At 37.6% G+C, this 144,179-nt stretch overlaps 5 protein-coding genes and 3 non-coding genes across 10 annotated transcripts in view; 2 read left to right on the top strand and 6 right to left on the bottom strand.

The window, feature by feature from the left end:
* ivns1abpa (influenza virus NS1A binding protein a) overlaps positions 1 to 2,840 on the bottom strand; it is an 11,384-nt gene extending 8,544 nt beyond the window's left edge. Inside the window, exon 1 of the mRNA XM_087784934.1 lies at positions 2,635 to 2,840. The gene's annotated coding sequence lies outside the window, so the exon portion shown is untranslated. The remainder of the gene's footprint in view (positions 1 to 2,634) is intronic.
* Positions 2,841 to 25,991: 23,151 nt separating this feature from the next.
* On the top strand, positions 25,992 to 100,420 carry hmcn1 (hemicentin 1). Of its 2 annotated transcripts, XM_087784932.1 has the most exons (106): positions 25,992 to 26,306; positions 37,679 to 37,749; positions 39,053 to 39,211; positions 39,286 to 39,408; positions 39,956 to 40,127; positions 40,541 to 40,647; positions 44,750 to 44,870; positions 44,937 to 45,200; positions 45,278 to 45,422; positions 45,492 to 45,613; positions 46,759 to 47,025; positions 49,212 to 49,353; positions 50,045 to 50,172; positions 50,276 to 50,389; positions 50,462 to 50,620; positions 51,067 to 51,258; positions 51,336 to 51,431; positions 52,348 to 52,475; positions 52,863 to 53,007; positions 54,097 to 54,209; positions 54,680 to 54,839; positions 55,240 to 55,402; positions 56,694 to 56,821; positions 56,921 to 57,172; positions 57,232 to 57,327; positions 58,153 to 58,347; positions 58,445 to 58,575; positions 59,173 to 59,320; positions 59,410 to 59,536; positions 59,761 to 59,915; positions 59,995 to 60,273; positions 60,353 to 60,634; positions 63,518 to 63,626; positions 63,693 to 63,862; positions 64,030 to 64,184; positions 65,454 to 65,577; positions 65,652 to 65,753; positions 65,816 to 65,992; positions 66,070 to 66,221; positions 66,866 to 66,989; positions 68,145 to 68,320; positions 68,413 to 68,509; positions 69,164 to 69,286; positions 69,360 to 69,515; positions 69,591 to 69,872; positions 70,081 to 70,248; positions 70,705 to 70,818; positions 71,410 to 71,496; positions 71,582 to 71,773; positions 71,848 to 72,021; positions 72,576 to 72,689; positions 73,309 to 73,454; positions 73,513 to 73,663; positions 73,805 to 73,993; positions 74,064 to 74,177; positions 74,649 to 74,836; positions 75,001 to 75,097; positions 75,164 to 75,325; positions 75,501 to 75,614; positions 75,680 to 75,882; positions 76,803 to 76,884; positions 76,958 to 77,089; positions 77,171 to 77,320; positions 77,394 to 77,553; positions 78,085 to 78,209; positions 78,276 to 78,459; positions 79,117 to 79,214; positions 79,283 to 79,555; positions 79,630 to 79,826; positions 80,514 to 80,595; positions 81,060 to 81,196; positions 81,277 to 81,418; positions 81,634 to 81,778; positions 81,856 to 81,983; positions 82,060 to 82,216; positions 82,297 to 82,418; positions 82,709 to 82,873; positions 83,381 to 83,488; positions 83,550 to 83,687; positions 84,220 to 84,354; positions 84,421 to 84,690; positions 85,325 to 85,515; positions 85,578 to 85,791; positions 85,874 to 86,008; positions 86,632 to 86,822; positions 86,892 to 86,973; positions 87,511 to 87,780; positions 87,843 to 88,013; positions 88,079 to 88,249; positions 89,327 to 89,497; positions 89,565 to 89,735; positions 89,793 to 89,963; positions 90,701 to 90,871; positions 90,932 to 91,078; positions 91,827 to 91,964; positions 92,595 to 92,954; positions 93,500 to 93,562; positions 93,636 to 93,755; positions 94,541 to 94,675; positions 94,744 to 94,857; positions 94,916 to 95,041; positions 95,100 to 95,228; positions 96,456 to 96,788; positions 98,138 to 98,257; positions 98,323 to 98,449; positions 99,340 to 100,420. In XM_087784932.1, exons 1-106 carry the CDS (start codon positions 26,072 to 26,074, stop codon positions 99,704 to 99,706), a joined length of 16,797 nt encoding a protein of 5,598 aa, XP_087641058.1. In that variant the 5' UTR covers positions 25,992 to 26,071; the 3' UTR covers positions 99,707 to 100,420. The 2 variants fall into 2 exon arrangements, with proteins under 2 accessions (XP_087641058.1, XP_087641059.1); XM_087784933.1 differs by lacking the exon at positions 96,456 to 96,788.
* Positions 61,337 to 61,418, bottom strand: trnas-aga (transfer RNA serine (anticodon AGA)). The gene has a single exon. It is a non-coding gene; the product is annotated as a tRNA-Ser (tRNA).
* trnas-aga (transfer RNA serine (anticodon AGA)) lies at positions 61,773 to 61,854 on the bottom strand. Its single transcript has one exon. It is a non-coding gene; the product is annotated as a tRNA-Ser (tRNA).
* trnas-aga (transfer RNA serine (anticodon AGA)) lies at positions 62,712 to 62,793 on the bottom strand. Its single transcript has one exon. It is a non-coding gene; the product is annotated as a tRNA-Ser (tRNA).
* A 477-nt stretch (positions 100,421 to 100,897) lies between the features above and the next one.
* Positions 100,898 to 104,061, bottom strand: arpc5b (actin related protein 2/3 complex, subunit 5B). 2 transcript variants are annotated; one of them, XM_087784931.1, is made up of 4 exons: positions 103,802 to 104,061; positions 102,824 to 102,907; positions 101,799 to 101,975; positions 100,898 to 101,732 (listed from the first exon to the last, which is right to left on the bottom strand). In XM_087784931.1, the coding sequence occupies exons 1-4, from the start codon at positions 103,928 to 103,930 to the stop codon at positions 101,670 to 101,672; spliced, it is 453 nt and encodes a 150-aa protein (XP_087641057.1). In that variant the 5' UTR covers positions 103,931 to 104,061; the 3' UTR covers positions 100,898 to 101,669. The 2 variants fall into 2 exon arrangements, with proteins under 2 accessions (XP_087641057.1, XP_087641056.1); XM_087784930.1 differs by having other exon boundaries at positions 102,824 to 102,896; positions 103,791 to 104,058.
* A 9,824-nt stretch (positions 104,062 to 113,885) lies between these two features.
* On the bottom strand, positions 113,886 to 133,071 carry LOC148086715 (cytosolic phospholipase A2-like). Its single transcript, XM_087784927.1, has 19 exons — positions 132,834 to 133,071; positions 128,890 to 128,974; positions 128,076 to 128,157; positions 127,839 to 127,987; positions 127,652 to 127,765; positions 127,281 to 127,318; positions 126,654 to 126,798; positions 125,151 to 125,287; positions 124,729 to 124,951; positions 123,404 to 123,518; positions 122,782 to 122,919; positions 122,625 to 122,714; positions 120,334 to 120,399; positions 120,068 to 120,198; positions 119,875 to 119,986; positions 118,884 to 119,068; positions 118,624 to 118,813; positions 116,877 to 117,034; positions 113,886 to 115,395 (listed from the first exon to the last, which is right to left on the bottom strand). Exons 2-19 carry the CDS (start codon positions 128,905 to 128,907, stop codon positions 115,240 to 115,242), a joined length of 2,247 nt encoding a protein of 748 aa, XP_087641053.1. The 5' UTR covers positions 128,908 to 128,974; positions 132,834 to 133,071; the 3' UTR covers positions 113,886 to 115,239.
* An 881-nt stretch (positions 133,072 to 133,952) lies between these two features.
* ptgs2b (prostaglandin-endoperoxide synthase 2b) lies at positions 133,953 to 138,882 on the top strand. Its single transcript, XM_087784928.1, has 10 exons — positions 133,953 to 134,076; positions 134,154 to 134,270; positions 134,676 to 134,819; positions 134,894 to 135,037; positions 135,746 to 135,927; positions 136,005 to 136,088; positions 136,153 to 136,399; positions 136,884 to 137,170; positions 137,243 to 137,390; positions 137,992 to 138,882. Exons 1-10 carry the CDS (start codon positions 134,016 to 134,018, stop codon positions 138,399 to 138,401), a joined length of 1,824 nt encoding a protein of 607 aa, XP_087641054.1. The 5' UTR covers positions 133,953 to 134,015; the 3' UTR covers positions 138,402 to 138,882.
* The last annotated feature ends 5,297 nt before the right edge of the window (positions 138,883 to 144,179 follow it).

Raw genomic sequence — 144,179 nt, 5'->3', positions numbered from 1 at the left:
CCTCACTCAAGAAGCATCAAACTGCAGCAGCTGGCCAACAGTGAAATTCAACCCACATTCAGTGTCAGTTCTAGAAAAACTGAAGGTGTCATCCAATTTCCCCTTGCTGCAATTATCTTTAAAATAAAAATGTTTGACATCTTTAGGCTGGTGGATGCAAGTAAGAACACAAAGTAGTAGGGGTGTAAGAAAACGTCAATACAACAAAATATCAGATATAGATTTTTTTTTTTTTTACTACTGTATCAATATTTAACAGGACTGTTTTAATTATTATGAAATAATGATTTGCTTTTATATACATTCTGTATAAAATACATTTTATTTATTAATTAAAATATAGCAAATATCCACCACGATTGTTCATTTTGTGTTGCAATTAAAGCTTTGGCCTCTAGATGGCAGCAGTCATTACACCCTCTGTAGCTACAGAAACAATGAAATCCTGCAAGATTCAGGCGATGACGAGACCAGAGGGTAAAAATCAAGGACAGCAGCTTTTAAAGCTGATATTTGGAAATGTATACATTTTGGTTAAAAACAAAAGAAAGCAGTAACGACTTTGTCAAGAGGACTGTTAATTCTGCAAAGCCTTACATTGTATCATGATACATTTCAAAGAACCAGATTCTTGCCATTACAGATCCTTATGAACAAGTGGCTGATAATGCATCTTTGACCCTAAAAATTATCAACCCTAAAGAAACCTGTTCATGAAGGCTACAATAAATGATAGAAATGTTAAATATAATAATAATAATAAAACACTTATGAATGATACTAACTGTGAGATAGTTCAACACGTTTGCTTAAAACCTCCCCAAAGGGGGTTCATCTCCAAAAGGTTCAGGACTAGGTTTACTGACTAAACAGACGTGCCTGATTAAACACTTCCAGGCTGGACAAAGGAGAGGAAAAAGAGAAAATGTGTTCTCAAGTTGGGCTCTGAGGTATTTCCAGTCCCATTATCCAATCTTGAGTTCTGTCAGTTTTCTGATAATATTATGATAAACATTTATCGGAATCCAAAATTGTCAGCCGCAGTCTATATCTGCAACAACTTCAGTCCAGTTTAAAAGGAAAAAAACCCTTATGATCATTTCAAAGCGGATCACCCACAAGCACATGAACTAGATTAACTGTAACATTTGGCAAATCATGCGTTTCACAAATGACTTAAAAGAATGCATTAAATTATTTCACTCGGACTTGAATTTAACCACGATTAATCCGTCTGGACCAATAGCGGGGTACACTGACCCAGATTCCAGTGATTACGCAACATCTGGCAGCAGACGACTTAAAGCATTTAGGTTCCTACACATGCTTCCACTATGCCCTGCTGCTGTGCCACAAAAAAACGCAGCTCTGCCCGGCAAGCCACACCCACATTTCTCTGGATAATTCTGTCTAAATACAGCACTGGCAAGTCCCTTTTCCTCTTTGACTGCACTCTTGCTGCAGGGTCCGCGGCAGACGCCAAGACGAGAAATCCATTTTATCATAAACACATGTCAAATAGAAATAAGATTTCTAGGAAAACGGAAGCATTGACGTAAAGCGAGAACACCAGACGAGCAGGGAACTGAAACTATGGTAAATAAATGAAATTAAAAGAAGGTTAAGCTCCCACAATAGGTCAACAAAAATAGCTGCTGGTGCATTTCCCTTTCTTTTGCCTTTCTATAACGGGACAAATGTGCAGGTCTGTCTGGAACAATCGATACTTGTTAGACACCCTCCAGTGGTGGAGAGAGGTTACTGTGGGACGTTCCTCTACTTCTCTGCTGGGTGGAAAAATACTGCTTACATTAACACCCGTGTGGGTGAGAATGTGGGAAGAGCAGCATTTTAATGGTAGGGCATCATAAGAAAAATAATTAAATTATCCACAACTAAAAATAAATGGATTCACTAGAGAGACTTTGTCAAAGCATAGATCTGAACGATTCCAGGTAATCTTGGCAGGTTTAAGGGGGGCACGTGGTTCGGCGGGTCAGAACCAGATAAGTGGAGCAGTGGGTCAAACAGTGATGGCACCTGTATACGACTTTACCAAACTGTCTAGACGTCTTAGGAGAATTAGCGCCATAAAAGTCGCAGCCCTGCTGTAGTGTCAGCTCAACACCGACCACCATCAACGGAACTCGACATTAATGGACCGAGAAACGCGGAAGTCCAGAACATCATGTCCCAGAAACACTTGCACTGGTTTTCGCAAGGAACGGGACCGAGGCCAGCATGGATGCCTGCGAGCTGTTGAGCAACGGAGCTCTGGCACCGAGCCAGACATCGTGGCCCGGCATTTCACGCGCGTTATCCCGCCAGCGGACACGCACGGTATCCGGGTGATCCAGAGAGACCGTCACGGATGACCGTGGCGACGACACGCAGCTAACGTTAGCATAGAGGCCATTAAAGATGACATGTCAATTTAATAAAAAAGACGACGGATTTTTTTGTCGTGTTTTATGTGAACATTTTATCTAGACGGGATTAAACAAATAATTCACGCGTAAAATATATTTTTTAAAAAATGCGCTCCAGGAGAAATGTATGACATAAAAAAGCAGATTTGATAGTGACGACGAGCACCTCCATTTTGCGGCTAAGGTTTTTAAAATGCACGCTTACCTGTGGCCTTTGACAACAGACGATATTAGACATATTTAATGCGAATTCAGAGTGGGGTGGTTCCGTTGGAGAGAAACAGAGCTCGGCTCGGAGCTGGGCAGGATGGCGGCGGTTCTGTGGCGCTGGAGGAGGAGGAGGAGGAGGTGGCGGGAGTGTGACGGCGGTATGAAGCAGCGGCAGCGGCGTGATCTCTCCAGCTTCACTTGGCTCGCTCTGACGGAGGAGCCGGCGTGCGCGCCCACGTCAAGAAGCCGCGGGACCGCCCCTGACGTCACGCAGAGGCGGCGCCTGATAGAACGCCTACCGTGGAGGACAGTAGGGCAGATATCTTTCTGATGAACCAAGTGTTTTTCATTGAGTTTATATCAGCCGAAGAAGTACAATTATATTCTTTGAACAGAAGAAAGAAGGTCAATTTTGTTTGACTTTAACTCTGTTTTATATGGTCTGATAGGTGGTCAAGCTGGAAATAAATAGACCGACTAAACTACTGCAGTCAAGATTCAAGTCTCTATTGTCATTATTCAGCATAAAAATGCATTATAACAACATTTTGAAACATTAAAATAATACACAAAACCCAAAGGTTATTTATTAAAAATATATCATGTTTAATTTGTGTTTATATGTGTTGTGTTATCAGTTTTATCTTGACCTTTAAAGTTTATACTTTATTGAATATTGTTTTGATTTTTTAAGCAATTTGTGACCCTGGTCTGGAACAGGGCTATACAAATAAAAATTACTTACTTACTTACTTACTTACTTACTTACTATGTGTACTAATGTTTTTTTGTTTTTTTTCGATATATTAATCATTATTGATTATTATTATTATTTTTTATTCATCTATTGTCCCTACTATTTTGGGGTCAAGGAGACCCAGAGGCCTGAAAACAAATGTGTTTGTGGGTCAAGGTGAACGATCTCCCGGGCTTCCATAAATACATATGCAGTGGTGGAGGTTGTTTACTTTGACCCAGAGCATACGGGTCACTTTGACCCAGAGCAAACGCAAGGGTTAAGATAAACCAAGGAACAGAGATTATCGACTTTCGATAGCAGTAAATCTGAGGTGGAAGGAAGGATATTTGATGGGAATTAGAAATAATTAAAATATATATATATATATATATATACTGTATATATATAACATTGGATTGGCCCACGACCAAGATTGCTTAAAGATTTTGTTCACTTCTGTGATTGAGTTTGACACTCTTGAACTAAACCAATAAAAAGCTAACAGACATTAAACTCAATGAAAGGTACTTAATAAAAGGTTAAAATAAAACTGTTCTTCTCATGTACAGAACATGATTATAAGCCAGATTTCTTTCGGTTTAATAAAGCAGACATTTTTTAACCAGAAAATGGAGTGTGCAGAGATGTAAATGAAGATAAAATATAGAATTATTATAGTAGGGAAGGATGCAAAGGAGTATCATGGTTATGATGATTATCGATGATACCCACTGCACTAAGTATTTTAATGCAGGAATATTTTCATAGTTAGAGGGATGTATTGTTGGTTTGACCTAAAATTTATATATATTATATATATTAGATTCACTAATCATTTAATGTGTTCAATAAAAATATTTTTGTCATGATCTATCTTTTCTCACACTTTCATTTATTCCTGCTATACAGGCGCTAAACAGAGCTGAGTTGACTAAAACCAGGCACATTTTATGAACAAGTGATTCAATCAAACGGCCCCTTTAACAGCCTCTGTAAGTGCCAGCGTGGAGGGTCTCATTCAGCAGATGACAGCGAGGAATGACAGAACCTATCCTGTGTAAAAACCTCTGCATAAGCCTGAAGCGCACCTACGTCATTATTCAGGAAGAAGAACTCATACACCTGCGTGGACTGAATGGAGCTTATATCCACTTTGGCAGTAATTAGAAAAGAGGATTAGGATCACTTCAACGTCCAAGCTATTGCATCTCCGTGTGTGGTGTGAGTGGCTGTTTGTCACACCTGGGCCAGAGCAGTTTATAGTGGGGGTGACGTCCACCACATATGGGAGAGATGACCTTTAAAACACGACGCTCATGAAAACCAAGCTGACCTGTTTAATGCGAGCGCTTCTCCTAAAGTTATTGCCAAGGCTGGCTTTATGTTTCCATCAACCATCCCAAGATGAAGCAGTGGCAAGGTGAGCAACGCTGTGGTGGCTCATGGGTCAGGGAAATTACAGGGTTGCTCATATTTCACCCGACAATCAAGGCCAGTCATATGTTTTTGCAAAGAAAAACAACATAATAAAATGAAACTGTACGACAAGCAATAGTTATTTCCTGATGTCCCTCACATGTATTTGTTTTTTGAAATGTGCCATTTTAATTCCATAAATAATCAAAATGGCCTTCAGAGTTTTTATCAGAAAAACTTTGTAACCAAAGCCAGTGAAATATTCACAGAGTTTGTTCATTTTTATGCTGCAGTTAAACATTTGGCCACTGGATGGCAGCAGTCATAAGGTCCTCAGCAGCTAAAGGAATAATGCAATCCTGTGAGATCTCCGGGACAACTGAGGACAAAAGGATACATGGACATATTTTGGTTTAAAAAACAAAAGTCAAATACTCGAGCAAAATTACAAATACATGCCCTTGCAGTATTCTAATAAATCGTATCGCTGGCCCTGTATCGTGATATTTATCGTATGGCCAGGTCCTGCTAATACAAACCCCTAGTCAATCATCTATCCATGCTAAAAATGCAAAAAACAACTTTCTTTGGTTTCAAAGTTAGCATCTAGATATTTGTTTGGCTCATCATAATATTATTCAATTTCAATTTCAATTAGTTTAATATTTCTGGCCGTAGCAACATACAGCACATTTTTAGTATAAGAGATTTAATTAACAGTATCTTTATCTATAAATTCTGCCTTAGATTAATTCTGAAATATTGAGAAGATGCCTCATGTGTGGGACATTTGTCTGTGTGTGTGGACTGTCCTTGGAAAACAGAAATACTTTTTTTTTTGGCCAAATTCAATGGAAGAAGTGACTCAGCTTGATTTTGATGACTCATCACGATGACTCTGGCCTCCATTATTTTAGCAACAATACAGTGTGCACAGAGTTTTGTTCACTGAGGCGGTGGAAATGTGTTCTGACATGAACACCATAAATATTTTAGTCATCTGGGTCCAACAGTAACACGTGCCCAGGGCAGCTGTGAACACACGCTTTGAATGTGATGAGTTTGGGAAAACACGCATACAGGGGAAGGATTTTAGAAATGATCAATGTTTATTTAAGCATTAGAACTCCTACCTGTTCACATCCGCTTTGGTACTTTAAGTTGCAACAATTTTTGCCTAAAAGTGACTTTCGTGTTTCAGAGTCTACGCTCCAGTGACCTGCTTATTGACCATTCACCCCTTGGGGCACCGTGGAGAACAGATACACGTGACTACATGGTTACATAGTCTACTGATAAGAAACTGATATGATGTGACTCTGGACTGTTGCAAAATAGGGCAGTGGGTGTCCAGAGAGGCCAAAAATAAAGGTTAAGAAGACAGTAGGTCATCAGGGTTATTTCTCTCCAGCAGACAGTATTTATGAACTGTTCAATGTCTCCATTGATTTCCAGTTACCCAAAGATTACTCGACAAATTGTTTTAAAATCAATTCAGTGATACATGATATACTATGAAATTTAAATGTATTTTCAGGATATTGAAAAGCAATGATATATTTTTGTAATTAATACATCTATAGAAGTAGAATATTGAATGGTTAAATTTAACATCTAATTTATTTTTTTATTTTTTAATTGTTTTAACCATTGAATATTTTTTGAACAATGTAATTAAATAATTTGGAAATTGAAAGGTTGCCTATTTATCGAATAATTGAATTCTATAATTAAAATTAGAATAGTTTTTTCTACTTTTTGGTATAAGTGAATTAAAAAAAATAGTATTTTCTTATTTAAAACATACAGTTTGATATTATAATTCCTATAATTCAAAAATAAATCTTCTAAATTCAATATTTTGCAATTTGCAGCCTTTTAATGTGTTTTTAAATGTAAAACCTTTTAAATTCAATATTAAAATGTTGGTACAAGACGGTACACCAATATACAGTTTTTTTCAGGTCAATGTGTGAACCTAGTTTCACCGAAATATATATATTTTTTTTAAATAAACACATAAGCAAAACAGTGAAATTAAGTATTTAGAAAAAATTGCATTATGTGAAAATGTTTTAATAACATGACACAATAGAGCAGTGGTCCCCAACCTTTTACCTTAATAATCACTTTTTAGTCTCAAAAACTACCTAAAAATAAATACGAAGGCATTATAATGCGTTCTCATTTCCTTGTCACATGTATAACATTTGAAGGGAAAATGCGCAAATGAAAGTATAATTTATGTAATGAAGGGAAGAAAAGATGAAAGAAGCTAAATAGGGATAAGGGTAAAATATGAAAAATCACAGGAGAAGCTTAAAATAATATATTGTATAATGTCAAAAGTCTGGATCAAAAGAAAGCTAATGGGGAGAGAAGTTTGACCTGAATTTTACAATGACCCTGAAACGTCCCGTCAGGCCAAGGAAAGGGTCAAATGTGACCATATGGTGCTGCCAAAAGTTCTGAAACTAACAGATGGAGACATTAATGCCTGAAACATGACACTTGCTTCTACCCAACTATGATCCTCTGTGAGAAGACATTTTGCATTCATCTGAAGATTTGGTGACAAAATAATAGTAATTTTTTTGTTTAAAAACACAATTATATGCAGCGAGAATGCGTTTGTGTTTAAATATAACTTTAATAAATGCTAAAACGTGCGTCTCTCAGTGACCAGGTTTACATTATCGGATAATCTGATTCGTATCTTGATAATGCCTTCATGTAACCATTAGCTCGATATGCTCCGTTCTATATTCTTGCGTCTGCCGATTGATTGTTGTTTTGTCTTCAAAATATTTCAACAGTAAAGTAGACTTTTACTCTAGGAAAGAATCTCGCACTTTGCATCTTATCTTACTGTGTCTATTGACTTAAGTCATTTTCAGGTGACAGTAGGATCTGGAGGGCGAAACATGTAAATAGAAAAGTAAATATAGTTAATGGATTAGTAACTTAGTTTGGATCAAGTTGCACGTTTCTGACTGACTAGTGAAATGTACTCCCTGTAACGAAAATAAAGAAAGAGGCTTAAAGAATGTCAGAAACAGAGAATTTCCATTGATTTACCAGTTTTTCTTGTCTTGCTTTAAAAGGAGAAAATAATTGGAGTGTTTCTCTAACTTCCTTTTTAAAAATGTATAAATTCTACAATTTAGGAACAACACCTGCATAAACTTAGCTGAAAGAGTATTTGGTTTGAAATCCATTTTAGGTAGGTTTACTTGAGTAATTTAATTAGATATATTGTTATTCTATTTAGAGGTATTTTCTTCTGGTAAAGTGCATGGTGAGTAACTTTACTATGTATCAAATTGTTTATAAATTGCGATCCTTTGGCTCAATAGTAAACACAAATCTATTCATTATTGCAGAATATCCACAGAACAAAACCGTAATATACAAACATTAAAAACAGATGTAAAAATCATCGGGTCTTACCTGGGACTGTCAGTCCAAAAAGTTTTCTCCGAAATATCCTCTGTTCCCAAACGTTCTCCTATTTAAGTTCCAACAGAATCAATACTTGAATCAATGACTTCTATCAGCATCTGTCGATCCATTGGAAGTAAAGAATGCATGCTCGGCTGATTAAGTAAAATAATAGATATTCATCGCCCTAATGATTGGATGAGTGTTGGGTAAATACATGTGATTTGCCACCGGAGCTGACGACCTCACATGACGCTAGTTTGGGATTGACCAGATGTTCACGGTTGCATGTGACTTAGTGAGTGGCCTCAGGTGAACACAGGCTCTCTATTGACGTCTGAGTCTGATCTCTTCAACTATATTTGACTTCTCTAGTCTTTATGAAACATTTCTTCTCAAATGAATTTTAGCCACTATTGTTTTGAGCAATATGACTCATTCATGTGTTGAAACCTCAGAGGGAAATTTAGAAATAATAACATGATCATTTTTTTCTCTGTGATCCAGGAAAATACACAATGTTGAGATTTGAACCAACATTCAAAAATGACTCCTTGAAAATGGCAGAAAGTGCATTTTCTTCGACCTTGACGTCACAACAGTGGGTCTCTTTTAGCTCATATCCAATGCATCTGATATAACGTGAGGGAACATTATTCCTCTAACTGATGTAATAAATTGTCTTTTGAGCAAAGATGGAGATGGAACCATAGAGTAAAAAAAAAAGAAAAAAGAAACTCTTTTCTGTCAACACGTTTCACTGAGATTCGCTTAATTTCCTCTTGAATAGAAAGATCATTCAAGTATTTTCATTTCGGTGCATCTTTATTTCTGCCATATACTTTGATGACAAAGCTGTTGGGCTTTAATTAATGTTAAAAAACAACAACAACATAGGAATGTGTTATGGTGGCCGTAGAGAATATAAATGTAAAATAATACCTTTGAAATAAAAAGAGCTTCATAAAATAGAAAGTCATATACTCTGGAAGTGGAAACAGCTGTCTGGCACAGAGAAAGGTGGCATGAAGGAGGAAAGTAACATTCGGGAAAGGTTAATAAAGAGCGCAAGGAGGGATTATGTTTTTCAGAACGACAGCCCCACAAAAAAAGGAGGGACCACTGTTTATACAAAATATCACAGAGGATGGAGAACATCACAACTACAACAAAGGCTTAACAACTTAACAGGTCGATCCAGTGGTGAAGGACTTTAACTTTAGTATTTACCGGAGAAGATTAAAATGTGTCAGGTGGAGACAACGTCAACGTCGTTATTGCATTATCCGCAGCTTGAAAGGAGGGACGACCACAGTAATTGGAACTAAAGTGTGAAATAAAATACTTTCAAATGTCGGATCAGCAAGTGTGGAATAGCAGGATTCGCATTATTCAGGAAAATCAATCAAGAAAAATAAATAAAACACAAATTCGAAGAATAAAGTGTGCAAATAGAAAACTTTTCTTTCTATTTATTTTCATTTAATATCTCTATGATTGTCAAAGCCACCAATGCACCATTTGTACTTAAATTTGAACATTTGACCTCTAGTCACTTCCCTCTTGTAAAATCTTAAAATAAGTGTGGAGTCCACTGTTAGTCATTTACAAGCTGAGAGTCAAGACCAGTAGCTCTCAGTTGCTCTAGCTTTGTGTTGCACAATCTCCTGACATGACAACATTTGAGTGAATTTTAAAAATGATAAATTACTTAATCTTTTACCACAATATCACTGTTCATATCAAATCAATATTTCAACTGTTAAATTATCAGTTTGTATAAACAAAAAGAAAAATGTTTCATACAGATCTTTCCTGAGTGACTTATGACTTGAAAGCATCGCTTGTGATAAGTCCAGAACATTTTCAGCAAAAAAGCAAAAATAAAAGCTTTTCATGAGCATTATTATACAATTTTTGGTACTTTTATTTTTTGCCCTCACATATTAACAAATAACAGCTTTATACCTATAAATATAGTTGTAAGTAAGTAAGTAATTTGTATTTATATAGTGTTTTCTAGACCAGGGTCACAAAAATAATTGTGTCTTGGTAATTCAGATAAAATCCAGAAATGTGAAGGTCATTATTTCTACAGCTCGACTGTGTCTTCCTCCGAATCCAATGTCTTATTTGAGCCAAAAACATTTTTCTGAGATATTTATTATTTATTATTTACTTGTGTTTGGGTCCTTCAGGCAGAATTCCCAGGCAAAGCACATGGTGGGTGACTCAAGAAAGAATCATCATTCTTACTTCCTTCTAAAACTATTGAAGATTTGTGCAACTAAGTTCAACAATGTGTTTTTTTCTGAAAGGGTAAAGGTCACTAAAAGCATTCCTACAAGAGGAGATGGTCCCATATAGAGTTCTTGTTTTCACTCATTTTAGTTTGCAGGCTAATTTTCTTTTAGTAAACTTGACCAAAGTCGTTTAAACTATTGTAATTGTATTTTCAAGTGTAAACAAGAAGGATATGTCTCGCCTGCAATTAATATAGAGCTGCGAGAATTCTGACCTGCTCTAGTAGAAGAACTCACATTTCCCCGAATACTTAAAACTCTTTCAGTTTCTTTAAGGATCAACTTTAAAATTCTGGTTCTTACTTTCAGATCTATTCATGGTCAGACTCCTCCCTTACACCCCAGCTCGAGCTCTGAGGTCTGTGGATCAGAATCTACTGATGGTTCTGTGCACATTCTTCCGGATCTAATGACTCCTTCACGAAACATCTTAAGACCTTCTTATTTGTGTAGGCTTTTCCATGTATTTCTGGGACTCCTGTCTTTGTCTTATGTGTCTTGATCTTTTAAAGTATATATTTCAACTGAGTATTGTTCTTGTAGTTAAAGTATTTTGTTGCCCATGCTAATTTTAATTAAAAGTGAAATGCCACCTTTTTTTATTATTAAAACATCTATCACACATTGATAATCAATAAAACGAAAAATAAATAAACAGCCTTCTCTTTCTTTACCTTTTAAACTAACGTTGGAGTTCATTAGAAAACTAAGGATTTCAACAAGAGGACTGAAAGAAGTGATCAAGGTTTGACAGTGGCTTCCGTACTTTTTTTTAGAGGGGAGAGTCCATAAAAAGTGGAGGAATCAATGTGGCCTAGATTGAATCACAGATCAAACTTTACTGTGACGGGAGCAGGACACACACTGCAGCACATTTTCATGGTCACATCATTCTATCTGCAGGAGGAAGCCTGGCGTCACTTTGACCTCCAGGGTCAACGATCCAGACATGACCAGGTGATTAAAGTCACATCTTAATCACACAGAACTGTTTTCATAGTTGTGTCTAGAAAATCATTTTCTCAGGAATCCAATGAAAACATTTTTGCTGCAGACTGATGGTTTTGTCTTCTGAAACTCTTCTCGTAGAAAAAAACAATGTGATCAAATAAATAATAGAGGTTCCATGATAGTGACGGCAAAGGTTTTCAATTTAACTCATTATGCTTGACAAACCTTTCAGTCTTAAAGAAAAACAAATTTACAATTCTTTGAAGCCAAGTTTTAAAGATTTGAGAACACTTACTATCTGTCGAAACACATTTACAAACATACAAATTGACGTATTGAAGTATTGAAACAAATAAAAATACTATTGAGTTAAATTCACAATCCATAGAAACACATTTACAAAATATTAAAACAAATTGACAGAGTATTGAAACAAATTAAAAAAGCTATTGAGTCAAATTCACAATCTTTCGAAACACTTTTACAAACTATTAAAACAAATTGACAAAGTATTGACACAAATTAAAATACTATTGAGTCAAATTCACAATCTTTCAAAACACTTTTACAAACTATTAAAACAAATTGACAAAGTATTGACACAAATTAAAATACTATTGAGTCAAATTCACAATCTTTTGAAACGCTTTTACATAACTAGTAAAACAAATTGACAAAGTATTGAAACTAATTAAAAAGATATTGAGTCAAATTCACAAACCATACGACCACATTTACAAACTGTTAAAACAAATTCACAAACTGTTGAACCACATTTACAAACTGTTAAAACAAATTCACAAACTGTTGAACCACATTTACAAACTGTTAAAACAAATTCACAAACTATTGGACCACATTTACAAACTGTTAAAACAAATTCACAAACTGTTGAACCACATTTACAAACTATTAAAACAAATTCACAAACTGTTGAACCACATTTACAAACTATTAAAACAAATTCACAAACTGTTGAACCACATTTACAAACTATTAAAACAAATTCACAAACTGTTGAACCACATTTACAAACTATTAAAACAAATTCACAAACTGTTGAACCACATTTACAAACTATTAAAACAAATTCACAAACTATTGGACCACATTTACAAACTGTTAAAACAAATTCACAAACTGTTGAACCACATTTACAAACTATTAAAACAAATTCACAAACTATTGGACCACATTTACAAACTATTAAAACAAATTCACAAACTATTGGACCACATTTACAAACTATTAAAACAAATTCACAAACTATTGGACCACATTTACAAACTATTAAAACAAATTCACAAACTATTGGACCACATCTACAAACTGTTAAAACAAATTCACAAACTGTTGGAGCACATTTACAAACTTTTCAAACAAATTCACAAACTATTGGACCACATTTACAAACTATTAAAACAAATTCACAAACTATTGGACCACATTTACAAACTATTAAAACAAATTCACAAACTATTGGACCACATTTACAAACTATTAAAACAAATTCACAAACTATTGGAGCACATTTACAAACTATTAAAACAAATTCACAAACTATTGGACCACATTTACAAACTATTAAAACAAATTCACAAACGATTGGACCACATTTACAAACTATTAAAACAAATTCACAAACTGTTGGAGCACATTTACAAACTTTTCAAACAAATTCACAAACTATTGGACCACATTTACAAACTATTAAAACAAATTCACAAACTATTGGACCACATTTACAAACTATTAAAACAAATTCACAAACTATTGGACCACATTTACAAACTATTAAAACAAATTCACAAACTATTGGACCACATTTACAAACTGTTAAAACAAATTCACAAACTGTTGGAGCACATTTACAAACTTTTCAAACAAATTCACAAACTATTGGACCACATTTACAAACTATTAAAACAAATTCACAAACTATTGGACCACATTTACAAACTATTAAAACAAATTCACAAACTATTGGACCACATTTACAAACTATTAAAACAAATTCACAAACTATTGGAGCACATTTACAAACTATTAAAACAAATTCACAAACTGTTGAACCACATTTACAAACTATTAAAACAAATTCACAAACTATTGGACCACATTTACAAACTATTAAAACAAATTCACAAACTATTGGACCACATTTACAAACTATTAAAACAAATTCACAAACGATTGGACCACATTTACAAACTATTAAAACAAATTCACAAACTGTTGGAGCACATTTACAAACTTTTCAAACAAATTCACAAACTATTGGACCACATTTACAAACTATTAAAACAAATTCACAAACTATTGGACCACATTTACAAACTATTAAAACAAATTCACAAACTATTGGACCACATTTACAAACTATTAAAACAAATTCACAAACTATTGGAGCACATTTACAAACTATTAAAACAAATTCACAAACTGTTGAACCACATTTACAAACTATTAAAACAAATTCACAAACTATTGGACCACATTTACAAACTATTAAAACAAATTCACAAACTATTGGACCACATTTACAAACTGTTAAAACAAATTCACAAACTGTTGAACCACATTTACAAACTATTAAAACAAATTCACAAACTATTGGACCACATTTACAAACTATTAAAACAAATTCACAAACTATTGGACCACATTTACAAACTATTAAAACAAATTCACAAACTATTGGACCACATTTACAAACTATTAAAACAAATTCACAAACTGTTGAACCACATTTACAAACTATTAAAACAAATTCACAAACTATTGGACCACATTTACAAACTTTTCAAACAAATTCACAAACTATTGGACCACATTTACAAACTATTAAAACAAATTCACAAACTATTGGACCACATTTACAAACTTTTCAAACAAATTCACAAACTATTGGACCACATTTACAAACTATTAAAACAAATTCACAAACTATTGGAGCACATTTACAAACTATTAAAACAAATTCACAAACTATTGGAGCACATTTACAAACTATTAAAACAAATTCACAAACTATTGGACCACATTTACAAACTTTTCAAACAAATTCACAAACTATTGGACCACATTTACAAACTATTAAAAAATTCACAAACGATTGGACCACATTTACAAACTATTAAAACAAATTCACAAACTATTGGACCACATTTACAAACTTTTCAAACAAATTCACAAACTACTGGACCAAATTTAAAAACTATTAAAACAAATTCACAAACTATTGGACCACATTTACAAACTATTAAAACAAATTCACAAACGATTGGACCACATTTACAAACTATTAAAACAAATTCACAAACTATTGGACCACATTTACAAACTTTTCAAACAAATTCACAAACTACTGGACCAAATTTAAAAACTATTAAAACAAATTAACAAACTGTTGGACCACATTTACAAACTATTAAAACAAATTAACAAACTGTTGGACCACATTTACAAACTATTGGACCACATTCCCAAACTATTAAAACAAATTGACAATCAATGGAAACACATTAACACATTATTTAAACCCATTCACAAATGCATAAAAAACGAAAACTCCGAAACATATTTACAAACATTTGAAACAAACTGAACAACAAACAAACTATTTTAAAAATGTGCAAGCTCTGAACCAATTTTTTTACAAACTGTTGTAAATAAATGTAAAACCTGATATGAAAAACAAAATTTAATAACCCTTAACCCTTGTGTTATCGTTGGGTCAAGGTGACCCGGAGGTCCGAAAACAAATGTGTTTGTGGTATACCTAGTGTTGTCTCTGGGTCAAGCTGAACATACACCTGCAAAGGTGGAGGTATTTCATCTTGATATAACACAAGGGTAAAACAAACTGCAGAAACTTTGTTGAATTAATTCATTGTAATTTCCTTATGTTCTTCTTGGTCTTCAACACATTCAAACAAATGATAAGATTATGAATTTCACAACAAGTCAAGTCAAGTCATCAAGAGTCAACCTGTGGAATGTGTGGAGATATCTTAAGATATCTTGCATGTTTGCCAAACTTTTAACACAAATTGTGTTTGTTTTCTCTTTGTAAACTTTCCCGATTCAATGCTGATCCTTTGAATGGGTTTTTTTCTTTTTTTTACATTTTCAGACACAAACATATATATACACTACAGTAATGTGTCTGGATTCACAGGGTGATTTAAAAATAAATAATAATAATATCCTTCCCTTCATCATGTCATATCCAGTAATGCCAGTAAAAGCATGTGATCTTTAAACCTTAAAAGTTATTGACCTACATTCACAAATGTTTTGCTTTGTCTTCGGCGTCACAGGACAAAAGTGACGTGTTGATATTTTGACCAGCGTTTTTGTGTTTTGATTTCAAACACATTCTTTCCTGGAATTCTGGTTCGCTCTGCTGAAAGGTCTCAGCAAATGTTCCAGGTTAGGAATAGATCATGTATAAACAAACAGGAGCTCAGATATGAGCTGCAGGTAAAACTCTTTCAGATACACACGCACACACACACACACGCAAACACACACACACAAACACACACACACACAATTAGGTGCACTTAGAAGAAGTACACGTCTTGAATCAGAAACAGTGTATGCATACACACTAGTACAATCAAGGCAGAAATGTCCTTGCAAATGACATACATATAAACACAGAAACCCACACTCGATTTAAAAAAACAATTTAACACACACTAACAAAGACGAAACACATATGCGGAAACAGAAAAAAAACAACCTACAAACATAAATTTTATTTCCAACAAATTTGTCTTCTAAGTAAGAATCATGTAGACAAACAAATTGTTTTCAGACACAAACAAACAACATAGAAGCACATATTTGACATAAATCCAACCTGAAACACACACATGCCCACGCAGCCCAAATTAGTGAACATGAAAAAAAAACACAAACAGAGAAACACACACACTATAAACACAAACAAGAGATACATAGAATGTAATACTTTAAATCAATATATTTATCGTTTTTGGACATTCTTAACACTCATGTATGCAATTACACACATACTGTATATATGCAGACCCACACAAACATCCATACATATTAGAAAACGCATAGATCACTCTCTAAAGAGACACACATTTATTCACACACACATGCTCGCACATACTGACATCTGATGAAACTGCCGACCAGTGTGTGTATACATACAATTACACACGCATGAACACACTCATATACACGCCTGTGTAAGTGTGCAAAGACACATTTATCCAGACACAAATGCAACTGTCATGAACCCATCAAGACACATCATGGAAACACAACTCTGGATAATATTTGAAGAAAACAAAAACACAATAATGAACAAAACTCCCTCCAGATAAATGTTTGAAAAGATTCATGGGATTTTATTCCCAACTTCCCTCTTATTGAATTCAAGGCTTTTCATTAGATGGTAAGTTATTAAAAGCACACACACACACACACACACACATTCCGCACTGACCTTGCTCGTCTCTCCATACATACTCTTCAGGGGCAGTTTCACATCACTGTTACCATGGCGACGAGTGTTTTCCTCTGTACAAGCGAGTCCACCTGGACCTCATTTATAAAACCAGAAATCAGTCACTTTTTAGAAGAAATCAGCGTTTGACATTGAACCAGAGCCTCAATCTTTAACCAGGAAGTTGATGTTTAACTGTGGTCTCTGCAGAGACGCCAGTTTAAATAAAGTAACACAACATGAGTTGTTAAGATGGTGATGATGTATATATAAAACAAAAACAAAAACTTTTTATGTAATATCGCAATTTTATTTTGATTTCCTGTTAGCCTGTTAACTTTTGATTGTATTTATGTATATCTGTTTTTCCTATATCTGATCTTACAAACGTATATTATATTTTATTTATTATTATTATTTATTCATTTTCCGTTTTAGAATAATCAAACGCAACGGAGAGGTGTTGTCTCTGACTAGGATTTAGAAGCGCTGGTTAAAGCAACCCTGACGATTGTTACTCGTCATAGTAAATGTTTTCTACCGCTCAATTGGTAGCTTGCTTCACATTTTTAGAAAATTGAGGACGTGAAGCTCTTGACATTTTCATTTAATTAAAAAAAAACAAACAAACAATTTAATTATTCTTTATTTGCAGTGTGTTTGTGATCATTTGGTAGAATGTATCTCTGTCTGTTCTGGTGCAGAGGAGAGGCTGTTGAAAGCTTTCCTTTAGTTTTTTAATTATTTAGTTCATTCTTTATGATGTACGTCAGAGTATAACTAAAATAGATTTTCATTTTTTATTTGTATCTAAACAAGGAGCATAATAAACATTATTCCTAAGCTTTGGAACGATCTTCCTCTCCCTCTGTTTTTTGATGGATCTACTGACTCCTTCAAGAAACATCTTTTTTGTTCACGCTTTTCCCTGATTTGCACGATACTCCTGTGTTTGTCTTATGTGTCTTGATCTTTTAAAGTATATATTTTAGTGAGTATTGTTTTGATTGTTTACGCGCTTTGTGACCCTGGTGGAGAAAGGCACTTTACAAATAATTACTTACTTACTTACATTACACTCTTTTATCATTTTAGTAAGAAGTCAAAGACAGGACTTTGCTTGGGTTTGTTTGATTTTTTCAGGCATGTCCTGACGCTAAAAAGAGTGTTTGTGATTTTGAGTTTTCCAAGATTATTGTTGGAACCAGACCTTTTAGGTTTCGTTAGTTTAAAATGTCTGATTTAAATTGAATATATATTAGATCCCCCCCTAAAGAAATATCAGTATTTGAGTGCTAAAGTCTTCATGATGATGTGATGAATAAGAATACGTATGATTTACAGTAATTTGTCAGATGATAAAATAAATACATATATTTTTCCTAAACATGCCATTGACCGGGCTAAATGTTACCAGAGGAGGAAAGAGGAGCATTAAAGAGAAAAGACAAGCATGTGTTGATTGCGTAACATGTAGCTCATATCCACCCACTCTCCTTCCATGGATTCTCTAAGCTGTTATGATGCACTCTTAGACCTAAATCCCCTCCTGCTGTCTGTCAACTGTCCCACCAGGACTCGCCGTTTGAATTATTTAAAGCTCATCTTCTCATTTGCCAGTGGAGGTTCATGAACGTCAAGCTGGCAGAGACAGAACCATCAGGGAATAGATCCGGCTCCGGGTTGGGAACAGTAGGATCTTTCAGTCGGAGCGAGACGTTGTTTCCTGATGAACGGGAACTGAAGGAATCCCACGATGACTTGTTGACAGTGAATTACTTTCTGACACATTTAAGTCTTATGGTGAGTTCAGAGGAAACTTTGACGTCACTATCCATGCTACTTACTACAGACATAAATGGTCTCTGGTTTCAGACGACGAAGAGCAGCTTCGTATCGTCTTGTAAGTTGCAGCTCAAAATATGGAAAGTAGGGCTAAATATTTTTTGAAATTCAAATCAACATCTATGGAGGTCGCAATAAAATATTTTTCAAAAGTATGCAGACTGTACAGTGGGGCAGAGAGGAAGCACCTTTCACAGTGATTTTTTTTCGTTTTGGCTTTTCTTAAAAAATTGCAAAAACTGTTTACATATTCCATTTATTTAGATTTGTGAACTCTAATTTGTGTGATATTTAAAGAAAATCTGTCATATAGTCCAATCCAGCTGAAAAATATTTAACCTAGTAGGCCAGACAGGTAGAATTGTGGTAAGATAACTTTATTGTTTGTCTACAATCCTTGAAAATGGTTAATTATGGCTACATTAACACTAACAAAGCAAAGTGGCGACCAAGGTTAGACTCTATGAGCACAGAAACATGCTGTGAACACAACAAACTTTCCTAATCACATCCATGAATAATGAGTGGAAATAACAATAAACATCTTTACAAATTCATCTCATGGTCAAGATTAAACTTGTTTGCGTGCCTGACGTGCGCGCAAGCCATCCGTTTGAAATATCAGATACAAATTGTAATATTTTAGTGTTGGATCGCATTTAGCTATTCATGCCCTTAGCCATGGAAGTAAGTGTCTGAGGTGGCAGGAAGTGATTTATTACTAAATGAAGTCTCTCATTATTATTCTCTTAAACTGCAAATGTATTTATTATTTTTCTCATCTGCTGTTTTTCTTATTCTTTTTCTCATCTGCTGTTTTTCTATTCAATTTAGATTTAACCTTCGAGGGTCAGTGGAATCAATCTCATTGTGACCAGTGGGTTTATCGCTTCCAACATATGGCCCCATGGCTCTGAAACCAGTTTATTGATGTGTAAAGTCTGATATTATTTCCTGCATTGTTACCAGGATTCTTGATTGATTTCACTCATGAGTGTTACAGTAGAAATGAAAGCACAGAATGTTGTCCCATCTTCTCATGACAGCTTTGGAATTACGTCTATCCATTTCCTCACAGGGATTACACACGGCGGATTTGAATGTCATTTTAGCGGTAAATCCAGTGTCCTCAGAATTCATCTTGAAGCCGAGAAGACCTCAGATTACCCACTGAAGTGAAAATGCAGATAGTTGATAAAGCCCATTGAAGTCATCGATTTTATCGCCCATAAAGCTGAGGAGTAATGGTGTAGAGCGTCCTTGACCCTCTGGAAGGTCGATTTACTTGTGTCATGTAAACACAACTGGAAAATGCAGATGTTTATCTGTTATTGCACAAATCATAACGTCAGCTTTCCTTCCAAGATGAGTTTCCAGATCTGTATGGAAGTTTCCAGGTTTCCACAATCATTCTGTTCTGTGTCTCTTGTTATATTTGCTGAAAATAAAGCATTTCTACTATTTTACTACATGAAAGTTACCTTTTGTACTGATCACTTTATTTTTGTAAACACACATTTTTCCCCAAATTATCCAAAGTTTGCTCACTTCCTATAAACTTTGAAAAATTATTCTGACAGAAATGCTTTTATCCCTTCTGTAATTTTGTACCGTAATCCGCTAGTTTTAAGTTGATGTGTCATCACAAATAATTTTAGTACAAAATTAGTAAACAAAAAATTACCCCAAACTACCCAGTGCTGCTTTAAGGAATTATTAGTCAAACTTATTTATTTTTTTTAAAGCTCAGAAAGTCTTTTTTGTAGCGTTCTGTTTCGTTAAACATGATTTGATTAAGGACAGGTAGGTTCGGCAAAACTGTTAACTGTCACCAGGAACAATCATGAAAAATGTAACCTTGGAATGAGCTTTTTTTTAATAGATTTTTTTTTTTTTAGGTTGCTGACTGAACCCAGTTACAGGTTGTAACAGAACCGCAACAACAATGTCGTTTTCAATTATCTGCGTGTATGAAAATCCTAGTTCAATTCCTGCCTGGTGAGACAAATCCAATCATCCATTAATACATTTGATTAGTTTGCATAACTGATTCAATTGGCTCCTATGAAATGGTTTCCATAGCAACTTATCCACATGCAGCCGCAGTCAATCAAGACTAATGGCTACATTTTCTAAATCAAATGAGCCATGGCTGTTAACTGCAGGACCATACCTTTGTAATGCTGGTCAATATGATTAAGACGCTAACCATTATGACCACTGTCGCGTTAATATCATGCAGGCTGTAAACAGCTAAATTAACTGGAAGTGAGGACAATGCAGTGGCAAAAACCTTCCTCCATGCTAATTAAATATGTCACGGGGATGTCGCATTGTGCTGCCAAACCAGTTTTTAAATTGAGAAAACATAGGCGGCGTGTTTTGATTTGAGTGGGAGGCTAAAAAAGGAAATGAATAAAAGAAAGTGCGAGCCGTGAGCCGGTGTTTATCAGCGTGATAGCTCACCAGCAATGATCCTGATTGGCCTGATGTGTTGTGTTTACCACAAAAGATGGGTTTAAGGTAGATGGCAGGTCATAATCCATGGGATTAAACTGTTTGGTAACAGAACACAAGGCCAGAGGACAAGCCTGGTTAGTTTGATGTCATGTGAGTCTTGTTTGGAAGACATAAGGGCTTCTGTTTGTGTGCAACAGTCAGTGTCTCTTGAATGGAATCGTATCAGTTATAGAAAATCACCACAGAGGCATGAACACACTGGAACAGAACAGCATCTGTTTGCATTCTGATTAAGTTTTTTGGGTCTTATATAACAAAGTAGACCAATCGATCATAAAGTGAAAAATATAATCTTGTGTTGAAGCATTAGTAAATTCTAAATGGCTCTGAAAAGCTCTTTTTCCAATTTAATCAACAGATAGAATTCAAAGTAAACAAAAAAAAAACTATCCCATTATAATTATACTAGAAATAGTCATTACCATAGAAAAAAACAGTTGAAAACAAAACGGTTTTTAGAGGTTTTATGGTTTGACTTGTTAAGGGGCCACATACAGACAAGGAATTGTTTGCCTATGTCTGCATTAAAGAATCAAAATATTGGTACAAATACAGAACAAAAATAATTATTTATCTCACCGAAAAATGGTGATAAGTGCTCATATCATTTGCAATAAACCCATTATAAACTCCATATCACCCTTTACCCTTACCCTAATGCTAATGCTAACACTAACCCTTATTTATTATTTTATTAGCTGAATGTAGATCAATGTCCCAGAATGAAAAGTCAATATCATACTTGTACTTCTGGTGACAGTGTTTGTTAGCTTGAGATACTGTCAAAGGGCCACATGGGGCCCCTGAGCCCAGCTTCATCTAACGTCATTCAATGTCAACATCATTACTGATGTGTTAGTCGGAGGTATATTCATTCTATAGCCTCATGTTTGATTTGAAACGACACACCGTTCATTGATTACATGTTGTCTGGATCACAGGTCTAAAGATCACATAACTCTAGGTTCATGAACACATGGGAAAGCCTGACTGGTTGTCAAGTGAGAATGGCTTCATATCAAGTACAGTGAGTCAGGATTCCTTTCCCTCTAAACACAACCCTTACTGGTAATCAGAGCAAAGTATTTCTCAAGAAAACGTAAAGAAACAAGACAGGCAAGTCACACACACGGAATACAGGTATTATCATCCTCATTGAAACCTGTCCGACAAGATGGCGATCTATGATGTCATCAACAGAAAATTGTGTGTTAAATTCACACATGCATGTTCTCTGTTAATCCTATTTTCCAAATGCTTCTTTCAAAAATCACTTTCTTGTTCTTTTAACTGATTATCTTTGATAGATAGATAGATAGATAGATAGATAGATGGATGGATGGATGGATGGATGGATGGATGGATGGATGGATGGAACGATATTTAATCTACGATAAAGATGGATTATCTGTTAAGGTCAGGATGTGTTTTTCCTCGTGTTATTTCACTTCTTGTTCAATTATTTATCTAGTGAGCATTACGCAATCTCTGGCATCACTGGATTAACTAGCTAATTTGTTTGACATGCAAAATTCTCAGTGCCTGGTTGCTGTTTTGTATTTGTGTTTGAATGTTTCCATCACACCTCAAGTCGACCACAAAAGCCTTTTTTTTCCAACACAAATCAAGACACTTCCCTCTTTGATTTTTCTATTTGCATCACCTTACATTATGAGGACACACCTCATGTCATCCATAAATCTTGTTTCTCCCGCCACTATCCTGCTGGTCTTAGAATCCGCCCAAGAGAGATCTTGATGGTACAATGGCTCCCCCTAGCACCAAATATTATACTCGCACTGAAAAGGCCTGACTTAAAAACTGCATACCAGACAAAAAATGCTTTACTTTTTTTTAAACAAAATAATAACATATAAAGGTCGATAGTACTGATATTCCCATAATTATTTAAGAACATCTGAATTTCCTGATTAAAAACTCCGAGTATTTTAAAATATCAATTGGACTGTCCACCAAATGATACAAAAATACAATTAATTTAATAAACATTTATTTGACTTGACCTGTGGTTACAATACAGCACCACACTGGCAATAAACGTTTCTGATTCTGATTCTAAAGTATGACACATCTTTAATAGTGAGGATCTAGGGAATCAAACACTAACAATACCCTTCACGAGAAACAAATCAATTATGTTGCCACATCAGAGATTTCCACAGCAAGCCCTCTACTTTTACTTCTCTTGATCGTCCCCCCTGGTCCTCTTTGTTACCCTATACGTGCACGTGGTGCTTTGTCTTGGCCTAAACACATGGTAACCACAACTCTTAAGTCTGGTATCTTTTACATGCATCTTTGGCCCTTTACTTGGCCCGTGCACGGGTATCAAACTTAGTCAGATAAGGAACCAAAATGTTTTAGCAGTCCAGGGTCAGAATGTATGTTTGACTAACAGGACATGGGAGTCTGAGTTTGATATTTCATTTTTGTCTTTTCATTCCTTGAGGCTCAATTTATCCTTATTTTTTGTTCATCTTCACCAAACCACGGCAAAATTCTGGAAACACTCATTTTATATGGGCCGTCAGATAAACCGTGTCTGGTTCTGTTGAATTTTCTGCCTGTTAAAATGACGTTTATTTTATTATTTTTTATAAACGTTTGTTGTTCTTCTATTTACTGTCTTTTACTAATGTTATTGTTGTATGTATATATTTATAATTCTTATTATTTTTGTGTATTATTGTTTTTGTTATTATTTGTAAATTGAGATGTTTTGAGTATATACAAACTTTAAAAGTAGCATATTCGTGGTAAATTCCGTGATTCAGTGTATATACTGTTAGATTAGGTCTTGGCCACCAGATGGCAGCAAAGTCCTGAAACTAGTTCATGCTTTCAGTAAGACAATGTAATGTAATCCTGTTGATCTATTTGTACCTTCCTTTTTATCTTTAGGGCATCAAACCTATTTTTTTTCAAGTATACTTAAGTGTGAGTGTATTACGTTTAATACTAAGGTATATGTTCTTTTAGTCCGTTAAGACCGTTTTGACTCGATTCATCTGATTATATTGGAAGATGTTTAGTAAAAGTATACCTTCAAGTATACTTATCCATATGCTACCAGTATACTAGGTGTACAATTAGAGCCTATAGTTTAGTTTACATAAGTATGCTTAAAGTATACTCAAAGTACACATTTCTCTATACTACCAATACAATTGGTATGTACTTCTAGAACGTATTTATACATAAGTATTATGCAAATGTGAACGCATAGTATTTGGTATAACCCTGCAACCCAACACCCACTCCCACAATCCTTTGCAAAGTTTACTTCTGGATCACGACAATTGCCCCCCAAAAAAGGAGTATTCTGTGGTTAAAGAAAATTTCACAAGGAATGCATACATCAGTATACTATTACTAAGTATAGTATGTCAAAAGTTAACTTAAGTAAACTAAGTATACCACTTCAATTTAAGTATAAAATAAATACAGTACACATGAATATACTTCTTTTGCTGGGTAAGGTCAGAAGTTAAGTTAAAATATACTACTTTGGTTTTAGTATAAATAGGTATAATCACAGTACAGTTGAATATCCTTTTTTTTTAAGGAATGTCAAAAGTTAAGTTAAAGTGTACTTCTTAAGTTTTAGTAAAAAACAAGTGTACTCATAATACTCTTAAATATACTTCCTCCAGCGAAGGGAAGTCAAACTATAAAAAATTCAAGTACACTCCTTCAATATTAGTCTATAATCAGAATACTCATAGTAAATTTCTTTTGCTAAAGAATATCAAAGGTAAACTTCAAGTATACTTCTTTAATATTAGTAGACAGTCAGTATACTCATAGTACACTTCTTTAGCTAAGGGATAGCAAAAGTATACTTCAAGTATACTCCGTCAATATTATTAGTATACAATAAGAATACTCACATAACACTTATTTTTGCTAAAGTCAAAAGTAAACTTCAAGTATACTTCTTCAATATTTGTATACAGTCCGAATACTCATAGTGCACTTCTTTTTCTAAGGGATGTCAAAAGTTGACTTCCAGTACACTCCTTCAATATTAGTATACAACCAGAATACTCACAATACACTTCTTCTTGCTAAGTTGTCAAAAGTCCTTCGATATTATTAGTGTACAATAAGAATACTCACAACACATACAATTTACTTACTTACTTACATTTATTTTATTAAGGTATGCCAAAGGTTTACTTTTTTAAGTACGCTACTTCTGTTTTGGTATAAAATCGGAATACTCTTGTACACTTGAATGTACTTCTTTTTGCTAACGGGTGTCAAAACTAAACTTCACGTACACTTCTTCAATATTAGTATAAAGTAATTTTGTTAAAATACAATCCAGATAGTACACTTCAAAATACCTTTTTTGCTAACGGGCGTCAAAAGTAAACCTCAGGTACACCCCTTTAATATTAGTATATAATAAGAAAACTCATAGTACACTTCTTTTTCTAAGGAAAAGAACGTCCCTGTTTGCATTCTTTTCAATCCCTGGCGTCCCTTGATGTCACCAACATCGCCCTCGTCCAATCAGATTCCTCCTCCTCTGCATGGGGTCGTGAACGTCTCGCGGACCCTCAGCTGAGAAGGTGGTCTTTGTGTGTCAGAGCTGAGCAGCAGCAGCAGCAGCAGCACTCACACCAGCAGCTGCTGCCTTCACGTTCACTTGGTTCGCTGGACGCGCGCGCGGGAGCAGTGACGCTCCACAAGATAGTTCGAGATGGAGGCCCGCGTCTTCTGGTGTCTGGCTCTGGCGCTGTCAGCGGCCGCGCAGGACTCCTCCGAGGACATCCCCGAGGGAGCATCCACCCTCGCCTTCGTCTTCGATGTCACCGGCTCCATGTACGACGACCTGGTCCAGGTGATAGAAGGAGCGTCCAAGATCCTGGAGACGTCCCTGAACAGACCCCAGAAGACTCTGTACAACTTTGCCCTGGTGCCCTTCCACGACCCAGGTACTGATGCCTTCTAACACGCTTCCTCTCTGCGGTTAAAAACTAGTTAGAGGGAAACAAAAGCTCCCTCGGAAAAGTGAGAAATGTCTTGGTTTGCTCACAGTCCGCCCTTTGAATGGCTGATGTTCCTTCACACCTTCTCAGCCTCACAGATGTTCAACCAGGCGCTCACTGTCATTAGCATTCCGTCATCTGTGAGGCTGCTTATTAGCTTCTGTCTTTTCACGCTAGCATCTCCATGACGCTAAACTTAGTCCTCAAATAAAAGTATTTTATTCATTTTAAATATCATTAACTTTATTGTTTTTTAATTTAACATATATGTCCACAAACTTCGCAAGTAAAACCGGTTTACACAAAGAGGAATGTTAGCTAATATTAGCTACAATTAAAATAGCAAAATGCTACTTAGCAAAAACCTGCTAATGTGAAAAAAATCTAAAAATGTAAATAGAAAATAAAACACAGATCACATTCTAAAGATAAAGTTGAAAGAAAAAAATAAATTACATTAAAATGATGTCTGTATGTACAGTATAGCTAGATAAAAAAGGAACAACAGAATAATATCAGTTTTACTGATCTGAAACCAAGATATGTTTTAAATTATTAAAATACTTCTGCGACTTTATACGCTCTTTTGGCTCCTCATGTGTGATGATTTAATATCTTGAAAGAGATCCAAAATATAAGGCCTTACATCACATTAAAGTGTCTTGAATCAAACTGTCCAAAGACTTAAAAATTTGAACACACTAGAAAGATCTGATGTCACTTTAAAATATCAAAAATAAATGTAAAATGGTAAAATGTTCAAGATTGATGTCTAATCATAACAACGGAACTTACAAATTTTGCAACTTCCGAAAGAGGCGTTTTCTTTGGGCAACATGATAAGATGTAAATTCAATAGAAATCGCCTGTTCATTCAACATTTTTCTTCATGGATGATAGTGGTACAGGCAACTTGACATGATACATGTGTACTTTATTAAATTTTTTTTATCAAATTCACACTAGCTGAGATAATTGATGTCATTACACTTTTTTTTTTTTTTGCTGATTCTCAATTTGGTCTTTAATGTAATTTTGAATGCCATTAAAACGTTTTTAAAAGTCTTAAGCAGTTGAAACACTTGTGAGTTTCCGGGTGAGTTTAAAGTTTGTTTCAAAACAGACCAAAGCGGAACTTTCTGGTGATGCAACGTCTATTTTATTACATTGGAAGTCGACCAGAACAATTCCCATTGATGCTCCTAAAACAGCATTCCTTGGATGTAACAAGACATTGGTTAAAAAAAGAAACAAACTTGTCTTACTTTCTTGGCACAAAAAAATGTGTTTTTGAAAGAAATCACTTTCAAGATGTTCTTCAGATGTTCCAGTGGGGAAGAGCAATAACTTAAGCAACGTTTTTGGACTAAATGAAAAACATTTTCCCGACTCAGCGAACTTCAAGTTGATTTATAGCTTGAGATGGTCGATGCAGATCCTATCGAAGTTGCTTCACAACAAGGGTGTGTGTTGATGTAGCCTCCAAACCTCTGTGTTTGCTCTTCACCTACAAGTGGCGTTAGTTTTGCAACTTAAAGTGTTTACAAGGATGTCAAAGAGTGTCCTTTAAATCCTCTGGGGAATAGAGGAATGATTGACACAGCAGCAGGTCAGGGGGTAGATAAACATCTCCCAAATGTTGATGTGCTCCTTTCTTTTCCTTACTTTATCAGGTTACTTGAAGAGAATGTGTCCGTCCAGAACTTTATTTAAAGCTTCAGTTTGACATCAGCTCCTTGTCGTCTCCCCTCCATCTGTCCCAGCGTGATAAAAGCTCTCCCACTGTTTGATTTGGCTTCTGTGACATCAGAGAACACAGACTTTCCTCTTATTTACACAGCTCTATGACATGGTAAACACTGAAGTGTGTGTTTGAGATTCTGTGGTTCTGTCAATCTGTCTTGTGTGCCTTCCAATGTGTGTCGAGCGAGTGTCAGGAGGATGCCTGGATATTGGGGTCAGGCTGGTGAGAGGAGTCAGGAAGCCCCCCCCCCCTTCCTCCATCCTACAGGGAGTGAAAAGATTGAAAGCAGGAGGATACTTCACAAGTCATTTACTAGAGGCACAGGGTTATTTCACACCACTGTCTGACTTTGTTTAAAGGAAAGCTACAGGAAAGAAGGTTAAACTTCTATGAAGGTTTGAGATTGTTGTTAAAAATGTTCCCGAAGGTCCCTCAAACAAGACTGTGAGGTGACTTTGCTGCCACTGAAGCAAGGAAATATAGCCTTTGAACGAGAAATACTTGGAAACAGACAGTTGAAATGTAGTGTTGTGTAGTGGTTTCCAAGCAAATAGTGAGGCCCGGGGGCCTCTTGAATCTTCAATTTAACTGTAGAGGACAACACACTGTTTAAGTCATTGTAGAATGAACCAAGAACATTACGAGCTTTAGAATGTTCAGTGGTTTTGTATTGGCAAGGATTTGGCAAAACAATAAGTGTCACAATACAGATACAGATAAGATATATTGTGATATATTGCGAAACTATAGCAACAATAAACAATATATTTGTAGTATTGTAGAGTACTTGACTCTGGTGTTGAAGAATTTACTGACCACAAGACTCTTGAAAAAGTTGTAACTGCTTTCATTTGTTTTGAAACGAAAATTTGTCCAAACATCAGTTTTAAAAGCTGCTGGAGTCAATGGTATCCTCCTGTCCTCAGTCATCACCGGGATTTTGCAGGATTACATCGTTCCTTCAGTTGTGGAGTAATGATTGATATTTATTTGCAACTAAATAATTGACAAAAATTATTATTTGTACATAAATGCAATAAAATAGTTGTTGTTTTTTTACACAAAACCTTTATTAAAATATGAACCACAAAATAAATATAATAAAGAAATTTGGTTTGAACAACAACTGAATATGATACAGTGAGCATATATAAGTTTCATCAAGGTTAATTTTTCTTTTTTTAAGTTTGGTAAATTGTCAAGTGCACATAGACTCTAAGAAGGAGATTTGTCGGGACAAGGTCTTTAATTAAAATAAACAAAGGTTTCTTAAAAAAGTTCTGTTTGTAATGAATATTCTAGATATAGTCAAGGTTGTAAGACTCAATCAGCTGATGTGTTGCTCTGTTCAATATTGTTTTTATTAACTGAGGTTATAAAACGTTAGGCGATGATGAATGGTTTAAAATAGTGGTCCAAAGTCTTTTAATAACGCAAGCTTCTCAAACGTAAAAGCCATCTTTCCATCAACAATGCACTTGTTACTGGTAAACCCAAAACCGCCTTTGGAACTTTTGTTGAGGTTTAAAGTCTCCTTCTGAGACATATTCTATCCGAGCGTCGTCTGACTTGGGGTTCGGGGTGGTGGGTGGAGTTGAAAGTATAACGTCTACTTGCGGCTGATCAAAGGTCCTGTATCTCAAAGCCTCCTTTGTTGCTGCCCAGCCTTCTGCTTCATCATCCCCGTATTTCTTTTGTATTCTTGTTAGGACCGCGATTCCTTCTCTGTCAGAACCCCTCCGCCCGAGTGAGATTACAAGGAGCCTGCGTTTAGCTGGACACAGTTAATGATGATGCTATTAGTTTGGAATGTCCAAAGAGATAGGTGGAGGTTTAGGAGAATTAGAGGAAGAGCCGAGTGTGTCAGTCTCTTTTCATGTTTCATGTCCTAATATACCTGTCCTGGAATATTTAAATGCTCTCTTATTTTTAGTACGTGCCCCTCTCTGAAGTGCCCTGAGGTGCTCTTAGCTCAGCAGCCTTTAACTCCATTAACCTTTGTAATTGGGGGCCTGTGGTTATCCCCTGTAATCTCTGCAGCACATACCTGAATGCTACAAGGGGAATGTATTGCCTTTATTCTTTAAATGTATTACCTTTGTTTTATTTGACTAAAATGTATTTTATCTACCAGCTTCAATACTTTTTTAATCAAACGACAACCTGCAGTTTACGGTATAACTAGCCAGAATAGATAGAGTAGATATGGTGTTACATTTAGTCATACTTCTCTATGTTTCATAAAAAGAGCAAATCTTGCATTATTGTATGCGAATTGAGCTTCTTTACAAAATAATTGACAATAATTTAACTTCCTGATTTCTGAAAATAGTTTTGGTTCTGTTACATTTGGACCTCACCAGTCCGATTTTAATATTTCATAGAAACTTGATGGATCTGTCATGTATCTGTTACCAAATACATTTTTATTGAAGCTGGAAAATGTATTCCCTCAATAAGCGTGCATGTTATATATTAATGTCTAGACATCGTAATTGTGGACACTTTACTCTAAAACATAACTGGGACTGGTTTTATTTGATTTCTTTTACTGTTTGACATCATTCATTTCAGGTCCACATGGTTCGTATGGCTCTCATTAGATTTACATCTACAGTATACAGAGCTGGTGCCAATTTGAGTTTTTTCTTCTTCTATACATTCACATAGTTTAGTAAGGCCTCTCACTGGCTGCTTGTGGTTTTGCCTTGAGTGTTAGGCGTTTATTCTGCCTGCAGTAAAACACATGTAGGTTTTTATTAAAGTACTTACGTATGTGCCTTTGTGGCGTGAGTACTCCTGGTAAATGTCAAGCATAAAAGTTTGAATCTTCTCAGTCTAAAATGAATTGGACAGGTTTTTTTTACACCACAAAATATACCGGAAAACCTTTATTTCATGTTCATGACTAATATGATGTGGATGAAATCAAGGGTAGCGTACCACTAGAATACAGTCCGAGTACTATAATAGCATGGGTTCTGACATTTATTTGGGGTAGTCCGACTGAAAATCTATCTAGGTGTTGCTGCTTCATTTATTATGTTTCATTTTGGTATAATTTCCTTATCTAGTGAAAGTCCATTTTCAAAATTAGGAAAACACAACCAATAAAACTGACTAAACCTAACATAAACAAACATCTAAAACATTGAAAAAAGTGTGAACCTAATTATAAACCAAAGCATCAAAAAGGTTAAATATAAAAATACATATATTTTCAACCCTTTTTTTGACGGACAGGCCTTTTCATTGTCACTGTCATCATGTTTTCTTCAGCCCACCTGTGCTACGTTCTTTAACTGTTGTAAAACTAGTGACAGAAGATGAAAGTCTTTTGACTGACACGTCGGCCAGGTTAGCATTTGTCAAAGGATACCGAACAGTTAGCCTGAAATAAATCTAATTTCTTTAAACAGTTAAATTGACAGACATTCTTGTTTTATATAACTTTGTCCACATTTGGATAAATAAAAAATGTAGCGAAGCCAATACAGTATCTCTCATCTTAGTCCGTGTGTGGCCCCAGTATTTCTTCTTTCTTAGGAAACATGAGAATGAGAATTTCCTTATTAAAACAAACACAAAGACATTTTCAGGCAGCGGTTAATGCCGCAGAATAACACTTGTAATCTCTAAAATCTCATAGTAGTGAGGCTGCAGATACTTTTAAAGGGGATTTTGATTGAATCATCATTAACTCCTATGGTACCTAAGGTGTAGAAGGATGTTGCTGAAAACTGATTTAAATACATTTATTCCAGGAACATTCAATCAATTTCACTTCTGGTCTTGGTTTTATAGTTATTCTTTAAAGTTGTTTTATTGTTTTTATTTTTATTATGATCATTAAAATCAGCTGAAATAAGCTTCTTTTTGCTTTGATTAAGTTAAAAGAATGATAAAACTGGAACATAGAAATCTCAAGTACGCCCTAGTTTATCTCCAGATGACATTTAGAATGGTGGGACCTCTTTCTAAGGTCTAATCCAACTCCCGAACTTGGTTGCACAACAAATCGGGGTCACTTTAAAAAAAGGAGGTTTGTTGTTCTCAACATTGTTTTTCTGTAAAGATAATTGATGGACTGGGAAGAGTCGTTCCGACTTGACCTTAAAGCGCCTGCTATCAATCATAGTAGATCCAAGCAGGTCAAATTGAGACAACAATTGTGGCTTGTCGAGGATCCAGGTCAGCAGAAGTCGGGAAAATTATCATTTGCAATGGTTTCAAACATGTTTTTTCTCACAGGGAAAACGCTCAGCTCAGGTCAGTTTACATTGTGCTACGAAGAGACTGTAGATAACAATATTTGTTTACCAATAAAGCAATTCCTTAACAGGTCTTTTATGTGACTTCATTATGATAAATCAGTGATGATATCGAAGAATATTTTCCCTGTCTGAGCTTACATTTTTGTGTTGACCTCTTCTCTGTTGGAATAGGCAATGTTTAGGTTTTATCTGGTGCCACTTTTAAAACTGTCACACTGCCAATAATATGCTATTTCTTTGCTGTTTAAAATACTTTTTACATTTTAGTTTCTTTCATTGCACACTATACAATACAATATTGCATATGTTTTGACGAAGGTAAATATGTTTAAAATATGTTTTGATAGATAAAGAGTAAGCTATTTTCATTGACAATACTTTATCGCTTTAACATTCTGTCAATATTATTTTGTGGTTAATTTTTAGAAGATAGAGAACCACTCATTGCTAGACGTGTGTATTGGCAGGAATCTTGTATGTATCATGATACAGGGGCAACTGCAGTAAAACTGTCATTGAATAACACACAATACTGTTACACGCTTAACAAAATCTTACTGAATTTAAACACAGAAGAGATCAAAAATTGTTGTGGCTGTAAAATGTTTTTTGAATCACTGATATGTCGATTATGTTGAAAAACACCAGCTGGTTATTTTTTTTACAGTTAAATTAAAATCATTCAGTGGGAACGTCAGTAGCATTTTTTAGTTACATTAAACTTGAGTGATGAATGGACAAAGTATTGTGGCTTCAAGCTGCTAAAACAGTTTTCCATCAACAGGCGACCCATCATAGACTCAGAGCAGAGAAGTACTTTTGTGCCAGAGATCCATTGCTGCATTCTTTAGAGCTCTTTTTGGGAAGAAAACATGGGGAAGACCCATTAAATGGTTTAAATATCAGAAGAACCCTTTGTGTAGTGCGCCGGACTGTTAAATATTTAGTTTCCATTTCAAATATAACAGTTTTGTGTTGGAACCTGTTGACCTGTAATAAGATCACTATAGAACACACAAAGTCTTTATTTATTTATACCAACATGAACACCTATAAAACGAACCTCAACATGTGCCTGCTGTGTTAACACTGAACTAATGACATAAAACACAGGTTCCCATGTGTTCTCTCTGTCGAGTTGTGTCGTTGTTAGTCAGGATGACAACTGCTGACATTGTCGCTGATTTAACCTGAGTCAGCAGAATGACAGACGTTTGTGAGTGTGTGTGTGTGTGTGTGTGTGTGTGTGTGTGTGTGTGTGTGTGTGTGTGTGCATGTGTTTACTGCCTCTTTGCTGTTAAGTGATATAACAGCTACTTGTTGTGTAACTGAAACGACATAGCAAGGCTTCACAAACATGTGCAACAGCATCGGAAAAGCTTCTCGTTTGAGTTTCAACTCACACATCTGGGACTATGAATGGTTTATCCATGTGGTTTTGGATCATGGGTTTAGAGTCGACCAGCGCCGATGTTTAGACAGAGCTCTGGTTCAGTTTCCCCTCTCAAAACAACTATAAGTCCCATCATTCAATGCAACTGTTCTGCCCTTAAATACATAACATTCTGCCAAGACTTTACAGGTCCTCAGTGTGGGATAGCGACACCTAAAATAACTCCACCTTTTTTTGATGTTTTTTAACATCCTTTCAACGGTATATACATATTAATATCTATGTATGTTTTCAACATATTTTTAACAATGTGGTTTAACATTATTCCAATTATATATTTTCACATCTTGTTTTTGTATGTATTTTTTATTATATATTTTAATATCTGTGTATCTTTTAATATATTTTAAATTATATATTTTAATTTCTTTGGATTTCTTTTTAACACATTTTATGAATAGACATCAAGATCTTATCAACAATGAATATTTGTACATCTTCTTTAATATATTTAAGCATCAGTGTCGGTTTTTTAACACATTACATAGATGTATTTTAATATGTGTAACCATCTTGACACATTCCTGAATACATTGAAACATATTAAAATACTTAAATTCAACAAAATCATACATATCAATTTATTTTAGTGGTGAAAATGTCCTCTTTTCCTTTACTTTAAAACAAAACACTTTTCCCCTTGTTTGTACAGTACGTCTTGAAGTCTGTAACTTTGTTGCCTATTATAAGGTTCGCTTAACTGCCCACCCCTGATCTAAATGTTACAATGTAGGTAAAACTTTAAAAGTCACTCCATTCTCATGTAGAACTGTTGTTTAAGTAATGTTCAGCTTCATCTATGATGGTGATTAGATGTTGTGTTCTGAATGCTGTCATCAAGAACTATATTAACTGCAGAATTGTATCATTTTAGTCAGCGTGACTTGATGCTACGTCAAATTGTGTTCTGGCTGTGTAAGAATAGTTTCACTCCTCCATGTGTCAACGTTTGATGTCCACTGAATTGGCTTCATGTTAAATTCCAGAGCCAGTTAAAGTTGGACAAAAGCCCAGATTTCAAAACACCTCGTCCTCTCTATGTTCTTCCACATTCTCAGTTAAAATGCTTCACATCTGGCTTCACTGATAAATGTTGTAAGAATGCTGATGAAAGAGTCCCAGCTTTGTTTTGATGCCTTGTCTTCATCCGTGAATGTATTCAGATCGGCTTATAGTCTGCCATAGAGGTTAAGTGATGTTTATCTGTCTGTGTGTAATACCGATTTACAATCTGGATCCAAAAATCATTTGAAGAATTTTCTACTCTCAATCTGTCTTTTTTTAGTCCTACTGCCTACAAGCCAGTTAGGAATTCTGGTCCCCAACTTTCCCAATTGATGGGCATTCTAAATGATAAAGAAATATATAAATAAAGTAAATGTTGGGCAATAATGATGGCTTCATGACACGGATGGAAATTAACTTCATTTTTGTACGGTTAAATATTCAATAGAGGCGTTTGACATAAAGGGTTATTTCACCCAATAAAATTGTACTCATTTTCTACTCACCCTCATGTCGACTAGGGGTTGGGATTATTCTCAGAGTAATCTGTTTCTTTTGGATTTAAAGCAGAAATGGCCCCTGAGTCAGACTTGTCTGCTATAAGAGGTGAACATTTCTGAGTGACGGTTTGTTCTTGGACGTTCCTAAGCTGGTATAACTATTTCTAAATATGCGATTTATTGAATTAAATTTTTCATAAATATATAAATACCTCTCACATATCTGTAAATTAAATCATATAATATGTGGTAGCTCAGAATAATATTCTTTTTCATGTAGTGCTAAACTCAATCACACAAGGGGCCAAAATCCTTTAAATAATAATATTTAATAGAAAATCAAACTTACAAATGTCTAAATATAACCAGCTGTTGAACATATATTCCACACATTAAGTCATAATGACACATAATTGCACAAAACCTTGTAATTCCAGACTACTGTAGCCAAAACAGCCCAAATCAGAGCTACCACAAACACCAGGGTCAGCTTTTCCATCTCTATAAACGTGGTTTAAAGTGGCAGAAAACATTCCCATACGTTTTCAGAAGCGTCATTGATTGTTACAGATTAACTTGGTGGATTTACGACGATATAAATCTTTTCAACTAAACATGTCTTGAAGTGTGCCTTGAATGCTAGCATTCTTCATCTGTCAGGTCATCGATGCAAGACAAATGAAATGATGTGATGATGATGATGTATCTTCTTTAAGTCTTCTTTAAATGTCCCCTTCTTGACTCCTAATGTGCTGCATCAGCTACGTTGAAGTGAGTTTGCTCCTCATCAGGCTCATTCCTGGACACAGCTGCAGTGGCTGAAGTCACACAGTTTGCCTCACGAAAGCAGCTTAGCAGCTCATTAATGGACAGAACAAAGTGAGCCGGGACAAGACGATGACTACCAACACTGGCACAGGTTCAAAGCCCAGACACTGTTGTTGCTGTGTGGCCACTGGATGAAAAGAAACATGTTTTTCCTTCAATGATTGGTTAATAAGAGAACACGTTGAGTCTTAAATAACATTAAAAACAATGAAACATTCTTTAGTTACATAACAGTGAAGTCATCATTAGATACACTGATGTAGAACAATATTTTGTCTTTATATTATGTCAATGTATCAATTATTCAGGCTTTCAAATCATCTTTTATTTTGATCATAGGTCATTTTGGTTTATTTATATTTATAAAGTGTGTGTTCAAAAACATAATTCCATTTTTATTTAGAATTAGCAAATATTACAAGGTACGAGTACGAGGTGAAACAGTCGACTCCAGCAGCCTTTAAAGCTGTAGTTTGGGCATATGTTGGCTATCAGTTTTATTTTTTCAACAATAACAAGATGTCAATAAAATAAAATTTCCACTAGAATTGTTACCAAAATTATGCAAGTAAATCGAAATGTACTGTATGGAATCGTATCGTGAGACGAATATATCGTAACTCACTGACAAATTCCCCAATTTCCCAATGAACCTTTGTATGTGTTTGCACTGTGGGAGGAAACCGGAGTTAACCACTGCGCCACCGTGCACCCACATCGAATTCCACATCAACTGAAAAAAATCATTGTTGTCAATTTGCCTGATTGCTGATTAGTAAATAATTCACTTGAATGACTTAGAAGGAATCTAGGTTTTCAACCTTTACATTGGGGTGCCCAACCTTTTTTTGCAATGTGGACCAGACTAATGTCATCATTATATTCACAGACAAATAAACAGCACATTTAAATCATATAGAACTAATTATCACTAGTTTACAGGTTTATTTTTTGAGTAAATGGGAACATGCATTTTCACGCATCAGAGCCAAAGACTAACTTCCAAGAACATACCTCCTTTTTCAAAATAAAAAACATTTCAATGGCCCTTGTGAACAAGAACAGGATTAAATGAATATATGCATGAGAAAATGTGTTAAAACTATAAATTAAACGATGATAAAACTTGTAACTTATGTTTTAGAAGTCGGTTTCTGATTTTCTGAAGACACATTTCTAGGTGAAAACATTCATCAACTACTGTCAGGGTTAAACTGTTTGCTGAACTTGATTTATAAACCAGGACCATTTTAAAGGTTTTTTTGAAGGTTAGCCTATGAAGAAGAGGCTTTTCAATCAGAACATTGTATGAAATTGAGCAAGTTGGCAGAGACTGCGCTCTTTGTGTGCTTTTCTAGTTGTTAAATAAATATGTTCTACCTTTGAGCTATTTACTAACAGTGTCCTTGCAGCTCTGTTCTCGCTGCTTACTTTATCACAATGTATTTGTTACTCTCATCTCAATGAGGAATTTGATAATGTTTCAAAACTCAACTTCTTTTCCTTCATTGCAGAGATCGGGCCGATCACAATCACGACAGACCCCAAGAAGTTCCAGTATGAGCTGCGAGAGCTGTATGTTCAGGTGAGCGTCCCGGCCGGGGTCAAGGCAGGTCGTCCGTCTCTGATAAAAAGTGCAGACAGCTGTCAGCCAGACGCCTGCAACACGTCTCAGCTGATTAGTCAGTCTGGAGATCAGTGATCAAAGATGATGGGACCGTGTACTCGCCTTTATTTAAAGCAGACTGTTTAGGGGGAGAAAATGACCATGTGTTGCATTCAGGACCTCCGTGGTAGAGATTAAACAACCTGTATATTTTCCTTCCTGCACTGTTACAAACAATGTATAAGCAATAACACACAATAGCGAGAGAGATAAACAAAGTTGTGCCAAGTTCAAATTCCTCTCTGATCGCTCGGGAAGAGAAAGGAAGTAGGGGAGGAATCTTGGCTGCCAAGTTCACATACTGAGCAAAATCCGTGATTTTCGACAGATGCAGGAACCTTTTAAAATATTATTCCTTTTGAAGACTTTGGCAAGAATCCATGCGCTGTTGGCAGGAGCTCTAGTTTCCTCTCAGCTGTTGACTTTTCAACTAAAGCACCTTACAGGCTAGATTAATCAATCAAATCAAACGTTGCCATTTGTTTTGCTATTTTAAATTCAAATTATAAAGTCAGTTTTCATAAACTGTTCCATCCTGTTCCATTACTGTCATTTTCCTCTGGGATTTTATGCAACTGACTGTTTGATTATATTATATTTTTTGTTTTTATAGTCATTCTATTACATGTAAAGTGTCCTCGAGAGTCTTGAAAGGCGCTCTTAATTAAAAACCATTATTATTCTATATCTCAAAAGAATATATATATATTTAACAACAATTTGCCATTTATTATTTGCTTTATTATTTCAATTAAAAAAAAAAGAATTCAGAGGAAACTATTGTACCTGGCCCTTAAGTGATATTAATCCACCCCTTAATTCCTTTTAATTATTTTGCTTCTTGTTTTTCTCTTTAAATAAAGAGCAGTGCTAGAATATCTGCTAAAGCTGTGATTTATTACTATTTAACCCTTCATAGCTTAACACCCTGACCGCATCAGAGTAGTCCTTGATGATTCATGAGCGCCCGTCACACCAGCAGACGTACATCCTCCTGCTGGAATGTTTCAGAGGACATTTTGGTTTGACCTCACTGGCCAGATATGATCAGAAGATTGCTGATAAAGAGATCTCACACTAATCCTTAGATAAGTTCTATCAAAGAAGCAAAGTGAAAGACAACATGGGGTTTAGGATGTCCAGGATCTGGTTCAACGTCTGTGTTAGTCTTCATCATTTTCTTCATAGACCGGATCGTACTGAAATTTCTCTTCATTCTCAGGGAGGCGGGGACTGTCCAGAGATGAGCATAGGTGCCATCAAAATCGCACTGGAGATCTCGCTGCCAGGATCGTTTATTTATGTCTTCACCGACGCTCGATCCAAGGACTACAAACTTACACACGAGGTTCTGCAACTCATCCAGCAGAAGCAGTCGCAGGTCTCCATTTATTTCAACAGAGTTTTCACAATCTCCCAGTTTTTTTGACACTGAGGCTTGGTGCTTATTTCCAGGTTGTGTTCGTGCTCACTGGCGACTGCGACGATCGGACGCATGTGGGCTACAAAGCCTATGAGGAGATCGCCTCCACCAGCTCAGGACAGGTCTTCCACCTGGACAAGAAACAAGTCAATGAGGTAAATCACAAAAACAAAAAGGAATAAGAAAATATTCATACACTTTATTATTGCGATATGTTTTTTCATCATGATACTGTATCGATTTTTAAAAAGAAAAAACGGCTGCTAGCAGTCCTCCACAGATAGAGGACCAATACATGTCGTGGTGACTGAGGGCGAGATGATACAGTCGAGACCAGCAGCTCTTAAACTGATGTTTGGACATATTTTGGAGTACTCTGTTTATACTCCAAATACATCCTTGTTCTACAGTGTCGCTCTATATCGCAATATATAATATCATCGCCAGATTCTTGCCAATACACACTCCTACTGATAAAGCTATTACAGGCTAGTACCTTCACCAAGGAGCTCATTTAACACCAATTAATATCTTAATTGCGATGCAACCCGAACCAACAATTTTATACAATTGTATATACATGTACATATAGATAAATAATAAGTTGTGTGATCATTGTGATGATGAGTAAAACATCAACACTGCAGAGTTAACACTGTACAATGTAACTTGTTATGTTTAACACATGTGCTGCCGTCGTAGATTCTGAAATGGGTGGAGGAGGCTGTCCAGTCGTCGAAGGTCCACCTGTTGTCAACCGACCACTTTTCCGGAGTCAGCAACATTTGGCGAATGCCCTTTGATCCCAGTCTCAAAGAAGTCACAGTGGCCCTCAGCGGTCCGGCACCAGACATTGAGATAACAAACCCAAGGGGTAGGTTAAACGTTGTGTTAAGGAATGTGCTTAGTATGGAAGTATATCAGTGCCATCAGAATATTGAATGTTTGAACATTTTTCTTTCAATTATTGGAATTAGAATATCAAATCATATGTTTAAATTTCAATTTTCAACATTTGAAACATTAAATTCAACCATTTAATATTCTGATAACGATGATTTACTGAATACAGAAATATTTTTAAATTTTAAAAAATAAAAAAAGTTTTATTTTTGTATTAATGGTCTGTTTGAAACAATAATAGAAAATGTTATTTTACCTGGAATGTGTTTTTATAATCCAATTGGATTTCACCTTGAACAGCCAAGTAAAACTGCTGAGAGTTCTGTAAATAATTCTGTGCACCAACTGAGAAAGTAAATCTTGTGGTCAATGTTTCGCCTCCAGGAAAGGTCATGCGGAAGAGTGATGGTCTGACTGAGCTCCTGCACATTCCCAACTCCGCCAAAGTCGTGAACATCAAGGACCCGCTGCCGGGGATGTGGTCCATCAAGGTAAACATTGTGTTCTCTACCTGGAAATGAACGTAAAAACCACAGGCCTCTCATTAGAAGACCCAGAGAAGAGTGGTCTTGTTAGAAGACGGAGTGCCAGTAGCTAGCAGGAAGATGACTGGATTGAGAAACGTACTCTCCAGGAGAACATTGCTCCGGTGAAATTACTGCTGTAACTCATCAGGTTTGTCTAGAACTGCTGATATGCGAGAGTGAGTTTAACAGAAATAACCCGAAACAATTCAAATTTTCCTCCAGGAAGTCGTTAAGTGAAGACAGATAGGGGTCAAGGCCACTGGTTTCAGAACAGCCTGTTACACAGTTGTAAAGAGTGCTTGCACGATGACCAAAAAAGGCGAAACGTTGGACTGCCAGGTTTTTTTTTGCACCAGATGTTATAAAAGTTTTAATACAATTGTATTGATTTGGAGATTCCTTGAAAGAGCTTTGCTCACCAATACTTTCATTTTACTGTTCTTTCCCGACTGACTTAGACTGGTAAATGGTAGGGTTCGGTTTTCTGCTCACTTGTGGATCACATTTGGCCCTAGACTTTATTTATAACCTCAAGATGTCAAATATGAATTTATCTGATAGCAAACTCACAACAACTTACTAACGTTGAGGCATAATGAAACATTTTCCTTTTTTATGTTTTGTTCCTTTTTTCATTTGGCTTGACATCCCCTTACAACAGTCACAGTAAATTGAATTGGCTGCTACTGGTCTAGAGAATGATCTCATACTCTACCTGAAGTCTCCAACATTTAAGGTTTCACTATTCTTTAAGGTGAGCAAAGATTGATTCAGTTTGACTTCGTATTTGAACTACTAAGCTGTTTTAATCAAACACATCTTATCAAACCTGACTCTGGGGTTAATCCCACGCTGGCCTCCATCTCTGAGCATCAGTTCCTCTTTTTATCTGAAAAAATCTGGAAATCTATCAACAATTCGGATCCTTTACATCACCAACTTGCGCCGTGACCTCTGGCGGAACATTTTGTGATTGACTCAATACAATTGATCATTTTTAGACTTTTATCATTTTGAGATTCCTGATGAAAGTGATCAGTGCTGGCTCTGCCTTTTTATTTCATGACTAGTTTTAGCCCTGTAAGAAACCTGTGATAAACTAATAGCCAAACCTGGTCCGCCATGTCATTTTATGTGGCCAAATGAATATCTTAAAATTAAAGACGGATTATGAATTTGTTTGTGGAGGAGGGCAAATAAAGATAAATTCACAATGAAAGAAAAAACTATACTATAACAAGACTTATAATTACTCCTGTTAGGTAAATAATAATGTAAAAAGAGATGCGTAGTTGTGCTGCTATAACAATATTTACATACTAAAAAATGTTGATTCCTTTATTCATAAAGACATACAATTGTTTTTTTCAGCACTAAACACCACAATTTTCATGCAATAAGTATAAAGCGTTGTTTTATGTTTCACTTAAACTCTACTCTCGCATCATTTGGCCTACAGAGCAAAAACATCTCGTCATTGGCTCAAGCTAACTCAGTACATACACATTTTTGAGAGCTTATGCTGTTCTGCCATGCTGAGTTTCAGTCAGGTTAAAGTCCCATGACCCCTTTGTGGAAATCCCAGGTTCTTAAATTTTTGTTGGAGAAGGAATTTGATCCATTTTAATCTTCCTTTAATTGGATGGTGCAGTGCTCAGAAACAAACCATTTCGTCATTTATTTTTTCTCCTGTTAAACTCAAGACGAGTGTTGTTATTTGTGTGTCAGTATGTGCCCCGGCAAGTGTTACGTGAGAGACGTCTGTGTGCCGCCATGACCCCGGCATTGACGAGTGTATTTGATCTCCGTACTGGATTTTATAGCCCATGATGATAGTTTTGGAAGCTTGTCATTTTAAAAAGCATGCAAAGAAGACCAGTGGCAGAGAGCTGCCTTTTGTCTGCTTTTCTTTCTCTCATCCGGCATACACAATTATGTGGGATATAGTTGTGATGCTGTGCAAGCAAATCGAAAACAGGAAATGCCCTGGAAAACCAAACTGGTTAAAATAACGGGGAAATCTGACTGAATAATTACTCAAAGTGTTATTAGCAACTGATTTACTATATTGTAATAAGCGTAAATAATACTTTTATATCCTAAGATATACAACTTTAATCTCATAATGAACGTAAAATATATGACTTTACGGTTGTAATAAACGTCATATTTACGTAAAGCTCAAAATAAATGGAATTTTTGCCACTTTAATCTTGTAATAAATGGAAAATATCTGACTTAAATTTTATAATAAATGGAGTATAATTACTTTCATATAGTAATTAACAGATTTTTATACAAATTTGATTTGATGTAATGTTAAAAATAAATGTTTGAGTGGCCCTACTTAAATGGTTCCATTTGTATGATGTTTTTGTGAAAAATAAAGATTACAATTTTCTCATGGCTGTCCCATTATTCAAATTTCCAACCCATAATGCCTTAAAATCTTGTTCTTTCTATGAAGTAGGCTGTATTTTCAAGATTCTGCTGATGCGATAAGTATCACGACACAGAGGCAACTATACATTAATATTGCGATACTGTAGGAACAAGTATATATTTGTAGTATTGTTGAGTACTTGACTCTCGTGTTGCAGAATTTACAGACCACATGACTCTTGATGAGGTCGTAACTGATTTCCTATGTTTTCAAAACAAAAATATGTCCAAACATCAGATTTAAAAGCTGCTGGAGTAAACTGTATCCTCTCATCCTCAGTCATTGCCGGGATCTCGCATTCGTCTTCCTTTAGCTATGGTGGACGTAATTACTGCCATCTAGTGGCTTGAAGTTTAAATGCAACAGAAAATGTAATGTTATAAAACCCGAATACTGTTCTGTTGAATATCGAGACAGTATCAGTCTAGTTTACCACCCCGTAACGCATAAAAAACTGTAATTCAAAGTGAAGGAAATGTTTTGCATGTTATGTAATTAATTACAATGTTACAGGATTGTAAAAACTATTTATTTTACTCATGATATATTCCTGAGGCATGTTCTAGATGATTTTTGCATTCAAAGTTTAGATGACAAAAGTTTCCAAGGATTATTTTATTGCTGTTTAGGATCAAATCAGGTCATTTGTAGAAACTACTGGGTGTCACCTCAACAGGAGCTTCTTCCTGTCATCTGCTTCCTCGTGCTGGTCAGTGGCGTGAAATGAGAAGCTTTAATTACAGGCTCTTCCCTCAGCTTTGGTCAGAGCGTGACCTTTCAGTCTATTATTTACCTGGGACCGAAGCCCCACTAATTCTATGGCAGCTATTTAGCTGGTATTGTGTTTCAGGAGAGGATTGGTGGTATTAGCATTTTGGGCTCCACCAAAAAAAAAACCTTTGTCCTTTTGTGTTGACTCATTACTCCTTCAATTATCCCTGCAATTTAGTAATTTTCTTACAGCGGGTCAGCACCGTGTGGTTCAAATTGAAATGGAAGTCAACTTGTAAAACTATTGTGTCAGGAGAACATGCACTCTCATTATTGTGAAACAACGTCTGACACTTCCATGGAGTTTCCAGCTCTCGCCAACCTATACTTCCCTGTAATTACCGCTCCTTGGTTCTGTCTTCTTCGCGTGATTAACACATGAGCCATTATATGTGATACATTTGTGATTACAGGGATTGTACTTGTGGAATTAAACACAAACTGACTGAATGTTTCACAGAGAAGGAGATGACTTACTAAAGCGACAGGTTGATTCTTGCAAGTCGACAACAGGCTGTCATTGAACTCTCTCTGAGGCGAAGCTGTTATTCCTCTCTCTGTATGGTTTACAAAACATGAGAGTAAGACATTAGTCATAACAAACACTGACAGTTAGAAGGATATATAAAATGTTACAAAGAAAGTGCTAAATATGGAAGTATATCAGTCCCATCGGATAGACTGGTTGAATTTAACATTATTTTGATTTTTTTCATTGAAATGTCCAGGGGTTTTGTTAAACATTAAATTAATATTTGTTTTAAATAATATAATTTAATAAAATTGTCTAAATTGAGATTAAAAATATGTACAGATGGTCAAATATTTTGAATTTTGTTTCTCCTGCTATAGACGTCCAGTGAAGGAAGACACTCTGTCCGTGTCTCTGGTCTAAGCACCATTGACTTCCGAGCTGGATTTTCAAGGAAACCAACACTAGACTTCAAAAAGACCATTAGTCGGCCAGTTCAAGGTGAGCAAAGTATATTTTTCTACCTTATTTAAATTGTTTTTCACACCTTCAGCTTCTTTTCTTCAGGTATTCCGGCCCACGTCCTGCTCAACACCACCGGCCTCTCTCCTCCTGCTCGTGCGGACAGAATGGAGCTGGTGTCAGTCAGTGGAAAAGTGTTGAAGACGTTGCCTGTCCGTTACTTCCCTCAGCGGGAACCCTACAGCCTCTGGAACATGACAGACTTCATCCCCCCCAATGAAGCCTTCTTTCTACGACTCACGGGATACGACAGAGATGGTTTTATGTTCCAGAGAGTCTCGAGCGTTTCATATTCAAGCATCATCCCAGGTTCATGAAAACAAAGTCTAAAACCATGCTTAACTGGAGATTAAACGTAAATTTTGCTTCTCTGTTGTTTGTCTCAGATGCCCCCAAAGTGACGATGCCAGCCACAACTCACGGCTATTACCTCCAGAAAGGGGCAGTTAACTGCCACATAGAGAGTCTCATTCCCTTTACTCTGCGCTTTAGCAGGGACGGACGAAGACTCGGTGTGGATCAAATGTTCAGGTGAAAACCCCTCTGTGTACATCATTCAAATAACTGTCTTAAAACTTCATATTTTTTTTTCTCTTCCAGAGAGTCAGACAGAGGATCATGGGAGATCGAACAAGTCACTCTTAAGAACGAAGGCTACTATGAATGTGTTGCAGTGAACAGTGCGGGAACGGGCCGAGCTCGGACCTTCTTGGACGTTTCAGGTAACAAAATAAATAAGAATGATTAACATGTTGTAGTCATAATAGAAACATACAGTTAAGGGTTACTTTTACCAAATAGCTTCCTCAACAGCAGTGTGTGCCTCCCTGAGCATAAGAGTGTAGTTTAAGTTAATGGACAGTTCATGGTGAGGTTCCCGCTGTAAGTGTGTGTAATGAGCCAAGCAGGAATGTTGAGAGGCTGCTTGGTATTAGGCTGTCAACAGTGTAATTGTCGTGTGATGGATCTAATCGAAGGCACTGAGCTATAAAGACTGTTTTTGTTTTAATGCATTTATTACCTTGATAAAATAAGATTTTAAATACATTTTGAAATAAATGAAATAGGGCTACTTTCTCACGCCTTTCAACGTTTCAAGGGTTTATCATTTAAGTCACTAGTAAACTGAATACTTTTGGTTGAGTGAGAGTTGTTTTTCTGGTGTCTGGTGTAGCAATAACAAGGATAGAGCGTCGCCACAGACTTTAAAATGCTGTTAACTGCATTTCTCTTGTCATGTTTTAAATGGTACAATTTGTCATCCGTCATTATTAACATAAAATATAACCGGACACTACATTAAAAGAACAGAAAACATGTGCCAGTAAGCGCGCTTATGTAGTGCTGGGCGTTATGGCTAAATGTTATATATTACTTTTATATTCTGTATTTGACTGGTTTTTAGATTGCAATAACTGCAATTATTTTTCCATTTCAAAAGTTTTAAAATCCAGCGTTATTTTACTTGTATGTAAACCAGAAAATAATCTTAGAAATTATCAATTTGCGACGCTTTAACGTCTGAAGCTGAAGTCACTGAAGTTGTATGCCGTGACCACCAGTTTAATTTTATCTGAAATATTCATTTGATGACGAGAATTAAAAGTTGAATATTGTGTGTGGCAAAAGTTGCTCACAGAAACAAAAATCAGGCTTAAGCACCAATAAAACTAAGGAAAAACTAAGAGGGAAAAACTGACCAACAATACAAGCAAAGAAGGCAATTTACCAGAAGTGGAGCAAGTTTAACGTCTCTCTTTTTATGTGACGCACCGCTGACATCATCCTCCCTGAAAAACAATTTGCATGTGTTTTGGGTTCTTACTGACTGACAATATGATTAAAGTTTTTTTTTTTTTTTTTACAGAGCCCCCTCCTGCCATCACTGCCACCAACGTCACTGTCGCTCCAGGTGCCAGAGCCGTGCTGACCTGCCACGTCGTCAGCACGGTGGGCTTCAACCTCACCTGGCTACGTGGAGGAGTCGACGCCCGCCTGGACCCTCGGGTGCATGTCCTGACCAACCTGTCCCTGCAGGTGTCTGCTGTCACGCCGGATCACTCGGGCTGGTACGAGTGCGTCGCCATCAACGAGGGCGGCCTGAAAGCAGAGCGTGTCTACCTCGTCGTCCAGGGTAGGAAGTGTTTGACTCAACAGAGCAGATGTTTTCTCAGCTTTTTGACTTCACAGCTGCTTTATTTTTGTCTCATCGAGGGTTCTTGGCTCGAGAAGCATCTCCTATGTCAACTCATAATTCAGTTTAATGCTTTATCGGACATGTGTAATCATTTATGCTCCACTCTTTGGCAGCATTTAAGTGGGTTTCTGCCGTCGTTCAGCTTTTACAGTTTTGTTCTTTACGCTTCATTGACTCTGAAGCTAAACCTGAACATTTTCCTCCACAGTTGTCAATAATCACACTCAATACAGCAGAAGATTTGACAGTTTAACATCGCCCGTCAAAGCAGTGAATTGCTCCCAGATGAATCGAGTGTCCATTTAACTTACGGGTCCAAGTGTGCTTTCACATCTTTAAAAAAAATGACCTACACCCTGTGCTCCTTATATAAGCCTCTGTCTTATGCCAAATGAACTGAAAGACCACGTTCTAGTCTTTGGATCCAAGATTCACTTTTGTTCTTCCTGTTTAAATTGAATTAATCAATCTTAATGAATTTTGTTTCCCATGTTGTTATATGCTATGTTATTTATACTGGAGATAGATAGATGGTTGGTTGGATGGATGGATAGATAGATGTGGATGGATAGATAGATAGATAGATAGATGTGGATGAATGGATGGATGGATGGATGTGGATGAATGGATGGATGGACGGTGGATAAATTATTTTTTCCAGCAGCAATAAGTACATCCATACAAACAAACACCCATAAATAAATGTAAAAAGACATAAATTAATGATTTAAAGTTGACAAAAAAAAGTAATGTCAAGCATGATGGAGAGATCTGTTGTAGCATCATATGGCAGAAGAAACAAAGGATGTCTTAAAAATGTTCCGTTCTACAGTGCGTGGAGAGGAACCTGTTGCTGCTGCTTCTGAGAAGCCGTAGTGACACACAGAGGGATTTATGTTCATCTTGTTTTTATATGTTGTATAGTCATCAGCCTTACCCTAATTACTCTCTACTTTTCGGAAAGAAGCGTTCGCTTTCGACAACATGGGTAGATTGAAATTCATTGGAAATTGTCTGTTTTCTTCTTCATGGCTGAAAATGGTACTAGCCAAATCATCAATAATCTATGTGGCAGTTTTTAGAATACTTTTCTATTTTGGTTGAACTTGAACTTAAATTGCCTTCAGCTGTACCTTCAGCGGAACCCTGTTGCCATTAGCTCTCAAACAGCTGTCAGCGAGACTTCAGGGTTTTGTAGGTCCAGTCCCAGTTATTAGACTCACTTTGAAGTAGATTGGGTCAAACTTGTTACACACCCGGTACAAATGTGATATAACCCAACTTCAGGCTTCAAAATTCAAAGAATATTTGGTTTTATTGTCTATTATTTTAAATAAAATATAACGGTTTGTTTTGCTACTGAATTTTCTGTGCAATGGTTGGCGCAGTTGCCTCACAACAAGAAGGCTGCTGGTTCAATTCCAGGCACTCCAATTTCCTCCCCCAGTCCAAAAACATACATAGGTTGAGAACTTTGGAAACTAGTCCATAGGTATGAGAGCTTGTGTCAATGGTTGTCTGTCTTTATGTGCCCTGCAACAGACTGGCATCCTGTCCAGGGTGTCCCCTGCCTCTTGCCCTATGATACTGGGATAGTCTCCCCACAACTGCGATCCCCAGGATAAAGCAGTAGACAATGAATGAATGAATGAATGACAGCCAGGCACTCACATCTTAATGTTTATTCCTTTTTTATTTGGTGTCAGTGCTGTAGTGACTGATCCAGATGTGAGTTAAGTAGAGGAAACAGTTTCTTGGATGAGATTCACTTCCTCGAATGTCTGAAGATCTCAGGTCTGGATTCAATAACTTTGCTGCCACACCAACAAAAGCAAATATTTCAGCTAAAGAGTGTCTGGACAAGAACATAGAGCCAAGCTTCCAACAATGCAGTCTTGGTTAGAACATAATTCTTTATCTTAAAGACTCTTTCCAGATTACCAAAAGCCATGTAGCTTCTATCCAAAAGGTTCAAATAGAGGCAACTTGGAAGGAAGGAAGGAAGATGTTTCACATCTCATCCAAGTGCCTTAATTGCGGGTTGAATTTAAATCACATGAGTCAGCGTAATAGAGTTGTTCTTGTGGATTCATATCCTGCTCTTGTTTTGCTCTCTCTCGTAGAGGAGCCCAGAGTTTCAGTGGATCCTCGGAACCAAACCTTTACGACAGGAGATGAAGCCAGGATCAGGTGCTCCTCCAGTGGCTACCCGGAACCTCGCCTGGTCTGGACCCACAACGAGATGTTCCTCATGGCCACCAACAGGTAGATACTAGCCATTTCAGCCTTTTAGTCACTTTATATGAGGAAGTGTCTCAATGATGTATCAGGGATGGGCAGTTCAATTATAAATCACCCGAGGGGCTGTTGTTAGTGGCCACGGAGCCAAGAAATAAAGGAAGAAAGGACATAATGGAAAAAAAGAAGATCAATTGTTGTTATAACAACATGAGATAATCAATATTAACAAATTGTGGTAATCAAAAAATACTTAGAAGTAGAAGTAGGGTACTGAGATAATATTGATTTCGTGATACAGTATATCACAATTTTGTTATGGTTTTTGTGGTGTATATCCCAATTGTGTGTGTGTATAATAATATCATTTTTTATTTTATTTCAAATTTAAATGCAAATATTGAAAGTGCGTGTCCAAGTCAAGTCCAGCAGCTTTTAAAGCTGTTGTTTGTACATATTTTGGTTTCAAAACAAATGAAAGCAGTTGTGACTTCATCAAGAGTCACATGGTCTGTAAATTCTGCAACAACAGAGTCAAGTACTCGACAATACTACAAAAATATCTTTGTTCCTTCTTTATCAGAATATTTGGTATCGTGTCATTTTATTGATACTGTACATGTTATATGATCAGTTTGATAATATCTGATTTAAACTTTAAAATATGTTAAAATATATGTATTGCTTTTTACTCTTTCTGCATTGGAAAAATGTTTAGACACAGAATGAAATCTGATGGAACCTTGGTGATTAAGAAGATGCAGAAGAAGGATGCAGGCGTGTACGGCTGCCTGGCGAGCAACCAAGCAGGAACAGACTCCATGAGCTCCATCCTGACCTACATCGGTGACTCAGATATTATACATCCACATATCTCATGTTTATATAATTATACATCCACATAATGTGTTTCAAAATTGACAATTTTATTTTTATATGACGACTGCAGAGTCTCCAGTGGTGATGGTGGCTTTGAGTGAAATAATGATCAGCATAGGAGAAACCGCGGTGCTGCTCTGTTCTGCTTCTGGAGTCCCTGAGCCGGAGATCTGGTGGTACAAAGGTAACGACACTTACAGCAGCTCTCCACAGTGTCTGGTTTAGCTGGACTGAATATTTTGTTGATAAAATCCAGGTGATGTCCTTTTGAGAACATCGTCTTCTTTGGAAGTTGACCCACTGGCCGGGGTGCTGACCATTAAAGACAGTCAGCTGACTGATGCCGGAGACTACAGGTGTGTCGCTGTCAATGCTGCAGGCACCGCCATGGGAAAGATATCACTGGATGTAGGAGGTAATAATAGTTTAGACGTTTGTTATTTGAGTCTTCTAGTTATTTACTTCTTCTAAGTCTGCGATAAAATGTTTAAAATAAGCTATGAGTGAGGGATTTTGTCCCTTTTACCAAGGTAAGTTACATTTTCAATATTTGGCCATTACAGCATAATCATGTGAGATTTTCACTGTTTAATAACATTTTAAATAAAAAAAATACTTGTGTTACAACTCATGCTCCACAATATCTATGTCTGGCTTACTGTCAGTGAAGTCATTGCGGCAGGTAAGTTTACTTAGCAAATATTTGCTCTAATTTTACACACATACGCTGTATAGAACCTGTGTCAAACTCATGGCCCAGGGGGCCAAATCTGTCCTGCCAAGTCATTTTAAGTGGCCTGCCAGATGGTTGATAAATGCTTGCATTAATTTATCTAATTTCTCTGACCTTGACACCGGCAGCTGCCCCGCAGTTCACACGAGAGCCTTCAGATGTGGCGATGGATATCGGATCGAACGTGACACTCCTGTGCCTTGTTCAAGGACACCCTGCTCCACAGGTCATCTGGAGAAGGGAAGACGGCTCGTCACTTCTTAACAGACATCATGGGTCTGGAACCATCAGCCACAGAAGGGATGGTTTATATATAACCAGTAGGTCCTTCTTTAAAATATGACTCAGAATGATGAAAATTGCACCATCATCATTGATGATTGTTAATGTCTTTCAGATTTGTGGGTGGAAGATGAAGGAATTTACATCTGTGAGGCTCAAAACCATTTTGGCAAAATCCAGACTCAGGCACAAATCACAGTGACAGGACTGGGTGAGTGTCCTTCACTTTTGTCAAACAATTGAAAAAGACAAATAGGCTTACTTGCCAGCTGAGCTGCAACTGGTACTCAACTAATCATTCATTTGATAAAACATTAATTAATGCATATATTTTACGAAGCAATGCAGTTTTTAAAGCCTCTGATTAAGTACAAATGTTTTTTATAGTCGTAGAAACACAGATTTTCCATGGCTGCCATTCCACTTTCCAACGCAATAAATCTTTTATGTCTTCTTTTATCGTGACACGTCACTGTGTCACTGCCTTTCGGTGTCAGAACACATGTTCACAGTTAACAACTGTTTCCGTTTCACTCACTTTATTTATGTGGGCCAGAGGTCAGAAACTACTGCTAGAAACGATGCCATAGAAGACAAACACACTTGATCCAGAAGCAGAAGTGAAAATGTGAGAACAATCTGACATGCTTCTTGTGTATAACAGCTCCAGTTGATGACATCAGTCGCACACTTTTGAGAAAAAACGTAGTATTTTGTTAATGTGTTTGTAGCAACCAGAACTCCTCCAGCTGTGTCATAAAATGTGTGTCGTATTAAAGTTTGGCTGAACATCAGGCTGCTCTTTGTTTTAAATCATACTGTATTTTAATTAAAACAATCCACCCGCTCTCAGAATTATTCTGCGCTTAGTAAACCTTGGTGTTCTACATCCTTAACATCATTAACAGGGGAATCAAACTCAGCTGTCCTGCTGGGAGTTTTGTGAGAAACCAATGTTGGACTTGTTCCTGTAGTTTTATTGCATTTTTTTTTTGCTATTGGATTTAGGCTTGTGCCTTGAGTCTGTTCCTGCTCTCAATCATATTACCTAATTACATGCTATTTCTTTTCCCTTCCTTTCTTATTGAGACATTGTGATTTTGAACGTCTTATTACTTTATCCTCAGTGTCTCCAGTCATCGCGATGAGTCCAACTGTGCTCAGTGTGATCCAGGACCAGCAGGTCACGTTACCATGTGTGCTGCTGGCTGGGAACCCGCTACCGGAGAGGCAGTGGCTACACAACTATGGCCTGGTATTTATTTACTTTTTTCTGTTTTATGTCCTGCTCCTGAAGGTGTGGTCACTCACTTGTCATACTTGATGCACAATAAAGTGGTCCCTCATTTAATTCCGGAGTTACATTCTAAAAAAAAACCTTCATTCAACAACTTCGGCGAAGTAGCGCTACTTACTTACTTACCTTCATGCTTTGCCGCCCAGCAAACCAATCACAGCTCTCGATCACTTTTGACATAGCAGCATAGTAAATTGTCCAATAAAGTAATCAGTGAAACAGTGAGACAGCGGAAGACGTATCGTGATATGCGACGGACCACTATAATTACAATTTGCAACCTGCTTTAGATGACTTTTTTTATTTTGACTTGAGATATGTTCATACATTTTTGTTCTGTATCAGGTGAGCTCGGATCAGTATGTGACCTTGTGGAGAGACGGAAGTTTGCATATTGAGCGCGTTCAGTTGGAGGACAGCGGCGACTACTCCTGCCTGGCTGAGAATGTTGTTGGGGCCACCAACCACACAACGACCCTGAATGTGTATGGTAAGATACAACTCAACCCTGAACATTAATTGATATTTATCCGAGCAACTGTTTTATGACTTTTGGGGGTTAAGTATTTCAATTTAACATGATAGCCAATGTCTGAACTTTATGAGTTTTAGTTGCTTTTTTGTGACAAATTGTGTTGAACTACTGTATATCAGTGCCATTTGAATATTGAATGTTTACATTTAACATTGAAAACATTTAATTTTTTCTTTGAAATATTTTTCAAGCATCAAAAACATTCTAGTTTTGAATAATTGATGCAATATATACCCAAAGAATAGCCAATCATGCGCCGTGCAGACTATCATGTGATGGCATAGAATCACTGGTACATCAATGTGTTAAAAAAAATGTCCTTACATTATATAGGAGAAAGAAAATTATCTTCTCAATATCCAAATTAGTTTCAGCATTTGAAATGTAAAATCCAACCATACAACATTCTGATGGCAATGCTTCACTTGTACTAAATGTGTTTTACTGCCACCGTATCTATGTCATACCAAAATATACATTTTATTAATCTCCTCGATGCACAAATACTGTATATAACAGCTTTCCCACAGCTAGAGATTTATTAACTCAACTTGCTTGAAAGCAGCCTGTTGATGAGTAAAGGATGGAAATTGTAATCATGGGCTAAAATAGAGATGTGTTCATGGTCAGAACTACCGTAGGAGCCTCGGTAGAAATATCTGTAGATTTGCTGAGCAAGTATTTCCCCAGTTACCACTGGCTTTTCTGGTTGGGCCACTAAGGGATTGCTTCTCGGTAGAATTTGTACCACATGCCGCCATTTGAATAGCCCTGCTGTAATCCTTCTGAGTCATGATATAAATATGCTTTAAGAGTTAGAGTCAAATCATCTCAGCCTTATTAATCAGTTATTGTTACTGTTATTAATGGAAAAATACAAGCCAACATCTTCGATCATAGCTAGTATCAACTATTATTTTATCCTGTGCAGTTTTTTTTTTAATACATTTAATAATTACTTTATAAGACCAGTTTCCCTTCAAATGAGTGCAAATAGGCTGGTTCATGTGTAACTCTAAAATATTTTAAATGACTTATTCCCAGTGATTCCAACCATCCAGCATGGACCTCAAGTGTTCAGCACGATTGAAGGAACACCTTTCTCTCTGCCATGCCGTGCCACAGGAGTGCCCGAACCTGACATCACCTGGTCAAAGGTATGTTTAAATAAACTGTTCTGCTCATTTTAAATGCAAGGGACTTTATCCTGAAGAATTTAACTTTTGCCACTAGATTCTGGTCCACTGGGTATATTGCAGTGAACTGAAAAATAAATAGATTTTATCTCTGACTGCCTGGTTAAAGATACATTTGATGTCTCTTTTCTCACTGATAAAATCAGTGTTTGTCTTTTCTTTATGCTGATTGAAATCTGTTCACAGACTTTATAAGAATATGGAGCCAATACGTAGTCTCATGTAAACATTTGCTCCATCTCCTTGTTTCTTAGCTGCAAAAGAATTGTTGTTAAAGTGAAGGGGTCTTCAGGGATCTATGAAACTGTCTTGTTGAAGCCAGTCCTACTTGTTTTTTTCACCGCTGTTATCTGTCAGATGTTCCAATGAGAACACACTACGTCATGTTTCCTGGTGTGCATTAATGACCGTCCCGACTCTTTGTTTTGAAGGGAGGAGAGCCGCTTTACTTGGGTGGTCCAGCATTCTCACTGGATTCTGGTGGCAGTCTGCTCATCACATCGCCCTCAGGAAAAGAGAGCGGAGAGTTCCTGTGCTCGGCCACCAATGCTGCGGGCGCTGCTTCCATCAAAGTTCAGCTCACAGTTTATGGTAATGAGACCAAACTACACATGATCTACAACACATGTGTCTGTGGTCTCCTTAACAAAGGAATCTAATGTCCATGTTGATATTTATGACTTTTAAATATTCCAGTGTTTAAGATAAGATAAGGAACTTTACTTTCTAGGCCAACCATTGTACAGAGATTTCCAATGAGAGATGTTGAACATTTCCTGTCACAGACAGTTTTGTTAAATATAGCATTTTTCCGGCCTTCGACTAAAAGTGTGGAAAGATTTTGAACAGTTGTATGATTGAGTTTGATGTTTTATGATCCACACTTTACTTTCACTACATATAGAACCATAATTTCAATATATAAAAGCATGTATGTTTAATGTAGCTTTTCAACAGGAATTACATATGATTTCTATGTGTATTTCTCAAGTGCGTCCAAGGTTGGGCACAAATCCAGAAGACTCATCAGAGCTGGTGAAGGTGACAGTGATGGAGGGTGAGGATGCTTTACTACCATGTGAGGTCCAGAGCGTTCCACCACCTTCAGTTAGCTGGGCCAAAGAGAGCCAACTCATCTCCCCATTTTCACCCAGGTGAGAAAAGGTTTTAAATTAAAAAATATCTTTCTTTACTATTTCGATTTTTCTCCTGACAGCATACTTAAGATGTTGTTGTGTTTTTAACGTCTTTTATCCGAACTATTCCTTCTCCGACTGTCTTTATAATAGAGGTGTTTGATATTTTGGCTAGTTTTTCTAATTTGGCAGTAAAAGTTTTAGAAACAAGTTATTGTTTTCAACTCTAATGTGAAGTGGAGGTAATTTATTAGTAAACTTGCTAGCCTAACCTGTCAATAACAGTGCTAGCTGCAACTATTCTGCAATGAAACCTAGTCCACTCGGTAGGCCGGTAACACAATGATGTTTATACAATAAATAAATGCATTATGTCATTGATGAAGTGAAATAATCTCAGGGTGGTAAACATGACTATGGATGACAATTTAGAATTTAGTTAAGGGTTTATTTCTGAGGTGGGAAGGGATTTGCTGTTCATATGTCTCTTGCATAATGTCTAAAAAGTCCTTTTAAAAAAAACGTAATTTACGTTTGTTTAATTAATTACACCAAAAGGGAAAATACACAAAACATAGAGTAGATTGTCTTAGCATTTCCCACCAATGTTATTCAACACTGTCAGCACAGTCCAAATACCACTTGTCTCTATTGGTTATAATTATAATTATAATTTATTTGTGGTCAATTTCTCCCATTTCTTGAACCGTTTTTTTTCATTTCATTTTCATTCTGTGGGTTAGCAATTCTATCATGTAAATCATCTTACTATTAGTGTTTCCTCCTTGTGTCAGTTCTTGTTGATGGTTTTCTTGCAAGCCTCAAACATCGTTTTACAAGGTTAATGCCTCAGTATTAGAAGAGAGATTACAAAGATAAATATTATATAAAAGTACATGGAAAATAACTTCCCAGTTTTTACAAAAAATATTAAATGTGCTTCTTCTAACAATGTCGTTATTCTAAAATAAATCTAGAAAATGTCGCAATGGTAAACATTTAATTTCACCACATTTTTGCCATCAAGTTTGGGTTATTGACAGAAAGTGTCTTGTACCTTGATTCACTACTTGAAAACAGCAAGTGTGTTCCCCTTGCTGCAATCTTCACCTAGAGTTTGTGGTTACACAAGATGACGGATAATAACGCTTCTCTGTAATCTGTTAAACGTGCTGATCGTCTTGTGGTCGACGTGGATTAGTAACAATTACCGCAGTATGTGTTTACAGAAATCAACTATAATTTTCTGTAACACTCTCACTTTGTACTTAATTTCATTACTGTCTGGGTATGTGTGTGTTCCTTGCAGACACACTCAGCTTCCCATAGGCTCGATGAAGCTCTTGGAGACCAGAGTGTCAGACAGTGGAATATATGTCTGTGTTGCCTCAAACATCGCAGGCAATTTAACTCAATTTATCGAGCTCACTGTTTTGGGTAAGTATATACTCAAAAACTAACATTCTTGAGAACAAGGTTTAACTTTTATTTAGAGATATATTTAGTTACTTTTTTCTAATATAAAATATTTTGTAGTCCCGCCAAGCATCCAGGCTGGTCCTAGGACCATGAAGATTCAAATGGGAAATCCTGTGGAGCTTGCATGTGTTGCACACGGAGTACCAAAGCCAACCCTCACCTGGACCAGGGATGGTAGAAGCTACTCAGCTTCACCAGATGGGAGTCTTGCGCTCGGGCCAGTGACTCTGGCTGATGAAGGAACTTACACCTGCGCAGCTACGAGCCCTGCAGGAAGAGACGAAGCCAACGTGAAGCTTCTGGTCCAAGGTGAGGTGATTGATAATTAAATCTGACTGATTCAGTTCATCACGTATTATTTATTTCAGTGCCACCGGTGGTTGAGGTACTCGAGCCCCCCTTCAACAGACCCCTGCAGGAAAGAGTTGCCAATCAACGTATCGCCTTCCCCTGCCCTGCTAAAGGTAAACAGTCTTATAGGACCAGTTGTTCAAATGTAATCTGATAGGATTGTGGTTATCCTGATTAGGAAAAGATTAAAATAGATTGAAGGATATAATGTGGTTGACTATATTTGAACATTGCTTGATTAAAAAAGAAAAATGTTAAATGGATCATGTAATCCAATCCAGGTTTTAATCTGGATCAAATAGACATTTCAGTAGGATCTTGATAACTATGGCAAAAACAAGCAAACAGGATTATCCTGATCACAACAGAGGAATTCGGGTGGATTTCAGTAAAAAAAAATGTGTCATAATATTAAAATTTGTTATAATTACAATATAATTTTGCTCTTGGTAAATCCAAATTTAGTGATGGAGTAGATAAAGTAGACACAGTCTACCAATTAAGCCATTCAATATAACTAAGTGAATATATATATATATATATATATATATATTTCTTTATTGTCCCCTTCAAATAAACCTCCAGAATTGTATGACCAACAAAAATAATAAATTCAATATTTCCCTCCTTTATCATTGTATATTAATACCTTAAAATGACCCCACTACCTGTTTTTCTAATTCCTTATATCTCACGTTGAGATATATTGTTCACTGATAACTAGAGCACTGGTAATCCGAATTTGGTCATTGTAAATACTGTGTATCTGGTTAAGGGTAATCAAATCCAATGTTGCTTTTAAAAGGCAGCATAAAGTTAGACAGATGCCTGTAACTGGATGGAAAAAATGGTTTTCCAAATGATCCAGCTTATATTTTTATCAAAAGGCCTATTCAGAATATACTTCTTTATGCATCATATTTTATTCTCTCTTCCAGGTCTTCCTAAACCAGTGATTCGCTGGTTACGCAACGGTCAAGAACTGACCGGGAACGAGCCTGGTGTGTCCATCCTGGAGGATGGTACTCTATTGATCCTTGCCTCTCTGTCACCATTGGACAATGGCGAGTATGTGTGTGCTGCTGCCAACGATGCTGGTTCCACTGAGAGGAAATACCAACTCAAAGTAAACGGTAACTGACCTGTGTTCCCTTCAAAACACAAGAGCAATTATTTTGGTCTGTTGTGGTAATGGTGGTTATGAATATAATGCATGTGATCCCTTTACAGTGCCGCCAAATTTTCGCGACGACTTCACGCCAGGCAACATGTCTGTGGTTCTCAATCAACCTACAAATCTGGTCTGTGACGTCAAAGGGAGTCCAACACCTGTGATCACCTGGTACAAGGATGGAATTCCTGTATGTGAAATATTTTAATATAACATTTTATGTTTCCCAAAATATCAATTCTTTACATACAAGTTGACACATAACTGTACAAAAAAGGCTACCGGGGGAGGCAGAGTGGTGAAGGTTTAACAGAAAATATAATCTTGTACAGTGGTCCCGTTTTTTGCAGTTACAATCATAAAAAAAGCAGGATTTAATGTAGTCCGCAAGTAGTGACCATTCAATGTTATACTTGTATAAGTCAACAACAATTATTTGAACAACATTTCAGATGAGATGTCATCTTTCTCAGCAACTACCTCAGTAACGGTGACCTGAACATCTCCCATAATGCTTTGCCGCCCAGCCGATCAGCGCAGTCAATCACGTTTGACACTGCAATGTAAAAGTAGAATTTAAATACAGTATTGTAGCAACTGATTATTTGATGTTCTAATAAATGACAAGGAGTTTTGACCTCTGCTAGCATAATAGCCCATGTTATCTTTAGTGTCATAGTCCTTGACTGAAACATAGATAAACTTCCTTGAATTACAAAACTTATTTTTCCCTTTATAAGTGAATGTATTTTAGAACTTTCATTTGTCTATGGGGTTCAATCGACAGGTGGTTCCGAGTAGCAGCGTCCAGATTCTTGAATTGGGGAAGACTTTGAAACTCCTGCAGGCTGCCACAGAGGATGCAGGCAGTTACAGTTGTAAAGCCATCAACGTTGCGGGCAGCAAAGAAAAAGACTTCTACTTGGATGTACTAGGTGAAGAATAATTGATATAAAAGCTTTGATACTGCTTTATCTGTAATATGATTCTGATGTTATAATTTGATATATGTGTTGTGTCCCAGTCCCTCCAACAATAGAAGGTTCCGCCTCTTCCCAAGATGTCTCTGCTGTTCTCAAGAAAGAAATAAGCCTGGAATGTAAAGTGCATGGAGTTCCATTCCCCACAATCCAGTGGTACAAGGACCGAAAGTATGTTTCTTTAATCTCTCTAAAAGCACAACCTCAGGCATATTGGTGAAAAAACAGCTTTCAAATAATATTTTTCGTCATAATATTTTGGTCTTTTAATAAGAAAAAAATTATTGTTTTTATGTTTATATATATTATATTTCTGTGTAGCTCTGTGTTTCTGTCTCAGTTATAGCTTGAGTTGCTCGTTCAATAAACTTCTCTTTATGTTTGTCACTTTCTAGATTGGTGTTTTTTGGTGATCCAAACTTCGAGGTCACAGATCAAGGTCAAGTACTGAAGATAAAAAGCGCCCGACTCGGCGACCAGGCCAGGTACCAGTGCAGTGTCGTGAATACAGCCGGAAAACATTCCAAGGACTTTAAACTAAGTGTTTACGGTGTGTGTATTTCGACAGATCAATCATTCTACATTTTCACCTAAATAGAGCACTATAAAAAACATTTTTGTCCTCTTAGTTCCTCCGTCCATCAAAGGCGGCAACCTCACGACAGAAGTCACATCCCTGCTGGACACCGTGGTAACACTGGAGTGTGAGGCACGTGGAGTGCCACTTCCCACAATCACTTGGTACAGACGCGGAGAAGCCATTTTGTCCCACCGACAGGCTCAGTATGTAGAGCGAGGGCATTACCTGAAGATCCCTCGTGTGCAGGCTTCTGATGCAGGCCTGTACACCTGCAAGGTGTTCAGTGTGGCCGGGACGGCTGAAAAGAACTTTGAGCTGGACGTTTACTGTATGAGTTTATTTTCTTAATGTTGGTTTAGATTCACTGATGATCATATTCACCTTGATATTGAATTTTTCACCCACAGTGCCTCCTACTATATCAGGAGGAAGTGACATTCCGACTGAGAAGAAGGTGGTCCTCAGTGAACCTCTGATCCTGGAATGCAAGGCGGCTGGTTATCCTCTCCCTTCTCTAACCTGGTTGAAGGATGGAGCTCCTGTTCGGGACAGTGAAAACCTCCGTGTTCTTGAGCAAGGCAGTAAAATTGAGATTCTGACGACCTCGGTGTCAGACTCTGGAAGTTACATCTGTGTGGCCACGAGCATCGCTGGAGAGAAAGATGTGAAATATGACGTCAGAGTGTTAGGTAAGGATTCTTTTTGTCAATAGCAGACATCAGACTGTGATCATAAACATGTGTAGCTTAAATGTATTCAAACTGAACTCATTTGCTACTTGCCCTCATGTCGACTAAGGGATGAGATTATTTTCAGAGTAATCTGTTCTTTTTAGAGTTATAGACGAAAATGTCTGTTCATATGAATGGAGCTCAGTCGTCTTCGTCTTCATTTTTCTGCAAAATTCCTTGAAAACATCCAAATACCTCTGTGGTGCAGGAACTGGAAACCGCTAATGAAAGACAAAAAGGTTGTAGCTTTGTTTATTCCCATGGACTTGTGGTTCAATCAGTTTTTTGATTATTGAAATGTTTCCCTATTTGACAAAAACTTTTTTATTGGCAGTATTTTAACTAGCGCATAGAAATCCCAATGGATTTCTAGTCCATTACCTAAACCACTCAGTCTCTGACTTGTTATATTGTTTTTGTGTTACTTAACATTGCATGACACATGGGAAGTTGTCACCTGGAACTTATCTCTGTTACACACACACTCCACTCAATAGTTGCAGAGCAGGATAGATCATTTGAAAAAATGTTTTTTAATGTATTCTTCACTGCTCTTCTCTCATTGAATAGCAAAATATTGCGCTTTTAATCCTAAATATTTGGCATCTGTCAAAACGTTGGGCTTTCTTCATCAAGAATCATGGAAACTACCAAAAGGCTCGTTGTCGGCAGGATTCGAACCTGCGCGGGGAGACCCCAATGGATTTCTAGTCCATCGCCTTAACCACTCGGCCACGACAACATGATGCATCAGTAGATACCTAGCTGGATTGACCGCTTTCTTTGCATGCATTACTAGTTACTCTGGTGCATCAGGTACTAAGAACCTTCCCTGAGCTCATTGCTTTTGTGTTAGTTATAAATGTATGGACGACACATGAGAATTTGTCGTCTGGATCTTATCTTTGGTACACACTACAAGTTGCTCAGCAAGGGAGATGATTTGACTAAACTTGACATATAATTTTTGTAGTTGCTTAGTAAAAACATAATCGCGATTCTATAAGTCATGGCCATTTTCAGTCAGACTTGAAACCATACAGTGTCAAAGGTTCGGGTTTTCTTTATCAAGAGGAAAGGAAATGATTAAAAGGGACGTTGTCGGCAGGATTCGAACCTGCGCGGGGAGACCCCAATGGATTTCTAGTCCATCGCCTTAACCACTCGGCCACGACAACATGAATTTTACCCATATATCATAGCTTATTGACGGTTAGCATTGTCTTTATTACAGAAGGTGTTTACTTGAGGCATCATGGACTGAGAAGTGCAGGGATTTCCTACTAAAACATTGGATTAATGTTTTAATGTAACTCACTCAAATGTTTAGTTTGCCCTAATTACTCCTTTTACATTATTTTGGTCCAAATTTCCATCATGATAAAGGGTGGCTTTTCCTATATCGATAAGACGAGACCAGATCAATTATTTTGTTGTGGAATTCAAATCTACACAGGGAATGTATAGCCCAAAAGGTTCAATTTCCATTTACACCCACTGATGGAGTTCCAATTTTACTTTCTAGCCTGTTGTTTGAACTAGTTGGACACAATAAGGCTTTCTTCACCATGGGCTTAACCTCTCTGCCTCTACAACATGTCCTCTGTTGACAACAACACAGTACTCAAAATGAGCAAACTTGACTTGCGTTACTAATCACTTCTGGGAAGAGTAGCTATGTCTCTAATTCAGGGAGACAAAGATAGGAGTTGGGATCAATCTATGGGTCATTGAAACCCATCAGGGTGATTCAGCTCTTGAGGGTCATTAGCACCACGAGAAGGTCGTTGGCTCCCACCATCAAGTGAGTTGCGATGGTCACATGAATCCTGGTGTGGATGTGTAGGGATAATTTGAGGAGAGTTCTTAGAACTGAATTGTACGTTATATCTAAACACTTCAGTTGTCTTGCTTTGGATCCCTTAGAATAAGCAGGACCTGGATGGATGATCATTTACACAGACAGACGGTTACATTATATACACGTCACATGGGAACCGATCACCTGGATCTTATCTCTGTTGATAAAATAGCTCGTTGTCGGCAGGATTCGAACCTGCGCGGGGAGACCCCAATGGATTTCTAGTCCATCGCCTTAACCACTCGGCCACGACAACATGGTGCTCGTATCAATAGATAAGTTCAAGTTTTGACGGTTAGCATTGAATTATAAATAAGTTGTTACCAGGAACCTCCTGGTGCCTGATGTATGGTTTACACTAAATTTGACACTTCATGTTTTGGTGGAAAAGGCATCAAAGTCAGCTATGACATAATTTAAACTGAGACATGAGTTTGATCTACACTGCAAGGAAAGAAGCCACATCCATTTCCCATTATCACTATTTATTATTATTATTCAACTGCCTGGAGCTGTAAACGAAATGTTACCAGAAACATAGGTATACCACCTGATCATAATAACGCTTAAATTGTCAAAATTAAAGATAACTTCGTTTTTTATCTTAATGCCGGTCGGACAGAAGTTTGACACATCACATGAGGTATACAAGATCAGTGACATAAAATCCACACAGAATGGGATTGATGTTTACATGGGTGTTAAGCAGATTGACAATTGGTATTATCAGCCCCTTTTGTTCCGAACAACATACAAGTCCAAATTCAACCAAACAATTTAATTAATGGATTTCAAGTCCATCAACACATTCGCTTTTCTGATACTTAGCATTGTGTCTCTAAAAATAATTTACTTGTAACTTTCAAATTTCAAGCTTACACAATAGGTAGATAGTATTCACATGTTCTATCGAAGCAACTATTTTTAAATTGAGACTATCCTGGAAAAAGGAAGTATAAATCGTGACATCTTTCTTCTAGTGCCTCCTTTCATTGACGGTGGAGACGACGTCAGTGGCAGCACCGTGATCGTCAACAGCCCACTGGAGTTGGAGTGTCAAGCCTCTGGAACACCGTCGCCTGTTATCACGTGAGCGCTCAGACTCCACGACCAAAGTGAATAATGCCACGCACATAATAACCATGTGTTGAACAGGTGGTACAAGGATGGCAAACCTGTCAGACAGGGTGAAGGGCTGAGGGTCGCAGCAAGTGGTAGACGGCTGATCATTTCCAGGGTCCAGGTCTCAGACACGGCCCGCTTTCAATGTGTTGCCACAAACGAAGCAGGCGACCACGAGAGGGACTATGATGTGTTTGTTCAGGGTAAAGATTGACTCCTCATCTTACTCTATAATTGATTGTTAAGCTTTAATCTAAATACATGCTGCAGGAACACCCTAGATTTGGTAAATATGTATTTTTAATTGACATAGATTATATTGTGTGTTATATTATTGTTGTGCTGGGCAATAATAATTGTTCCTTTTCAGTTCCTCCCTCGATCCGTACCACTGGTAGTGCCGAACATGCAGTGGTTCTGCACAAACCCATAAGTCTGGAGTGCATTTCCAGTGGTGTTCCTCCTCCGAGTATCACCTGGCTCAAAGATGGTCGACCATTGGACACTACACAGGAGCACCTGAAGGTCAGTTTACAGCTGATGAGCCCAGTTTATTTACTTTCATTCTTTAAACAGGGGTCACAAACTTCATTGCCACCAGAGATACAGTAGCTTCTATTTTACACCTTTTTACTTTGCAAGTCATAGGTTAAAATCTGATTTGTATTTTGCTGTGTTTTGTTATGTGTAATTTGTGTTGTTTCACTGTGTTTTGATTAACATTTAAAAACATTTAAACACACCCAATGCTCACAATAATAATAGTAATTGGTTAATTGGGTCACTAAAAATCCTTTTATTATCGACAGTGCACCAATGCATTAACTCTTGTTGACAGTACTGAATTAATTTTTGTGGTACACAGCGCTCATCAATTTGTCAAAATGTTTGTAGCCTATGAAGCTTAATGTGCCTAATAATCTTGTGCTTTGCTCAAAGCTATAAACAAATTATAATACTGATTATTTTACATTTTTAACCATCTGCCAATATGCAGAGGGATTTCCTCTCTAGGACTGCTCTAAATGTAGAATTTAGGAGGCAGCAGAATATCATCCCACCGGACGCATAGTAGTCTGCGCCCTGCATGTTTAAGATCTCTATAAAGCTATATAAAAAAAATGTTGTCTTGATTTTTTTTTTTTTATTACTTATTAGTGTTTAATTTTAAAACAAAATATGATTTACAAAAATATTAACAATCTTACTATTTGCTTTTAAGGAATTATATATTTGGTTATATATACATTCGTCCTCCTTCTAATTTCTTATGAAAAGATGTGTGCTAATGTTTTTTCAAGATGCTGCCCTCCTTGTCAAGTATGTTTTAACCAACAACATTCTACTAGCTTTGAAGTAAGGTTTTAAAAAAGACGGAAACACTTAATTATAATAATTAACACAATTAACATGCAAATCTTCTCAGCGTCTGTTGGTATCTGTGTTGCAAAAAAATTCCAAACGCCACTACATGGCAGTTATGACTGAGGACAAGAGGATACAGTCGACCATCCAGCAGCTTTTAAAGCTGATGTTTGGACATATTTTGGTTTCAAAACAAATGAAAGCAGTTACAACTTCATTGGGAGTTATGTGTTCTGTAAATTCTGCAACACCAGAGTTAGAGACAATACTACAAATATATTCTTGTTCCCAGAGCCATAAATCGCAACATATCGTATCGTTGTTCCTGTATTGTGATATGTATTGCATTGCCAGATTCTTGACAATAAACAGCCCTAGTTTAAACCCTAAAGTGAAGCACTCAATTATTTTGTCTATTTTCCTCATCAGCTGGAGTCAGGAGGGCAACTGCTTAAGGTCATAGACGCCAAGCTGGGGGATTCTGGGAGATACACATGTCTGGCAACTAATGCAGCCGGTGAAACCCAACAAAACATCCGTCTCAGTGTTCACGGTAACACACTTCCACGACTTCAGTCATCGTATTAATAATATGGAGTTCAAGAAACCATTATTTCTGATCCCCAGAGCCTCCAAGTATTCCAGACTCCGAGGACATGGTCAACCAGACTATTGTCTCCGGTTTTCCCATTGAGCTTGAGTGTAAAGCCACAGGCAGACCACTTCCTGGTTAGTCCACAAAATGTTTTTGTATTATAAAGGTCTGTTTTCTGAGCTTTACACATTTTCAGCTATAACATGGTACAGAGATGGGCGACCTCTGACCTCTGCTGCTGGGGTGACTATACTGAATCGTGGGCAGGTGCTTGCCGTGGAGAGGGCTCAGCTGTCAGACGCTGGGATTTACAAATGTGTGGCAGTCAATCTGGCCGGAGCCGCAGAGATCTCTCACAGCCTGCAGGTGTTCGGTGGGTGACCTTTCTTTTTCTGAGGGGGATCAGGTTCATTTGTAGAGTAAATATTGACCATGTCATTTGCCTCCCAGTGCCTCCTGTGATCTCCAGCCGTGGCGGCACAGTAACAGTGGTGGTGAATGAGGCTGGCAGGTTGGAATGTGAAGCTTCTGGAGTTCCAGTCCCGAGTCTCACGTGGCTCAAAGAAGGCAGCCCCGTGGCCAGTGTTTCCCACGGAATACAGGTGCATTTTCATTTTAAAAAACGTTCAAAGTACATCAGCGTAGTCAGAATATTTAACTGTTGAATTAACATTTCAATTGGTGAAACTTGTTTGTTTTATTTTAATTCCAATAATTCAGAAATGTTATAAATAAAATAATTTCAAATTTGTGGTCTTTTAAATTATATATTAAATGTTGGTTAATAATGCCAACATTTTCCCAAAATAGAGTTTGATATTCTTATTCAAATATTATACATTTTCTAAATTAAATATTCCTTCATTTGTTGCCTTTTAGATAACAACTCTCAGTTAAAAAATGTTAAATTATTCAAAAAATAATTGAATGCTTAACTCTTGTGTTATCTCTGGGTCAAGGTGACCCGGAGGCCTGAAAACAAATGTGTTCATTTGATCCTTTGTGTTTTCTCTGGGTCAAGATGAACAACCTCCACCACTGCATATGTATTTATGGAAGCCAGAGAGGTCGCTTTATTTGACCCAGAGACAACACAAGGGTTAAAACAACAACATTTAATTACAAAAAAAAATCCAAGTTTCAACGTTTGAAATGTTAAAACCAACCAGTCAATATTCTGATGCCACTGATATACTAACATAAGGCGTTGTAATCTTTGTTGTCCTGACGCCTTTTTGTGTTTCAGATATTGTCTGGCGGCAGAGTTCTGTCTCTGAGCAGCGCCCAGGTGAGCGACACGGGCAGGTACACGTGTGTGGCTGTTAATGCTGGAGGAGAGCAACAGCGTGAATATGACCTGAAGGTTTATGGTGAGGCCACACATCTTTTACAAATAGACATAGCATAATATACATATTTGATCAAATGTTTTGAAGAAAAAACACAGATGAAGTATTTTATTTTACTCCAATGTTAAATAATTAATATCATCCTCTTAAATATATCAAAATGAATGAATAAAAAATGTATGAATAAATCAGGTTAAGACATATATTCTATTTGTTTTGTGAATATGTATAATTGTTATGATGATTATTTATCACCTATTTAGTCCTTTCACCTAGTTCTTCCTCTGTAAAATGCTTGTTTATTATGCTTATCTCCCACATTATTTAGACTCTTTAATTTGATTTGAAGGTCTTTAAGGTCTATCCTTGTATTGTATTTTGACAAATAAGACCGTTTCCTGTTCTGGCCTTGTTTTGCCTGACTTAGATAAAAGCTGCTGCAAGTCTCAAAAACCGGTCTTGCGTGCCTCCCTGATGTCCCCGGGAAAACAATTAATTTGATCTGGATGCAAAAATCCATATGGAGTAGATTTACACAGGAAGATCAAGAAGAGCTTGTATGGAGAAATAAAGGCAGATTTGTAGCTGTAATTACAACCATTCTCTGACCACTTCCTGTGTCTGGCAAAATACATTCCCCTGTTTAAAAACCCCAAATGACGAGTCAATTGACCTGCAGTGATTTACTAAGCATGGCCAGATTTACTGAAAACAATGGCTGTTTCATTTAAAGGAAAGCTGAGTTAGTGTCAGAGACTCCACAAGCTTAATAATGCATTTGTAACACTTGCAATTATATTGGTGTAGATCAATTTTTAAATAAGAACAATTTTAATTGAAGTAAATCAGTTTTATCAGTATATCAAATGGTTTAATTTAACACTTCAAAAGGTCAAACGTTTTTTAAGCATTGGATTCAATGTCTTCTGGCCTAGTATGTTGAATTTAATTTTTTTTGCATACTTGAAATAAATTATTTTTATATAGTGTATTTGTATATTTATTTTACTATATAATTGGAATTAAAAATTTAAATATCTTTAAAGGATATACAGGAGTTTGATATTCTAATCCCAATAATTCAAAAATAAACGTTCTAAATGTAATAGATTTTAAATTGTAGCCTTTTAAATTCAGTAAAAAGATGTTGGTAAACTATTTCCATGTTATCTTCAGTTCCCCCGAACATCAAAGGCGAGGAGGCTAATGTCACTGTGATGCTGGGGCTTCCCGTGGAGTTACACTGCCAGAGTGATGCGATACCACCGCCAACTCTGACCTGGCGCAAAGATGGACGCCCTCTATTTCGGAAGCCAGGTCTGTCCGTGTCAGCCGACGGGAGTTTACTGAAGGTGAACTGTGAAATACATTTAACATATACTGGTTTGCTTCTAAAGGACGCGTCGGCATTTTTCATTATCCTTATTATTATACCTGTTGTCAGGTTGAGAGTGCCCAGGTGCAGGATTCAGGCAGGTACACGTGCGAGGCCACGAATGTTGCTGGGAAAAGTGCAAAGAACTACAACTTGAATGTCTGGGGTGAGTGATTATGTCAAAGCATCTTTGGTTGTATTAAGTTGTGTTCAAATATTACTTTTAAACTGGTATTATATTATTCATAACTAGTTCAACTATGAATATAACTTTAATCTGGAAAGGCCTACAATCAGTGTTTTAGATCAGTTTAATACATAGCATCAAGGCATAATTCACAAAGAACATGTTTTGTATTTTTTTTCTCTTTTTATTATTCCCATTATATTAAAGCTACAAAATAAAAAATAAAAACTCAACATTTTAAATGTAAAATTTAACCATTCAATATTCTGATGGCACTGATATACTCCTGTACTTGGGCTGGTGTCATTTAAACTTTTTTTTTTTCATTTTAATTAAAAATATATATATTGCCCATAGTATATTTTGCATTCACTTTTTGCATTCAACATTTATTTTATTCTGTAACTTTCATCTTTCTTTTAATTGGCTAATGAGATTTATTTGATTTATTAAAATATGTTTTTTTTTCTGGAACTAAATCTATATGAAATCACAAATATCTTTACAAATAAAAAAACAGATTTGCTTTAGGTAGCGTTTCCAAAAAGTATACATTTGTATCCCTTTTTGTAAGTAAAGTACATTCCTTGTAAAATGAGATGTGAGCGCCTCCCTCTGGCATCTTGTGATCAGTTCAGCCCAGTATCCGCGGCTCAGAAGAAGTGAGTCCACTGACGGTGATAGAAGGAAGTCTGACCACATTAGTGTGTGAATCCAGCGGTATCCCACCCCCCAGCCTTACTTGGAGGAAGGATGGTGAGTTTCTTATTGAGTTTAAACACACATGAAACAAAAGAAGAGATGGAGCTGTGACACAATTATCTTCCAGACGTGGAAGTCAAGTCTGATCAGAGGCTCAGAGTTTTGTCAGGAGGTCGTCAGCTGCACATCTCTAACGCCGAGAGAAGTGATTCAGGCTCCTTCACCTGCAGCGCCACCAGTCCAGCAGGCAGTGTCTCTAAAGAGTACAGTCTGCAGGTTTATGGTTCGTACAGACCAGTAGATGTTCAAACTATTCTATAAAAAGGTGTCAACACTATTTCCTGTTTCCCAACTCCAGTCCGGCCTTCCATCAGACACACTGAAGAAGTACCAGACGATGTGATCGTGACCAGAGGAGGCAACATCAGCCTGCAGTGTGCGGCAGACGGCGTGCCTCGACCTGCAGTCACCTGGATGAAAGACGGACGTCCCATCACAGGCCGACAAGGAGCGAAGGTTCTGAACGAAGGCAGGCTGCTGCAGATCAAAAATGCCAGAGTGGCAGACACGGGACGCTACACCTGCGTCGCTGTTAATGTGGCGGGACAAGCTGACAGCAAGCATGACATCAGTGTACATGGTAGGACTTTATGGAAGTGTGTCAGTGCTTTAACAATATTGAATATATACCATATGATATATATAAATATATATATAAAAATGAACCTTTTGATATAGACCTTATTGAATTCAATTATTCAAAACATGAATTAAACATAATAAAATGATTTAACACAACATTTCAATAAATATTTCAGTAACAACTTTGACATGTGTCTCTTATCCAGTCCCTCCCAGCATCATAGGGGAAGTCCACTTACCAGAAAACGTCAGTGTCGTCCTCAAGAACCCAATAGCTCTGAGCTGCGAGGCCTCAGGAATCCCACTTCCTACCATCACCTGGCTCAAAGATGGTCGGCCCATTAAGGGAACAAGTTCTGTGCGAGTTCTCTCAGGTAAAATGTTGTAGCATTTTATTTTAACCAAGACTGTGAGGTTTGATGAGATTGTGAAGCAGTTTTGTTAGGTGGTGGTGGATTTGAAATAAAGCTAAATATTATATAACAGAGAGTGCCATCTAATGGCCTTTTAAGGGAGTACAATGTATCACAAAAGCTAATGAGATTATAAACCTCATCACCCCATAACTACACAAAATGCCTCCTTTTTTACAGTTTTAAATAATTAATATTGCAACCTGTAAGCAATGTTGGTAATTGTTCAGGAGTCCAAAACATACTTTACATAAAATGATTCTGTGATGATGCTAATACCTGACTATCTTGACTTAATGCTAATTGTTTAATCATATCTTCCTGTTTTGGTGTGGGAATTATAGACAGTGAACAAATAGTTGCAGCTATTGTCCCTGAAAATACCTTTTTAAGTACTTTCTCTTCTTTCGACTATAGGTGGTCGAAGTCTGCGCCTCATGCATGCTGCAGTGGAGGATGCTGGGAGATACACCTGCCTCGTGTCCAACACAGCCGGAGAAGAGAGGAAGAATTTTGACCTTGATATCCTGGGTAAGCTGACTTGCATTTTGTTTTGCCAAGTCCTTGTATTTGTAAATAGGAGTATCTTCAAGGCAAGAATGTGTGAATTAGTTTTTATTATTATATAATTTATTTAAAGTGTCAAATCATAAGAGTTATCCTCAGAGACTTTACAGCTTAAATAAAACTATATAAGAGAAGACAATACTGGCCCCAGTGAATCGACAATAAGCAACGATGGCGAGGAAAAACTTTAACTGGCAGAAAATTTTGAGTATAACCAGACTCAGTGTGTCCTACTGTCACATGCTAGGAGGGGGAAAGAACAACAGGAGTATGGAGAAAAAGGAAAAGGAAATAATATCATGTAAAGTAAAACATTTTGCATTCAAAAAAAAAAAAAAGCTTTTCACACAAGCCAAAGTTTAAAAAATATATATAATTAAGGAAATAGGCAGGTGTTTGTTTTTTTCAACAGTCTTAATTTCAGATGAATCCACTTTTATAAGTCGTAGGTAAACGCAATAATAAAAATTGAGACATCAAATTGTACCCAAGTTTTTTGAAAGCAAACACTTTCCAAGCTTGAAAGGATATAAAACCATATGCTTTTCATTTCAGTCCCTCCTAGTATCGTTGGTGAAGGAACTGTGATGGACGAGAAGGTGAAAGAGAAACACAACTTGACTCTGAACTGTGAAGTTTCAGGTATATGTTTGTCAAAGATAATTTCTCTTGCATTCTTTGTAAACACTTTCAAGACTGACGTCAATCTCTCCTCATATTCACCAAGGTAACCCGCCAGCAGATATAATATGGATGAAAGACGGACAACAGCTTGTGCCCGACTCTCGGCATCACGTGTTGTCTCACGGACATTTCCTGCAAATCTCTGCTGCACAAGTCGCTGACACTGGCAGGTACAGCTGTGTCGCCTCCAACAGTGCAGGCGAGCGCAGCAGGCACTTCAACCTCAACGTCCTGGGTGAGCAACGTTGACTCCAGTTTCTCTGAAGATAAAACAATTGAAGCTTTTTTAAAGTGTCTATTTTTTGACAGTTTCTCCAACCATCGCTGGTTCGGGACCTGACGGCTCGTCGGAGGAGGTGACAGTGACTCTGAGCAGCCCGACATCACTCCTGTGTGAAGTGCAGTCCTACCCACCGTCCCTCATCACCTGGCTGAAAGACGGGACGCCGTTTGAGTCCAGCCGCAACATCAGACTGCTTCCAGGTCAGACTTCCTATCAACACCTTGGCAAACAAAGAGGAGTTATCTTATTGTAATTTACAATTTAGGAATTATTCATTAAAGGTGGGGTAGTAAAACATTGTTTGAGTCCAATTCAAATTTCGAAATTGGCTGCCTTTTTTTTTTTACTGTTCATTCCGTAGGTGACTGAAATAAGATTGATTTTAATGATTTGACAAAATGTCAAACAGCGAGTATCCCATCACATTTCCATTTTAAACTTTCCTTCAACCTCAGTTTCTCCGTTATTGTAAGTCTCTGTATAATTATTGACATCCATAATCTCTTTTCCTTATCTTTTCCTAAAAACAGACATCTTTATGAAAACAATCTGGGAGGTACATAAAATAACATTTGGCTCCCGGCCCCGAGTTCATCCCATGTATTAGTAGCAAACAAAGTTTAAAGGGAATAAACTATCCTTTTAGTTATTGCTTAATATCTTTATGAGAGACTTGAGAATTTGAGATTCATGCCTTTCTTCATTTTCATCCTTCATTCATTAAACTTCTTCCTATGATTCTGTTTTTAACCAGGTGGAAGAACACTGCAGATTCTTAATGCTAAAGAAGAGGATTCTGGGAGATACACTTGTGTGGCCACTAATGAAGCTGGAGAGACACTCAAGCACTATGAGGTCAAAGTTTTTGGTGAGATTTTCTAGTTTCTTCCTGTACAAACAAATCACAGGGTTCCCACTGTGCCTTAGAAAGTCTAAAAAGGCATACATTCCATTAATCTAGAAACAAATAAATAACTTTATTGGCATGAAAATGTCATAAATAGTATTCTCAAATGTCTATTAATGTCTTATAATTTATTAATTACAAAAAAAATTAGAAGTTTCCTTTGTGCTACACAAGAAGATGTAAAATCAATGAGAATTAGCTGTCCATTTAATTCTCGGGTAAGGAGAGGTTATGAGGCAGATTCTATTAAAGCGTTTTAATGGGCTCCACTATAATCAGCTCCCACTTTGTTTATACAATGAGTACCTTGGGGGTGGAGACCTCCGGGATGATGAGGAGCAGTGAAAAACGTTTCATTGGGCGGGGCTTAATCACATTTGGTAGTGTAAATATTTAAAATAAAAGAGAGTTTTGTACAAACAGACACTGATGACACAATAGAGGTCCAAGATCTGTTTAAGAGACACCTAAATCAACACATTAGTTTAACTTTAAACAGTCCAGAATTGTACTTGCCTTAAGCTGTAGAAACCTTGAATCAGATGGAGTCCACTAAATGTCTGACCTGTGATGTCTTTAGTTCCACCGCAGATCAACAAGAATGATATCCCAGGAGAAGGACTGTCTCCTAAAGAGGTCAAGATCAAGATCAACAGCACTCTGACTCTGGAATGTGCAGCTCAGGCTTTTCCTACACCTGCTCTGCGGTGGTACAAGGATGGACAGGTGAGTCCATTAACTGAAGATTTATTCAACTTTCATTAACTCGATATCCATCTGTCAGATCCTGACAGCTGATGAGCACATGTCCATCACAGCCAACGGCCGCATCGTTCAGATCAAACACACACAGGTGTCCGACACTGGACGCTACACCTGCGTAGCCACCAACGTAGCTGGAGAGGATGAGAAGGACTTTGATGTAAATATACAAGGTGAACTAGGTCGACTGATGATACGAACCTAAACATTTGGAAGATCAGAATAAATATGCATAATAAAAGCTATAAAAGTAGTAAATAAATAGTTGATAATCTCGCTAATGACACACTTTCTTTTGTTACTTTCACTCTCAGTTCCACCTCATTTCGGCAGAGATGGTGATGCTACATCCACTCCTGGCTCCGGCATAGATGCCAGGGATGTGGTACTCAACAACCCCCTCTCTCTCTATTGTGAGACCAACGCTGTCCCCCCACCGATTCTCACCTGGTACAAAGACGGGCAGCTGCTCAGCTCCAGCGACAATGTTCTGATCCTTCCAGGTGAGGCGGAGAGAAGAACATTCTCGAAGAAATCCATAAAGAAAGTTTCAATGTGATCCTCCGTCATCAGGTGGAAGAGTGTTGCAGATCCCCAGAGCTCATGCGGACAACTCGGGCAGGTACACGTGTGTGGCCGTCAACGAGGCAGGAGAGGATTCCATTCAGTATGACGTCAGAGTATTACGTGAGCGGATTTTTACATTTTTAAATATTTAAGAAAGTCTTGTATAAATATGGAAGTATATCAGTGCCATCACAATATTGAATGATTGAATTTAATTAGTAATAATAAGTTAATTGTTATTTTTATGCATTTTTACTATTTATTTTAATAATAATAAAAGCATTTAAAGACTATGAATGAAAAAATATATTCTAATAATTTGAATTACAATATCAAACTCTAAGTGCAAAAAATGCATTTTTTTTTAAAAACATATTAAGATTATTTAATGAATTCATTCAATACAATATACAATAATTAAAATGAAAATATAAAGTTGATTTAATTAGTTTATTCAATAAATAAATGAAACCTTCAAACCTTACATTTAAATATATAAATGACAGTTTCAACATTTTAAATGCTACTGCAAATCTGGCACTGATATACTTCCATATTTTAACACCTTTTTAATACCATTCATTCCAACAGTGCCCCCAACTATAAGAGGAACGGAAAGTGACTTGCCAAATGAAGTGACAGTCCTGGTGAACAAAACTATGCAACTGGAATGCCACGTGGATGGAAACCCTGCACCGAAGATCACCTGGTTCAAGGACAACCGGCCCATCAGCCCCGACAGCCTGAACAAGATCACGTCGAATGGAAGAATCATTCAGGTAACAAGCCACATCTGTGTTTAAAAGAGAATTAATGACATTTTTTGTTGTGTTATTTTGGCCCCTGATCAAGTTTTATCTGCAGTAAATATCTAGTTGAATCTAAAAATATTGCACCTCTGGAACTAGTTCAATTAACAATTCAATGTGTTTTACTCCTTCAGGTGCTGAACGCTCAAGTGGCCGACACAGGTCGTTACACGTGTGTGGCGGACAATGTTGCAGGAAGTGCCGACAAGTCTTTCAATCTTAATGTTCACGGTGAGACACAGGAGTGGTTGTTGTCAGTTCATAATATACTTTTTATTTAACTCTTTTTTATTTTAGTTCCTCCTGCCATTCATGGTTTGAACCCCGAGAATGTCACAGTGGTGGTGAACAATTTTGTGTCCCTGTCGTGTGAAGCCACTGGGTTTCCTCCTCCTACCCTGAGCTGGTTGAACGATCGAGGCCCGATTCAGGCCCAGAGTAACGCACTCATCATGCCAGGTAAAGAGTGAATTTATTCACACACTTTATAAGTATACAATTATGTATAATTATAACAATATTGTAAGTACGTTTTTTGTCGTAAGTAAGTCATTTATATTTGTATGTCATTAGATTCCATCACATTCAAAGTTAAGAGTCCAACACTCACGCAAACTTTTTCTTTTACCCGCAGGTGGTCGAACTTTACAGCTTCTGAAAGCGAAAGTATCTGACGCTGGAAAATATGTGTGTGTGGCCATGAACGCAGCAGGGGAGGCTTACAAATACATTTCTTTGACAGTTTTTGGTGAGTTCACGACTATATTGTCAACAAAAAATTCACTCTGTCTAACGCTATCACCACTTGTAAAGTTCCACCCAGCATCCGGGACAGCAGCGGCGACTCACCCATCGTCGTGAACGTGCTCGTAGGTGAGGCGGTAACCCTGGAGTGCGAGTCAAATGCCATCCCGCCTCCAACTGTCGCATGGTACAAGAACGGCAGGATGGTGACGGAATCAGAAAACCTGCAAATTGCTGCAGATGGACAGATGCTGCAGATCAGAAACTCAGAGGTGAGACAAACATTTCTTAAGTTTAAATTACTTTAAAAAGATTAATTCTCAGTGTTCTAAGTCATTCACTCTGTTTTGAGGGATGTTTTCGATGCTTAACTTTTTGCGCAATTTACATTTTCTACAAGGCCATATTTAATACACTGACCTTGTGAAGGGTGTCAATACAATGGGTTCACAAACTTCACCATTATTTCAATATTTATCTTAGCTTTTTTAGCAGCATAATCTTTCACGGCACGTAAAGGTCTTTGCTCTTGTTACTCTTAACTTTTACAATCAGAAAGTTGAAGAACAGTTTCAGTTTGCGTGATATATCTTAGTGACAAATTGTTAAAAATATCTTATTTATATTATATTGTCTTGTCTATGCAGCAGAAAGAAGGGACACAAGCACAAATTTGCTGGTGTTTTTGAGCTTCAGGCTTCTGGTGGTATGTTCAGGGGCTCTCTGATCTTTTCAGTACAAACAGAAAAAACATTAGGGCAGAAAAAGGAAACCCTCAAAACTCATGCAGCCCTATAACTGTTTGTATCTGGTCTTCATGAGATCAGAGTAGGACATGTAAAACATTTTCTATTTATCATTGTAACTCTTAATATAACTTTCTCAAGTTATTCCAGACCCTTCCATTTTTTTTCTTTGTCCTTTTTCTGAATATTTCTTGCCCCTCAAAAAATGTAAGTAATTATTGAGAACATATTCAGAAGAAAAATAGTTAAATTAATGGCTTATGAATATTTCACATATCATTTTTTGGTTCCTTTTTCTAGATTTGTTTTAGCCGTTTTTTTTGCTTTTGGTTAGACGGCCCCTCACAACAGTCCCAGTTCATAATGTGGCCCTTTATGAATGTAATTGTCCACACCTGGTCTAGAGTGACAATCAAAAATGACATCTCATGTTCTTAAATGAACAGGTTTCTGATACGGGACAATACGTGTGCAAAGCCTCGAATGTTGCTGGACAAGTGGACAAAAACTTTCACTTGAATATTCACGGTACTGTAACTCGGATTAGTTTTTATTTCTATCCGTTCACATGTTTGATACTGACGAGAAAAAATCGTTGCAGTGCCTCCAAGCATCGAGGGAGCAGAGGAGGAGACGGTGGTGGAAACCATCAGTAACCCAGTTACCTTTGCATGTGAGGCTACTGGAGTCCCTCCTCCCAACCTGGTCTGGTTGAAGAATGGAACTCCCATTGGTGAGTTTATTACCATTTTCTTGACCTTGAAATGTTTTTTAAACAGATGATGTTGAAGCTTTAAATTCTGTGCATGAATAGACAGCTCTGGATCTTTGGAGATGCACATCTTCTCTGGGGGCAGTAAGCTTCAAATTGCTCGGTCACAGCTTTCTGACAGCGGCTCTTATACTTGTTTGGCCTCTAACTTGGAGGGGAAGTCACAGAAGACTTACCATCTCACCGTTCTGGGTAAGATAAAGATGCATTTATTGAAGATTTGCCTGTGAAAATGCTTATTCTAACTTTCCAATATGCTGTGAAGTCCCTCCTAGTATCTCCAGATCCGAGCTTCCCAGTGATATCGGAGTTCTTCTAAATGAAAGTATTAAGCTGGTCTGTGAAGTCCGAGGAACCCCGACTCCCTCCATCCAGTGGTTGAAGGATGGAGAAGTCTTGAACAACACACTTGACATAGGATACAGGTAATATAATCATATAAATGAGTTGATGTAGTGACCACATATCTTCTGTAGTTTGTTGCCAAACATATATTTGAAGAAAGATGAGTACCATAAGAATATTGAACGGTTAAATTCAAATGTTATTTTAAGCATGGATTTTCTTTTGATAATTGAATTCCGTTATACTGAAACTGAAAAAAAAAATATATATATATATATATATATATATATTGGATCGTTGGAGTAAATAATTCCATTATTGATAGGGTGAATTTTTTTTTTTCAATAATATAATTAAAAAATTGAACCGATGCCTCAATTCATCATAGCGGATTCGAAAGCAACAGTAATGTCTGGTGGCACAATAATACCAACATTTATCATGCAAACGTGTTAAGAGTCTCAATAATATTCTGATCTTTTTCACATTTCACACAAGCAAATTAATTATGATCAGCTTGGGAACTTGTTGAAATTATATAATACATCTGATTTGTGAAACGTTTTGAATCTTCAATACAGGTTTTAAGTAACATATGTATTTCGTTAAAGCATCAGTCCTGACGGCAGCACGCTGACTCTGACTGAAGCTCAGACCACAGACAGCGGCAAGTTCACCTGCGTCGCCACCAACAGTGCAGGAGAGGAAGACCGAATATTCAACCTGAACGTATATGGTAAGTTTTATTGATTTTGTTTATGGGAATAATAAGATTTTAATCTCCTTGATTTCTGTGGTCCAGTTCCTCCTGTGATCGAAGGCAACAGTGACGCAGCAGAACACTTGATCACCATCCTGGACAGCTCAGTCAACATCGAGTGTGTAGCGACAGGATCTCCTCCACCGCAGCTCAACTGGCTCAGAAACGGTCTGCCTCTCTCGGTGTCCTCTCACGTCCGCCTGCTCTCTGCTGGACAGGTGCTACGGTAGGTCAGTGGACCAGGGAGGCTTCCAGAGGAAACTATGGTTTCGATTTTAGCAGCAGATCTGAGCTACTATGCTGAGTATTAGCTTTTCATTATTTAAAAAAATAATTGAATACATTCATTTCTTTATTTAGGGATTGGATTCGTTTTTATTGATTAGCTAAATAAATAGCCTATATAATTCAAGGTTGAATTTGGTTTCTATTTGAATAATTCAATAAAACAATTTCAGTATTTCAGTTGTTTTTTTTACAGTTTTTTTCAGAGTTTGATATCCTAATTTAATTCAATTTTTTTTAAATACAACATTTTTAAATGTATTGCCTTTTAAATTCAGTATAAAAATGTTGTTATAATAGTGCAACCAGACAACCTCAGAAAAGAACCGAGCTTTAACTTAATCGGACATTAAGCCAATCATGGAATGTGCTATAGGTCATGTGACCACGTAGAAGCACTGGCATGTCAATTGACCATGGCTAAAAAAGTAGCGGTATTGTCTCGTGGCAATATTATTCCAAAATTTATTTTTGAATTATTCCAATTTATATTGAATTATTTAAAATAAAGAAGCAATTCAACCCGTCAATACACAAATTCAATACTTCCATACTCTATACTTCCATAGATATTCAAATGTTTTGACATGTTTCACAGGATCTCCCGCACTCAAGTGTCAGATGGTGGCACGTACACATGTGTAGCTTCAAACCGAGCAGGCGTGGACAACAAACACTATAACGTGGAAGTGCACGGTGAGTGAGAAAACACAGTAAAATCCTTCTTAAAAGTATGTTAATAAATAAAATAAGTGGTTTTTTAGTCCCACCAGTTCTGGACGGAAGTACCGAGGACGTGACGGTTCTCAGAGGGAACTCAACTGCCCTGTCGTGTGTTGCTGATGGAACTCCACCCCCCACTGTGTCCTGGCTGATGGACGGGGACGCCCTCTACCCCGACCCTCGTCTAAGACTGCTTAACCAGGACACAGTAGTGGAGATCACACGGGCCTGGGTCAACGATACTGGACGCTACACCTGCGTGGCCAACAACAGCGCCGGTCAAGCAAGTCGACACTTCCATCTAAAAGTACTCGGTCAGTGAAATGGTATGTCAAGAGTACTTTGATTTATTTAACAAATGAAAACAATCTTCACATTCTCTTGATAGATCCTCCAAGTATCCGTGACTCTGGGGCCCCCGTTGAAGTGTCAGTGGTGCTGAACAACGTCCTGGAGATTCATTGTGAGGCCTCAGGTGTGCCGGTACCTTCTCTCACCTGGCTGAAAGATGGACGTCCTCTGCCCCAGACTGACGGTGTGCAGCTGCTCCGAGGAGGAGAGTTGCTCCGTGTGTCCTCAGCACAGGTGACGCTGCTTTGAATTTAACATAGATATACCATGAGGGGCAGTGTTGGGCAAGTTACTTCACAATTGTAATTACATTTTTATTACGGTTAACTCTCATTTCAATGTTATTAGTTACAAAATTACAGTCTTGAAGTTGTGTTGAACTACTTTTATATTATTTTTCCGAACATATTGTTTTGGTTTACAATACACCAATGTAATGGCTGCATTTATGGTAAAATAACGATAAATTCAAAATTCCTCAAGGATTTAACAAAGTTACTTATATATTATACATGCAGTGACTTTGTTGCAATTTTATCAAATGTAAGAAGACACTTGAATTGTTTAGAGGGTGTACATTTGCACTCGTTTTCCTCCTTAGTTACTCTCTCATGGTGAATTTTTTATAAGAAAATGATAAAATATATAATTAAAATCGAAATGTAATGCATGTTGTTTGACCAAATATTATATTATGTGTAACATGTTTTTATTTTGTAATTCCTTACACTGCATTACTTTTCTGTCAGTTACTTGCCCCAACACTGTTGAGGAGTTGTGGTCATTTGAATTGTTGAATCCTGACAATGGCGAGAGGATCCTGGTTTATAATGATGAATTAATTCTTAATTTCTTGAAAAGAGTAAAGAGAAGTTTTAAACATCACTTGATGCTCAATCACATTGTTTTACATGCTTACAGCTGGAAGACACTGGCAGATACAGCTGCTTAGCCAACAGTCCAGCAGGAGATGATGATAAAGAGTTTCTGGTTCGAGTGCATGGTGGGTAAAAGAAAATTATTTGTACCATTAATGTTAATATTCCTTTTTTCAAAGTTATCTAAAAATATCAGTTTTTCATTTATGAGACAAGTTGTGGAACCGAAAAAGACAAAAGAAAAAATTCACAATTATAATTATTTTACGAAAGGAAAGATAACAGTATACATGAGTAAACATTTGCTGTAATAATTTTTGTGGTGAAAGATATACCATTTCACCTTGGTAATGAAACTCTTACTATTCATTTAATGTTCTTCGTTTGTCATAAAAAGTTAAGAAAGAATTCAACATTTAATAAAAATAAAAAAAAAACAGAAACTTGCATGGAGCATCTAATCTTTTCTAGAATTTAAGTTGAAGATCATACTACATACCCAGTGGGACTGAGGGTGGGGCAACATCCTTTGACTTTGAAAGATAAATTCCTTTTTAATATTGTCTTCTGTTGTTTTTTCCCTGATCAGTTCCTCCTAACATTGCGGGAGAGAGCACACCTCAAGATGTTTCAGTGTTGCAGAACAGGCAGGTTACTCTTGAGTGCAAGTCAGACGCTGTTCCACCTCCAACGCTCACCTGGCTTAAAGATGGTCAGCCCCTAGAGGTCAGGGGTCAAATATGTTCTTAGAAATAACAGGTATTGTGTGCATTGTTTGTCATTAAGCGACTGTTCATCTCCTACAGGCCTCTCCTCGTGTAAGAATCCTCTCCTACGGACGGTATTTACAAATCAACATGGCTGTGATCAGCGATGAGGCCGAGTACACATGTGTGGCCAGGAACGTAGCAGGGGAGACCACACGCCAGTTTAATGTGGCTGTAAATGGTGCGTTTATTTGCATGTCAACTAGTAAATATACACCAAATAAACTGCTACAGATGTAGGGAAATGTCAAACTGTGGTTTCTATAAGCATGCTTTCAAAAGTACTTCTTCATTAGATAAAGTCTAACAACAAACCTAACAAACCCTAATGTAAACAACATGACAGCTGATACATTTTATCGATTCCTATTACTGATATTTTTATGTCTTTTGTAGTCGCACCCACAATAAAAGATGGACCTCAGACTGTGTCTGTGCACATGGACAAGCCTGCAGTGCTGGAGTGTGTTGTAAGTGGAGTGCCATCCCCCCGCGTTACCTGGAGGAAACATGGAGTGCTGCTGACAGAAAATAATGCTCGGTAAAAATCTATTCTTGTTGGTATTGTTGTGTGTGAAGTATGAGTTTAATAGGATTGCTCTCACGTTTTGTGTGCAGATACACGTTTGCAGAGGACGGTTCTTTACTCATCCACTCAGCTCAGGTGACTGACACGGGTCGGTACTTGTGTATGGCGACTAATCAAGCTGGAACACAGCGGAAGAGAGTCGACCTCCAAGTACATGGTGAGGAACTTTGAATAGGGAATATTTTTTTTTAATGAAAAGGTGTCAGTAAAAACATTTATTTTTTATGGTTCAGTCCCTCCCTCCATCGCTGATGGTCGCACTAACATGACAGTCACCGTGAACGTTCAGACCACCTTGTCCTGCGAGGCCACTGGAATCCCCAATCCTACTGTCAGCTGGACAAAAAACGGCCGGGACATCAATGTAGACCAAAATCAGAATATGTACAGGTTGATCCAACTTTTATCTCTGCATGAATTTCCTTTAAAATATGATGTGTACAATTAGCTGATGTTCCAATCCTTTCCAGGAGGCTTTCATCAGGGTCTCTCGTGGTGATCGCTCCCACAGTGGAGGACACGGCTGTTTACGAGTGTGTTGTCATGAACGAGGCCGGAGAAGACTACAGAACCATCAACCTCACTGTTCATGGTGAGCAGGGTTAGCTTATCTGCAGATAGTTTGGTCAAAGCACGTTGGAAAGATTGAACATATTTCTTGTGTTAAAATAGTGCAATTGCAGTTTTTTGAAAACAATATTTGTTTACAGAAAGAAAAAAAAGGATATTTTTTGCTAGACTAGATGAATGCAAAGGACATCTCTAACCTACTGCCATAAAGCAGTTGCACAATGAAAAGCATCTTTAAAATATAGCGAGTTCTACACTTTAAAATAAACATAAATCTGTTTTCTATCTATTTTTTTCTCTCTTTTGTCAAAGTCCCCCCCTCAATAGCTGATGAACCAACAGAGCTGGTTGTGAACAGACTGTCCCCTGTGGTCATCGCCTGCACTGCATCTGGTGTTCCAGAGCCGACCCTCCATTGGAGCAAAGACGGAAGGGAGCTTCCCAACCAGGGACATGGATACTACATCATGAACACGGGTATGAAAAAACAAACAACATCTGTTGCTTTGTATTCCATCACTGAAGTAACAAGGATATATTCGTAGTATTGTCAAGTACTTGACTCAGGTGTTGCAGAATTTACAGACCACATTACTCTTGATGAAGTCGTAACTACTTTAATTTATTTTAAAACCAAAATATGTCCAAATATCAGCTTCAAAAGCTGCTGGAGTTGACTGTATCCTCTTGTCCTCAGTCATCGTAGGGATCTCACAGAATTTCATTATTTCTGTAGCCACGGAGAACATATTGACTGTTAGCAGTTGGAACTTTAATATTTTTATGTTAATTGTTGAAATGAATTCAAATTCATACACATTTAATTGAAACATAAACCATAGAGTAACTATGATATAAATGAACTGTTTTGGAGGCTCTCATGGGCAACATTAAAATATTTTGCTGGCTAAATGTGGCCTCTTAGCCTTTAATTTGACACACATGAGATTGAGAATCATAATAACCAGTCTGATTATTTACCAGGTCCGATTGAGATCACATCAGCAGAACTCACTCACGCAGGACGGTACTCGTGTTTGGCAAAGAATGCAGCAGGATCCACGCAACGTCATGTTCAGCTTGTCGTACAAGGTGAGATCTGATTAATAACTTGAAATCAGCGAAGTAACCTGATACTAATTCTCTTCAACAGAACTCCCAGTCATACAGGATCACCCCCAGATCCTGGATGTGATTCTTAACAACTCCGTCGTGCTTCCCTGCAAAGCCTCTGGCTCCCCAAGACCAACCGTCACCTGGCAGAAGGAGGGGATCAATATACATACGACAGGTAGTGACAGTGAAGTGAAGCCTTGTGAGAGTTCTCCAACTGTAGTATCACACTTAGTCGAAAGATCGTAAATATGCTTCGCTATGTCAGTTCCATCAGAATATTGAATGGTTGAATTTAACATTTCTAATTTTTTAAAGCACGAATTCAATGCATTTTTAAGCATCAAAGCATTTTAAGCATTGTCTTTGCAATTTCATTCAATAATAAAAAATATTTCATAAGGTTGAATCTTTTTTAATTACAGAATTCTATTGCATAATTTCTATGTTGAAACATAAAATGGGTATTTTTTTAATAGTTAGATTTTAAAATGTAATATTTTCAAACGGAAACCAAACTTTTTTTTTCAATACTAATGTAACTTTTAAATATGGCAAAAATGAAACAATGTATTATTCATTTCACTCTCTTTCAACTCATATTCTACTGGCACTGATAAACTTCCATAAAGTGAAGTCCTTCAACTGTAGAATCAAAGTTTATCAAAAGATCTAAAATATGCTGCTTCACATCATTGTCTTCCCGACAGGTGGAAGTTTCATGGTGCTGCCCAGTGGCAGTCTGCAGATCATCAGAGCATCTGTTTCGGACACAGGAACATACATCTGTGTGGCTCAGAACCCTGCTGGCACAGCGCTGGGTAAAACCAAGCTAAGAGTGCAAGGTAGACCCTTTCTTGCCCTTTTTAGTGTCTCTTGGTCTTAATTTAATCCTGCTTTACCTCCAACAGTACCTCCTGGTATCAGCTCAGACACCCAGCAGTACCTGGTACCTGTGGACTCCTCTGTGACTCTGGAATGCCAAAGTGAAGGCTCGCCTGCCCCGTCTGTGATGTGGCATAAAGACGGGCAGCTGCTGAATGAGTCGGTGCGACAAAGAGTTCTGAGCTCAGGCTCGCTGCAGATCGTCTTCGTGCAGCCCAGCGACACCGGCAGATACACCTGTACTGCTGCCAACGTTGCGGGGACAGTCAGTCTGGAGATGAGCCTGATGGTCCAGAGTGAGTTGACACAACCTGACTATGAAAGTACATCAGTGCCAGAATATTGAAGGGTTGGACTAGAATTTTTAATTTAACATATTTTAAATGTGGAAATTATTTTAATTGAAATTCTTTTTTTTCTTAAGAATTTTTGTTATTTTTGAATAATTCAATGTATCAATTACATCACTGAAAGGTTGAATTAATTATTTTTTATATATAAAAAATAGAATAATTTTAGTTAATGTTCTCTATTTAATTCATAGCTTTTTGAACATTCTATCAAGTTCGATCAATGTCTCGTGGGTCTATTATACCAAATTTTTTATATTGAATCTAAAAGGCTACGGATGAAAATGTATGGAATTTAGAAAGGAAATAAATGTTAAAATAACAAACTCAATGTGTAAAAGAATGACTAATTTTGATTTTTTTTTTTAACCTTTTAATTCAAATATGTATTACTTTTGGTTTAGAAATTGTTAAAATTGAGTTTCGAAAATGATTTATTGCTTTAAAAAAAAGTTTTTTAATAAAGTGTTAACAATGAAATACAGTACTTTCATCCCTGAGTTCAAAATAGTGGGGATAAAAAGTCACTGTCATAGAAGGTAAAATTTCAAAGACAAAACAGAAGTGTGTTTTTTTTCAGTTCCGCCCTCCATTCGTGGGACACAGCAGGAGGTCGTGGTGCTAGAGAACACTCCAGCCCTGCTGGCGTGTCGTGTAGACGGGGTCCCTCAGCCGTCAGTGTCCTGGGAGAAGGAGGGAGAGTCACTGAGTGATGACATTGGTGGATACAAAACCCTGCCGTCTGGAGATCTGCTCATCGAGCGCGCTCAGGTGATGATAAATACTAAAAGACATCTATGAAGACCATTCTTGATGTTGAGATTTTCTGGTAGCCGGAAGATGCTGGCAGCTACACGTGTGTCGCCACCAACTCGATCGGACAGGACCGTCGGACCATTGTCCTCTCTTTGAACATTCACCCCGAGTTCACTCAGCTGCTGGGGGACGTGGCCCTCAACAAGGGAGAGCGCCTCCTACTGACGTGCACAGTCGAAGGCATCCCAACACCCAGAATCACATGGGGCTTCAACAATAAGATCATTCCAGGTTTTTGAGATTTTTTTTTAGGAAATGTGTCATTGCCTAAGATTCAATAAATCAATAATATACTTCAAATGTTGTTTTCCAGCTCATTATGATCACATGAACGGTCAGAGCGAGCTGGTGATAGAGAGAGTGACCAAAGAGGACTCTGGCACCTACTCCTGCGTCGCAGAGAACATCGTTGGAACCATCAAGTCTCTTGGATTCGTCTATGTCAAAGGTAAAAATAAGTAACATTATTGAATTTCTGCTCCAATTTTTAGTTGTAGCAGCTTTGCAGCTTGTTAGCAGCTCCTTTATATAGAATCGATATTATATGGAATCAAGATTTAAATCAATATTAAAAGTGCTTAAACAAAAAAAAAAGTATTATTTTTCAGAGCCAGACATAAAATACTTGAGCATTTAGAATTTCAAAATGCAACCTTGTTTCATTTGGTTTGTTGATTTGTTCATGTTTATAGATGGATATACCAATAATGTAATTACTAAATTAAGAAGTAAATATTGTTATAATTTATTTTTTATCTTTAGTGGAAATAAATTTCCATCAGGGGTCATTACTTGTCATACCAATCATATTAAGTAATTAAGTATTTCTAATTAGTAATCAGTAATTAGGATAAAAAGCCCTAAAACAAATAACTTGTACGAGTAATATTTTAAATTTGCTGATGACTAAATTAATAAAGTATAAAATAAAAAAGGAAATAACTATCAAATAAAGCATGATTATCTGTCAGTAATATTTCTATATAATGTCTTTATTTGCCCACATAAGTGTATCAAGTGCTGATACAAAAGTCGGAGCCTAGTTTTTTAATTTCTCTTTTGTCTTTCCAGAGCCGCCAATCATCGATGGAGACGCTCACTCAAATCACATTGAACCACTAGGGGGCAACGCGATCCTCAACTGTGAGGTTCGTGGGGACCCACTACCTTCCATTCAATGGAGCAAGAATGGAATCAACATCCAGATCAACAACCGCATACGTCAGATGGACAACGGTTCCTTGGCCATATATGGAACAGTGGTGAGTTCACTGACACGATTAACAAGGTTTTTTTTCTGTAGAAAAGTTAATTTGATTTGAATAAAACAGAGTGAAGATGCTGGAAACTACATCTGCGTGGCGACAAACGATGCTGGTGTGGTGGACAGGAGCGTCTCTCTGACTCTACAAAGTAAGTGCTTTATGTCTAAAGGATACTTTTGTAACACATGTGAAATCACAACCTCAAAATCACAAACACAACATTTCAAAAACAGTATCACAATAATAAGACTAAAATCACAAGACAGAAAAACAACAACAATCACAATTATAACAACTAAATTGTATCGAAAATTACAACCACAAATACACGATCACATAATAATAAATCCCATAATCAGAAGCAAAAATAATAAGTCACAAACAATAAAATAGAATCACAAAAACAAAATACAAAATCACAACCATTGAAACGAAATCACCCAACGATCACAAACACAAAGTCACAATAACATACAGTCAATAAAATCCCGACCACACACATTAAAACAAAATCACAACCACAAAATGAAAAAAAAGGGAATAATAACAACAAAAACTAAATTCCAACAACAAAAATAAAATCACAATAAAAATAAATACATCCTGACCACCTACAGTGTAACACACTCAATCTCAAAACAATAAAGCTACAACCAGACATGTACTCATTGAAAGTGTTCTTCAGGGGCACCGAGCATCTCTCTGGAGCCCGTGGACACAGTGGTGGATGCAGGTACGACTGTGGTACTGGACTGCCAGGCTGAGGGTGAACCCACCCCAGTCATCGAGTGGTCTCGTCAGGGCCGACCTCTGCTGACCAGCGACCACTTCTCCACACTGAAGAATGGCTCTCTGAGGGTCAGCAACAGTCAGAAGGAGGACACTTCAGAGTACGAGTGTGTAGCTAGAAACCTGATCGGTTCTGTGATGGTCAGAGTCTCACTCACGGTTCAAGGTGAGCTGCACACTTGTGTTCATCCCAGTGACTGAAGTTGAAACCTTGTTTTTGTGTTGAAGTTCACGGTGGTTATTCGGAGTGGTCAGACTGGGGAACCTGCAGCGTCACTTGTGGCGCTGGGTCCCAGACCAGAGTGAGACAGTGCAACAATCCTCTGCCGGCCAACGGAGGGGGCCACTGTGAAGGGTTGGACAGAGAAACACGTGGCTGTCAAGGAAAACCTTGTCCTGGTGAGAAAAACTTTTGCTAGAGGAAATTTTTGTTGAGCTTTTCACTTACATGTTTGTCTCTAAAGTGGATGGAAACTGGTCAGAGTGGTCTCTCTGGGAAGAGTGCTCTCGGAGCTGCGGGCAAGGCAACAGGACGAGGGTCCGGTCCTGCAATAACCCTCCAGCTCAGCACGGGGGTCGATCATGTGACGGGAAGGCGCTGGAGGTCATCATTTGTAGTGTCAGACCGTGTCCAGGTACACTTTCAATCATATATGCTCGAGTGTATTTAACTGGGTCTTTTAATGTAGGACAAGAAAATCTGTCAGATATTTTTAACTCAGCAGTTTTAACTATATAAATACATTTTACATACGTGACAGTCGAAAGAACTTGTACATAAGTTTGTCTGTGCGATTACAATATTGAATTACATTTTTCATTGAAATGCTGATGTTTTTAAAGCATTTTATTATACTTTGAATGTTGGAGTACAATATTTTTTTTATTGAAATGTTGAATTTGTTTGTTTTTCAATAACATAATTAAAAAACAAATATATATTTTTGAAATAACTTTATGTATACAAATAGAGTTTGATTTTTTTCTCTTCTAATAATTCAAAAATTACATTTTTAAATTCTTTATTTTTACATTTGTAGCCTTTTAAATTCCATAAAAAATACATAATAGTGACACAAGACAATAGCAACTTGATTGAATTATCCAGCCAATCATTCTCATCATTATTACCAACATGTTTATAATTAATTAAAATGTTAAACTGAATTGCAAAATATTGAATTTAGAAATTATATTTTTTTAATTATTGAAATTAGCATATCAATATCAGAATATCAAACTTTTGGTATACAAATAATCATAATTTCATTATTCAAAAAAGTATTAAGTTCAAGTTCTTTTATTGTCAAATATGTATGTATTGCGACATCCAGCATAAATTAAATTGTTGTCCTCTCTGACCCACGATGCAAAACTTGAATATGGTTAAAAGGACATTAATTAAGGCATTCAAGAAAATAAATGAAAATAAATAACCGACAAAATGAAATAAATAATCAACTATACGTAAATGATTAACTAAAATTAAACAGAATATAAACAAAAAAACGTAGTTAATGCACAGGTAGTTCAAGCGGAGGTGAGATGGTAGGACAGGGAGGGCGTTTAGTCTCCTAAGCTTTAAATGCTTAATAAAAAAAACATTTTTAACAAAAAAAAATAGGAAATGTTAAACTTAACTTTTAACAATATTTTGATGGAACTGATATACTTCCAAACTGTCACTTGTCAGTCATATTTGTTCTCTTCAGTGGCAGGTAACTGGGGTTCTTGGCTGCCCTGGACTCAGTGCAGTGAGACTTGTGGTCGGGGGATGCAGTCAAGGATCCGACTGTGCAACAACCCCCCGCCTGCATTTGACGGCCCTCAGTGTGAGGGTCCCGACACTCAAACTCAGCTGTGCAAAGAGAAACCTTGTCCTGGTGAGCTCACTCATCTCTTTCACCTGAGAGCAGGATCACTGACCTGATGGTTTCTCCTGCGCTGCAGTGGACGGCAAGTGGTCTTCATGGGTCAGCTGGGGAGCCTGTAGTGTTTCGTGCGGGGGCGGCACCCGTCAAAGAACCCGCCTCTGTGCCAGCCCCGCCCCACAACATGGCGGCAGACAGTGTGAAGGCAACGACGTGCAACTTGACTTCTGTAACAGCGAGCCCTGCCCTGGTGAGTCGGCACAAACGCACACTCTTGTGGACCCCTTTATAAGACTCTTGTCATCAGTGGCGGGGAACTGGGGGCCGTGGAGCTCCTGGGGCGGCTGCAGCAAGACCTGCAACGGGGGTCAGATGAGGCGCTACAGAACATGTGATAACCCACGACCGGCCAATGGAGGGCGAGCGTGTGCCGGCACAGACACACAGATACAAAGATGCAGCACAACAGACTGTCCAGGTGAGTGTTTGAGTGAGATGAATCAGCATATGTCCATAAAAAAGTGGTTGAAAGTAACAAATTACATTTACTGAGGTTACTGTAGTTTTTGTATGTTATATATGAAGTAATTTATTTTGGGATGGCCCGAAAGATAAAATTAACATAACAAATGTATATATTTCATAAAACTGAAATGACAAAAAAAAACAATATGAATATAAATTCCCATTCAAAACCATAAAATCACAATCTTAAAAACTAAATAATATAAAAGCACAATCGCAATCACAACGTCAAAAACTAAAATCTAAAAAACAAGAACAAAAACATTTGTTACTATAACCTGATGAGGGCTGTATAAACAAAGAGCCATAAGTGGTTCCTTGTTGCACTTTGTCCAGGTCTGGTCGACAGAAAACCACAGTTATTACCAACTGTTATTGTTGTACTGTGTGAAAATGTTTGAGGGATAAAATTCAATAAAATGGCAAATGTATAAACCTCTTAAAAAAATGTACATGTTTACATGTTTTATTTCGTTAGACAATTTCTATTTGCTATCTTTAAATGAAAGCATCCAGATGGAGAGTTATTTCTCAAGGGCCACTGTTATATGTGACTTTAATGAAATGAAATATAAGCAGATTTCAAATAAACTTTAAATCTGTGTAAACGTTTGTCTGTTAGAGCAGAGTAGACATATGTGTCTCAACAACACCTTGACACTGATTGATCTGTTGGTGATCCCACTACAGTGGACGGTAACTGGGGGTCGTGGCAGCCGTGGGGAGAATGTTCTGCCACCTGTGGAGCCGGAGAGAGAACTCGCGTCCGTCTTTGCACCGACCCGTCTCCCAGCAGCGGCGGACGTCCGTGTCCAGGAGACTCCTCACAGCTGTCCAGATGCAACACTCTGGCCTGTCCAGGTACGACAGGTGAGCCTCCGGTCGGACTGAAAACAGGACTAACTGGTGTTTGTGGGTCAGGTGGACCCCAGACGGCCAGAGGGAGCATCATAGGGAACATCAACGATATCGAGTTCGGCATCGCCCTCTTGAACGCGACTGTCACGGATGGAAAATCTGGGAGCCGCTTCATCAAAGCTTCCATCACGAACATACCAAGAAGTCTAGGTTAGTGTTTGATCGCCTTCTTTCTTCTTCCTCCCTTCTTACAACTTTCATACGGAAGTATATCAGCGCCATATTGAAGGGTTGAATTTTTATTAAAAAGGTTGTCGAATAAATTAATTAAATAACTAAATAAAATAATAAAGGTGTATTTGTTCTTATTGAATTCAATAATTGTTTTTTGAAAGTTTGAATTAGTTTTTATTAAATGAATGAACATATAAATGTTATTTTTACACATATTCTAATTCAAATAATTGAAAAAAGAATTTTCTAAATTCAAATTTTTATAATTAATAGCTTTTTAAATTCCATATGAAAATGTTGGTATAATAGTGCCGCCAGACATTACTGTTTCTTTGGAATTTGATTGACGCTCCAGTGCTTCTATGTCGTCATGTGATCGTCTACACGTCGCATGATTGGCTAAAAGTATGATCACGTAGCCCAGTACTTCCTTGGTAGTGTTTTTTTTTAATGGCAATGAATTAAAAATCAATTGATTTAGAAATTTTGGGTTGGATTAATGGTATTCAAATATCTCCCTCTTCTTTAAACTAAACAATTTAAATTTTTAAATATATATTTTTAATTTATTCATTAAATAAAATGAAAATTCAACCCATACACTTTCTCTGCATGTTCTCATCTAATAGTTAATCAACGTGTCCAACCATCCAACCTCACTATTTTCTTCTCCCGCCACTGATTTTTGTTAATAAGGTCAAATAAATGTTTCACCTTCAACAAGGTCCTGCGATGAGGAAACTCATCTCCATCCTGAACCCCATCTACTGGACCACAGCAGAGGAAGTCGGAGAAGCCGTGAACGGATTCTCTCTGACTGAAGGCGTCTTCAGGAGAGAGACGCAGGTGGAGTTTGCCACAGGTGAGCAAACAAAGCACACACTTGCTCACTTAGTAGAAGTTTGTTTTGATTTGATTGTATGTTTATATATTCATTATATATTATGTATTCATGTTTTGCATCGTGGGTCAGAGAGGACCAACATTTAATTTAGGCTGTATGTCTTAATACATGCATATTTGACAATAAAATAACTTGACTTGATATAGTTAAGCTCCTTGTTGGAGGTATGTGTTGTCAAAGTGATTTTTTTGTTGTTGTAATTTTATATATGCAGTAGATATATTGACACATAGAAAATTACAATTTTGCATTTTACTTTGCAAAAAGTCAAATTAAGTTTTGAAATAACAAAAATAAAGAAGGCATGAAGAAAAAGTACAACTGTATTTCAGTGTCATTATGCCATGAGGTTATATATTTAAAATGGCTTATATGTAAATATATACAACATAAAATGAGAAAATAAATAAAACCTGAAACAAATCTTTTTAAAGTGACATCTTCAAATGGACTAATATAAATAAGCACAAAATGAACTAAATGTGTTGAAACCACATGATGAGTTTTATAGTGACCTTGAAAAAAGTCAAAGGTCATTGTGTGGTCCTTGGGCTTCACTTTGATGCACCTGCTTGTGTTGCTCTTCAGGAGAGATCCTGAGGATGACTCACGTGGCTCGAGGCCTGGACTCAGATGGAGCTTTGTTACTGGACATCGTCGTCAACGGACACGTCCTGCAGCTGCCCTCGCACGCCGACATCGGCATAAAGGACTACACCGAGGACTACATCCAGACCGGGCCTGGTCAGGTCTACGCTCAGTCCACTCGCATGTTCAGCATCGACCGGGAGAGCGTTCCCTACTCCTGGAATCACACCATCTCCTACGACGTGTCCCGAGGGAAGATGCCCTTCCTGGTGCAGACTCTGCACGCCACCGCCATCAGTGCTCACTATCACCCTCTAGAGGAGATGCTCGAGTACACCATCCGAGCCAGTATCACCAAAGGTACGAGGACAAGTTATGGAAGTTTATCAGTGGCATCAGAAGATTGAATGTTGAGTTTAACATTGATTTTCTTTCTTGATGTTGTTGTTTTTGAACCCTTGTGTTATTTCAGGGTTAAGGTGAGGTAATTGAATTATTTATTTTTTAAATAATTCAATTCAATTATTAGTATTTTGAGAGGTTTCATTTTAATTTTAATTTAAAAATGTGTACATATTATTTTAATATATATATTTTCTAGATTCAATATTTTATTTTTCACGGCCTTTTGTAAGAATGTTGGTATAATAGTACCAACAGAAATGGTTTCTTTTTTTAATTCACTAATTCATAAATACATTTTTTCTTTTTTTTAAATATTTGTAGCCTTATTGAATCAATATAAGAATGTGGGTATAATCATTTTGTATTTGTTTTCATTCATTTTTTAAAAAGCAAACAAATTCAACATTTCAATATAGAAATGATTGAATTAAATTATTTAAAAAATACTTAAAAATAAGCGTTAAAAGTACTGTGTTGTTCATTGACTGGTGTATTCTCAGGTGAACGCAGTAATCAGTGTCCTCACGGCTTCACTCTGGTCTCTGCTGGACCCTTTTGTGCTGGTAATGTTCACTTACTTCGTAATGTTCCACAAATCACAAGCAAACGTGACATGTGTGTGTGTTTCTGTCATAGATGAGAACGAGTGTAAGGTTGGAAACCCCTGCTCGCACGACTGCCACAACGTCGTGGGCACCTACTACTGCTCCTGCCCCAGAGGCCTGACCATCTCAGCTGATGGACGCACATGCCAGGGTAACACACACACACTCACGCACACACACTCATGCACACACACACACACACTCATGCAAACACACTTATGACCACACACATGAACACACCTACGCAAGTTAACACATACATCAACACACATGCGCACCCATACCAAGAAACACATTTAAGATAGACACACATATAAACACACATACTGTACACACAAACTACTGAACACCCATGCACATACATGCACAAACACACACACACACACACATTCTTATGTACACACATGAAAAGATACACACACACTTATGCACACACACACACACACCCATACATGCTCATGCACACACACAAAAGCATGCGCATTCACATTCAGACTCACACACACAAACACTTGTGAACTTGAATATATACACACACACACAAACACATACACACTTATGAACACAAACTCACACCTATGCACTTTACACCTCTAAACGCTCATGTACACACAACAACATACAACATACATACAAACAGACACATGCATGCACAGAAAAACACACATGCACACAGTCACACGCCAATGCTTTTGAACTGACATGCACAGACACACAAAAATACACAAACTCTTACATACTTGTGTAAAAACTCAAACATGCAAACACAGACACAAATACACACCCTCACCAAAACCCACAAACTCGCATAGATATACACAAAACACAAATGCACTCACATCTATACACAAACCGAAACACACACACAGACACATACACACACCCTCACATTCACTAACAGTCTGGTAAAAGTGTGTTAACGTGTGTGTTCATCAGATATCGACGAGTGTTCTCTCGGTGCAAGCGTGTGTCATGGTGGTCAGGAGTGTGAGAACACTATTGGCTCGTACCGCTGTGTCATGAGATGTGGGCGGGGCTTCAGGAGGACAGCTGATGGTCTCAGTTGCACAGGTACAACTTTATATCATATATGTTTATGTATCCACCTAACTTTGTCTTTTATTTATGTCCCATCAAAGACATCAACGAGTGTCAGGAGTCCAGTCCGTGTCACCAGCACTGCCTGAACACGGTTGGAAGCTACCGCTGTGCCTGTGAGCCAGGCTTCCAGCTCAGAAGCAGGCGCTGCATCGGTGAGACACTCATGAAGCATCTTTTGAACAGAAGTGAAATGTCGTGAACCTGTGACAGACATCAACGAGTGCAGGCAGCGAGTGTGTCGCTCCGACCAACAATGCAAGAACACGCGCGGAGGCTACACCTGCATCGACCTCTGCCCCGGGGGAATGACCAAGAGCGCCAACGGGACCTGTCAAGGTCTGCGGTCCAGATCCTCCTGACCTCGGGACGGACTCTGACTCTCTGTCCTCCTCAGACATAGACGAGTGCAGAGACGGCACGCACCAGTGTCGCTACAACCAGATCTGCGAGAACACCAGGGGGAGCTACCACTGCACGTGTCCACGAGGCCACCGCTCGCAGGGAGTCGGCCGCCCGTGTCTCGGTACGTACTCAGGAACTGGTCCGACCTGCACAGCGCCTGTTGAATTAAGATCCGGTGGAACTAGTTGAAAGTCTAATATTTGAGCTGCTGCTGCTTCTCTGCTTCTCACCTGCTGCTCCTCCACATCACACCTGTAGCTGCCGCACTAACACGCTCACTAACCTCAGCAGCAGAGAACGTTGTGTTGTCAGGAGAAAAAGACCAGCACCTCTTTTCCACCTTTCCTCTCTTGTGACCCTGGCTCCCCCCGATGCTTTGTGACGGCTTGTTAGGTAACAATGTGACAACTGTGGTCGTCGTTCAATACAACTCTGTCCTACCCCGGACTCACACCAACAGCCCTGTTTTGAAATAAAACAAATACAAATCAAACAGAGGGACTCACACACAAAGCACAGGCACCTTATTGTGCAGTTACATTGTTGAGATCATTCAGGCAGGGACATGTTTTTAAATGTTAATGAATTATATAATATATTGTAAAAAAAACAAAACAATTGGACCTTTTTTTTTCATTGAAATCAAGTAATTTTTTTGTGTGATATGTATGACATTTATGTCTTATTAATTCAATCAAATAACATTTTATTTTTATTTTAATAGAGTTTTTTAAGTCTGTTTCTTTCATTTAAGTGAAAAAAAAGAAAAGGTGCAGACATTTTTTATTGAAGTAAAACATATTTTGGTTTTATTTAATTAAAAACCTTTTAAAGTTGTTTTTTTAATTGAATTAAAAATGAAAATGTGTTTATTATAAAACTGAAAAAGCTTTTTATTTAACTCAAATGATTTTTTTTTTTTTTTTTTAAAAACTACATTTTTATTTAAAAATAAATATTTGAATTCAAGCTACATTTTTCAGATTCGATAATAAAGAAACAAATCTCCACGCATCCACTGGATTTACAAAAATAAACACTCTTTGCAGACGACACACGCTTTATATTCATAACCAGCATGTTCAGCATCTGTCTCGACACTTAAAACAGCATTTCAGCTGTTTTGATTGACAGCTGACAGGTTCAATACATATTTTAGTGCTCTCGCTCAATGGGCGGAACTTATGAGAAAGAAAGCGTATTGGTTTATTTTCTTACTCGTCGTTTTTTGCTGTGAGTCCGGGGTTAGAATGTATTGTTGTGCAGCAGGTTAACGGTCTCCCTCTCTTCCTCCTCCTCTTCCTCTTCTTCATTCTTGGTGCTGGTCTTGTCTTTGTGACGAGTTCAGACATAAATGAGTGCGAGCGGCAACCGTGCGCCCACCAGTGCATCAACACGCCGGGCAGCTTTAAGTGCACCTGCCCGCCGGGGCGCCACCTGCTGGGCGACGGCAAGTCCTGCGCCGGCCTGGAGCGGCTGCCGAGCTACGAGAGCTACTCGTACGGCTACAGGACGTCGCAGTCGTCGTCTCCCGATCAGGGCTACCAGAGACTCTACCACAACCTGGCCTCGCACAGCTTTCACTCCTACAACACCAGGGGGCAGCAGAGGAGCCGCAGGGAGGCTGAGAGGCAGGCGGCTTGTCGGGAAGGGTTTGAGTCCAGGGATGGAGAGTGTCTGGGTAAATATGGAGGGGCTGCTGACGCAGGAGTAGCTTTTATGAAGTTTAATTTCTCGTACTGGCGTTCATCAGAGATCAGCACACTTGATGATCTTTTGAACCTCTTTAACAACCTGCATGTCAGACTAGAACCCCAGAAGATCATCCCAGACATCTCCTCCCCCACTTCTCCTGACTGTAAGGCCAACAATTTCCAAAGCATGGTTCTCAAATTAGGGTGCAATTCTTCAGCCCGCCACTGGAGGTCTTCTTCGGGAAATGGTTTTTCCAGCACACATCAACACAGATGATAGATTCATAAAACAAGAACAAGATGCAATAAAAAGAAAGTGCAAGATCAGACAATCTAAGTCTTAAGATAAAGAACATAGATCAAAGAAAAAGGATACAAAGATTAACATGGAATTGAATCATATTTTCACTCCACTCCTGCCCCCAAACTCAGAATTGTACAATTTAATAGCCTTAGGAATAAATGAGTCCCTGACTCTATTAGTGTTGCATCATGGGAGGAGCATGCGTGCTCCATCTGTTTCTCTGCTCACTGATGACAGTATTTAGAGGATGACTGTCATCATCCATGATGGATGATAAATAATTCAATTGTATTAAGGTCAAATCATAGCCCCTTAACACTTAACAACTTTAATATATAAGAGAAAATAAAAACAAAAGAGCGACAGTGACGAGGAAAACAATAGCTTTTAACAGACAGAAACCTCAAGTAGAACCAGACTTAGTGAGAACTCCTGCTATGAGGGGCTGGAAGGGAGGAGAGAGAACAGTGAAATACTAAATAAAAAAACAAATGACTCAATATATGAGTGACCGTATGAGTATTGAACTAATTATATACATTAATGTAAATGTTTGATGTAAAAAAATCCATCTATGACACCTTACTTTTATCTGTGTTGATGACATCAGCAGTTTCTTCTAATAATAATATAAAATAATATTATTTTTTCATATATATATTCAAAATGAATTAATTTGTACACATTTTTACACACAGGTTTGATATTTTGAATCCATTAATTAAAAATACTTCAGTTATTCTTCATAGCCTTTGCCTTTTATACCAACATTCTTATATTGAATTTAAAGGACTGTAAATAAAAAAAATGCATAATCCAATAGTTTATAAAAATAAATAAAAATTTGAATTAATGGAATTAGGATCAAAATTCATTTTGAGAATATTATATAAAATTCAACTTTTGAAAATGGATATAAGTGAGTTCAATATGTCACTGAAGAACCAGGTTTGCCTCTCAACACGTGGACCACTGAGGGAGAACAGATGGAAGTAGACTTGTGTGAGTTGATGTTGGTCTCTGTGTGTCCAGACGTCAACGAGTGTGAGCTGAGAGACTCGTGTCAGCACGAGTGCATGAACACACCGGGAAGCTTCCGCTGTCTCTGTCCTCCAGGATACGTCCTGATGCTCAACGGCAAGACCTGCCAAGGTGAGACGACGACCTTCAACATTCTCCAGAAACAAGTCTCACTTCTTGATGGTTCTGGTTCGCAGACGTGGACGAGTGTCTGGAGCAGAACATCCAGTGTGGAGCCAACAGAATGTGCTTCAACATGAGAGGAAGCTTCCAGTGCATCGACACGCCGTGTCCACCAAACTACCAGAGAGACGCCGCCACCGGGTACATGACTGTTGACTCACTTACATCACTGAGAACTTCTTTCTTCTCCTCTCTGTCCACACAGGAACCAAATAATAGCATCTTAGGAAAGTTTTCACTTTACTGTAGATTACGATGAAGGTAGTTTTATTATTCAGTCAAAAAATGTGTGTCAATCAAAGATATATTTTCAATTAAAACAAAGTTGCTTCACTTAAAAACATGTTTTTAAAACAAAACTCTTTAAAAATGTAAAAATAATTTGTTATTACAAATATTTCCAATCAAAAATAATATAATAACATAAACATATTTTCAATTTAAAAAAATCTTTTTTTATTGAAGTGAAAAAAAAATTCACAATTTATTTTAAGAATAATACGTTTTAATAAATACACTCAATTCAGCTTTTTTTTTCTTTGATTGAAGTAATTTATTTGGGAATTTTACAATTTTAAATTATTGCAAAAATGTCCCATAATATGGCCGAAACACAACAAGTTTCTTAAAACAAACAAAAGTGTTTCAAATACTTATTTCGATTGAAGCAACTTTAATTTTTATTTAATAAATTGTTTCTGATTAAAACTGCTCAATACCAAATATTATGTCCTGGTTACCATCTGTATCCAACATTCTTTTGAAGGATTTGTCAGGATTGTGTGCATGTGTCTACTGTGTGTGTTGTGTGAGCAAGTTCCTCTGAGCCTTCAACAACCTTTCAAATGCTAAAGCAAGGAATTCCATTGATAACATGACTGTGAGGTGTTATGGTGGGTGAGCTGCTTGGCAGAGCTCTGCGATCACTGAGTGCCTGACTAGCGTAGATGTATTTTAATGGTACAAATGTGAACAAATCCGAGGTGAAAAAGTGTTGCTGAATATTTCCAAACTTGATTCTTGTGTTTCAGATTTTGTCTGAAAAACTGTCCGCCCAACGACCTTGAGTGCGCCCTCAGTCCGTACGCCCTGGAGTACAAGCTGCTGTCGCTGCCCTTCGGCATCGCCGCCAACCAGGACCTGATCCGCCTGGTGGCGTACACGCAGGACGGGGTCATGCACCCGCGCACCACCTTCCTGGCGGTGGACGAGGACGTCACGCTGCCCTTCGCGCTGCGCGACGAGAACCTGAAGGGGGTGCTGTTCACCATGGTGCCGCTGCGGGAGCCGCGCACGTACCGCATGAAGGTGCGAGCGCTCTCCTACAGCCAGGACGGCGGCATCGAGTACCAGACCACCTTCATCGTCTACATCGCCGTCTCCGCCTACCCCTACTGACCACACACACACAGCCAGGAGTACAGACTTGTGTGAGTGAGTGTGTGTCGGTGTGTGACAACAGCTCCTCACATTATCCGGACAATCGATATTTATTTGTCTGAACCACACGAGACTGAATCATGCTTTTTAAGTCGACTCACTCCACCGTGGTGCGTTCGCTGACCTCGTACATTCTACACTCCTTATATCCATAAGAAGCTTGAGCCTTCATCAGCGTCACGGACGAATTTTATTCTGAACTTTAAGTTTCTTATCTATGCTCACTGAAATGTCCCAGGACTTTGAACGCAGCATTTATCACAATCAGCTCAGAATGAGATTTTTTTCTTAAATCCAACATTAAAAGACATTGTGTTTAAATGTTGATTAAATATTCAATTCATTGGTTGAAAAGTAAAGCAGAAAAAGGTCAACGGCTAGTGTTGCCTTCACTGACTCAACTAAACCTGAATAACGTGGAGCTGGATTTACATTTGAACCTTCTATTGTTCTTCATCCACCTATTATTGTCTTTAACTTATTGGGAAAAAACCTGAGAGTGTAAACAGGCCATTCCTGCATTTTAACTTGTTTAATCTTCACCAGTGTTCACTTGTTGTTTCTGTCCAGACGTTACGAAGATGTACTTTAATTTTGACGACTTGTACATACAGTGTTGTTCCTGCTCACACTTTCTTATCTCATTTGTAATAAAAGTGTCATGAACACAGTGTCCATGTCTGACATTTCCTCTTTCAGCTTTTATTTTTTATAGGTTAAATTACATGGATATTTCAACATATATATTTTTGAAATTTAAAACATTTCTTTAATGTCGGAAATTTAATTACTTTAATCACGAATTTAAATGTTTGAATAATTTAAATATGATTTTTGAATTGAGTAATAAAATACATTTCAAGTTATTTTTGTTGTCGATAGGGAATCTGAATTGTAATCATTATTTATTATTTTAATACAAAAGATTGTTACACATGTATAAATATTTCACTCATTTGTTGGGAGATTAAATTGTTTTAAAAATCCACATCTGAAATTGAATCATTATTTTAATGAAGAATTTATTTTGAATGTTTAAATATACATGTGTAACAATTATTTTTAGTTACTATTTAAATATATACAGAGCATTTTAATTTGGTTTAAAATACGTAAAATAAAAAGTAAAATAAAACTCGAGAGAGAATATTTTCCGTCAGCATTCACAACTTTTATTTTACGTGAAAAAAAAGCACAAACATAAAAGGAGTCTTTATAAGGCAGTTTTCACACCAGTTTGGTTCCACTGACGACCAAAACACCCTTCAGAACCTGAACATCACACCTTTTTAACGTGAACTATGACGACCACCACATTTTTTTTTTTAGTTAAGCAGCAAAGTTTAAACACAACTTTGCCTTTAGGTTCATGTTTAAAAAAAGGAACTAATCCAGTCGCTGTTCCAGTTTTCGGTTAGATTTAAACTGTGAAACAATGAACCAGATCAAACGTCTCAATTAAAGAAATATAACGTACAAAACTTGCAGAATAAAGTCTCAAAGATATTAAATCTAAATCTGAATATTTATATCATAACCATGTTGTTGCTGTTTTAAAATTAAATCAACTGTGAGTGAGTCGCTGAATATGGATTATAATCCGGGATTACTTTTCAGTTTAACACAGAATTAATCCTTGCATGTTTGTATGAGTGAATTGTCTTAAGGCGTACCAGCAGTCACATGACTCACAGCTCCGAAAGAGATGCATTATGGGTGATTAACCTAAAGTGGGCTCAAGTAGGTCACATGACCTGCAGGTACAGGGACAGAAGGAATGACTGAGGAAAGGAAGTGACCAGCAGCAGCGAGGCGAGAGGCGGGAGTCGGATCAGCTGCTCGACCCTTCGAAAAAAAAGACCATATCCGTGAAAGTCCATTTGTCATCATGTTGTGCCTGAGAGCGCTCCCTGGTGGTGGGTTAGACCGTCTTCCTCGCCGTTAGCACGCGAACGATGCTCCCGACTCCACCTGCCGCCAGAGCCTGAGAGAGAGATGAGTTTTCATCAGTGAGAACGTTTGTCGACTCGAGAACAAAACCTGGACTCACCTTCTCGTGCCACTGCAGCAGGACGGCGCTGCTGTTCTCCGACGGCCTCTCGAAACCTTTGTAGATATATTTCATCAGCAGGTCCACGCCGTTCTTGTCCAGAGACTGGACGCCTTTCTCGATGTCGCTGCTCTTGAAGGCGCTGAGGACCTTCAGCACCAGACCCTCGGCTCGCTCCTGAGACACCACAGGCCACAGAAGGACTTGATTGAAAGCTGCGAGACTTTTTCTCATAATATCTAAGATGATGTTACTTTTCATCAAACCGTTTCGGTTTTCATCAGCACTGTATTCTTTTTTTTTGGGGGGGGGGCTGTTTATTCAATAACGTATTTTTAAAATAAAATGAAAATTCCGGCAGCATTAATTTCTCCGTGTCTGAAGGAACAAAGAAATCCTGTGAGAAGCCGGCGATGACTGAGGACGAGAGGATACAGTCGACTCCAGCGACTTAAATGTGATATTTGGAAATATTTTGGTCCCAAAACAATTGAAAGTAGTTCCGACATCGTCAAGCTTACTTAACTTGTGCAACACCAGAGTCAAGTACTCGGTCAATACTACAAATATATACTTGTTAATACAGTATAACTATATATGGTATGGTCGTCCCTGTATCATGATACTTATAATAGACACCCCTAATTATTAACACTGCTCTAGACTATGCAAAATGAACAGATGCATCCCAACTGATCACCATGTGATCACTTAACTGCTTTACATTAGTTCATCGGAGACGGCGGTTGCAATCGGTTCCATAAAAGGCAGAAGTACTGAGGAAACCCTTTGAAACTTACGGGAAAAGAAAACTGATACAGTTTTTCTCTCCGAGATGTTTTATGGGTCGAGCTATTTCAATTTTTAACGACTATTCAGACTGTTGCAATTACCCTATTTCAACAGTGGGGGAGCTAGAAACATACATGTTTAATCTTCCATAACGCTGCTTTAACAAGTGGTTCCGAAGCTCAGTCATAACTTATCTGCTCCAGAAAACTTGAATGTTTACTATGAACACTCACCTTAACGTTCTGGTTCTTAGTGTTGATTGGAGGGTTCTTCAGAACTGCTTGTAGCGCCTCCATCAGGTTGCCTGTGCACAGGTGGTTAAGGATGCAACAACAAGAAGATTCTTACTGACAAATGCAAAACATTAAGGCTATATATATATATATATATATATATATATATATATATATATATATTTATATATATATATATATTTATATATATAAAATAAACATTTAATCTTATCTTTTAATTATATTATTGATATTGGAGTATCAAATAAATTTAGAAAATATTTATTTTTTGTATTCTATTATCACACAACAAATGTTCCCCTCAATATAATATTATTGAATAAATTACGTAATTCAATTATTGTATAACTAATTCATTTAATCATTTAAAAACAACCCAACAATATTTAAATTTAAAACAATAAGTCAATTGTTTTCGTCACAGATGCTGCGCAGAAAGTGGTATTTTTTCAAATACATTGACAGAAGTAGTTATTTGACGAAGATAAAATGGATATTTCGCCCAACACTTGATTGAAATATACTAATAAATGAAGTAAAATGTATTAGTTCCAGATGTAAAGTCACTCGCTGAGAGTGCAGTTTTCCTGGATGGGAGGAAACTGCACTTCAATGAGGAAGTACGTGGTTTGTTGCCATATAAGGTGCAAAAGTGTCAAAAACCGACGACTGGATAACACGGAACATAACAAGAAATACACGTCCAGTTTAAAGAGCTTAAAATGTAAATAACAGGAATATTAAACTGAATATTAAAGCTTTTTAAAGACAAATAGTTATATGGTAAATACAAGAGCCGCCGAGCGTTCGCCTGGAGCAGTTATCCCTGGAATGTGACTGTCAGGCAGGTCCAGACTGGCCTGCCTGACAGTCGCTCAACAGAATCGAAACATTTTAACGTTTAGATGGAACTAAAGACGCGGTTCGAGTTAAAACTGAAGGATATTGTCTGATCAGGGAGTCCACCTCCGCCTCGTCCGGACCCAGCTGGTTCTCCGCTCCGTCCTCCTCATCCACGAACTTGTTCTCGTCGTACTCGTCCACGTCCACGCGTCTGAAGCGCGCCGACACGGTGTTCTTGGCCATTTTTCCAGAGGTTCGAGGAGAACTGAGAGCGTCGAGCAGAAACAATATTCCGGCCTTTTTCTCTCTGTCACTGACAGACAGCAGCTTCCCGACTTCTTCTCCTTTTTCTCTCCTGACCACGGGATGTTATCGTTTCCACTTCCTGACTGCTGCCCTCTAACGGCCACAACATAAAACAGCAGCTTAGGTTCTGCACCAAGCAATAACCACTAGAGGGCGGCATCACATAAGATACTACCAAAAGAAACCGTAAAAACAGATTTTAAAGATTATTTTACACTTACTTTAGAAAATTGGGGAATGATTTTAGTGAATTAGTGTTTGTGTAATAAAACTCATTTGGATTTTGGAGTTGGTTATTTAAATCGTTTGTTTACTATAATGGAATACAACGAAACGAGTAACATTAACATATATTAAATGAAAATCTTCCCTTGTACTTCAAGTTAAGTTAATTAAATTAAAAGTCAATAATTTATTTTAAATGTATTTAATATATCAACAAATTGACCAATATTCAGTTAATTTATTTATATAACTGGGGAAATTCAACATCTACAATTTTTTTTTATCATCATTATGTTATGTATTTATGTATTCTATTCTTTTTTAATCCTGACCATCATCTAATTTGTTGAACGTAGGCATTAAAAATATAATAAAAAATATGGTGAAATCATTAAATTTTAGGATATATTGTGTGTTTCATATTGTCACAGAACTATTATATGGTTAATAACCGCAAGAATCTTCTGACCCCTTTGAGTTTGTTTAAATGACGCTATTACTTCTTTTTTTTTTATTAGTATCTAGAATCTTAGTTGTAGGATCCTTGCTGACTGAATTCTTTTTCTTTTTTTTGGTTTGTTTCTCTTCTTTGTGTGTCCTATGTTTCAAACGAGCTTGTTTATGAACTTATTAAGTAAAGTTTGTTTTCTAGGTGTAAAATAAATAATAAAACAGTCATGGTTAAACTTTTTGTTTTTTTTTAATCATATGACCAGTTCACAAGTTTCCTTTCTTTCACAGGAAATATGAGTCAAAACCCTCTTTTAATTGTCTTTAGTGTGATGTAATCTTTGCACCATCACTCTCAACTTAACCTCATCATAGACGTTACAAGTTTTCTTCTTTTAGCAAAAGCAAACCTACTTTTTTATCAACTTCCTTCATTCATATTTGCAAGTTTCAGAATAAATGATTAACATCAATTTAGCAGGGTGTTCTCTGTATGTCTTGTACGCACAATTGAAGTTTCTCTACTTCTTTTTTCTAATGACTGAAATTGTTTTAAAACTCACTCAAAACATCACTAAAAACCCGTGGTCTCCTCCCGGCTAGGTTAGCATCTGAAGGAACATGCTACAGCTGGAGGCTAGCGAGGCTAATAAGATGAAATTACCCGCGAAAAGTAACAATGAAATCTTGTCAACTATAGCTACAACTATCAAGATGGCCGACGCAACGTGATCTAACTTTGGCCGAATACCAAGATAGTGAACGTATCCTCAACATAAGAGAGTCCAAACAAAAGTAGGACAAACAATGTGTAATAGTTTGGAATCAGGTTGCGGTTTGGACCACCATCAGGTATCGTCATGGCGACTGGGAGTCAGAGATACTATAATAAACAAGTGCATTGACTCACTGAGCTCTGTTCGTTTCAGTGTTTTTACAAGTGGAATGTGGAATATGTGTGGACCAGGTCCTCTGGCTGCTCCGATGCTCTTACATAACTGCTGACTGTAAAGTCCAGGACCAAATCCAGATGCATTGGATTTGGGAAAATGACTCAAATCTACATGATGCGAGACATGATGCGAAAACACAGACGGAAATTTGATCAATGGGTGACCCTTAGTATCCGGGAAACTCAGGTGACCAATGTTTGCCTAAAGTTTGTATTAAGAATCTTCTCAGTTAAATATATTTAATAGATTAAAGCCTTCTATGATTGATAAATGAAATAATAAAGAATGATTGCACATAACAATTACATGCAAATTAATGCAGAATTGAATTTAAAAACAAATATTACCAACATATATATATATATATGTTAAATAAATAATGAATCTCAAATAATCAAATAATTTGCATATATTCAATTTTTTTTAACATATTTTTGCTTTAATTTAAAACATTATAAATGCATTGTTATACAATTAATCAAATAAACAGATCTTGTTAGTCCAGAGTTAATAATCAAACAGTGAAACTGAATAAATAATAACTAAAAACTACATCATTTAAAAAAGCATGTTTTATTGATAGTGTCATGGAAAACTTGTGGACTTTCTTTTATATTACGACCCTCATTGAATGTCAGCCTTGCAGTGTGTGTCTGTATGTGTGTGTGCACGTGCATGTGTGTGTCTATAAGTGTGTGTATGTGTGTGCACGTGCATGTGTGTGTCTATAAGTGTGTGTGCACGTGCATGTGTGTGTGTTTGACAGTTATGCAAGTTATGCAACTACACAGTGGTTGGAGAGTGAGAGTGATTTAGTTTTCTAGATCCAAGTTTCCTGCTCCAGATATGAAACATCTTTTCTTGTCTCTACGTTTCTTCACAAGTCTGTCGTTCTTCACCTCCTCTCTGCCGCATGTTTATCCTCTGATTCATGTGTGCGTATAGGAAGAAGTGATGCACGGCTACATGATAGCTGGTATTTTTCTTTCTCCTCCTCAGCAGAGTCTAGACCAGAGAAATTAAAAATTCCACAAGGTATGCCTCATTTTCAGCGTCTTCCCAGAATCCATGTATGATTTCAAGTCCACATCTGGAATCTCTGTCGCAGCTTCCACGCGTGCTCAGAGTCTCCTGAACCCTGACACCAGCATTAGTTGCACAGTTCCCTCCACGTGTCATGCAATGACAACAGTGCTGCTTTTTCCCTGTGAAAACACAGAATTACGTGAAAGCAGGAAAATCCTGTGTTGTTCTTGACTTTGAACTTACCACAAATCCCTGGGGGCATGAATCAGAGCAAACCAACACTAAGCGACCACAGCCAGTGATTTTCCAGATCTGAATGAATTGAAAAGTGTGTTCATGAAGTCGCTTGCCACCGCAACTTTCTCTAAGTGAGACAACTATCACGAATTTAGCACCTTCCAACAATCGTGCAACATTATCATGGTGAACTTCTTTCTGTCGGATGCTGCTTCCATCCATCCATCCATCCATCATCCATCCATCCATCCATCCATCCATCCATCCATCCATCCATCCATCCATCCATCCATCCATCCATCCATCCATCCATCCATCCATCCATCCATCCATCCATCCATCCATCCATCCATCCATCCATCCATCCATCCATCCATCCATCCATCCATCCATCCATCCATCCATCCATCCATCCATCCATCCATCCATCCATCCATCCATCCATCCATCCATCCATCCATCCATCCATCCATCCATCCATCCATCCATCCATCCATCCATCCATCCATCCATCCATCCATCCATCCATCCATCCATCCAGCCATCCAGCCATCCATCCATGTTGTAAAGTTGAGTGTCATCAGCGTAGCAATGAAACTGAATGCCAAAGTGACAAAAAATATTGCCAAGGGGAAGAGTGTAAATTAGAAAAAGAAGTGGACCCAACCATGACCCTTGGAGTACTCCATGGCATAGTGGGGGTGGGGCTGATTTGATGTTTTTGACCTGTTTTCTGTCAGTGAGATAAGACATGAAGCATGCTTAAGCAGTGCCTGGGACCCCAGTGCTAGCCAAATGTTCTAATAGAATTGGGTGAGAGATGGTATCAAAGGAGGTTAAGGAGGTCAAGGAGAATGGAAATGGTGAAAAGGTATGAGTCAGCTGCTGTAAGGAGTTGTTTGTTATTTTTACCAGTGCAGTTTCTGGACTATGTTTGGAGCGAAATCCTGACTATACAAGAAGAGCAAAGGAGGAAGCCTGGGTAAGTGCACGTCAGAGCCACAATCCAAGACGAAACATCTAAGCTCCATGACTACATCAGGAAGATGGCCCCCAAATAAATGAAGCACTTAGTGACAATGTAAGTAAGTAAGTAAGTAATATTTATTTATATAGCGCTTTTCGAGACCAGGGTCACAAAGCGCTTAAACAATCAAAACAATACTCAAAAAAGTACATACTTTAAAGATCAAGATAATACTGAGAACAACACAGGAGTTTGAGAAATTCAAGGAAAAGCCTGAACAAATAGAAACGTCTTAAGATGTTTCTTAAAAGAGTCAGTAGACTCCATCAAGCGCAAAGAGAGAAATGGAAACTTAAACTGACAGAGAAGGAACTGGAGGAACCGTCATGGGAATAGAAACCCCTGCATTAGATGAAGCACCAACATAGAGCTGAAGCTGTTGACTTACTGATGGCTATTTAAAAGACGGCCCTAAGATAGAACCTAACAACAGGGTCCTGGTAGGAAATGCGTACATGCAATGGTCAAAACCAAGCAGCCACTATTGTGTACAGGAACATCTGTGCTCGATACAAACTGGAGACCCCTCCATACTGGAGTAGATGTTCCTCTCCGGTCGAGATACTGGATTCTGGAGCTCCTAGGAGTACCTGAGCTGAAAAGCCTCCACCTCACTTAGGGAGAGCTGTGAGCCAGAGAGAAGCCTTTTATATACTATATATTGTATTCATCTATTTATTTATTAGTTGTATTTTTAAACAGGTTTCTATATAATTGATAAATAGTGTATATATTCTGTTATATATAACAGATGACTTTATAAATATATAGAGTTTATTTTGATTCAACTTTTCTTGCTATACATTTTAAATAATAAAAACGTCGTGGTTAAACATCTTGATTATTTTGATCATATGAAGTCATGTCTTTAACAGGAAAACCTTCTTTTGTTTTGTGTGACACAGTCTTTGCACCTTCACTATCAACTTCAACTGAAAAAAGCATCTTCTTTTGACAAAATACTTTTGATCGACTTTCTTTTAATCAAATGTCGTTTCTATCATTTACTCCTCAATATCACATATATACAGGGAACAAAAATAGCATGCAACACTTGTGTGTCGGCTCCCATTTTTTGTCTGTTTTAGTGAAGATCTTCGCCAACAAATCCTTCACACCTCACAGTCGTGACATATCAAGATGCTGATCAAACAGTACAAGAATTTATCTCTTCTCTTTTAGCTCCAATTGCATCTTTTCTCGCTCAAGACTTCCCCGCTTGGACATTTTCTGCCTCATTCAGTGGAGGTTGTGAGGTTAAATGTTTCGTCCAGACACTTCAAAACTGGTGGCGCTTGTCGTCACTTCCTTTATTTTCGCCGTGCATGATTAAGTTCGGTGTAACTTCCTGCGCACACACTGGTCCGGCATCGCGTGCGTTTACCGCGAGCGACCTCTTTGTGGCTGAGAGGAGTGGCGCAGCTATGCGATGACTCAGCACTTCAAAAGCCGGCGCTGCAGGTACATACATGACCCTCATGTGAATCTTCAAATTACCCTACGAATTCCAGCTCGGCGTCGGCCTCCCCTCCACACGCAGGGGCGGACGAGGAATGAAAGCGTTTCCCTGAAAGAGTCGTCTATGTCTGCGAGGCGTCCCCGGCTCAATCTGGGGATTCCGTGCAAGAGCGAGAGAAGAAGCTTCCTAAGCACATAATTGCTGCTCAAAGGATGGAAATGTTGCTCTTGACTGATGCTTTAATTGTCCGCTGTAATGATTTAGTAGCTGTTGTGTTGCTGCAGGTTGTCAGGTGGGGAGAGACGCCGGGTGGTTTCCCCTATTTCTGGAGGGGAAGTATTGTTTTTCATGTAATGTTGCTCAAAACAAGTTTAAAGCGAAGTGATACAGTTAACAGATCTGACAACAGCATCAGCATATTTGTTTATTTGTGTCATATCTGATACATGACAAATGGCTTGTTAATACAAATTGAATTTATTTTCTAATCTGGTTGGGGTTATTTTTTCTTATTAGAGTTACAGGCAGAAACATATGTCCATGTGAAGGTCGAACCATGTCTTCAACCAAAAGAAATACACACTTCAAAACAAGCAGGACCTCCATGATGTTCGTGTTTAATCTCCCTCTTGAAACGAAGCCACAACATTGAACATTTAGGAAAATAAATCTGATCTAAGATTGTTTGTACCAAACGCGCTACACAGTTAGGCACATTTTATTGCTTGCTCCCAGTGTCTACTGTCAACACTTTGGAGGACGACAAAGAAAAGAGCACGGTTCCTGACATACATATTTCTGCCTGTAACTCGAAAAAAAGGAACAGATTGCTCTAAAAATAACTCCTTAGTTGACATGAGGGTGAGTAGAAAATGAGTGAAGTTTGAATTCTGGGTGAACAATCCCTTTAAGGCCAAGACTTGTAACTGGATCAGTGCAGCTCTACACAATATTTTTTTTTTTCAAATTTATTGGACGGAAAACGTGGATAAAATAATTGGACCTCTCAAAGTTTAATGTGGACCTGTACAAAAACTGACTTGGAAAGCTACAAAATAATTAAGAAATAGAACAAAATTTAATTGTAAAAAACATTATTTTACTTCTTTTAAAAAAAATCTTATTTTCTAGACAAGAGATAAGAGTGAATTCATTTCTTTGATTCAAGTCAAAGCAATATTTTAAACTCTATTATCACATATTTTTCTTGGCATGATTTTCTTCTACGTCTACTTTTCAAGTTGAGTCAGTAGGAGTTTGATGTATCCATACACAGATTTCTGGTCAATATTTCTGGTCGACACTGACGGGAAGAACACAATGACAAGAGTTCCAGTCAGCAGGACGGACTGCTGGTCAGTCGACAAGAGCAACAATGAGGGTTGAAGCCGAATAAACAAACTTGTCTTTTTACGGATCATCGTTTGAATCATCATCAACGACTGGCAGGGGAGGAAAAACAAATAAATATACAGAAAGAAACAAAAAAAAAATATTAACAGATAAAAAACAGTCTCATCAGATAAAAGTGCTATTTAAAATGATAAATTGTTTAATTTTTAATGAATGTCAGGACGACAAATGTGTTTCCTTCTGCTTGATAGTGGTTTGTATTGTGAGGATGAGACAATAAATGGAGCAAAAAGAGCGAAAATAAACAAACCAATGCTTGACAGTGTGTGTTGTATAATAGTTTGTTAAAGAGGATGTGTCAGTGACGTCTGTAGTTTCAGGGGAAAACTAGATTTTTTTGAATGAATAAAAAAAATCAGATGATACTTAAAGATCCTCCGTTGTTAAGAACCTTCTTCACTCTAGTTCATAGTTCAGCAAAAAACTTGAGACACTTTCAGCCACGTGTAGTGTGGGGAGTGGCAGGAACTTTATGTTGATCATAATAACAAATTGTAAATAATAATAAATTTCAACTTTATTCAGAATTGTTTTTGTTTTCATTCGTACCAAATAATCACATACTTGTGAAATATCTCAAACGTAGCCATTAGAGTGACTATTCCATTATATTTAAGGTAGGGTAGGAGATGTTAACAGTGGTGTGAGCAAAGGCTGGAAATACGATAGAAAGCAATAAGACAACACTTTGCAAATCCAAACAAAAGAAAAAGCAGGACAAAAAAAACGTGGATAAACACAATGGAACATTGAAACATAAATACACATATTTATGTATTTTCCAAATGTTAAAAATAACTATACTATATGTTATATGTATTTTTTAGTAATAATAATAATTTACATATAGAGAAGATATAAAACCTCAAAGCAAGTATGTTGTTTAGCCGATGATTTCTTCTTCCAGTCAAGTCAAAGTGAATGAAGAATGTCATTGCTTGATCCCATTTTTATTATATTTTTTAATTTGGCCATCGGGTGACCTTGTATGTGAGTATATCAGTAGAATCTAACATTTCAAACTTTTTTGAAACAACGTTGTTTTGTAAAAAAAATCGAAATGTTTTCTTCATTAAAAGCTGCTTCTTATCACATGATTGGCTGAATTTTTGATCAAGTAACTTGGTAATCTATTGGTAATGTCTAATAAATAAAAAACTAATATGTAAACATATTCGAATTTTAAATCCAATTAATAAATACAACACATTCAACCTCAAATTAAATTAAATGATTAAATAATGACAAATAGATGCGTCAACAAGATCAAGACAATTTTTAATTGAAAAATATTCGGATGACACTGACAGTGCTATCTACACACACAGGACAGAAACATGGCTGACCTTCACTTTATAGTTTATTTATGGAACAACTGGTCCGTGGATGAACAGTTGGAGACTTTAGGTTTGATTTAAGTCACTTCCTGTTGACCTCACGCGTGACCTCTCGGTGTGTCGTGTTCACACCTGCCCGTGGTGGTTTCATGCAGTCACACCTTTCACCCCCGCTCCATTGTCTCCAGCCTTCAAGACCTTTTGCGGTCAGATGTTCAAGTGGACCTGCTGAGCTTGTCCTGATGAATCACATCTCAATCACTGACTCTGAAAGGAAGGAGTGGGAGAGAAATATTTCGGGGGAGGGGGGGGGGGGGGTTACATTCCTCCTCCTCCCCGGAGAAAGAAGAATCCGATCGTATCTGCAGGTGTAAAATGACATCGTTACATAGGATCGTATCACATGGTCTGGCCTGAGATTGAAGTGGGAGGAGAGAAGATGAAATCCTATATGCACACATTCTGAAGGAGGGGGTTACCATGGAGACCAATCATGTTTTTTTTTCCAAAGTGGTGTCTTGATTACGAGGCACTCCCTGCTTCCCTGTGGGTGAGTAAACACACTCGATGTGTTTAGGAGTTGTCATCAAACACAAGTAATAGCTTCTCCTCCTCCTTCCAAACAAGCGAACATGTTTGGACCAGCCGGGGAACAACAAGTGCATCAGTCGCACGGTTAGACCTGAAGAGTCGTCCCAGGATGGATCTGACATCATCCAGTGACTCGTAGCCCCTCTACCCAATTGACGGTGGTTGATACGAATAACTACTTTTTAGTTACATAAATAAAAACATGATTAGAAGAAAATGATGTGATATGCATTATTTTATTGCAGAGAAAAAAGTCATATTTTTCACTTTTGTTTTATAATACAGTGACTAAACAATCGACAAAAGTGTGACAGACTTTACACATTCTCACACAGTAAACACACTCTCGAAAACCGACAACATTTTAATGATGTTATATTATTAATGTAAAACATGTTACAGTTCCTCTGATCCCGCTGCCTCCCCACCCTTGTCTACTTTTTTTCTTCTTTCTTATAAACCGAGCTAAAGACTACGTTATTTTGTATTGGTCCAGTTCAGGGTTTATACATAGGTCAGCAACTGATTGGTTTGGAGGAAGTGTTTTTTGGTGATCGGGTAAAGCAAAATACATTTAAAAAGTGCAAAAAATAAATCAGAGACCATAGAAGGTGAACAGCGATATATGGCGAGGGATCACTTCTTGCTGCTCCAAACATACAGTCGAGTCACATTCTTTGATTTCTGTTGGGAACAATAATAGAGTGGAAAGGAGCTGTATAGTGGAAGAGCGGTTTTCTAGTTTAACATTCTGGTCAAGATTGAGTAACTTTGTGAGTTTATTTCGTTTTTTGTAGTTCCTTTTTTTTTACCAACATTGAGATTTTTTCATTAAGTTTGATTGATTTAGTGAAAATATATATTTATTTTAATAACAGTTAGATGTAGTCAATATCAAGACTTCCCAGATGACAAGGAAGATTAAAAAAAAGGTACAGACATAATAAAACCACACATTTGGTGGATTTAAAGGACATTAGCATTGAGTTGGAGACAGTTTTGACGACATCAATGCTGTCAATTTATGTGTGAGATGGACTGGAAGTTTGTGTGTATTATTGATGAAGTTGAAAATCATTGTCCAGTTTTCTTTACCTCTATTACAGACGAGGTGAGACATTGAGAACCCAAGACAAACGACAACACTACTAACAGAAGGACAGTAGTTGCAATGCAATTTTTCACATCATTTATTAAAGATTTTACATTTTGACATCTTTGTTTTCTACTCCACTACTGCTCTCCAGTGCACCTCAGGAAACTGTTAACCCTCCTCACTGAGTTCTATTTATTTCCTTTTTTTACCAAAATAAAATCTCTTTTCTAAAGACTTGGTCAAATGCATGTGTTTCCATCAAAACGTTTGCAAAATCCACTCTCAAGCTTGGCAGGAATTGTATTAGATGGAGGCTTAATGCTGATTAAAAGTGTTTAGTGTTAAGAACATGTTGACGTCCATCAAGGTCAGAAAGCAACACCAAAATGACATTTTGTGAACACATCACACCTGAAGAACACAACATACAGCCTGCTCAGTTTTTGGTCGTCAACTGGTCACATGACATGAAATATACTAGCAGATATTAAACAACCTTCTGGAATAATTACATCCAATCATTTCTATATTGAAAGTTTGAATTTGTTTTATATTGAATAATAAAAAGTAATTGATTGCTTGGAATAGCGATTTTTTTTTAATATATTATTATTTTTTAAAGAATATTTTCATTTCATTCTACATAAAAATTTGTACTATTCTAGTTTTATTAATTGTATTTATTTATTAATTCGTTAATTATTGTATTTAGAAATTTGTTTATCAAAAACTATGTGCCAAAGCAAAAATAGTTAAGGTTGAATATTTTCAAATTTATTTATTCAAGTAAAAACAAAATTAAACGTTTAATAGAAGTTATTAAACTAAATTATAAAAAAAATAAAAAAAAACATTTGAAGGTTTTAACATTAGAAATTCCCTTCTCTTCTGATAAACTTCCTCACATACCTAATCTTAAAATAACACGTTTGATGTAGCAACAATTGAGGTTTGTTTTTAAAAATTCAATTCAATTTACTATTTCACCTTCACACAAAAATGAAAGTGACAAATCTACAGTTTCACTCTTCTTGCTGTGTTTGATATTTTTCGTTTTATCAATGCTCAACTTTCACATTACGAAACAATTCATTCCAGACAACATTTTCTTCTGAGACGTGAGCTCTCCTGACTCTGTTTCAAGTATCTTCAGTCAACAGTCTCTCCTAAAACACTTGTTTTCTCTCAACACAGAGATTTTGATCTGCTTGAAAAACAATCTCCACAAGTCATGTAGCGACACAAGGACAAAACTACGCACAATACACAACAAGAACAAACTCAAAACGAAACTCTTTGTGTGTATTTAAGGCAACAGATCAGAGGAAGAATCCAGTCAACACGAGCAGACTTCAGTCTCAGCTCCGGACAGTTTCTGTTCTCGTGTGCAAATAGAAAGTAGTCACGGCGAGTGTATTCCCAAGTCTATCTCTTAATGTTTGGTGTTTTCCAGGTTATTCCTGCTTTTTTTCTGAGAGGCTTTATTGAGAAACCTCCTATTCGGGAGCGCGCTGAGAGAGAACGGTAAGGAGACTCCGGGATTCTCTTTTCGGGCCTCCACACATTCCTTGATAGCCTCTTTGATCACCTGCAACACAGAATCACAGGAGAGTTTTTATTATTTCAATATAATTCATTCAAATAAACACACAGAGCCTTCGCCGAAACTTGACAATAAAGATGCTTTTCTTTCCGTGATGGGAAGGTTTCACCGCAATCGTTCCCGTCAGTGAGAGAAAATTATCTTCATGGCTTCCTGGAGTGATAATGATTTCAGTGGAAGCATTCATGTGTGACAGTTTGACACAACACTGACAGGGGCCAATGAACTCCTACTGTTTCCTGCTGAGGTCAGAAATAAACATTTTGGTTTGCGACAACTACCCTCATCCTGAAGAGGATCTGGTGAACTGAGGGGAGCAAATCTCATAATATCGAAAAAAACACTCATTTACACTATATCTCACTTTTAATATTTCCTTACATTTATTTTATTCATCCACTCATTTTATAAAACTGACTGAAGCACAGACTGCTGTAGACCATGGCCTACGCCAAAACACAGACATGATGTTCTCGTCTCGCTTTGTTCAACAACAACAACTCTCTCTCCACTTTAACATGGAAACGAAACACACACAGCGCCATCAGAGGAGCTGTAATATGTATTGGTGGTGAGTAATCAACAGAAGTGAAAAATTAAACAGTCTCTATTTTGCAAATTTTGTTTATTGAGGAATTTAACCATTTAATAAATTCCTTTTTTAGCATCATTAATATATCACTAGTAGTTAACTTTTTGGTTCTTAACAAGAACACAACATATACAACTAGAGAAAAGTAGAAAGTCTTGAAGCTCTTTTGACAGATAGTTAGGATTCCTTTAAAGGCTTTGTGTGTCCAGATGGTACATCAGCAAGCCACAAAAATGTAACAATCCTTTTCAATTCAATAATTACACAGTAATTTAATACATGTTTAAGTGTTTTTGCATACACACAAACACAGATAAACACAGACGTTGGCTCAATTCTAGAAGGGAGTTGTACTTTTGTGTCACTTGGCTGCTAATGAAATGAATGTCACTTTGAGTGCCAAAACTTAAGTGTGTGAGATCATAGTTTTGTCAGAAAAAAGAAACTAACAACAGATTTGTCTGACAGATTAAAGTCAAGTTGAATTTATGTTCAACTTTCTCTGCTCGTTCTTGTCTGGTTTCTCATTTCAAGTCATTTCCCCTTCAATTAAAAGTGTTTGTTTTTGATAACATTAAACTGGGATATTCCGAAACCATGCAACCAAAGATGAATGTGTGTATGATGAAAGTGCTCAGACTGAGGACGAGATGCATTAGTAAAAGCTCTATTGCATCAGAACATGACTCAGCTGTCGTGAGTTTAGGCTCAAACTCTTACTAGCATCCGTGACTTGGATTAAACTTGCATGATTAAGGTTAGGAATTTCATCTATTTCACAACAATATTTAATGAATGAAGCCGCTCCACTCCTGAGGTCTGGGTGACTTTCCAGAGGCTCCCAGGAAAAAGACATGACTAAAAGGGAACTGACCTCCAGATTGTTGAGGGTGTTGAACTCCATCAGGTCGTGGAGTCGTGTGAAGGCGTCGTTGGAGTACTGGAAGTTAAAGGTGGAGAACGGCGTCTCCGGGTCGTCGAAGATGTCGAAGTCGGCCAACTCAAACTCCTTCTCCGTCTCTCTGGGAACTCCTGAGGGGATTAAAACATGCCAGTATTTAATCCATGACTTCCTTTTAGTGATTACTTAATACCAAAAGAAAGCAACATCAGGTTAATTCATAACTTACAACATTGTCAACTCTTGATAAATGTGCAGGTGAATCTGCTCTATGTTTGGACGGTCGTACTGCAGGGGGCGACTATAACTAAAATAAAGATGTAGTTATAAGATAGCTATAAGATTTTCTGAGACGGTGAATTAACTTCTGCCTCTTGACAATTCAAGACGGTCACATGATCCTCCAAAAATACTGCCGGGGTCCTTGTCTCCCATCGATGATTTTGCAGAGAAAAAAAACTCCTGCTGGTTCAGGGCTTTGTTCAGTTGTATTTTTTATGTTTAATTTTTGCCTTTTTAGACCGGCCTTAATTTTGAACTTTTAGTTGTATTTATCTGTCATAATCCTGCAAAAAATTATTCCAACATTAAACTGGAAAAAGTCCAAGTCTAGATTGTCCAGATTCATTGAGTTATGGTACCGTAATTTTCAGACTTTAGGGTCACCGGATTTTAAGGCTCATTAAGCAAACATCAAAAGTAAAATAAGTCAAACTTAATTCTACCCTATTACAATAACTGTCAACTAACTATCAAGCAGTCAACTTCGTACCGTAAAAGTCGTACTAAAACATTACTGCCAAATTTTTGAGCACCGTGTACCACAAAAAATACCACATTAAAGGTCAGTAAGTACAACCAGAATTAATAATGCAATAAAAGTGCATAGAATTGATTCATGAGAAAATTTAAAGATTTGAAGTGTATCTTAAAATCTGAAAATACAGTCATTTTAAAAGTAAAATCCTGATTCTTCTTGTTTCTATTAACCTTTCAAAGGCTGAAGTCCGTCCCAGCTACTTAGGTTATGGGGGACTGGACGCAGGGGAAAGGTCTTTGCTCCAATAAAGGAGACCTTCAAGCAGACAACCATCCACACACACATACAGAAAAATACGAACTCAACAAAGAACCACAGATTTGATCTTGAGATAGATGTGTTGGCCGTGAACATGTTTCCTGCATGTCTTTGTTCCGTTTCAAGAAGAGGAAGTTCATATATGGAGGGACCCTGTGATGCGTTCAAGTGCAGCCCTTATATGTCATAAACAAGTGCAGTATGCAGGCGATGACTGAGTTAACGTAAAGAGATGAAGTCTTGAGTTTATTCAAACACCAGACTCCCACGCTGGAGTGAGGGATCCCCTCGCTGACTCACTGTCTCAGCACGGAACCATAAATCAGCAAGAGGAGCTCATAAAAAACCCTCATCGCGCACATCTGTGTGCACACTCACAGAGTGTAGGTGGTCTTCGAGACATTTCCATCTCACATCCTAAACCCTCTCGTACCAGGGCCCCCCGACTTTCACTTCAAATCAGCACTGTTGACCCAACATGGGAGAATTCCAGTGCAACTTCGAGGAAGAAGTGCCTCACTCTCCGTGATGGTAAACTGCCACTTACATATTTTCCTCCTTTACACATCTGACCACACACACACACACACACACACACACACACACACACACACACACACACACAGACACACACAGACTCACCAGGCGCTTTAAACGACCTGAAGTTGATGTTGACCAGAACAAAGTGGATGACAGTCGGACAGTTTTTCTCTCCTCGTCTGGGTTTGAACACGTAACATTCCTTCAGTCCTTCTCGGTCGAAGACTTTGGGGTCGATTTTCGGGAAGGAGAGCTTGTTCATCCGAGCCCACTTCTCGGCCAGCAGCAGCTCCTGATGTTCGAGTAAAGACACAGTTGTGTGAACGGATCGTTCGTGCAGACGGTGGAAGTTAAAAGCCCACCTTGAACGGAGGGCTGGTGTCGCTGGGCCGGGCGGAAAAGTCGAAGGAGATGATGAGGTCGACGCCGCGCTGTGGCCGCAGGAGAAGAGGGTACGGAAGGTTGTAGGTCAGGCCGCTGTCCACCACATGGATCTTCTTGCTCTTCACATCCAGGGGCTCGTAGATACGATCGAACTCATCAGGGTCTGCAATAGACAATAATATTCGTCATGAGGAAGTGCAGTGACTGAACAAAGAAACTTATTTTCTTGGTTTTTGTCCCTTCTTTTTCACTTTTATGTATTAAAGACTTTTATGTACACCTCATTTAGATGATGTTGTTGTACAGGATTGCCATGGATTAATGAAAACATTTTATTTTCAAACATGTACATTTTTCTACATATAGAAAAACAAAACACAAATAAAGAAAAAATTAATGTAGACATAGCAAAAAACTGTAGTTCCAAAAAATAAGAAAGGAAGAAATTCCTGTTTAATTTGTGTTTTATATTGTGATACATCTTAATGTAACTGTTTAATATCTGCACAATTCAATGAAAGCTAAAAGGGAAGTTGTAAGATCTTATCAGAAAAAAACTAAACTAACATCAACAACTATTCTGGGACTTGAATGATGCTATGATGAGTGTTTGTCTTCACTGTCTGCAGTACTGTCGGAATAGTTTACTGTTTTTCCCCCGCAGTTATTCTAGAGATGAATAGATGCTAAACCATGAACAGAAATTGGGTAAATAAAAATGGAATAGCAGAAAAACACGACGATTTATTCTTCTCTTCCAAAATAATTGTTTTAATAAAGTGTATTCATCTATTTATTTTAAACATTTATCAGATCATATATAACCAATAAAATCTTTTGACATATTTATTTGATGTCTTTTGCAAGTGACTTACACTTGCAAAAGATTCAACCTTGTAGGTATTTGTGATTAAGAGACAAGTATGTTACGAGCATATTATTACATATTTAGCGAGCGTGAGTCATTACCTGTGACGGCGTCCACCTCCTCCTCTGGTGTGTAGACCTGGTGCGTGACGCCAGTGACGGGGGAGAAGGGTATGCTGGTGTTCAGGTTCAAACCCAGCATGAAATTATGAACCTGTAGAGGATGAGACATTAAAGTTAATAAATGTAATTCAAGTTATTAGCTACACTTATCAAACGTAGACGTCTGCAGAACCTTGCCAGCTCGACCCTCTCTGGTGTTGAAAAGTGCTGAGTCACCGAAGAGAGACGTGAACATGCGTTGAGTCCAACTGGCCTGTGCTGTGCGGTTGGACTCCTCCTCACCTTCCGGGTTTTCTGTGCCGACTAAACAGACGTAGGGAGGAATTTTTAAAATATTGAATTTGTAAAGATTACTATATTTTGTGTGAAAATAATTCAATAAATAATATTTTAGTTTATTTTTATTCTCTTTCTCAGCAACATGAAGTGGTAGATCACCTTTACGAGGCTCGTCTTCATTGTCCAGACTGTCTTCTCCAACAATGTGCTGCGGCTTGATCTGCTCTGTGTGAAACAAAATCAAGAAGCACTACATCAAATACACACACACAAACCAGACAGTAACACCATCTCTCAGACAGGAGAGTGTGTGAACCAGTTTGCAAGGTCGCCCAGAATATAGGAGGACACACTGATAGGCTCATCGTGACACACCTTCGTGTTTGAAATGTTTTTTTAGAGTGATATTTATAAGCCTGTCAGCAGGAGGTGTTGCTGTGTGAAAAACAAACCGGAGCCGGAGTGAGTAGAAACAACAGGTGAGATGAACTCAGCCTCCAGGTGAAGGAGTTCCTGTGTCGTCAACAAGACAATAGTGGGAGCAGAAGAAGACACCTGCTTTCTGGAGGGTTTCCTCTGGTATTTGAACGGGTTCCTCTTGTACCGTATTTAAGTATCACAAATATTGTCTCCTTTGAATAAAACCCACCTGACATTTTACTTTAAATTTATAGCCAGTTTTTATGAAATTCAATTGTTTCTGAGGCTGAAAGAGTTCCAAGCCAAATTCAGTCACGAGGACTCATGGTAGAGAAAGAGTTAAGCTTGGATTTATCCCTAGTGAGGCCTTTGCTTTAAGCACTAAGCCCTTTGGAAGTCTTGTCACTATGAGAAAGATCGGTTCAATCAAGAAGGAAGTCAGTGGATCTGGTCACTTTTTCAAAATAAAACTCTACTGTCTCGACCGGTGGCTGACACCATGGACTACGAGAAAAAGTAATTCGAAGCAAAGGTAAGTTTTCATTTTGAATAGATTGGAAAATGTGGAAATTAATGATTTTCTACGATGTGAGCAGTAGTGGATCAAGTACTTTTTAGAAATATAACTGTACTTTTGTCCTTTAGTTGGATTCAGAGGTTGTACTTTTTACTTTTACCAGAGTGAAATCTTGGGTTTATTTTAGTTCGATTTTTGTGCAAGCAACATTAAAACACTTCTCTTTACATCTCTATTTACATACATTTTTTCATTTCATTTTCAACAGAAAATATATTGGAACTATGGGCTGGAATGTTTTTCCATGACGTGAGCAAAGATGAAAGAAGTACTGTTTAATGTTGCAGAAAAGTCAAATAGATTAATAAAAATGTAAAAGTAAAAGCTTGAGTTTTGTCCTGAAGTAATCAACACATGTAAATACAATATGACAAATTTAACTGAAGGATAAAATTATTTTCTCTGCATTAAGCAACAGTTAAAAGAACAACAATACTGGTAAAAAATAATTCTCAGTGTGCTTGTATTTTGTTTTCTTATTCTACACCATGTGAAGCACTTTGAATTGTTTACGAACAGAAGGAATGACAAACATGTCCGCTGTAGTAAATACACATCAAAGTTACGCAGTGTGAGCAGCAACATACGTAGAGCAGGGAAACACAATACAGAAGCCTGAGTCTATGTCCTAGTTTAGGTCTGCAATAAAATGCTTATGCATGATTGGAATGTGAATAAACTGGAATATCTCTCTCTCTGACTTGTGTTACTATTTACTGTTGACGCAACACAACACATGAACCTTTCACCAATATCTATGATGAGGTGTGAGGCTCGACATGTGGAAAAACTCTGGCAACAGAAATTAAAGATGAAAAATAGTAAAAAGAGTGTAGAGTCGTCAAACTACACATCAGACATATTTCATGTCCAGTGAAATATTTTAGAAATAATCACAGTGTTTGCAATACAGTCAGGTAATGTAATGCATTTCAAATGTAACTTTACTATTCATTTTAAATTATGATTAAAAAATCGCACCCTTGTTTATTCCAGTGAGAACTAGATTGGGTTTGACAATGAAATGACTTTTCAAAGTTTGCTGTTGGACAGCACTTGAAAGGCAGAGAAACGACGGCAGTTGTGTTTGTGAAATGAAATGAAACACCAGAGAAATTTTATTGATTTGTTTACAATTGAATCTACTTCTACAAGAAGGACTTCTGTGTCGTCAACAGAACTTCTGTACCCAAATCTTTCAGAGATTTAAAAGCATTTGTGTTTTCTTTGTTATACTTTTTTTTAAAAGCATTAATAGTCATGACTTGGGGAATTTTCCTCCATCTTCTAGAGAAGTGGTAAGGACGAGGCCAAACCTGGTTTGGTCTTGAACGCCTTGCTAGTCTAGTCTGTTCACTTTTATTGAGTTTTTTGAGAGAACCTCTCTCCTAAAAAACAGCAACTCTGTGCTATCAAAGATGAACCAATATGGCCGCCTCATCACAACACTTACCTAACTCTTCCTCCATGGTGCTGCCCCCAGTGGAATCCTTGACCCCCAAAACTCTGTTGAAGAGGATGGAGAAGGCGCTGCCCCACACACCTTTTTGTCAAAGAGACAGATCAAAGGTCAGAGCGCACATTTAAAGTGTGCCCACACCAGGTCTCACCCATGAGAAAATGGAGAGGGTTTTCTTCGTGCTTCTTCACTGCAGTCCCCATGAAGAACTTGCTTCCAAACAGGTCCGGAGTCATAAAGGTGCCATACTTGGCCATCCCAATTTCATATGGACTGAACTCTACCCAGTCTAAGGAAAAGATCAACGCAAATTATAAGGATGTTTGTACACTAAAATATACTTTTGTGGAGTCCATCATTCAACTAATAAAACAGTCACTTGTAACATATAAGCGTCAATCATCAATCTAAATGAAAATGTACTGTTGATACTACGAGACAGGAAGAACAGTGGAACAGGAGACTCTAAAAAGGTCACTTCAATCTCAGAGCCGCACTTTGCTGGAGGCAAACACAACTAGAGCTTCAACACTAAATTGTTGTTTGTAACCTCAGACTGAAGGACTGCCTGTCAACATGACAATGCAAGGAGTCACCATAGAGAACACTTTCATGTTTTGTCAGAATTGCCTTGAGACTTTTTCCGCTTAAAATAGTTTTTTTTGACATCACAAGACGTAGACAAAGAGTCAGAGAGGAAAGTAAAAAATTGTTGAGGAGAGCGCCAAGAAAAATGACCATGAAATAAGTATTATGGTTTTTTTTTAAGTTACCTGCAAACATGAGTTCTGAAACGTCCGGCTTGACATGCAGACACGTGAAGAGAGGAAGAGGACACTGTGCCTGTCTGACCCTTTCCTGGATGTCACTCAGCTTAATGTCCATCCTCTGTCCAAGAGAAGAAGTCAATCATTTCAAAATAAGTTCAACTGAGCATCTTTCATACTTCATACAAAAAATCATATACATTCTAAGACATTTTATGAGTAAATATTCCTTCAATAGTTGTAAAATAATTATGGGAAATTTGTTTTCTTATCTAAGGACACAATGGGGAGTCACAATTGAAAGGGCCACATGGAATATGATCAGGGGTCCGCACCCAAGTATGGACATACTGTCCCCATTTCTCCTGCAGTAGGACCGCCCACACTAGAGCTGAGTCAGCAGTATCACACACTTATACGTACAATAATGCCTGAATGTGAATGATAAAAAAGTGTTTTAAAAACCCCAAATATACAATATCGAGTGATGTGTGTCAAACACATGCATGGGGACAACAAAAATGTGCTTAACACGCGTAGATAAAGTGATACGACACTGAGAGGGATTGAGACAAAGAGCTTAAGTAAAATAAGTGATTTTGTTTAGGTAAGAAAGCAATTGTTTCACAATATTTATTCTCCACTCTTAACAAAATGAGTAGTTTCAGTTCAGGAATTGTCCTTAAAATAAGGCGTACAAAAGCAGCTAAAAAACACCTGAACACTTTCAGAAATGTTTTATAATAAAAGCCCAGAGACATTTTGTTACAGATAACATGTCAAAATGTTGGTATGTACAGTATATACATACAGTACATAATCTCTGTCATTTTAGAGTTTCCACAATGTCATAAAGTTGTAATATAATGGTATGTTTTCTGACTTAATTCCATTTAACCATTAATACACAGTGAAAAACCCCACAGGATATTAGCAAATAAACTTATTGAAACAGTGACAGAAGCTCTCAGTCAAAGCAATTGTTAAATTTAGTGTTGTCAAACTCAATCACACAAGGGGCCAAACCAATTTTTACATTAACCAAAGTGTCACAGGAAGTTTCACTGTTATATTATTATTCATGAAGATTATCTCTCAAGTTTTTGTCCTTTTCTTCTAAACTCCAATTGGGAGTCTGAATATTCTCCTTGTCTTATCTTTATGTCTAGTTTGACATATGTGATTTGAACTAATTCAAACTCAAAATACATTTTGGCGACTAATATACTATTTACATATTCTGTCCATAGGGGAGAAGAAGAAGTGTGACCAGGGAGGAAGATGAAGATGGATGAAGGCGGAGGAGGCGGGTGTGTGTCTTGTGTACTTACAGCAGGTATAAGAGTTTCTCCGATGAGCATTCCAAATATATCTGTGAAGGTCACCGGCTGTCCAAAGTTCTTCTTACTCCACAGAGCCTGGATGTAGTTGGTGATGTGCTGAGGGAGGAGGAGCCTCAGCGGGTTGCTGCTCACTCTCTGCCTCAGCTCCTTGTTGATCTCCTTGGGTCCTATGTCGGGGAAGTCAGGGTGAGAGTAGAGCGCCGACATGTACCTGTAGGAGGAGAGTTCCTGGTTAACCTCAGGAGATGAGAGGGAAAACTATGCAGCAGGAGTTAAACAACATCAATCACAGACCAGAGGAGGAGAGGAAAGTCTGCCAGGCAGCAAGGGAGCACTAACAGAAGGGAACACCAGAGAGACGGGTGAGGAAAGAGATAAAGGAGCAGCTGGAGAAAAACAGTGAAGCTCACCAGGTTGACCCTGAAAGACCGGCGATGTAGGTGACACAGTCGATGACCCCTGACTCAAAGAGGGCCTTCATCACTCCAGAGAGGCCCACCATGGCCCGGAAGCCTCCTCCTGAGCCCGCCACAGCAATGACGGGCACCTTGAACACACACACATCCCAACATCAAGACCAGAAGAAGCTTCATCCACAGTCAGACATCCTTTCACATTATTTATGTCATGAACGTTTTTCCACATGATGTGTATTTTCAAAACTTCCTGCTAGCTTTTATCTAGCGGCTGCACCGCACTTCTCTTCAAAAACCAACAAGCCATGTCAACCCTGTTGAGCTTGTTATCTCAGTCCAGCATGAATTCCCGAACAAGCTAACACGTCACAGGAGTGCAAAGAGAAAACACATCATTTTGAAAATATGTTTTTTTTTGGAGGGTACAGACAGTAGACCAGGAGCGAGCAATTAAAATTCCATAAGAGGTCACATTATATTATTAATGATTTGAATACTCTTTTGTGATAGAATGAATAGAAAAATATATATAAGAAATATATAAAATAATATTTAAAAAAGTTGTAATTTGCTATATATTACTCTATCTTATTTACATTTCATTTTAAAATCTTGATGTAAATCATGAAAAAACAAAACATGTAATTATTATTATTAGTATTATTATTTAGAGTTAAACTAGGAATAACTTCTATAAAAAGTAGAAGATAGAAATGGTAGCTGTTAGAAACATTAATGGATTTCCATTAAGAAGGCGCTTAAGGCAATTTCAGATAAGAAGTGCTAAGATACGCTTGTTTCCTCATCGCATTCTTGCCATAGGATTGACATGAATTGTATATGTTTAATTTTTTTTCCACGAATGAAAACAGTTACTTTATGCTGCGTTTTCTCATTCCATTATAACTATCGGTGCAGCCAAAGTTGTCCAGTCTCAGATGCATGCATGTTGATTTAATGTGTTCAATGTTGTTATACGGATTAATTAAACTAACAAAGATGACTTAATGTTTAACGGTTTAGTAATGTAGTATAAACTCATATATGCGGATACATGTGGAAAACTTACACGTGTAATTCAATAAAACCTTTTTCTCCTTCTTTGATCATTGTTTTATAATTTGGAAAAGTGTAGGAAATTCATTTCCCTGACGTTGATCACTGTTAACTTGGTCGCTAAGAAAGCTGTTAATAGTGGTTCAGATCCATCTTACATTTCCTTCTCAGTTTAAGACCCTGTTAAGACAGGAGCAACTCTGAGAAACACTTCTTTCTTTCACATTGTTCTTAACTCTTGTGTAATCTCAGGGTCAGGGTGACCCAAAGCCCCCAAAACAATTGTGTTTGTAGTATCCTCTGTGTTGTCTCTTGGTTAAGGTAAGGAATTTTGGTATAACACAGGGGTTAAGAGCACCCCAAAGAAGACCGTAGTACTTGAGAGCTTCTTTACCAATCTGGGAATCCTTAAATTAATTATTCAGAATTGAGAATTCTCACCTGATCTGGGGAGCTGGGAAGGAAACGTGGCTTCTCCATGTCCAGAAGTTTCTTGATCCCCAACATGACTCGTTCACGGCGAGACTGTCGGAATTGCTTCTCCTTGTCACACAAAGTATGATTGAAGCGCAGGTCCAGGTTGTTGCTGTTGGAATATTTTGAAATAAACAAAACATTTCTGCATCATGTTGTTCAAATTACATTGGATTGATGGAATTCTGCACCAGAATAACATCAGCGCTGTCCATATGTCATTATAACATCGATCCTTGTTGAAATAATAATAAAAAATGGAATGCTGTGCGGTGATGTTTGCACAATTACACATAAACACAGTTTGACCTACATTTGAGAAATGTAGAATACATTTTTCTTTTAGCATATGTTTTAGCACCTGCTAACCTTCATTCCATCCGCCCCAGTGTTTGACCATAATTTACATTGTTCTCACGTACAACGCCGCACTGATATCATGACAAATATGACGCACTTCCAACAGGAAATATTTGGTTAGTTAAGTCCTCGCTGAAGGCAAATACCTGCAGATATCTATATTTAAACCTCCAGTGAACAAAGTAATCCGTGTACTCAGAGTTCTCTGAAAGGGAAGTTGATTTCCATGCTTACCAAATCTCCAAGGTCATTTCCAAGAAGACTTTTGTCGCCTGTCAAAAACAGAAGTCACGCAATCAACAACACAAAGTTGACAACAAGAAGACCTTCCTTGTTTCATAAGAACGGAGAGTTTAAAATAGTGTAGACAGACTTCATTCTTTAACTGATAGTATTTGAAGTGAAAAGCCGAGGTGTTGAAATAAAGAACAGCCGACACAAAAATACATATTATATATTATATATACATTATTTTCTCGCCTTAATTGCGAACCATGGATTCCATCAAACATGCTGCTGTTGCAGAACTTCTTTTTTTTTTAATCACAGCTTTTGATTAACTTTTCAAACTAACCCTTTACACTCATTTTTTTACATTGACTTACTTTTCCTATCAGGAACTCTTCTGTCTTTGTTTGGCCAACTTTTAATTTGTTTGTTTCAAAGGAAGTCGTCCCAAGAGTCTCATCCATGACGTAGTTGGCGTCCATTAATGTTATCTGAAATTAAAAGAAAAAGGTTTAAAACTGCAGTCTAGATATATAGACGTTGATCATATAGATAATAATTTGCCTCCAGAGTGTTCTGCTGGTTTGGGTCCAGTATGAAGTCAAAGGTCTCGTTCCACTTTGGATTGATGTCATTATCGATATGCTTTGTCTTCTTCCTGCTCTCAGGGGCCGTCGGTATAAACAGCTCCACATAGGGGTCAGGAGTGTCCACTGCTCAGGTTCACACACATTCAGAAATATAAATCCATCACGTAATTTATTGAAAATTTAATTTTGCTGAATCTCAATTAATACTCACGCAAATCTCCCAAAGCTCCTTTGGTGACACTCTCAGCTCCCACAACTGTCACTGTGAGTTTGTGAGAGATCTGGTGTTCCACCTGCCAAACAAAAGTCTGTGTTTAGTGGTTAAAAAAGCAAAGAAAATAGTATAAATTCACTGAAAATTAACAAGATTAAAGAGATACTTTCTTCACCAAACCCTTTCAACATTTGTAACTTTTCTACATTTATTATTTGTTTAAAATAATCACCAACTTCCAAGTCATGTTTAACCTGCAACTGTCAAATCTTCTACTATTCATGTAATAAAGATTTGAATCTAATTTGTGCTTTCAATTAAGAAAAATCGAACTTATTTCTTTGTAATCTTAATACAGTGATATTTACATAATGACAAAATATTTAAAACAAAATAAGAAATGAAACAATCAAATACATTTTTTGAAGTTGAATTCATAAAAAGTACTTCTAAAAAGTAAAAAAATATATATACTGTACATATATATATGTATATATATATATACACAACGTTCTTAGAGCTACTGCCAAAAACTCCCTGTGTTCCTCAAGAGGAAGTATTTCCTAAAAAAGTTTCACTCTTATGCAATCAGCAAATTCATCTTTATAGAAGAATTTATATACAACTGCCAACCCTTGATCTAGAATCATTTTTTTCAGAAAACAAAAACTACCAAAACAAGTGCACCTAAATTGAAAGATTGTATTGACTAGAATCTTACTTTAACTTTGGGTAAAATGTTTTTAAATGTCTCACATTTACATTTGTTGCACTTCACACACTCAACTAAGTGTATTTTTTCAGCACTTACGATTATATTAGCAGCCATTTTGTAGAAGAAGAAGTTGTCAGAAGAAAATCAGCATGTCAGTCCAGAGAGGTTAAACCTTTAGATCCTGAAAGACACAAGATTCCAATTGACTTTAAAATCCAGTTTAATCACACATAGTGAAGGTGATTTGACGACTGTTGGGTTGACGAATGAGCAGATATACATGATTGAATAGCACACATAGCGGTGACAAATCCAGATGCTAAACCAATCACAGCAGAGTGTGAGTGGTTATGGTAAACAAGATTTCATCTCCAGAAAAACTAAGTGGTTTCAGTGGGCTGGGCGGGGCTTAAGCTAATTTTCTAATGTAAATATCTTTATTAAAAGCTGGTTTTGTCCACATAAACATACTGATGAGTACAATAGAGGTCCATGATCAATTTAAGACACACTTTAATCAACACATTAGCTCCTTAAAATGATTAGACTAGGTGACGATTTTAAAGAATATAGTTGAAATCGTTGTCGGGAAAAGTCACCTATCCTTCCTTTAATAATGTAAGCCTCTAAAGACTCCACTATAGCCAAAATATTTTTGTAAAATGTCACTGTGACTCTTAAAGAGAATGGATTGTATGACGTATGTCAGTGCCATTGAAATATTGAGTGATTGAATTTAACATTTCAAAGTATTAGAATAAAAACATTTCAATAAAAATCTATAATTCCAATAGTCTGATATTCTGAGGGCATTGATTTACTTCAATATTATTGTTTACTTGTAGGTAAAAATGTGTCAAAATACCTAAAGAACGTACATGTTATTTTCAGTCGTGGTGTTATAAGAATCCTGGTGCGTTCTGTTGAGAACGAACATATAATCTTAACAAAGGTGAGAATGTTGGGAGATCTTAGAGTTGCATGTCTGCGGTCACTCTCATTGTTGCTGCGTCTGATTAGAACCTCCGCTGCTCAGCAGAGCATGTTATTTCTGGGTGGACCGGCGGCACGTAGGGAGGCTGTGTGTCCACAGAAACCGTCACGTAGTTTGGTTTAGTGATCCAAATGTGACGAGCGCCAGTCCATGCTGCCCTTGTTCTGTGTCCGTTCAATGGGTGCATGCAAATCCTGGAGACTTGTCTTAGAGCCAAAACTCACAGGCGCATCATACCAGCCTCTATTTCCTGCCCTCGCTGGTTGATGCCTCTGAGACTCGACGCATGAAAGCATAAAGCATATTTTAAAATGTCATAATGCCCGTAAAGCTTTCATTATTTTCTTATTATTTTCAAGTTCAGATTTCATGTTTTCCTCTACACTCTGCCCTCGCCGGGACATCCAAAGGTCCAAGGATTAAATTTCGACCTGGCATGATGAAGTCCATAATCCAGATTTACAGCCACTTCAGTCACTCAAGATATTTTGAGCCATAAATAATGTAACCGCTTTTTGGATTTAATACATTTGTTACCAAATAAGTTTCGCTGATCTGTGACACTTTTTGGCTCCTTGTTTACGGTAAAGCTCCAGTTTAGACGATGCAACATGGCCGTCACAGAAAAGGTATACATGGAAACAGAGTAATTATTAACAAATGGACAGAAAATATATCTTCATAAAGTAAATGAATAAGTTCCCATGTGCCTTTTGTGTCACGATGTCTTTCCTGTCAACAAGCAGAATAATGTGAGGAGACACTTGTTGCAATTACAACATAGAAGTGAGATGTGATTGTTAATATTCTGTTTGCCTAACATTCAACAGGAAATAGTAGTAGAGAGGTTGACACAGGCTGGACATGCTTCCAAAAATCTGGCAGGAAATTGGTAGTTGAATCGCCTGGGTCTATGCCATGATAATAACACGAGAAAATATCACAACTTCTATGCTTGAATCAAAACAGTCAACCTCACTCAGATAAGTATTCATCAGCGTTTCAAGAGCCATAGAAACCCTTCATAATGTATCACAGGATCGGGCCCCAACATATTTTTTGTAATTTGGAAAAAAGGATGTGATTATAAATGAATAATGAATAGTTTATAAAAAGACACTAAACACAAATGGTAATGTGTTGCAATGCACCAGTTTAGTTAAGTTATTTACTTAAGTTTCTCCCGCATGCCCTTGGTTTGTAAACCTCTCTGACTCTACGTCATCGTTCATCAGTGTGCTGCGGCATCTGTAAGCTGCGTGCAGTTCCACCTCTGCATGTATACACACCGCCCACTTCTTATTCTGACACACACTTCCTGCACATGCATGCTTGGAAAGACAAGGTTTAGCTAAAGTGACCAGAAACCACATATGACTGACCACTAGTAATGTGTCGATCATCGCTCACTTCCTCTTCAGGTTTATGGTCTGTCAAATGCTCTCTAAATCATCAATTAATTTCAGAATAATAAACAATTACATATACATTTATAATCACACAGATACACTGTCGTTTAATCTCTTCTTAATTGTGTGAAGCACTCAAGGAGCAGACGAAGTGACTAATAATAGAATATTAGTTGTTTCTGGGCTTTTATTTCTTAATTTCCACGCAGGTTACTTATGATCAAAACAGAACACACAGGATCCCGGACCAGTAAATAGCTCAGAGGAGAAGACCCGTCTCCATGTCAACCCAACTGCACTCAAACAATGAACAACTCAAGAACTAAAGTTATAAACTAAAACGAGATTCAATAGTTAGTCAAATGTGATTGTTTCTGCCATCACCCAGAAGCTTTTTCATAAATTGTTACATTTACGTTGTCAATAAAGTTGTGTCAAAAGCTAGCTCTGAACCTGAACTTTGGCCTTCAACTCATTAATTTATCATTAATAATGTATTTTGAAATACTAGCAAGTTGTCCTACTAAAAACATGTATTACGTTTAAAATCTTGTATTTTATGTTATGCTTCAATGTTGTATTTGCATCACCTTCTACTTTTCTTTAACCAATATAAACGTGTTCCCCCCAATCTTGTAGTTTATACATAATTTCTTGTTTTTCTAAATAATCATTTATTGATTAATATGACTTTTTTTCTTACAAAAATGGGGAAATCAGCAGTTCACAAAAAGATTAAACATACAGTCACTTTAAATGAAGACATAAACCACACAAATAAAATTTCAAAAACAACAAAACCAATATATGAAATAATAATAAAAACAATATTAAAATAAATAAAATGTAATAAAAACTGTAATACGACGATAATAAATGATAATGGTAAATAAAAATGAACACAATAATACTTTTAATAATGATAAATATATGAATAACAATACACATTGGTAAAAGTACAAAATGGATTGGAGGGAATTATAAACACCAATTAAATATTATTCATTTTTATTAAATAGGCTGACTGCAGGGAGACACAGACAAATCTCTCCTTCCTGCAGCGTGGGTGAATATAATATATACTATATCATTACATTTAATCATAATGTATCGCTTCTAAAACTACATTCCCTCCTGCTATTTTCTCCTTTAGATGTATTGATTTCTCTTGAGAAATATAAAGCGGTTTTGACACGTTTCCACATGTCCTGTGTGTCATGTCATCCATTGATATGTCAGAATGTGGAAGAAGAACAACAGTGAACAGGACGTCATGACGAGACTCACGACAGGCTGGAGTGTCAAGTTTAACACCTTCAACAGTATCTATGGAACACAAAAATAGCTTAAATTTCCTGTTAACTGGGCTTTTCATCCAGAACTGGTTCTGCCTGATTCTCCTCGCAGGCCTGGTTTGAGCTGATGTCGTTCAGAACCAGCAAAGAATCTCGTTTAAAACATCTAGAGTCAGTGGTTCAGACACCATCTCAGACTCACGCGAAGCTCGTGTTACCCAAATATAAAGTCGTTATAACGCGCGACGAGCTGCGCCATTATTGTGAGACGTTTTGTCAAAAGTATATTTTAAATCCCTTTAAGCTCCTATAAGAGCTCGTGTGAAGCAGAGATCCACGTACCTTCGCGGGACTCAGTCCTGAAGAAAGAGACATGTCGCTCCTCAAAGAGACACTTCTGTCTGAAGGAGGAGGCGGTGTAAGCGGGAGATGCAGCCCGGGGTCAGGACTCGATGTTCTACCCTTCCGGAAACCCCATGTCGAGCCCTTTAGAAAGCCTACCTGGATATTGTGGCGACGTGGCGGAAGGAAATTCGGAATAAAGGACGAACCTCAAACCGGCTCGGCGAAGAGAAGTCGCTGAACAGCCTGTTGCTTCACCTGCGGCGGTAACCTGCAGTGTCCACGAGAGGGCAGTCTCACGAGCACTCACTAAACAGAGTTTTAAAATTGTTAATTAATAATAATAATAATGTCTATGTATATAGCGCCTTATAACTTTTCATGGTCTTTTATATTTTATTTTACATGATCTCAATATAAAAACACTTAAAACATACATCCTCTTATTATCTTTTCGTGAAGTGATTGTATCATTCATGCTTTATTATATATTTATTACTGAATTTAAAGATTAAAACAGACGTTACCTTGGTTTTCTGAAATACAACAAATCTCTTGCACACGGACATATTCAAGACAAATGTGATCGTGTGTAGCTTTAAAAAAAAAAAAAAAAAAACACATTTCCCCATTTAGTACTTTCTAATTAAAAAATCGTTTAGTTTTATTTACATATTAAAAAATATATAATTCATTGTGATGAAAACATTATACACATATTCCAGCAGGTAGGAGAACGATAAAGTAATTATTAACTATTCATTATTAAAGTAATGACTCCCAAAGAAAAGAAAAAAAAAAAAAGAAAGTAAGATGTGTATCACTGCGAAAATGTAAAAAAAAAAAATATATATATATATATATATATACATATATTATAATAATGATAATTCCAAATGTAAAACATAGATCATTTTAAAATACGATTTTATTAAATAATATTTCCCATACATTAGTATTGTTTTTTTTGTTTAAAGTTATCTCTAACAATTGAGTTCATCTTCACTCTCAATAGAGTCGAGGAGGTGCAGATTTGAGTAAAGCCAATGGCATGTGTGTCGTCACAGCTGAACCTCCATATAAGACCTTCCTGCGCTCAGGTCTCGTCAGACTCACAGTTCTGAGCGGCACCAGCGGAGGAAGAACCACAGATCCAAAGAGCGACGAACTAAACTGTGGAGCATGAACACACTATTATCCGCCACTCTTCTCGCGGCTCTGGCTTTTCTTGTCTGCGAAGCTGGTGAGTACAATACTGGATTTAAATCTGTTCAACTTTTTCCGTGGAGCTCACCTGAACTCACGCACACCTGCTCTCAGGTAACCCATGCTGCTCGGAGCCATGCCAGAACCGAGGGGTTTGTACTGCGCTTGGGTCAGACGAGTACGAGTGTGACTGCACGAGGACGGGGTTCTATGGACAGAACTGCACTACACGTGAGTCAAATATTAGACTTTAACTCAAAAGAACACACTTAATATTCTATAGATATTCAACGAATTTACTTTTATTAATTTGTAATCATGTTGTTGGATTCATATTTAAATCTAATATTAAAACGTCAGATATTTATTGTTTTTTTGCAAGATTATTTTATTACTTAAATTGTCATTAAAAAGGTTGGCTTGATCTAAAAAAAAGTTAAATTATATTAAAATTGTAAACTATAAAAACGTTTAAATGTTGATTCACTTAACTAGAAACTTTTTTTTTTTATTCAATGAAGGTTTCAAGATACTTTGAATGTATATTAATTAGCATAACATTTAACTGACTCCACAAATAGAGTCACACGGCTCATATATTTACTTTCTTTTTTTGTCAATTTGTGACCTTCACAGCTGAATTCCTCACATGGCTCAAGGTGACACTGAAGCCGTCTCCCAACTCGGTTCACTATCTCCTCACGCACTTCAAGGGCTTCTGGAACATCATCAACAACATCTCGTTCCTGAGGGACTCCATCATGAGATACGTGCTGACATGTGAGTCTCCTTCGTTGTTCAGACTGTTCATCGGTTCGATCTATCGTGACCAACTCTGTGGTCTCTCCCCACAGCTCGCTCGCACCACATCGACAGTCCACCGACTTATAATTCGGACTACGGCTACAAAAGCTGGGAAGCGTACTCCAACCTTTCATATTACACCAGAACTCTTCCCCCGGTGCCAGAGGACTGCCCAACCCCAATGGGAGTAGTAGGTAAGGAATCCTTTTATTCTTCCTGCAAACCAGTTTTCTTAGATTCCTCAACAGTGAGAGAGGCTTGATCAAATAACAGCAAAGCTTGGATCGTTTTTTTTAAATGAAAGAGGTCTTGAAACACGCAATACAAAGAACAAAACACTGGGAGAAATAGGTGTTATAATAGTTGCCTATTGTTTATAATCTAGACTACATAGTTTCATAAAGGTCCATGTTATATATTGTTACTTTAAGAAGCCAAACAAAATGACAAAGTAAGAGAAGATTAATATTAAGGGGAAACTTTGAAAATAAATCTTTATTTAAAGGATGTTAAAACATCAGGCGTACGTTATCATTTAATGAATTATTATTACATTTAATTTTACTTTAGAAATATGATCTTTAATACCTAATGTTTAAAGTTTTAGTAGTTATTATTAACCCCTGAAAAAGCAAAAGTAAAACAAGATTTTTACTTTCATAGTTTACTTTGATCCTGTGATGGCCCCTGGGCCACACTTTACCTGAAATAATGCAATAAAAAGTGTTTTGTAAATGGATGAATTAGCAAATTCTGATTCATTATTATGTGTGAATATATATTGCTTTCATTAAAACATGAATAAATATTTAAAGAAAAATAAATAGATGATAGTGATGAAATACGTATTATATTTAATAATATCAAACATGTTTTCTCACATCTACTGATTGGTCCTGCAGGTAAAAAAGAGCTTCCTGACGCCAAGCTTCTGGCTGAGAAGCTGCTGATGAGACGACAGTTCATCCCGGACCCTCAGGGCACCAGCCTGATGTTTGCATTCTTCGCTCAGCACTTCACTCACCAGTTCTTTAAGTCGGACCTGAAGCGAGGACCTGCGTTCACACTGGCTGAAGGTCACGGGGTAAGTGGATGGGAATTCTGTCTGGAAACAAAAGGTTTTAGGTGACAGGCGGTTAAACGTTCTCTTCGTGTCTTCAGGTGGATCTCAGTCACATTTACGGCAACAATCTGGACCGACAACACAAGTTGCGTCTCTTCAAGGACGGAAAGCTCAAGTATCAGGTAAAAGATAAGAAACATTAGAAGGTTAATTTAATTTGGTGTCTAACTCTGGGCATCTCTGCAGATGTTGGATGGTGAGATGTATCCACCAACAGTGAAGGACGTCGGCGTGGAGATGCACTACCCTCCTCATGTCCCAGAGGCTCATCGCTTCGCCGTCGGACACGAAGCGTTCGGCCTGGTCCCTGGTCTGATGATGTACGCCGTCATCTGGCACCGCGAGCACAACCGCGTGTGCGACGTTCTGAAGGAGATCCACCCGGACTGGGACGACGAAAGACTTTTCCAGACCACAAGGCTCATCCTGATCGGTGAGTGGGTGAAGATCTAGGACATGAGTCTCAAACTCATTGTATGTTTTTCCATGTGAAGTGAGAATATTAGAGTGTTTTCACTTCAGGTTGGAAGCAGTGAAATAAATAAATAAAATAAATAAACAATCGGGATCTGTACTATTGAAAACGAGTTATCATTGATAACAAGCATTGACAGTAATAATCAATAGTAGAGAAATTATATTTTTAAATGCCTCAGGTATTAGTACCAGTCCGTAGATTGGGGGCTTTAAATCACTGTAAAACTTTCATTTACACTAAAACCGTGTAAACGTGTCAGATTCTTACTGGTTATTGACTAAAAGGAGATTCTCTGAATTGTAATGAAGAACATCCCACTTCCTGTGATTCCAGTTCAACATCCAGTTCTTTAAATTAACTTATTGGATTAACCCATGATAAATTAGGACATGACGAAAGTCTTGGAAATATGTATTGACTGAATCATTCCATTCTTCAGGCGAGACCATCAAAATTGTGATCGAGGATTACGTGCAGCACCTGAGCGGCTACAACTTCAAGCTCAAATTCGACCCCGAGCTGCTGTTCAACCAGCGCTTCCAGTACCAGAACCGGATCGCCTCCGAGTTTAACACCCTGTACCACTGGCACCCGCTGATGCCCGATTCCTTCCACATCGAGGAGAGAGAGTACAGCTACAAGGAGTTCGTCTTCAACAACACCGTGGTGACGGAGCATGGCATCAACAACCTGGTGGAGTCCTTCACCAAGCAGATCGCTGGACGGGTGAGCTTCACTGCCCCGATTTTCTACAGTCATTTATTTGTGGACGTACCCTGACATCGATCTCCCCTGAAGGTTGCCGGTGGTAGAAATGTACCCGGACCCATCATGTACGTGTCCATCAAGGCCATCGAGCAGAGCCGACAGATGCGGTACCAGTCGCTGAACGCCTACAGGAAGAGATTCTTCTTGAAGCCTTACTCGTCGTTTGAAGACCTGACAGGTGAGATGATCAGCCTCGATAGCATGTGGAACAGCTGAACAGCCAAAATTTAAACTCATGTCGACTAAGGTTTGGAATTATTTTGAGCACAATCGGTTCCTTTTTCAATTTACAGGCAAAAATGTATGTTTATTTTACTGTAGCAACTGGAGCTCCATGGAGGTATTTAGATGTTTTTAAGTGTCTTGAGAAATATGAGCCCAATCTCTACCGTCATATGGTCATACATTTTTGCCTGTAACTCAAATAAAATCAGATTAATCGTAATAAAGTCCCAACCATTAGTCGACATGAGGGTGAGTAGAAAATGTGTGGTTGAACTATCACTTTAATTCTATTGGTTATAAAGTGTAATGGGATCAGAAGACTGGATGGTGTGTAGCTTTAAAAGCAGATGTTGACTTCCTCTTGAGATAATGTAAGCAACTCAGACATGATGATCTAAACAGACGAGGGCGGCCTCTCGCTTAAGACATCGACGATGCGAGGGACTGAAAATCGTGACTTATGTTTGATTACACATGGGAGTCCGTGAGAAACTCACCGACTGAAGCACCCACAGCTGCTGATCCGGTTTAACCAAAACTATTTTTCCTCTCAGGAGAAACTGAAATGGCTGCCATCCTGGAGGAGATGTACGGTCACGTGGACGCCGTGGAGATGTACCCCGGCCTGCTGGTGGAGAAACCCAGAGAGAACGCCATCTTCGGGGAGACCATGGTGGAAATGGGCGCTCCGTTCTCCCTCAAGGGCCTGATGGGGAACCCCATCTGCTCCCCGGAGTACTGGAAGCCCAGCACCTTTGGGGGCAAAGTGGGGTTTGAGATCATCAACACGGCGTCGTTGCAGAAGCTCGTCTGCGACAACGTGCGCGGCCCGTGTCCCGTGGCCTCCTTCCACGTGCCCGACGTGAAAGAAACCGGATCCATGGTCATCAACTCCAGCACTTCGCACTCTGGCAGCGACATCAACCCCACTGTCATCTTGAAAAAAAGGACTACTGAGCTCTAAAGGATTCTATTTTATCTTAAGGATAATTTATTTATTTATGACTGTATTTATTGTATTTATGAGAAAACACTACATTTTATAGACTTTTGTATAATGCCTGAAAATCAACATCTGTTTATTTATTAAAAGATGATACTTGAACGTTAGTTTACAACTATTTTTTACATGTTTGTATTTAGATGAAGTGCTGCTAAAACTATTAAATTTGCTGAGAAGACAAGTGTATTTAATAACTTAAAGAACTGTTAATATATGATGTATGCATTTATCAGGTTTTTGCAGTTATTTATCCATTATTTATTTGTTTAGTTTTCCATTTTGCAAACGAGCAAACTTAAATTGTATAATGATGTTATGTTTTTTAAAACACTGAATTCAAGCTGCACAGGATGTTTGTAATGGCTGTGGAAGACTGTTTGAGGTTGACATGAACTTCTGTTTTTCAACACCTGATGATAATAAATCACACCAGGAAATGGTGAATGTTTCTAAAAAAAACTTTATTTTGTCATTCTTCCATCAGGAACGAGGAAGCTGGCATTGAGGGAACATTTTAGCAGGTTAATCAACTATTAACAAGCATGGTTTCATCATTAAACAAACAAAGTTAAAGGTCTTTCAAATAGACAATTTGTTGAAAAAAATTAATAATTTCTAGTCACTCACAATGACAACCTAACAATCTTTAACTCTGACTTTTTCTTACTCTGTGAAATGAAGCCTCCCTTTCACTAGCTAACCGTTACTCTTTCTTGACAGTAGTCTCCCCCCCGCCCTCACTCTCCTCTTCACCTCCTGCATATCCTGCAAATTGGGTTGATTCCAACAAGAATTGTGGTTCTTGTTCTACAGTGAGAATACAAAAGGAAAGACAGCCAATTTGAACAAGGTGAAGAAATCAATGTTGCGTTTCGGTCTGGTTACTACCCTTTATATCTTGTTTGAACTCGTAGTCTGGGGGCCAAATTCGGCTGGCAAAGTCATTCGATGTGGCTCGCTGAATGTTCGTGTTGATATGGTAATAGATAAAGATGCCGCTGTTTAGATAAGATAGAGAACAGAGATTAATACTGCTTATAATACTTAATACTGACTGTCAGGTGATCAAAGTCGAGAGACCCAGATGCGGAAAAAGTTCAGTCTTCAGGTAGAAATCCATAGAGATTTAAAACAGTAAGAAGTGCAAAAAGGCAATCAGAAAAAAGGGAACAAATCCAAAACGTGCCCAAGAACGGGTGTCAAAAACATTTACATATACACAATAAAAAACGGGTACACAGGAACTCAGGACGGAGGCACGGGCGCGGCTGGTCGACACTAAAATGAGATCAAGAAAAAAACTCAGATTAGGAACTTAGGGAGCTGACAACGTATGAACAGAAGCGGTACGAAAAACTCAGTATTACGATCCAGAGCCAACGAAGGATTCACACCTATGTCAGGAGACGAAATATTCTTCCGGGATGAAATGCTCCTTAAGAATGGGAAGAACCCGCCAAACAATCACCTGAAGACCGTGCACACCTGTACCACAAAGTAAACAAAAACAAGGGCATCACATGGTCAACATGACAGAAACTCTGGTTTTTGCTCCGGATGATATGATTCCAGGGTTGAGTCAGTACTTGGGTGACTTCAGTCTGTCAAACTGAGCCTGAGAAACCTAGACGTTATATTTTACAAAGACATGGCTCTAGTGCAACACTGCAGAAAACTGACCAGAAAGTGTTTCCTTCAACTGAGAAAAATCTCTAAACTTGGGAAAACGATCTGGAGTTTATAATCCATGTGTTTGTGTCTTCTCATTTAGACTATTGTAACAATTTATTTTTGTGTCTGAATAAGTAGAAGCTGTCTCACCCGCACTTAGAAAACTCTGCAGCGATAATTCTGATCCGCTCTAGTAGAAGAACAAACATTTTCCAGATCCTTAAAACTCTTCACTGGCTGCCAGTTTCTTTCAGGATCAACTTTAAAATTCTGGTTCTTACTTTCAGATCTATTCATGGTCGGACTCCTCCTTACATCAGTGATCCGATGCAGACTTACACCCCAGCTCGGGCTCTGAGGTTTGTGGATCAGAATCTACTGATGGTTCCTGAACACGGTTCCAGATCCTCAGAGAGAAATCCTTCCAGGCTGTTGCTCCATAGCTTTGGAACGTTCTTCCTCTCCCTCTGTGTTTGATGATCTACTGACTCCTACAAGAAACATCTTAAGACATTTTTATTCGTGCAGGCTTTTCCCTGATTTGCTGGGACTCCTGATTGTTAAAGTGCCTTGTGACCCTGATCTAGAAAGGCGCTTTACAAATAACCTTTACTTTACTTCCTTACTTACTTTACTTTAATGTCAAAAATTATAAAGATAATTTCAATACTACCAAAAAATACTAAAACTGGTAATCAGATACTGTTAAAGATAGTTTGGTAAATATGAAATTTGTGCAGATTTTGGCCTATCGTGAGATTGAGTTTTGGAACCACTGGTTAATATCATCGATGTTTTGAGTATTGGGACCTGTCAGTCGAGGAGACTCTGGCCCTGTTGACAGACCACTGATCAAACACAAGGACTCTGAGACAGTTCTAACATGCTTTTTTTTTTGTCACTGAGGTCAAGATATGGATAATAAAAATGCTCAGATTACAATCTTCAGATTACAAACATATGTAATTTTATGTTTTTCATTTTTCTGTAATGTTGCTGCTAATAAGTGGCTCCGGAAATGTTGAGTAAAAAAGAAGACATTTGTTGGAAAAATACTGCCTGACGCTGGTGTTGAGAATTCCATGTCACTCCTTCACCACGCATGGCCGTGTTAGAACTTGTTAGCATGGATTTGTTCCAAAACTTCCGGCGTGCTGTTAAATCACTTAACGTGCAGCGTTTTAAAAAAAAATTCTTTCGATGTTGCTCCACCTTTCCCTCGAGATGACTTAATCACATGAAAGTTGACCGACCTCCGGAGGCTGACACGGCAGGGAATAAATTAAACGTTATAATATGCAAATATTATTTAAAATACTTTTTGTATATTTATATATACATTGTTATTTGTTTTGTCAAATTATATTTAAGAAAAAATATATTTATCATTGAGAGGAACCGGAAAGAAGTTTCGACCATTTATTTAGTTATTTCTTAGTTACTATTAATTGTGTTACAGTCGATGTTGTTATTTATGTTGTTATTATTGTGACTTTGCTGCCATTATTTTACTGTTTTTTTTCCGGGGTTATTTTTCTGTAATTTTTAATATAAATATTGACCTTTTCTTTTTAACACATTGGGTGTTTATTGTTTTGCGTTGATGTCATGTTTGTTATTATTGTTATTATTTTGTTGTTATTTTCTTAGATGTTGTTTCTTCATTTTTGTTGTCATTATTCAAAATTTTCTGTATCTTTGGCTACGAATGAAAATATAAAAAAAATGGAAAACTCTGGTTTTTAATTTTGAATTTGAGTTTTGAATTTTGAATTTGCAAAATCTATGTTATGTAAAAATAAATAAATAAAACAATTAATTTTTTTTTTTATAAATAATAAAAATAAAAAAAACGATTCAATGTTTAAAACAACAACAGCATTTTCTTAGTTTAAACATTTAAAATGTTAAATTCAACCAATCAATATCCAAAAGGCCCTGATATGCTTTCATATTGGTCACTTATTGTTTGGGTATTGTTTCTTATAGTCAACTTCTAAGATGTGATCTTGGAAGTCCATTTTACTCTCTTGAGTATTCTTACATTTCTGTAATATTCTCACCATTATTATTTAACAAAAAAGAGTCTGGGATGTTTACTGAATGTGTGGACTAGACCGCCAGTCAATGGCGACATAACTCTTCACCCAGAAGAGCCTCCCACTCCAAAGCAAAAATTCCCTCTGAAAATATGTCGACGTGACTTGTTGCATGAGTCAGGCTTGACGGAATCAATGAATTTCGTGATTCATTTGTCGATTCTGTTCTACATTCTTCATTCCCATCAAAGGATGAGGGTCTTTCGTCAGCATGAAAACGACCTGTGTGTGAGTTCCTGGTATTTGTCATCCACGCCGCCTCGCTTGGTGTGTTATAATTCCTTTGTCCAGCAATGTGTGGCATTCTCGGGCCCAGGTCTATGACCGCGGCCAGGGGAACACTTTCTGCTTTGTGAGGAGGTAATGAGCTTGAGTTGGCAGAGTGTGGGGGGATATCAGGGGGATGATGATGTTTTTTCCTTCTGACCGCTTCAGGGCCTGTTTGGAAAGAGATGCAACGCAGAGGTCATAATCTGTGACCTGGGTTACGTGAGGAAGTTCAGGTCAGAGGAAGTACGGCTGACTAGCATGCACGTGAGGCTCTGGCACGGTGAACAAATGGAGGGAATTGAAAAGACTTTAAAAGCACATGTTGACAGTAATTCAATTCAATCCAATTAAATTCAATTTTATTTAAAGTGTCTCATAACAAAGTTATCTCAAGACACTATACAGTTGAAATAAGACTATAGTTGATGAAGGAAAAATAGATCCCAGCAATTCAACAAAGAGCAAGAAGCGAAACACTGTACAGTGAGCTGTACAGTGAGCTATGGCGAGGAAAAACTTCCTTTTAGAAGGCAGAAACCTCGAGCGGAACCTGACTCATTTTTGACGGCCTCCTGCTTTGACCGGCTGGGAGGAAGGATGGGGGGGTAGACAGATGGATAAGGAGAGGAGTGAGGGAAATTATAGTGAGAAAAAAAGAGGAGAGTGTAGGAGAGTCCATGGAGGTGCTCGAGAGAACTCGGGATCTGATGACGTGGTGAAGATCCTGGATCAGCAGCAGCTCTGGAGGTGGAGCCCTGGGGCTCCGGGAGAGAAATAAAAAGGTGTGGGTTTAAACTGCACAGGTGATGAATGTAATGCAGAAAAGAAGGATATACAGAGCTCTGTGTCTAAAACTCCTCCAGCATTCTCAGCCTATAGCAGCTAAGATAAACAGTTAGGTTAATTATAGCAGCTAAAGATAAACAGTTAAGTTAGTTATAGGCTTTATCGAAAAGTAAGGTTTTAAGATTGTTTTTAAACATAGAGAGGGTGTCTGCCCTCTGGACTGAAGCCGGTAGTTGGTACCACAGCAGAGGGGCTTGAAAACTGAAGGCCCTGGCTCCAAATCTACATTTAGAGATTTGTGGTATAACTAATAGATCAGAGTTTAAGGATCGTAAGGTCCTAGAGAGTTGGTAAGTTTGGATTAGATCTTTAATGTATGTTGGTGCTAGACCATGTAAGGCTTTATAGGTTAGGAGAAGGATTTTAAATTGTATTCTAAATGCTACAGGAAGCAAATGTAGGGAAGACAGCACAGGGGAAATGTGTTCGCGCCTCTTGGTCTTAGTCAGGACACGAGCTACAGAGTTCTGAATTAGCTGAAAAGTTCTGAGAGACTTTTTAGAACATCCTGACAGAAGAGAGTTTCAGTAGTCCAGCCTGGAGGTAACAAAAGCATGGATGAGCTTCTCAGCAGTATCTAAAGGAAGGAAGTGCCTGATCTTTGAAATGCTACGAAGGTGGAAGTAAGCAGTCCGTGAGATTTGTTTTATGTGTGAGTTAAATGACAAGTCCTCGTCAAAGCATACACCCAGATTCTTTACAGTGGTGCTAGTAGCAGGAGCAAGTCCATTATGTAAAGCTAGATCATTAGTTAATGATTGTCTGAGATTTTGCAGACCAACTAGTAAAACCTCAGTCTTTTCCGAGTTCAGTAGGAGGAAGTTTTTGGTCATCCAGGACTTGATATCTGTAA

Source organism: Callionymus lyra, chromosome 2, assembly GCF_982586985.1.
Source record: "Callionymus lyra chromosome 2, fCalLyr1.hap1.1, whole genome shotgun sequence".
Classification (NCBI taxonomy): domain Eukaryota; kingdom Metazoa; phylum Chordata; class Actinopteri; order Syngnathiformes; family Callionymidae; genus Callionymus; species Callionymus lyra.
This window is presented reverse-complemented; position numbering and strand designations above follow the sequence as displayed.

What these genes read in the sequence shown, in the direction of transcription:
- hmcn1 (XM_087784932.1), top strand. Translation starts at nt 26,072, where the DNA reads ATGGAGGCCCGCGTCTTCTGGTGTCTGGCTCTGGCGCTGTCAGCGGCC. An exon ending in GTGTTTCCCACGGAATACAG is followed by an intron (nt 66,222 to 66,865) that starts GTGCATTTTCAT and finishes TTTGTGTTTCAG; the next exon opens with ATATTGTCTGGCGGCAGAGT. An exon ending in CAAAGAGAAACCTTGTCCTG is followed by an intron (nt 89,498 to 89,564) that starts GTGAGCTCACTC and finishes CCTGCGCTGCAG; the next exon opens with TGGACGGCAAGTGGTCTTCA.
- ptgs2b (XM_087784928.1), top strand. Translation starts at nt 134,016, where the DNA reads ATGAACACACTATTATCCGCCACTCTTCTCGCGGCTCTGGCTTTTCTT. An exon ending in ACGGAAAGCTCAAGTATCAG is followed by an intron (nt 136,089 to 136,152) that starts GTAAAAGATAAG and finishes GCATCTCTGCAG; the next exon opens with ATGTTGGATGGTGAGATGTA. An exon ending in CCAAGCAGATCGCTGGACGG is followed by an intron (nt 137,171 to 137,242) that starts GTGAGCTTCACT and finishes TCTCCCCTGAAG; the next exon opens with GTTGCCGGTGGTAGAAATGT.
- LOC148086715 (XM_087784927.1), bottom strand. An exon ending in GGTCTTTCAGGGTCAACCTG is followed by an intron (nt 124,952 to 125,150) that starts GTGAGCTTCACT and finishes CTCCTCCTACAG; the next exon opens with GTACATGTCGGCGCTCTACT. An exon ending in ACACCAGCCCTCCGTTCAAG is followed by an intron (nt 118,814 to 118,883) that starts GTGGGCTTTTAA and finishes CTCGAACATCAG; the next exon opens with GAGCTGCTGCTGGCCGAGAA.
- arpc5b (XM_087784931.1), bottom strand. Translation starts at nt 103,930, where the DNA reads ATGGCCAAGAACACCGTGTCGGCGCGCTTCAGACGCGTGGACGTGGAC. An exon ending in CTAAGAACCAGAACGTTAAG is followed by an intron (nt 101,976 to 102,823) that starts GTGAGTGTTCAT and finishes GTGGTGTCTCAG; the next exon opens with GAGCGAGCCGAGGGTCTGGT. An exon ending in TGCTGCAGTGGCACGAGAAG is followed by an intron (nt 101,733 to 101,798) that starts GTGAGTCCAGGT and finishes TCTCTCTCTCAG; the next exon opens with GCTCTGGCGGCAGGTGGAGT.